This window comes from Podarcis melisellensis, assembly GCF_964234715.1.
Source record: "Podarcis melisellensis genome assembly, chromosome: 12".
Classification (NCBI taxonomy): domain Eukaryota; kingdom Metazoa; phylum Chordata; class Lepidosauria; order Squamata; family Lacertidae; genus Podarcis; species Podarcis melisellensis.
Genome location: NC_138544.1, coordinates 58,849,593 through 58,989,918, shown reverse-complemented (window position 1 = coordinate 58,989,918; position 140,326 = coordinate 58,849,593). Strand labels below are relative to the sequence as shown.

The following is a 140,326-nucleotide window of genomic DNA, read 5'->3' as shown; positions in this document are numbered from 1 at the left end:
AATCCGAAAGTGGCTGCTTTCGGAAACGTTTCCAACATAAAAGCTCCTTAACGGAAACACGTCGTCTGGCCTCTCGGCGTGACAGTTTCCGTCGAGGTGTGGGTGTCCCTATAGGAGGTCCTGAGACCTCCCCACTGGTTTCGCTTGAAGCGTCTCTGAGCCATCCCTCCGACTCACTTTCCCTTGGAGTTCTTGCTCGCCCTCTACTGGTTCCCTCTTCCGCTGCTACTGCTCTCTCACCCTCAGTGAGCCTTTGCGCCTCCGGCGCTTTAGATGTCAGTTCCCTGACATCCACCTCCCCTCCAGGGCCCCCTTCACCCCCTCCCGTCTCCTCTCCTACTGGCGGTGAGGAGGTAAAACCCTTGAAAGAACCTCCCTCATCTTCCGACGTCGCGAACACTTCCTTCCACTTGTTGCTGTTCCTACTCTCTAGGTACTCTTCGTCATCAGAGTCCACTCCCTCTTCCAACTCCGACTCCGCGAACCCTTCCATTTCCTCTTCCTCATCGGTGGTGCCGAAATACTCCCTCCTAAACCTTGCTATCGGCTGAGGTTTCCTCGGGAACCTTTGATGGAACGTTTCTGTTAAAACCTAGTCATTGACTTCCTGCGCACTTACCCAGGTGTTTTCTGACTCCGGTTCCCCTTCCCACGCCACTAAATACTCCACCTGATTTCCCTTCCACCTGGAATCGAGGATTTCCGCTACATGGTTGCGGCGTTCCCTCTCTTCCAAGGCTGGTCCCCTGACGTGCTCCCCTTCACCTCCTCCCCTGTATGGTGACAGTAACGACCTGTGGAACACTGGGTGCAATTTCATGTGATTGGGTAATCGGAGTTTGAAAGCTACCGGGTTGACCTGCTGAATCACCTCAAAGGGTCCCAATCTTCTGGGCCTCAGTTTCTTACAACCCCCTTTGAACGGCAACCCTTGGGTTGACAACCACACTTGATCCCCCACCCTTATGGTTTCACCTTCCCTTCTGTTCTTGTCTGCCTGCTTCTTATATTGTGCCTTAGCCCTTTCTAAGTTGAGCTGGAGCTGCTGATGGATGGCTTCCATCTCTTCTACAAAATGTTCAGCCGCTGGGACGCTCCATCTCTCCCCTCCTTCCCCTGGAAATGCCCTGGGGTGACACCCGTAATTAGCCAAAAAGGGACTCATCCCTGTGGACACATTCTCCGCATTATTGTAGGCAAATTCTGCCAACGCCAACTTTTCGACCCAATCGTTCTCTCTGTCATTGACATAACACCTAAGATATTGTTGAAGAATGCCATTTGCCCTTTCCGCCTGCCCGTTGGTTTCAGGGTGCCGGGCAGTTGAAAAATTGACTTCCACGTGTAACAAGCTCATGAGCTTCCTCCAGAACCTGGAAGTAAATTGTTTGCCTCGATCTGAGATCACCCTCGAGGGAGCCCCGTGCAACCTAAAGATATGTTCCACAAACAACTTCGCCGTTTCTTCCGCTGTGACTGCATGTGAGCATGCTACAAAGTGGCACATCTTAGTTAACAGGTCTACTACTACCATGATGGCTGTTTTCCCCTTGGACCTTGGCAGATCCGTCATAAAATCTATTGATATCGCTTCCCAAGGCCGTTCTGGTGTGGGTAAAGGTTCTAATAACCCTGCCGGCGCCCTTCTTTCCCCTTTGGCTCGCTGACATTGGTCACACCCTCTTACATACTCCCTTACATCTTCCCTCACCTTAGGCCACCAAAATTCCCTGGTAACCAACCACATGGTCTTGTGTTGCCCAAAATGTCCCGCCGTGGGGCTATCATGCAACTGCTTGAGTACTCTCCCCCTCAATTCACCTTCGGGTATATACAGTGCCCCTTTGTAATACAATGCCCCATTTCTTTCCTCAAAACCTCCGGGGCTCTCGCCCTCCCCCCTGAGACCTCTGAGCTTATCCTGGGCATATTCATCATTTTCCGTTTCCTCCACCAGTTCTCGTTGCCCCACCATCGCCGCCCCACACACCCAGCGGTCCTCCGGGATGACATGTCTCTCTTCGATCACCCCCTCCCCTTCCCAATATTCTGGTTTGCGTGAGAGCGCGTCCGCCCTGACGTTTTCTGGGCCTGGCACATAACAAATCTCAAAGTTAAATTTGGAGAATTCCTGTGCCCATCTCACTTGTCGTTGGTTGAGCACTCGAGCTGTTCTCCAATACTCTAAATTTTTGTGGTCGGTGCACACTTGCACCTTGTGTTGTGCTCCAATTAATAAATGTCTCCACCTCCGGAATGCTTCGTGAATGGCAAGTAGTTCCCTGTCATACACCGTGTAATTCCTCTCGGACTTATTCAGCTTCCGCGAGAAGAAGGCACACGGTCTCCACTCCGACGCACTCCTCCCCGGTTGAAGAAGGACCGCCCCTACCGCCCGGTCGGATGCATCTGTTTCCACTCTCATGGGTTTTCGTAAATCCACATGCAGAAGTTGTTCTTCCGAGGCGAAAGCCCTTTTCAGTTCTTCAAAGGCTCGATCCGCCTCTGCCGTCCAAACAAATTTCTTCTTGCTGCTGAGACAGTCGGTGATGGGCGCCGTCAAATGGGCAAAGTTCTTGATGAACTTCCGATAAAAGTTCCCAAATCCCAAGAATCTTTGCACGTCCTTCTTGGTCTTCGGTGTCTTCCATTCCAGTACCGCTTGGACCTTGCCTGGATCCATGGCCAATCCCTTGTCTGACAAGCGGTACCCCAGGAATTCCACCTCCTTGGTATGAAACTGGCACTTCTCCAGTTTCACCCACAGCTGGTTGGCTTGCAGCCTGCCCAACACTTCTCGAACGTCCCTCACATGCTGTTCCTCATTTTCCGAATACACCAACACGTCGTCTAAAAAGGCCACACAATTCTTGTAGAGCAAAGGTCCCAGAACGTGGTTTATAAAAGCTTGAAAACACGCGGAGCCCCCTTGTAGACCGAAGGGCATAACGAGGTATTCAAAGGCTCCCAACGGGGTAAACATGGTGGTCTTCCATTCATCTCCCTTCCTTATGCGTATCAGATTGTACGCCCCCCGCAGGTCCAGTTTTGTAAAAATCTTTCCCTTCCTTACTCTGGTCAAAATGTCATCAATTCGGGGCATAGGGAAAGCCAGGGGCTCCGACACTGCATTGAGGGCCCTGAAGTCACACACCAGTCTCGGTTTGTCTGTGTTCTTTTTGTCCACAAAGAACACTGGGCTGCCCCCCACCGCTCGGGACTCTCTGATGAAACCTCGCTTCAAGTTTTTGTCAATGAACTCCCTCAGCTCCTGCATCTCCCTGTCTGACATGGCGTACAGCTTGCCTACTGGGAGTTGGGCCCCTGGGAGTAGGTTGATTTGACAGTCAAAGGGTCTATGCGGTGGCAGTTTGTCTGCTTCCCTTTCGCTGAATACGTTGCTCAGATCTGCGTATTGCGGGGGCACCTTCCCTTTGTCCATCACTTCCATCCCCGCTAGGGTGACTCTGTCTCCTCCCGAAACCTTCCCCTCCTTGCAGTGTTCTAGGCAATGCGCTGACCCAAAGGAGACCACCCTCTGATGCCAGCCCACTAGCGGATCGTGTAGCGCCAGCCAGCTCATCCCCAAAATGATGGGCGCTCCTCCCAGGATGGCCACATTAAACGCTATCTGTTCGGTGTGCCTTGCCACTCTCATTATCATCGGGACAGTCTGTTGGCTAACTTCTCCCCCCAACAGCTCTCTGCCGTCAATCGTAGTCACCTGCAAGGGGTTACTTAAAGGGATAGTCTGTATCTGGTGCTCAGCTGCAAACTCCTTACTCATGAAATTACAGGAGCTGCCTGAATCCAAAAGCGCCTTGACCTTTAGTGGGTGTCCGTTTGGCAGTTCTAGTAATACCTCTATCACTAAAGCGGGTCTGGGGGGTTCTGGCATGGGCACTTTCATTGCTCTTTGGCCTGGCTGCTGTGCCCCAACGGTGGCAGCCAGGCGTTGGCTTTTACTTGCTCCTTGCCTTCCTCTTCCTTTCCCCCAACAGCTCCTGCCATCCCTTGCCATTCCTTTCTTTGTGGGCAAACTCTGGCAAAGTGCCCTGGCTGTTGGCAGAGATAACATCTCTTGGCGCTCTTTCCCTCCTTTTTCCGCCCTTCACTGGGATTTGAAACTGCGCGCGCCCGCGCTGTTCCAACTTCCATCGGCTCTGCCGGCGGGAAAGGTGGCTCTGGAATGTCTGGAATGCGGAACTCCCTCCAACGGTCTCCTTTCCCTTCCCGCTTTTCCATAGCCCTCGCCTCCTGGCGCGCTCCTATGGCCAGCGCAGATTTGGTTAACTGGTCCATAGACTCCGCCCTGGGGCCCCGGGAAAGCTCATCTTTGACGGTTGAAGAAAGCCCCTCTTCGAAAAGCATTTGGATGGGCTCCGCCGATAGGTCCCACCCCAATTTGTGAATCAACATGGTAAATTCAGTCCAGTACTCACGGACAGATCTGCTTCCTTGCTGGCAAGCCATTAACTGCCTTCGCACCACCCCCTGCTCAATATCGCTGGAAAACATCAGGTCCATGGCACGAAAAAACTTCCTCGTGTCCTTTAAGATCTCATTATTCGCTGCCATCAGGGGTCTAACCCAATCTTTCGCCCCAGATTCGAGATGGCCAATCACATACGCCACTCGCGATTCCTCATCGGGGAAGTCATCAAACTGCAAGTTTAGAGCGTATTGCATCTCTGTTCTAAAGGCATGATAGTTCCTGGGATCCCCCCCGAATTTCTGCACCAATCCTGGCACCTTTCTGGCGAGCGGGGTGGTTTTCTCCTTTCCCTTTTCTGCATCCTGAGCCCTCCTCTCCTCAAGCCTCGCCGTTTGCAGCGCCAACTGGATCTCCAACGCCCTGTACCTTTCTTCCAGGCTTGGACCTCCTCCAGCTGCTCCTGCTTCCCCGGTTCCGGCTGGATTGCTCATGATGCTTCTCCCTGCACAAGCTGGCTTTCGGAGACTTTCGGATTGCTGTGATGGGACGATGAGCTGCTTGTGCGTAAAATGCAAGTCCCTCAGAGTTTGATCAGGCTTTCAAACCTCTGCCTGTGACGGAGCCCCTCCAGCATGGCTGCGTCAATCACTAGTAGAATCCGAAAGTGGCTGCTTTCGGAAACGTTTCCAACATAAAAGCTCCTTAACGGAAACACGTCGTCTGGCCTCTCGGCGTGACAGTTTCCGTCGAGGTGTGGGTGTCCCTATAGGAGGTCCTGAGACCTCCCCACTGGTTTCGCTTGAAGCGTCTCTGAGCCATCCCTCCGACTCACTTTCCCTTGGAGTTCTTGCTCGCCCTCTACTGGTTCCCTCTTCCGCTGCTACTGCTCTCTCACCCTCAGTGAGCCTTTGCGCCTCCGGCGCTTTAGATGTCAGTTCCCTGACAATCATTTTAACATTCATTAATTTTACAGTGTTTTTGCAGATAGTCTTTAAATTTCTTCCAGTCTTCTTCCACCAACTCTTCTCCCTGGTCTCGGATTCTGCCAGTCATTTCCGCTAATTCCATGTAGTCCATCACCTTCATCTGCCACTCTTCCAGGGTGGGTAGATCTTGTGTCTTCCAATACTTTGCAATAAGTATTCTTGCTGCTGTTGTTGCATACATAAAGTTCTATCCTTCTTTGGCACCAATTGGTCGACTATGCCCAGGAGAAAGGCCTCTGGTTTCTTCAGGAAGGTATATTTAAATACCTTTTTCATTTCATTATAGATCATCTCCCAGAAAGCCTTAATCTTTGGGCACGTCCACCAAAGGTGAAAGAAAGTACCTTCATTTTCTTTACATTTCCAACATTTCTTATCTGGCAAATGATATATTTTTGCAAGCTTGACTGGTGTCATGTACCACCTATATATCATTTTCATAATGTTCTCTCTCAAGGCATTACATGCCGTGAATTTCATACCGGTGGTCCACAACTGTTCCCAGTCAGCAAACATAATGTTATGACCAATGTCTTGTGCCCATTTAATCATAGCAGATTTAACCATTTCATCCTCCGTGTTCCATTTCAACAGCAAGTTATACATTCTTGAAAGTATCTTAGTTTTGGGGTCTAACAGTTCTGTTTCCAATTTTGATTTTTCCACCTGGAAGCCAATTTTCCTGTCCAAATTATAGGCCTCTCTTATTTGATAATAATGAAGCCAGTCTCGCACTTTATCTTTTAATTTCTCAAAACTCTGCAATTTCAATTTGTCTCCTTCTTGTTCCAATATTTCCCAATATTTCGGCCATTTGGCCTCCATATTGAGCTTTTTCTGAGCCTTTGCTTCCATTGGTGACAACCACCTTGGGGTTTTATTTTCCAATAAGTCTTTATATCTTATCCAGACATTAAACAATGCTTTCCTGACAATATGGTTTTTAAATGCTTTATGTGCTTTAACCTTGTCGTACCACAAATATGCATGCCACCCAAAAACATTATTAAAACCTTCTAAGTCCAAAATGTCTGTGTTCTCAAGAAGCAGCCAGTCTTTCAATCAGCAGAATGCTGCTGATTCATAGTAAAGTTTAAGGTCTGGCAAGGCAAATCCGCCTCTTTCCTTTGCATCAGTTAATATTTTAAATTTTATTCTGGGCTTCTTGCCCTGCCAGACAAATCTAGAGATATCTCTCTGCCACTTCTTGAAGTAGTCCATCTTGTCCAAAATTTGCAATGATTGAAACAGAAATAACATTTTTGGCAATACATTCATCTTTATAGCTGCAATTCGACCCAACAAGGAAAGCTTCAAATTTGACCATATTTCGAAATCTCTTTTCACTTCTGCCCAACATTTCTCATAGTTATCTTTAAATAAATTTAAATTCTTAGCAGTCATATTGACCCCTAGATATTTTACTTTCTTAACCAATGTTAAACCAGTCTCCTTCTGAAACCTCTCTTTCTCAATCGGTGTAAAATTTTTCTCAAGCAGTTTAGTTTTTGACTTGTTCAACCTAAATCCTGCCACCTGACCAAATTCTTGAATCAGTTCTAATACTCTTTTCGTACTAGATTCTGGCTCCTGTAACATCAAAACTAGGTCATCTGCAAAAGCTTTCAATTTGTATTGTTTGGCTCCGACCTGAATACCTTTGATCAGACGGTCCCTCCTGATCATATTCAGCAAAACCTCCAGGACCGAAATAAAAAGCAATGGGGAAATTGGGCAGCCTTGTCGTGTCCCTTTCTCTATCTTAAATTCCTCTGTCATCACATTATTAACTATTAACTTAGCCTTTTGTTCTGAGTAAATTGCACTTATACCATTTTCAAACCCTTGACCCACCCCCATTCCCTGAAGATTTTTCTTCATAAAATTCCAAGAAATATTGTCAAAGGCTTTTTCCGCATTCAAAGGCAGTTATTATAGAGGCTTTAGCGAACCTGAGCAAAAGCATCGGCTTTGAGTTTAAAAAGGGGAAACGTTACTCTGCTAGATTGTGAACTTGTTTACACAAGTTGGAAAGGCTATAATCAGACAATATATCCTCTCCTGCAACCCTGAACATTCCCACGGATCCAGCAGCCAGGGAGAGGCCAGGGACGAATTCTGCCCCTTTCCCAATATGCTGGAGGTCACCCAGTGAAGTCAAAAGGTGGGCAGTGCCACTGAGGCCTCTTTACAGAAGGCATTTAACCCACCAGCTCTGGAGGATAATCTCTCAGTGGCTATTAGCTCAGATGGCTGCTTAACAGAACCTCCACAGACAGGGGCAGTATATCACTCAGTCTCAGATGCTGTGAAAAGAGCATGAATATCGCGCTCTGTTTGTGGCTGCCCACCTTCAGTGAGAAGGAAGAACTCTCTGAGCCTGGGCAAAAATGCCCCTTGATCTGTTCTATTTAGCAAAACGACACTTGCGGAGAAATTTCATGGACCCTTTTCAGATTATCCGAGGCAAATGAAATTGCAGGCAGGTTTGGAAATCTAAGCAAAGGAATGAGAATGATAAAGGAATGTAATGTAGGATATATGTAATAGAAATAAGTATTATTTCTAAGGCAGTAGAGGAAAGGGTTTGAAGAAAACATCACGGACGGAAGGGTGAAAGAGACAAAATGCTAAGGGGTTACTGTACGGAAACGGAACTAAATTTGTTAAATTGTATGTACATCACTTTTTAAAAATATGATTTTGAAATTCATGGAGGACGATGGGCCTATCAATCAAACAGCAGCCGTGAGAGCTAAATTGAACTTCCACAGGGAGAGGCAGTCTACTTCTGAGTAACTAATGGGCTCTGCAAATGAAACCAGTGTTGGACCACTGGACCAACCACCGTGACCTCGCCCACCCGCCAGTGAACCGAGTTCCAGAGGACGGCGGTATATTTACCCACGGAAAGGACCGCTTCGTAGTTTTCCACCATCACACCCCGGTAGAGTTCCTTCTGCCACGGAATTAATTCCGCCCACTCTTCCCGGCAGAAGTAGACGGCCACGTCCTCAAACGTCACCTGCGGAAATGAAAACGTAGAATCGTAGAGGGGGAAGGGACCCCCAAAGGTCATCCAGCCCAACCCCCGGCAACGCAGGAAGTCAAAGCTGTGATGGAAGCCAACGTACCTCCATGAAAGATGCCGAGGTTTGCCGCAACACGGTCCTCCTCACCCCAAAAACAAACCCTACGACCGCCTCAGGTTTTCTAGAATATGGCATTAATGTAATTTAATTTAATTTAATGTATTTTTAATCTTTGTTGGAAGCCGCCCAGAGTGGCCCGGGGAAACCTGGAAGGATGGGCGGGGTACAAATAAAATATTATTATTATTATTATTATTATTATTATTATTATTATTATTATTATTATTATTATTATTTCCAGTGTCAAGGCTGAGTGCCAAAGACAAATCTGGAAGACATGCGGTGACAACACCGCATGTTACAATACAGTGGTGCCTCGCAAGACGAAATTAATTCGTTCCGCAAGTCTCTTCGTCTTGCGAGTTTTTCGTCTTGCGATGCACGGTTTTCCATAGGAATGCATTGAAAATCAATTAATGCGTTCCTATGGAAAACGCCTTCCCCCGACCTCTTCTGGCGGGCGGCATTTTAAAATCGCCCGGGACAGCGGAGGACTTCTCCGCTGTCCGGGGCGATTTAAAAGCCCCTGGGAAGGCAGGCAGGGGGGACAAAGGCTTTCCCGCCCGGCCGCCCGGCTTCGGGACATCGTTCCGATGCCGGGCGGCTGGGGGAGGCGTTCCTGCCCCACCGCCCGGCATCGGGACGATGCCCCGAAGCCGGGCGGCTGGGGGAGGCGTTCTTGCCCCACCGCCCGGCATCGGGACGATGCCCCGATGCCGGGCGGCTGGGGGAGGCGTTCCTGCCCCACCGCCCGGCATCGGGACGATGCCCCGAAGCCGGGCGGCTGGGGGAGGCTTTCCCGCCCGGCCGCCCGGCTTCGGGACATCGTTCCGATGCCGGGCGGCTGGGGGAGGCGTTCCTGCCCCACCGCCCGGCATCGGGACGATGCCCCGAAGCCGGGCGGCTGGGGGAGGCGTTCTTGCCCCACCGCCCGGCATCGGGACGATGCCCCGATGCCGGGCGGCGGGGGGAGGCGTTCCTGCCCCACCGCCCGGCATCGGGACGATGCCCCGAAGCCGGGCGGCGGGGGGAGGCTTCAAAAGCCGTCCGGGGGCTTTTAAATCGCCCCGGACAGTCCCGGGGTGATTTAAAAGCCCCCGGTTAGGCAGGCAGGGGGGGCAAAAGTCTTTGCCCCCCCTGCCTGCCTTCAAAAGCCGTCCGGGATAGCGGGAAGCGCTTCCCTGCTATCCCGGACCGCTTTTAAAATGCTGGCGGTGGGGAGCAAAGCCTTTCGCCCCCGCCGGCCTTCCTGGACCTCTTCTGAAGTCCGGAGGGGGGGAGAAGGCTTTGCTCCCCACCGCCAGCATTTAAAAAAAGGTCCCCAAGATTTCCCTATGGGCTTTCGTCTTGCGATGCAAGCCCATAGGGAAAATCGTCTAGCGAAGCGTCGCAAAAACCGAAAAACCCTTTCGTCTTGCGGGTTTTTCGTCTTGCGAGGCATTCGTCTAGCGGGGCACCACTGTATTAGAGAAAACGTAATGAAGATGTTATACAGATGGTACCTAACCAAATTGGCCAAGTTGTATAAGAACAGTTCAGAGCTTTGTTGGTAATACCAGTGGAAATGTATTGTCCAAAGGATATATTATCTTGGCAGCAAGAATAGCAATTGCAGCTCAGTGGAAAGCAACCCAAAATTTTACACCAAATGCTTGGGGCCACTCACTCTGGAATAGAGCTGTCATGGAGAAAATTACAAATAATCTGAGATTTCCACCAGGACTAGAACCTCCTTTTTTATATGATTCTGCCTTCCTTGAGCTTAGGGCATCCATGGCTCTGCTAGTCTAACCTCTGCCCCGTTAATAATAATAATAATAATAATAATAATAATAATAATAATAATAATTACTTATACCCCACCCATCTGGCTGGGTTTCCCCAGCCACTCTGTGCGTCTTCCAGCAAAATATTAAAATACAGTAATCCGTCAAACATTAAAAGCTTCCCTAAACAGGGCTGCCTTCAGATGTCTTCTAAGAGTCTGGTAGTTGTTCTCTTTGACATCTGGTGGGAGGGCGTTCCACAGAGCGGGCACCATATTCTGCTTGCCTCTTTTATAATATTATTCATTCTTTACTTTCCGCCTGTTGCAATGACTCTTCAATCTGCTGCAGGTACACTGCAAAATGAAAATCTCTAAGTCTCATCATCATCATCATCAAGGCTTGATTTCAACCAGAACTCAGTTTCAACACCTCTCAGGTGAGCACCGATGATGATGATGATGATTTCTAGAGAGCCGCTGACGGCCAGAATAAGCAACCTTGACTGAGCTGGACCACTCGGGTCCTCCTCCTCCAGGCCTGGGGAATAGGTGCAAGGGGCCAAATTTCTGCTGTTCTGGGTTCGAATCCCAACATGCCCCTCCACCAGCGATCTCTCTCCCTCCTTCTCTCTTGGAGGGCGAGGGCAGGCCCCGCTAGCGCTTGGCAAGGCGCTGCGGGCCGGAGCTTTACGCGCGCCTCCATCGCGCCCGGCCCGCCAGGGGGAACAAAGAGCCAGGCGGCGGCGGCGGCGAGGGGGCGCTTGCCGGGCCGGGGAAAGGGAGCCCGGCCTGCTCGGGGCAGGGGGTGCATTGCACAAAGGCAGAGGCGCTTTTACCTCCATCCTGGAGCAAGAAGCTTCCGCGGCGGCAAGAAGGCGCAGCAGCAGCAGCAGCCCAGGCTTTCCTCCGGGTCAGTTGGCAACCCGCCTGCAGAGGCGAAGCTGCAAAGAAGCCTCTCGTGCAAGAAAAGCCTTTCTTCCTTGCAAGGCGGCTCCTCCCTTCCCCGACGTCACGGGGCAGCGGAAGGCACAGGAGCAGCCGGGCTTTTCTTCTGGTCCGTTGGCAACCCGGCTGCAAAGCGCCCGGCCTTCCCTGCAAAAAAGGAGAGCTTCTTTTCCCCTTTTCGTGCCACGCGGCTCCTCCCTCCCCGGACGTAGCAGGGCATCGGGGAGGCACAAGGGCAGCCGAGGGCGGGGCTTCCTTCGGGTCAGTTGGCAACCCGGCTGCAAAGCCCAAGACCCGCTCCGGCTGCTGCTTCGCCTTCCCGGCTGCAAAACGCGCCTCCTTTTTTTGCAGCGCGGCTCCTCCCTCCAGCTTCCCAGGCTCCTCTCTCGTCTGGTTGTGACATCCCAGATTCACGGGGGTGGAGACGACGTGGACCCTTTTCTTGCAGTGGCGTAGCGTGGGGGGTGCAGGGGGGCCCGGCCGCACCGGGCGCAACATCTGGGGGTTAGGGGGCGCAAATCCACGGGTTAGGGGGCGCAAATTACTTGCCTTGCCCCGGGTGCTGACAACCCACGCTACGCCACTGTTTTCTTGCAACTCCCTAGGATTTATAGAGCGCGATGGGGTGGGGGATCTCCTAATTCTGGGGACCATCGCCCTCTTGGTTCCATCAGTGCACCACCGGTGCCCCCCTACCCTATGAAAATCATCTTTCCATTCAAATTGGTAGCAATCAATTCAGGGCCGGATGGGGCCCTTTCTGTCAGCATCTCAAAATAATGAGCTAGGATGCAAACAACCCCATGGTTCTTGGCTGAAAGATGGATGGTGGCTAACAGATTGAGGTTGAATCCTGCCAAGACAGAAGTACTGTTCTTGGGGGATGGGGTGGGCTGGTGTGGGGGACTCCCTGGTCCTGAATGGGGTCACTGTGCCCCTGAAGGACCAGGGGCGCAGCCTGGAAGTCATTCTGGACTCACAGCTGTCCATGGAGGCGCAGGTCAATTCTGTGTCCGGGGCAGCTGTCTACCAGCCCTTCTGATATGCAGGATGAGACCCTCCTTGCCCGTGGACTGTCTTGCCAGAGTGGTGCATGCTCTGGTTATCTCCCGCTTGGACTACTGCAATGCGCTCTACGTGGGGCTACCTTTGAAGGTGACCCGGAAACTACAACTAATCCAGAATGTGGCAGCTGGACTGGTGACTGGGAGCGGCTGCCGAGACCATATAACACCGGTCTTGAAAGACCTACATTGGCTCCCAGTACGTTTCCGAGCACAATTCAAAGTGTTGGTGCTGACCTTGAAAGCCCTAAACGGCCTCGGTCCAGTATACCTGAAGGAGTGTCTCCACCCCCATCGCTCAGCCCGGACACTGAGGTGCACCTCTGAGGGCCTCTGGCGGTTCTCTCCCTGCGAGAAGCCAAGTTACAGGGAACCAGGCAGAGGGCCTTCTTGGTGGTGGCGCCCACCCTGTGGAACACCCTCCCATCAGATGTCAAGGAAATAAACTACCTGACATTTAGAAGACTTCTGAAGGCAGCCCTGTTCAGGGAAGTTTTTAATGTGTGAAATTTTAAAGTATTTTTAATCTTTGTTGGAAGCCCAGAGTGGCTGGGGAAACCCGGCCACATGGGCGGGGTACAAATAATAAATTACTATTACTATTTTATAAATATTAATAATTGCGAGAGTAACTTCTAAGTGATGGTGTCCTCCAAACTAATTGTAATGGTTCTAGGGGTTGCTCGTGCGTAAGCCGGTGCAAACACCTGGCTGGGTTGCCTGAGTGAACCTTTTCTGTCCGGACAGCCACTCACCCGTGGCTGTCTCAATCGCTGGCAGAATCCGTCAGTGGGCGTTTCTTGAACTTCTTCCAGTAAAGATGCTCTTTGACGCCTAGTCTCCTCCTACTCTCTCTGCGCGAAAGCCTTCTGCGCAAGGAGGGCGTAGGCAGCGGAGGAAATGTGTGTGCGTCCTATGGAGCGAATGCAGGCTTTCGCTGAAGCCTGGAGAGCGAGAGGGGTCGGTGCGCACCAACCCCTCTCGCTCTCCAGGCTTCAGGAAGCTATCTGCAAGCCTTCAGAGCGCTCCGAAGGCTTGCGGATAGCAGCCTGCAGCCCGAAGCCTGGGGCACGCCCCGGGCTTCGGGCAGATATCCGCAAGCCCCCAAACCCGACCTGGTTTGGAGGCTGGCGGTGGGGGAAAGCAGCGCTTCTCCCCACCGCCAGCCCCACAAGCTCGGGGGACAGCGGGAAGGCGGAGCATTTGTCAACCTGGTGCCTTCTAGATCCTTGGGACTACAACTCCCATCAGCCCCAGCGAGTGCGGCCAATGGTCAGGGATGATGTGATTTGTAGTCCACCAGGATCAGGGGGCCACCACAACTGCTATCCCCATGTCTGGGGGGAAAGGCACATAAACTTATTCGTGGCATACAGAACGTAGGTGGAGAAACATTTTCCTCCCTCGTAATATTACGAGCTTGGAGCCGCCCAATGGAATTTATTTGGAGCAGGTTCAGGGAATGTGAAAGAACAGATTTCTTCATGTCACACCGAGTACATTTAGGGGAAAGGGGATGAGAGCAATTCATACAGCAAAGTGTATAGATTTTATTGCTTCTCCCAGACACATCTTGATGTTTATTCCCCGCCACCCCAAATCTACAGGCCCTCTTTCAGCCAACAAAACCCCACAAGGCCGTTTACAATAAGGGGGAAACGAAACCGACAATTAACTATTCATTTGGCAAATCCCATGCACAGCCCCGCCTCCCGCACACACAAAAACTCTCAACACAACTACAGTAGGATAAATGCAACCGCTTCCCAAGGCAAAAGGGTTGCTGCGGAAACGGAGGCAGGAGCCCCGTCACTTACGGTGTGCGGTATTTAGCAGCTAAAATCGCCCCTCTGGGTCTCGGGACTCTTTCTAACTCCTAACGCTACTCCCTGCCACCGGCTTTATACAGAATCCGAACCCAGAACACGCAGCGGAGCAAATGGAGGGAACCCTCCGTGCGGTTGGATTTGCTGGGCCAAAAAGGCCGGCCCCCGTCATGCGAGGGTCCTCTGGCGTTTTCCTTATGGCACCGTCCACCTTCACTGGATGGAGAAGGCCACGTGGAATTTCTGGTGGCGGATGAGGTGGTTCTTGTGGACGAAGCTCTTCTCGCAGTCCCCGCAGGGGTAGGGCTTCTCCTCGAGGTGTATTTTCTGGTGCTCCCGGAGGTACATCTTTTCCCGGAAGCTCCTCCCGCAGACCCAGCACATGAACGGCTTCTCTCCCGAGTGGATCCTCTGGTGGACCGTCAGGCTGCTCTTGCCCCGGAAGGTCTTGCCGCACTCCAGGCAGGGGAAAGGCTTCTCTCCCGTGTGGATCCTCTCATGGTACGTGAGGGTCCTCTTGGCTCTGAACGTCTTCCCGCACTCCTGGCAAGAGAAGGGCTTTTCCCCGGTGTGGATTCTCTGATGATCCTTCAGATACATTTTCTCCCGGAAGCTCCTCCCGCATTCCCAGCAGATGAAGGGCTTCTCCCCGGAGTGGATGTTCTGATGAACCGTCAGGCTGCTCTTGTCCCGGAAAGTCTTGCCGCACTCCTGGCACGGGTAGGGTTTCTCCCCCATGTGAATCCTCCGGTGGTACCGGAGGGTTTTCCGGTCCCGGAACATCTTCCCGCATTCCTCGCAAGGGAAGGGCTTCTCGCCGGTGTGGATTCTCTGATGGCTGACGAGGTTGCTCTTCTGGACAAAGGTCTTCCCGCACTCGTTGCAGACATAGGGCTTGACCCCCGTGTGGATCCTCTGGTGCAGGGTGAAATGGCTCCGGGTGCGGAAGCTCCTGCCGCAGTCCTCGCAGTGGTAGGGCCTCTCGCCCGCGTGGATTCTCTGATGGTCCCGAAGGTAATGCTTGTCCCGGAAGGATTTCCCGCACTCCTGGCAAACGCAGCGCTTCTCCCCCGTGTGGATCCTCTGGTGCACGATGAGCTTGCTCTTCTCCCGGAAGGATTTGCCGCAGACCTCGCAGGGGAAGGGCTTCTCCCCCGTGTGGATTCTCTGATGGACGCGAAGGTCGCTCTTGTCTCGGAAGGCTTTCCCGCACTCCTCGCACCCGTGGGGTTTGTCCCCCAGGTGGATGCTCCTCTGGTGCCGGTCGAGTTCCTTCCTGCCCCGGAAGCACTGCTCACACAGCGGGCAGGGATATGGGCTCCCTGCTGGGCTGGTGCCCCGTGGCAAAGGTTGCTGCTCCGGCACGAAGGCTTCCTCCATCTCCGTTTGGCCCTCGAGGATACGGAGGGGCGAAGTCTCCGGCGACCCCATCGCGGGACCTCTCTGTGGCTCGACGGGGACATTTTCTTCGTCCGACGTGTTCCAGAACATTCCACTTGAGGAAAGGAGGTAGAGGTCGTTTCCTGGGACATGGAAAGATTCACATAGCAAGAGGGTGAGCATGAGGATGGATTCAGCTGACGAGAATGGAGATTCGGGCGAAATATCAGGACAAACTTTCTGGTGGAAGGAGCTGTTTGACAGCGGAACCGACTCCCTTGGGAGGTATCGGACTCTGCTTCCTTGGAGGTTTTTAGACAATGGCCATCAGGGATTATTTAGCAATGATTCCTACACTGCCGTGGGTGGCGCTGTGGGTTAAACCACAAAGCCTAGGACTTGCCAGTCAGAAGGTTGGCGGTTCGAATCCCCACGTTGGAGGGAGCTCCCATTGCTCAGTCCCTGCTCCTGCCAACCTAGCAGTTCGAAAGAACGAAGTGCAAGTAGATCAATAGGTACCGCTCCGGCGGGAAGGTAAACGGCGTTTCTGTGCGCTGCTCTGGTTCACCAGAAGCGGCTTAGTCATGCTGGCGACATGACCTGGAAACTGTACGCCGGCTCCCTCGGCCAGTAAAGCGAGATGAGCACCGCAACCCCAGAGTCGGCCATGACTGGACCTAATGGTCAGGGGTCCCTTTACCTACACTGCAGGGGGTGGGCTTGATGATCCTTGGCAGTCCCTTCCATCTCTACAATTGTGTGAGTCTATCAGAGGCACAGGGAGCTTGCAGCAGAACCAGCCCAGATCTTTGTGAAATGGGAACCCTAGAATTGCAGAGTTGGAAAGATTCCCGGGGATCATCTGGTCTAACCCCCCCCCCCCAAAAAAAATGCAGGAATCACAGCTGAAGAATCCCTGAGAGGTGGCCAACCAAACTCCAAGGAAGGAGAGACCATCACCTTCCCCCGTCAAAAAGGTCTTGCCGTGCCCAGCCTCACAGGGTTGTTCCGAGATGGAACAAACAATAAAAGTCAGGTTTCTTAAAGGAGAGAAAGTGGGAGATCACGGGTTCTGCATGTAATCCCGGGTTCAAAGCTGACTGCAAGATCTCAGGTAGCCCGTAATTTGGACTTCCAATTACAGAAGATGTCAGAAATACTACTGTTACGAGGTTGTCTGGGAAACCTATGTGAAGGGTCCGTCTCTGGGTCCAGTTTCCGAGATGCAAAGGGTGGCAATATGAGAAGAGGGGCATTTTAGAGGTGGCTCCCGGCTTGTGGAATGCTCTCCCCAGGGAAGCACGGCTGGCACCACTGCTGCCTGCTTTTAGGCAAAAGCATTTTGTATTCAGCTAAGCTGAGGGTAGCTGGATATGCTCCTCCTTGAGGCAGGCTACAGGGGCTGCTGTCTTCTACCTGGCCAGGTTCAAGGTGTGACTCTTAGTGCATAAAGCCCTGGACACCTTGGGAATCACCTTGCCCCACATGCAGAATTGGCACTGCCAAAGGTGCCACAGAATACCCGCTCTGCCTTTGGAAAAAATCAGTCTTTTGGTATAGCAATCCCTGCCTACTGATAGCAGGCACCTTTGATCCACTCTCTTTGGCACCTGCTAAAAACATTTTTCATTTAGACTAGCCTGTCCAGACATGCGGAATGTTAATTTACATTTTTAATCTGCTTTCAGTTTGTTCCTGATTTTATCTTTTGAATGTTTTAAAGTGTTGCTTTTACTGATAGTTTTATTCTCGTTGTGATGCATTTTGAGGTTGTTGTTTGTTCTTTTTACAATCAAGTGGTGCAAAAACATAATAAATACCAACACACACACATATATATGTAGTATTTATTATATTTATATACATAAATATACATATGTAGATAGATAGATGATAGATGATATAGATAGACGATAGATAGACGATTAGATAGATAGATAGATAGATGATAGATAGATAGATATTTCCATATATAAAAATATATAGTTTTATATTATATATTATATTTATTATATTATACTATAAATACATATGGTGAGCACTTTAGGCCTTGCTAGGTTGCTAGTTTATTTGGTGTCAACACTTCTTGTTATTCCTGTTTATATCCTGTAAGATGACTTGAGACACTTTGGTGCAAGGAAGTGAGAAATAAATATAATTGATGGCAATCAATAATTCTGGCCCTGGTGATCCATATTCCTAGCTCACTAAATGGCAAAGGCTCGGCTTGAGCCGATCACATCCCTGCCGAAAGGTGGGGTTACAAAAACGTGGCTTCTCTCTCAGCGGAGCACCAGAAAGGGATCCTCCCCCGGCTAGGAAGAAGCGAGAGATATTCCCAGTAAACCAGCACCGACAAGTTACGTTCCCAGGAGAATGGCAGCTGCGGAGCTCGTTATGTCAGCTAATGCCAAAAGATTCTTTGCCAAAAGATCGCTGTGACTTGGACCACACCTTAAGAGCAAGGTGGGCACCTCGCCCAGAGAGCACACATCTTAGGAACATGATGTTCAGGTCTCTAACAGCTGGTGAAGAAACCGCAGTTCTTGGAAGGAGATTCTGACTAAACATCAGGGAGAACTTTCTGACAGCAAGAGCTGTTTGACAGTGGAAAGGTCTCCTTTAGAAGGTGGTGGGCTCTCCTCCCTTGGAGGTTTTTAAGCAGAGGCTGGATGGCCATCTGCCTAGGACCCTCGTACCTATGGGATTGCCTCTCCCGGTCTGCCCCATGGAGGACCTCAAGGTCCATAAATAGCAACATCCTAGAGGTCCTGGACCCTAAGGAAGTCAGACTAGCCTCAACCAGAGCCAGGGCCTTTTCAACACTGGCTCCGCCTGGTGGAACGCTCTGTCTCATGAGACCAGGACCTTGCGGGATCTGATTTCTTTCTGCAGGGCCTGTAAGACAGAGTTGTTCCGCCTGGCCTTTGGCTTGGAATCAACTTGATCCCCTCTTTTCTTTTTCCTTTCTCCTTCTGTGATGGAACTCCTATTTGGGGACTTCCTTGGCTTTTTTCTGGCCCACGTAGGACCAGTCTGGATAGCTGGCCTTAGTGAAAATTTGATGCTTTCATCCCCAAAAAGTTTTTGATTTGAGTTTCTACTGAAACGAGGCTGCATTTTAATGTTGTACAGTGGTACCTCAGGTTACATACACTTCAGGTTGCATACGCTTCAGGTTACAGACTCCGCTAACCCAGAAATAGTGCTTCTGGTTAAGAACTTTGTTTCAGGATGAGAACAGCATTCGCGCAGCAGCAGCACGGCGGCAGTGGGAAGCCCCATTAGCTAAAGTGGTGCTTTAGGTTAAGAACAGTTTCAGGTTAAGAACGGACCTCCGGAACGAATTAAGTACTTAACCCGAGGTACCACTGTACTTGTTCTTAAGTTGTATTTTAATCAATTGTTTTTACCTGGTGTTAGCCGCCCTGAGCCCACTCTTGGCTGGGAAAGGCGGGGTATAAATAACATTTATTATTATTATTATTATTATTTAGCTGAGATTCCTCCATTCCAGGGGGTTGGGCTAGATGACCTTTGGATTCCTTCCAACTCTACAATTCTATGATTCTATGCTCATCTGAAGCTGCTGCTAGGAGCTGTGGCTGAAGCAGATACTGGAGCAAATTCCTCTTTCCCCCACTTAGCCCTCTCTCCGTTCCTGTCGGCAAGTTCTGTCGGAATCTCAGAGGCAGCAATTTTGAGCGCAAACCACTTTCAAAACAGAGTTGGACCTGAAAAATGCAGGCAGCTCTGAATGTAAAGCTCGAAGAGGCAGGCGAGAGACAGGAAAGCAAAGAGAAACACGTTCCCCGTCTCCCTTAATCAGGAAGAGAATTTTGGGAAGATTTCAAGGAGTTTAAGCCTAGGCCTTATTGCCCCTACAGGCCCCCAAATGGCCAAAATGGGCAACCCAGCCAGACAGGCAGGATATAAATGATAAAATTATTATTATTATTATTAGTCATTCTCTCTGTACCGGAAGACTTAGGAGTGGCTGTTGTATTACACCCCGAAACCCAGTACATGGGAAATCACACAAATTGTATAATTGGCTTTATATTTTATATATATATGGATGTGAATTGTAATTTGACATTGGTAAAATGTGGCTGTTATTGGATTTTAATAATTGAAAATTAATAAAAATTATTCAACCAAAAAAAGAGGAATGTTGTATTTGAGCAGCAATGGGGGAGGCATTTATGGAAACTCAGGAATCCTCGTCTTAAGGACATTGGATGGTCAGGGGTTCTTTCGCTGTGACTCCTGATTTTATGTATAGTGCTTAGATCTGGGCCTGCTGACCGGCTCATGTTAGGAAGTGGAGATGCTAAAGGGAGGGACATTTCATTGTGAGGGAGACCCTGGTGCTTGTTGGATTAATGTTGGATTAACTCCCAGGCTTCAGCCAAAATCCCAGAGACCCTCTCTTGCCATCTTTGCTGCCATTGAAGTCCGGGATCTGCCAGGCAGCCTCAGCGAAGAGCACAAGCTCTCACAAGCTGTATTGTCCCAAGCAGCTGGAGAAGCAGATATGATCTACTGCCTCGCAGTTGTTGCTGAGGGCCTTTCTCATATGTTAACTATGTATATAGAAACAAAGCAGCCTCCAGTTCTTTTTGGACTACAATTCCCATTGTGCTGGTTGGGGCTGATGGGATTTGTAGTCCCGGACGTCTGAAAGGCACCAGGTTGGAGAAAGCCGACTCCGCCAAGATCAGCGGTTGTGCCTTGACTCCTGCGCCTTAAAAAGGTTTTAAATACCTGGTGTCTTGTTATGCTTTTAGGTTTGAGGGAAGCCACCCAGTCTGGCTTCCAACAGATTATTATTACCCATACAGAATCTCCCCCGTGTTCTGCCCCACAGATAAGAACACCTGGGAACCCTCCGTGAAAGGGAAGTGGGGCATTTACCCAGAGAGATGAGCATTCTGTAGTTTTCCATCATCACCTCCCAGTGGAGCTCCCTCTGCCAGTCCTCCATCATCTCCCATTCTTCGGGGGAGAACGAGACGGCAACGTCCTCAAACGTCACCATGTCCTGCAAAGACAAAGGCGGTCAGAGCATTCCTTGCCAGGAAACCTGCCAGCTAATTCCAAGCATTCCCCCCTCCCCCCCGGTTCCATTGATTAAAGAGAGATCCGTATTTTCTGCATTTGTTCCAGGTAAACTTTCATCGCCCTGCTCTCCACACACACACACTGGTGGCATCTCTCAGGTGTATTCTGCAAAGTACCAATGATGCAATAATAAGAGTGCATTTGTGGGGATTCCTACGGTTCTGTCTGCACAACAGCCAGTTTTCTTAGTTGTTCTGCATTGTTGCTCCAACACTGTTGCATTATTAGTAGTAGTAGCAGTAATTAATTTTGTATAATAAATAATAATAATAATAAATTTATTTATACCCCACCCTTCCCGGTTTAGAAACTGGGCTCAGGGCAGCTAACAGCAAATATAAAGCACTGATTAAAATGCAACTTTAAAACAGCATAAAATACAAGATAAAATGCAGCATCAATATCAATAAAAAAAAAATTAAGGGGTCATTTTGGAGGAGGGGGGAACCCAGTCAGTAGACATCAAATGATCACCAGGGCTAACTGGCCAAGTTGGTCCTACTAGGGCCCTCAAGGAGACCAGGGAAGAATTTAAATGTGGGGTCCCGAAAGGGTTTCTTCATAGAAGAGGAAAGGGGGAAAAGGAATAGAGGACCAGGCTAATTCAAACTGAAGGCCAGGCAGAATAGCTCTGTCTTACAGGCCCTGCGGAAGGAGGTTAAATCCTGAAGGACCTTAGTCTCCTGGGACACAGCATTCCACCAGGTTGGAGCCATCACTGAGAAGGCCCTGGCCCTGGGGGAGGATAGTCTGACTTCCTTAGGGCCCTTCATCTGTACATCTCAGGACATTGTTTTTGGCTGGAGGAATGCTCTGCTGGAACAAAATCAGGACTACTCCAGGGTGGTATTCCACCAAACTTTATTCAGAGCAGATCCACTGAAATGAATAAACGTGCCAAAGTTTAGCTTAGGTTCCTGCCTTTCAGATGACTGGATGAGCCTCAGGGTCTCTTCCAAGTCCATTTCCCCCCTATTGCATTTGTCTTTATTTGCAGTTTGCATCAGCGATAAACAGTGATTCACACGCAGCTGATTTCTTAAAACAATCCACCTGCCCAAAAATAATCCATCTGCTGTTGTTTTTTTGTTTCTACACGGCCACCTGTCAGAGATGCTTCAGTTGAGATCCCTGCATTGCAGGGGGTCAGACTAGATGACGTTGAGGATCCCTCCCACCTCTACGATTCTATGATTCTAATCCCTCTCCCTGTCCAGAAGCACCAAACGTCTGTTGAATCACATTTAACTTTTAAGCCATTTCAGTTTTTAAATGAAGGTTCCGCAAATCGCCTTGTCTTCTCAGTAGCCACGTTCCATCGATGTTGCACAGGTAACAAAACCATGCCAGGCTGATTAAAAAGCAGCGGTTTCCTTGTCCGTTTGCCTCTCTCGCATGAGCCCAAGTTAGGTCCATGAATTTCAGTAAGTCTACTCAAAAATTGTTTGCATACCAGCCTCTGGAATATTTGTGGCATGGACAATTTCAGGATTTCAGCAGAAAGGTCTGGGACCTTCACTGATTGGAAACGAAGCAGCGTGTCTGTCCTGAAACCTTTGCAGGTGCAAGTACTTCTGAAACAAAGGTCACGTATAACCACCTGATATCATCAATGCACAGTTATGATTTTCTTTTTCTCTGCTTCTTTCAGACAATGAGACATTGTCTTGCTTTGCTCTGCTTCCTTATTTGCCCCGACAGGCAGGAAATGAAGAACTAAATTGTGATGTTCTTTCTGGGTTGTTGTTTTTTCATGGCTTACAGCTAAACAAATAAAATTTGCACCTGCCTAGGCCATCCTGTTGGTGGACCGACCGACCAAACCCAAAGAACACTCATTAATGGCTGCTCATCACCCTGGGGAAAAGTGAGAAGTGAGGTGCCGCAGGGTTCTGTCCTGGGCACACTGTTGATGGCTCTGCAGTGATGCTTCTGAGTCCCAATTGCCAAAAATTGTGGGGGGGGGGGAGGAGGCTCAGATCCAGCTTGCGGGTTTCCTTCAGGCATCTGGCTGTGAGCCCAGGATCCTGGACCAGAAGACCCCTTTGGCCTGATCCAGTGGGAACTTCTAAGGTTCTTACGTTTACTCAGGCTGGGGGTGCCCCTCCAGGACCCCCACATCAGTTCCTCACCTGAATCACGATGTCTTCTGCCATGATGCTGGGTCCCTCTGAGGGCTGGGTCCGGGCAGAGGCACGAAGCTGGCCTGTTGCTGAAGGAGGCTCGTGACACCCCCACTTTGCTCAGCAACCAAAACTTGGGGAGCAGACGTCAGCGCAGATCAACAGATCTGGGGGGTCAGGAAAAAGATGAATGAAGAGGCATGATAAGCAGCTGGGAAGGGAGAAGAGGAGGGGTTTTTTGGGGGGGTTATATTTATTTAAATAATTTTATAAGCTATGTGACTTTGTTGCTCAATAATAATAATAATAAATAACAAAATTTTATTTATATCCCACCCTCCCCAGCTGAAGCCAGGCTCAGAGCGGCTAACAACAATAAAAGTAACACAGCGTTCAATTCTATTGTTGTTGTTATTATTAATTATCAATACTCTATCTTCTTCCCTGACAAGCCACAAGGCAGGTTATGTATGCAAACCTCTAAAAACATTGGCGGGGGGCATTTAAAAGCAAGTAAACTGTTAGAAGTAAAACAACAAGCATGTATGAACTCTATTGAAATCACACAGATAATTGCACGGCAGCAGCCCAGTCATAGGATTGTCAAGTTGGAAGGAAGCCAAGGGTCATCTAGTCCAACCCATCTTTCACCCCGTGTGGGGTTCGAACCCACAACCCTGAGATTAAGAGACTGAACTATTAAAAGCAGTCGGTTCCCCAAGGCCGGTTGGAACAAGGAGGTCTTCACCTGCTGGCAGAAGGACCGCAAAAGAGGGAGCCTGACAGTTCTTATTCTGCCTCCCCCAAGCTGGTTCTGGCTGATGGGAGTTGTAGTCCGAAGCAGGTCATGCAGATCCGGGTTAAATCATCCGAGAAAAATTCACCGAACTTGCTAAACTTTGCCTATCCAGTCGCAATGTCGAGAAGCTGCCCAGCTTCACAGCGAATGGAGAAAGGGGTTAAATGAAACTGCAGACGTTGCAGGAAAAAAAGGTACCGTATTTTTCGCTGTATAAGATGCACCAGACCACAAGACACACCTAGTTTTTGGAGGAAGAAAACAAGAAAAAAATTATTCTGAATCTCAGAAGCCAGAATAGTAAGAGGGATCGCTGTGCAGTGAAAGCAGCAATCCCTCTTGCTGTTCTGGCTTCTGGGATAGCTGTGCAGCCTGCATTCGCTCCATAAGACGCACACACATTTCCCCTTACTTTTTAGGAGGGAAAAAGTGAGTCTTATAGAGCAAAAAATACGGTAATAATAATTGCAGGGACCCATCTTTCCTGCTCAACTGGCTGGCTTTCCTCTCCGACACCCTCCAGGACTTGGGAAGCTGCCTAGTAGGAAGTCAAGACTCTTTGCCCAGACAGTCTCCTCTGTTTTTGGCAGGTGGGGGGCTCTCCGGGGGAGGGGCTGTAGCCATGCTTGGCATGCAGAAGGTCCCAGGTCCAGTCCCTGAAACAGATTTCCAGGGAGCGCAGGGAGAGAACCCCGCCTGCAAACCCAGAGAGATGCTGCCAGCCAGTGCAGACAGCTCTGGGCTCAATGGACCCAACTGTCTTACCGGCAGAAAGCGGCTTCCGTTGTTCCTATGGGCTGCAGAAAGGGTCTTCTGTATCATTTGCTACCTGCTGCATCCTACCTGGAGACATCAGGGGCTAAACCTGGGAGATGGAGGAAGCTTTTTTTCTGCTGCTCCTGGGGGTGGGACCCAAATCGACAGATTCTCAACCGACAAACTCAATGTTAAGAGCCATTTGAAGGTAGAGAGGGCTCCGTCAGAAGGTGGCGGACTCTCTTGCCTTTTTCAACAGAGGTTGGACGGCCTCCATCTGGGATTCTTTGGCTGTGATTCCTGCGTCACCGCGGGTTGGGCTGGATGACCCCTGGGGGACCCCTAATACTCTACAGTTCTATGATTCCAAAGGCAGGAGCTGCAAGCTGTCTCCCTTGACTGCCCAGGTCGCTTGCTGCTCCTGACCTGGACACACACGCACCCCCCTTCAATCCTGAGGGGGGGGCACATCTCCTACACCCCTCCCCCTGCACCAGTGGCCTCTTGCAAGCCCCAGAGGCCACAGAACCCTAGAATTGCAGAGTTGGCAGGGTCCCCCAAAGGTCCTCTAGCCCAACGCCCTGCAAGTCAGATGCTTCCGAAGCCCTGGCTCTGGGTGCAAAGGCTGGGAGGCTTTGATGGACTGAAATGGTTTCTTTCTCCACTTCCCAAGTTTCCAGTGAATGTTATGGGGGTGGAGTTAGGTTTTTTTGGGGGGGGCTGTATGTACAATATACGGCAGGTTGTTCTTCTGAAAACGTTAATGTTCAGTGCATCATTTAGAATCATAGAATCATAGAGTTGGAAGAGACCACAAGGGCCATTGAGTCCAACCCCCTGCCAAGCAGGAAACACCATCAGAGCACTCCTGACATATGGCTGTCAAGCCTCTGCTTAAAGACCTCCAAAGAAGGAGACTCCACCACACTCCTTGGCAGCAAATTCCACTGTCGAACAGCTCTTACTGTCAGGAAGTTCTTCCTAATGTTTAGGTGGAATCTTCTTTCTTGTAGTTTGGATCCATTGCTCCGTGTCCGCTTCTCTGGAGCAGCAGAAAACAACCTTTCTCCCTCCTCTATGTGACATCCTTTGATATATTTGAACATGGCTATCATATCACCCCTTAACCTCCTCTTCTCCAGGCTAAACATGCCCAGTTCCCTTAGCCGTTCCTCATAAGGCATTGTTTCCAGGCCTTTGACTATTTTGGTTGCCCTCCTCTGGACGCGTTCCAGTTTGTCAGTGTCCTTCTTGAACTGTGGTGCCCAGAACTGGACACAGTACTCCAGGTGAGGTCTGACCAGAGCAGAATACAGTGGCACTATTACTTCCCTTGATCTAGATGCTATACTCCTATTGATGCAGCCCAGAATTGCATTGGCTTTTTTAGCTGCCGCGTCACACTGTTGGCTCATGTCAAGTTGGTGGTCAACCAAGACTCCTAGATTTGACACACCCACACCCACCCACCCTGTGCAGCATAATGTATTTACAATTATGGCTATAAACCCTTGGAGACCTTTTTTGCAACACGGGCAACTCATAACGACTTGGAAATCAATGAGTGTATATGGTACCAAATATTTGTGGCTCCTGCGATGAGCTGTGATTCCTGCACTGAATGGGGTCTGGGGGGATGTTATTATTTTTGGACTATTTGGCCCTGAAGGGCAAGGAATCTCTCCCTCCCGTCTCTGCATCCCTGCGATTCCATGAAATAATAAAATAATCCTGGTTCATAAAATAGCAGCAATAGACTGAAACGGGGCGGCAGCGAAGACGAATTCCTCGAAGCGGCAAATGCACCAGCAATGAATGCCAACGGCAAAGGACTAGGATAGTCTGTGAAATAATAAGGAATCATAAATAAAATAAAATAAAATAGCAGTAGACTAGAAACGGCGGCAGCAAACAAGAATTCCTCGAAATGGGAAATGCACCAGCAGTAGAAATAATGAAGAGACAGGATAGCAGCTGCCACACCAGTTCTATGGAATATTAATGAATGCAAATAATAATAATAATAATAATAATAATAATAATAATATGCTCCATCTGTCCCAGTTGGGGAGGGGGCCCAGGATATTGGGGTCTTTCTTCCTCCCCTTCCCCTCTCACTCCCCCTCCCTCCTCCCAGGCCCCCCGGCCCCCCAAAACTCACCCTCCGGCCCCAGAGGCACCTCCAGCGTCGGCTCCCTTTGTTTTCTTCCAGCTCAATGCTTGGCAGTCCTCCCACGTCCTCTCTCCCCCCTCTCTCTATGGTACCCCTCGTTTATGTCACTTCCTGTCTTGCCTCTCTAGGAAGTTGCCCTCCCTCGTTTTAACCCTAAGAGCACCCCATCCCTGCAGGCACCAAGGGAAGGCTGGAGAGCTCCCCCAGGGGCGCCCTCTGCTGGGCTGCAGGGAGAGGGCAGCCTGCCTCAGCCAGGGGTTCCTCCAGCTGCCTCGGGCGGCAAAATGATGTGATCTTTTTCTTTAATTCTTTTTTTTGGGGGGGGGGTGTCTCAAAGTGGCTTGCAGCATTCAGGTGCGCAAATAAGTTCAAAACCTACATTATGGGCTACTTTTAAAATGAGGCTGCATTTTAAATTGCATTTTAACCTATATTTTAAATTGGGGTTTTCCCCCCTATTATGTTTTTACTAAAAAAAATTCCTTCCAGTAGCACCTTAAAGACCAACTAAGTTAGTTCTTGGTATGAGCTTTCGTGTGCATGCACACTTCTTCAGATACCAATGGCAGTTTTTACTGTAATTTTACTGGTGTTAGCTGCCCTGATCCCAGCTCCGGCCGGGGAGGGCGGAGTATAAATAAAATTTATCTATTTATTTATTATTATTATTATTGAGAACCGGCACGGTTCAACACTTTGAGCAGCAGTTTCTCAAACTTTTTCCCTTTTAAACTTTTTTTTAATTGAAGTTTTCACAATACAGTAAAAGAAACAAACTCATCTCCAGGAAATAAAGGAAATTAGAAAAACTAAGGAAAGAAGGAACAGATTGGAAAAGGTTTACTGAATATATGAGTGAAAATTGTGTATGTTTCAAACCGCCGGCAGCATTGAGATAAATTCAACAGGGTAGATACATGGTCATAATAACAGAATACTGGACGGTTTAGCTTATGTCAAATATGCAGGGATTTATGGTATGTAAATTGAACCACGGAAAGAGAGGAAGGGAAGTCATTGATTTAAGACTGTTTAAATGAATATTCCAAAATGTAAAATAGAAAAAATTAATCAAAATTGTATATAAAAAGAAAGAAAGAAGCAAAACAGAATTCACAGGTGGCAAATACTTTTTATTTTATTTTTATATGGATTCCAGTGAAGGAGAGCAACTCGAGGGCAAGCAGATCCCTTGCTTAACCCCAGTTGCTGGATTCTCCAAGGCTTTGTCAAGGCTTCTATCATTCTTATTCTGCAGAAAAGAATCCAGAGACGGTTAAGAAGGGGAGAAATTGCCCACAAAAACAACGTTGCTCACGTAACATCCACAATTCCTTCATCGCCAGTGACAGATGATCTTCAGGTTGCTTGGAAATGTTGCATGTTCTTCTTTTTAACCTTTTCTTTTCATTTGCGGCAACCATTCACTGGCCTTTTGCTGTTCACCGTCCTCTGTAACGTTGTGATGGCTCAACGGCACCTCCAGAGAATCGGAGTCCCTACTCTTCTGGCTGCTTCTCGGTTTCTTGCTGGAGTCGCCCTGTGCCAGGAGACAGGAAGACATGAGAAAATTTATTTATTACTGACATATTTAGAACACTTTGTTCCCTGCTCTCCAGCCAGAAAGGGTCCCAGAGTGACCTATGTACAATCAAAACAACACAATCCTTACTTTCAGGCTCACAATATGGAAAAAAAATACATGGCATGCAAGGGGAAAGGAACTTGGAGGGAAGAGGAAAATAAAAACTACAACGCAGGCAGCAATTTCTAAACAGTTGTTCCTCATCTATCTATCTATATGTATCTATCATCTATCTATCTATCTATATCTATCTATCTATCATCTATCTATCTATCTATCTATCTATCTATCTATCTATCTATCATCTATCTATCTATCATCTATCTGTCTAGCTATCTATCTAGCTATCTATTCATTAAAAAGGTTATACAAGATTCTGCAAAATACAGTGCTAACAAACAGGATCTGATGGCAATATGCATAATCCATATGCAATTATATACCCCTGTTAAACGAAAACAAACATAAAACAAAACCAAAATAAATAAACCACAGGCAAGGAAGGCAGTGACTGGAGCTATTTATGATTAAACAAGACAAGGTTACGAAACATGGACCCTATTATACCAAGGGAAAGTACTGATGGTATTCAAATGCCCTAAACCACTCTATCAGCCATCTATGTGGCGCTTAAAGGTATATAATGAAGGAGCCAGGCGAACCTCCCTGGGCAGAGCATTCCCCAAAAAGGGAGGCACTGCAGAAAAGGCCCCGCTCTTGTGTTGCCTCCCTCCGAACCTCTTGAGGAGACACACAAAGGAGGGCCTCAGAGGGTGATCTCAGGGTCCAGGGCGGTTCATATGGGGAGAGGCAGACCTTGAGGTATTGGGGATCCTGAGCCATTTAAGGCTTTATAGGTCTAAACCAGCCCTTTGAATTGGGCCTGGAAACTAATCGGTAGCCAGTGCAGATGGACCAGGATGGGTGTAAGATGCTCAAACCACCTCAGACCCTCCCAGTGTCCCTATTTTCCAGGGACATCCCTGATTTGGAGAAGCCGTCCCGGTTTCTGATTTGATCCCGGAATGTCCCGCTTTTCCTTAGGGCGTCCCTATTTGCATTGGATAAATGTTGGAGGGGGGGCAGTTATCTGACCCCCGAGCTGTCAGAAGGCAATCCTATATAGGGAAGTTTTAAAATGTGTAATGTTTTATTGTGTTTTTCTATATGTTGGAAGCTGCCCAGAGTGGCTGGGGCAACCCAGTAAGATGTGTGGGGTATAAATATTAAAATTATCATTATGGAATGGGACGTCCCTATTTTAATTGGAGAAATGTTGGAGGTTGTGCCTCCTTGCCCCAGTCAGCTACCTAGCTGCCAAATTCTTCACCAGCTGAGGTTTCAAACTGTCTTCAGAGGCAATGGGACCCTTTCTATGTCTAGCTGTCCTTTGTCAACAACAAATTGTCGCTGTTTTTTTGTGTTGGATAGATGCTATATGGTCATTTATGGACCTCATAGGTATCTCAAGCCATTTGCACATGTTGCCCTGCAACCAGTCCATGCAGAATGTAGGCACCCTATATATAGAAAGGAGCAAACCAGGGATATTTGAGGGAGCAGGCTAGCAGGCGGGGCCCAGGACTTACATCATAAGAGTCTACACAACACACAAATACTGTTGCTGTATGTAGGTTTTATTTTATCTGCTTTTTAACTTATATTTTGGAATTGTACATCCAGGTTGGGGCCCTGAACTATACTTTGTTTAGCTTGTACGTAAATCCGGCACTGCCGTAATCTAACCTAGAGCTTAACGGAGCATAGATAATAATAATAATAATAATTTATTATTTATACCCCGCCCATCTGGCTGAGTTTCCCCAGCCACTCTGGGCGGCTCCCAATCAGTGTTAAAAACAGTACAGCATTACATATTAAAAACTTCCCTGAACAGGGCTGCCTTAAGATGTCTTCTGAATGTCAGGTAATAGACAACAGGATTACCTCTCTGCTTCCTGCGCGGTTGGGTAACAGAGTCCCGTCGCACCCCCAGCAAAGATCCCTGTTTCTGCTTGCTCTTCTCTCGTGGCGGACCTTTTCTCCTCTCTCTTTTTCTGGAGCGCTCTGTGAGGGAGGAAAGAGAGTGCAGAGTTGGAAACACTGGCGGAGGAATGGGGGGGCAGGGGGAGCGTACCGCCCCCGGCACCATCGGAGAGGGGGGTACCATTGTGGCCGCCCCCTTGGGACTCAAGAAACACGCCCCCCCCACTGTGGCAGGTGCCCCGCCCCCAGGATGCATGCCACGCCCCCACAGAAGGCATGCCACACCCCCATGGACAGCATGTCACGCCCCCAGGACACATGCCACACCCCAGGACGGCATGCCACGCCCTCGGGGCCCCTGACTTACATCATAGGAGCCTAGACAACACAAAACACTGTTGCTGGATGTAGGTTTTATTTTATTTGCTTTTATATTATATTTTGGAAATGTACCTCTATTTTGAAAACCCAAAGGATCTCCCGGTACTTAAAACCCGAAATTAATTATTCCCCAAATTTTGGGAATTACAGGGACAGAACTACCTAAGATGTATAGAAACTTATTCATGTACCAGAGAGGAACGGCTGATGAAGATGATGGACTATGACGAAATTTATAATGTATTTAAGAGATCACTGTAAAGAATGAAAAACTTTGGCAGGATTTGAGTAGTGCTTGTAATGTACAAAAAAACCTTTGGTAAAAATAGATTAGAGAAAATAAGATAAGCCGTTGGGGGGAAAAGGATTGATAATGGTAACCATGGAATCAAAGGATTCAGGGAATCTTAAATGAGGATGTGGGTGTTTAATGTTTGAATTTCAATTTGTTGTGTAAAATTTAATTTTAAAAATATTTTAATAAAAAAATTAACTTATTCATGTACGCGACTACAGCTGCAAGACTGTTAAGGTAAAGGTAAAGGCACCCCTGCCCATACGGGCCAGTCTTGACAGACTCTGGGGTTGTGCGCCCATCTCACTTAAGAGGCCAGGGGCCAGCGCTGTCCGGAGACACTTCCGGGTCACATGGCCAGCGTGACATCGCTGCTCTGGCGAGCCAGAGCCGCACACGGAAACGCCGTTTACCTTCCCGCTGGTAAGCGGTCCCTATTTATCTACTTGCACCCGGAGGTGCTTTCGAACTGCTAGGTTGGCAGGCGCTGGGACCGAGCAGCTGGGACCTAGGCGCTGAGGCTTTAACCCACAGCGCCACCTGCGTCCCTGCAAGACTGTTACTTGCTCCAAAATGGAAAGAAGCCGAAGTTGCAGCAAAGGAAGAATGGATACAAAAACTTATGGAATATGCAAATATGGCGAAACTTACCGGAAGAATAAGAAATCAAGATAACTTTTTTTTTTTATTAAACAATGGAAATGGTTTGTTGAATATTTACAGATAAATTGCAAACAGATAAAAACGTTGGCAGGATTATTGTAACAACCTGAAGTTTTATAAGAGTATATATTTAAAGAAGATGAACGAATGAGCAAATTAAGTTAATTTGGATATGCAGAAGGTATTAAAAATAAATTTAAGGAACCGCAGAAAGAGGGAGAAAGAAGTCGAGTTTTGAAAACGTCAAAATGATTGCAAAATAAGCGGAATGTATAAAATGAGTGAAATGTAGAAAATTGAAAAGTAGAAATAAATAAACAAAATATCATAATCAAAAAATTAAAACAAAACCCTAAATTAATGGAGTGTCCTGTATAGTAAAAGAGCACCTCCGCCCTTACAGGCCAATGGCTTATGGTTCTATGGCTCCATAGTTTGTGAAACTGAGCCGAGAGGCTTGTGGGGCTCAGCTGAGGAATTTACTGGAGATGGGAAATTATCAGTCTGCAAAACTCGCAGTCTCCCTCCCTGTCTCTCTCCAGGAATCTCCCTTGGCTCCAGCTTCAGAGGGAGCTGGCCGAGACAAAACGTGTTTTGGAGCCTGTCCGATAGAAAGGATTGCAACTGGACTCTGGCCGCATTGTGGCCGCGATCCCTGGGCTCATCTGTTCCGTGGAGCAGAATGAGGAGTCCTTAGACTGCCTGGCTGTCCTGGATTACCAAGAGGACATTCCCTCCAGGAGCCAGATTAAGCCCCGAGAGAACAGAGTGTCCTGGGGGGTCCGGGGGGGGGGCTGCCCCGTCCGAACATCACAGCACAGAGAGGATTGTGGCTCGATAGGCGGGCAGGTGCCGCACATGCAGAAGGCCACAGACTTCTCTGCGGGGAGAAAAGGCGGGCGAGAAGCAATAGATAGAATTTTGCAAAATTAGGCCTGGGAGAAGACCAGTGGCGTAGCGTGGGTTGTCAGCACCCGGGGCAAGGCAAGTAATTTGCGCCCCCTAACCAAGGGCAAGGCAAGTAATTTGCGCCCCCTAACCCCTAACCTGCCGCCGCTGCCAGCTTCTTCTTGCTGCTGGCTGGGCTGGGGTATTTACGGTAAGGTAGCCACGGTGGCGGCGGCAGGTCCATGTCAGGTGCTCTGAGGCGAGTTGCCGCTGGCGCTGCCGCCCAAACGACGCCGCTTGCCCGCAGGAGGAGGAGGGCAGAGAGGCGAGGAAAATGCAACATGGCCCAGCAGCTGCAGCAGCGGCGGCGGTGGGGCTGTGAGGAGGGGCTGCCTGGCGCGCCCTCTGCGGCCCTGACGCGCGGGGACTGCGGCGAGCGCTGAGAGCCGCTGCCTGCCGGACGCCTTCAGCCCGGACGCGCGCACAGCTCGTCGGTTCTGCGAGACATGGGGCTCTTCTACAGCCTGCGCCCAAGGCTCTTCAGCGACTCCAGAGGCGGATAGAGAGCATCCCCCCCAGATGTTGCGCCCGGTGCGGCCGGCCCCCCCTGCACCCCCCACGCTACGCCACTGGAGAAGACGTATAAAGACTGGAAAGGAATGCAGAAAATGACTGTTGTTAAAAAAAACCCCTGAAATTATGACATGTCCAGGCTTTGTTGGACTTTTTGAACGACTTTGTTCCAGTACTCCAGAGTGGATCTCAGGCCAAGACCGACTAGCCAGACTAGCCAGCTCCTACAGAAGGAAGAAATCTCCGCCAAAGAAGATGGGCAAAATAAACTACAGAACTATGCAGGACAAATTAGTTAACTTGAAACCCAAGAAAGAAAAAGGACTTTGAATTTTAAAAAGGGGGCAAATGTTTAGTGCATCTTGTTTAAGCTTTGTGTATTGATTTTTCCAGTAATATAACTTTTAAAAGTCGCTTGTAATAAGATGAAGGTTTAAAATTGAAATATTAAGAGTACAAGGATTTAAGGACGTGTGTGAACGAGTATTAAATAATGGAAGCAAGAGAGGGAGGGGGGGTGTCAATCCAAACTATGGTTTAAAAATTTGCTGATGATGCTTTCGTTGTTATTTTTGGAAACTTAATAAAATATTAATTAAAAAGAAGAAGTTTGCAAAGTTATGCGTTACATGGAGGAAGTGGGTACAGTCTCCTGTAACACTAGAATTTGGAATGAAGCTGAAGGCTGGAAGATTCGGTGCAGGTGAACTTTGCACCATGTGTAGTTTAGCTGTGGAACTCCCCGACACAGGAAGTAGCGATGGCCAAAATGGCTTTAAAAGAGGACTGGAGGAGGAGGGGGCTATTGATGGCTACGAGCCACAGCAGGAGGCAGTAATGTTTCTGAATCCCAGCAGCCTCAGGAGGGAAAAGTGCTCGCATGCTCAGATCCTGCATGAGGGTTTCTCATAAGGGGGACCTGGTTGGCCAGTGTGAGCAGGATGCGGAGCTAGATGAGCCCCCTTTGGCCTGATCCAGGTGGGTCTTGATATGTTCTCGTGCCAACCCTCAACATCCCCAGGTAGGGCTCAGAGAGACCCAAACCCTGGAGAGCAATTGCTGCCAGTCAGTGGGCACCATGGACCACCACTCTGACTCAGGGTGAGACATCTTTGATGCCACACAACAGCCCAGACACTCACCAAGTTCGTCATGAGGCCTCTGCTGAGGGCGGAGAGGCTGCCGGTTCGGTAAGCGGTCATTCTGCTTCTCTGGCGCTGGGTTGTCCTGGGAATCCGCAGCACCTCCAGGTCCCTCTTCCCGGGGTCCTCCTGCAAGACCAACAGCAAATGGCAGTGATATTGGAGAGCCTCCAATTAGGATTTCAGCATCAGTGGAGGGCCTGAGAACCTAAGGAAAACCTGGTTGCTGGATCAGGGTCCCAATCCTGTTCTTGAACCCCGTTCTCTCAGTGGGCAGCCCGATGTCTTGGGGGACCACACTCAGTGCTGGATATAAAGGTAAAGGGACCCCTGACCGTTAGGTCCAGGCGTGGCCGACTCTGGGGTTGCGGCGCTCATCTCGCTTTATTGGCTGAGGGAGCTGGCGTACAGCTTCCGGGACATGTGGCCAGCAGGACTAAGCCGCTTCTGGCGAACCAGAGCAGCGCATGGAAACACCGTTTACCTTCCCGCCAGAGCGGTACCTATTTATCTACTTGCACTTTGACGTGCTTTTGAACTGCTGGGTTGGCAGGAGCAGGGACCGAGCAGCGGGAGCTCACCCCGTCGCGGGGATTCGAACCGCTGCCCTTCTGATCAGCAAGTCCTAGGCTTTGTGGTTTAACCCACAGCACCACCTGTGCTGGATTTACATATAAGCTAAACAAGCTATTGCTTAGAGCCAGGGCTGTCTTACCCATAGGCACTAGGGATGTGGGGCACAAGGGCATCAGACTCTCAGGGGCTGCCTTTGAAGGTGACCCGGAAACTGCAACTAATCCAGAATGTGGCAGCTAGACTGGTGACTGGGAGTGGCTGCCATGACCATATAACATCTTTCCTGAAAGACCTACATTGGCTCCCAGTACGTTTCCGAGCACAATTCAAAGTGTTGGTGCTGACCTTGAAAGCCCCAAACGGCCTCGCTCCAGTATACCTGAAGGAGCGTCTCCACCCCCATCGTTCTGCCCGGACACTGAGGTCCAGCTCTGAGGGCCTTCTGGCGGTTCCCTCACTGCAAGAAGTGAGGTTACAGGGAACCAGGCAGAGGGCCTTCTCGGTGGTGGCGCCCACCCTGTGGAACGCTCTCCTGTGGGACACGTCAAGGAAATAAACACCTATCCGACTTTTAGAAGACATCTGAAGGCAGCCCTGTTTAGGGAAGTTTAAAATGTGTGACATTTTAATGTATTTTTAATCTTTGTTGGAAGCCGCCCAGAGTGGCTGGGGAAACTCAGCCAGGTGGGCGGGTTACAAATAATAAGTTGTTGTTGTTGTTGTTGTTGTTGAGGGAACTGTTAGAATAGATTTATAGGATACCAAGGGGGGAAAGAGCAGAGAGGTTCCACTGTGCAGGTGTAAATCTTTGCATGCATGGGAACGAGTTAGTTGGCTACGACTCTCCATGTTGAAGGTGCCACCAGAGTCCTCTGCAAAGTCCCACAAAACCGTGTGGGTGCCAACTTTGTGAAGAGCTCAGAAGATGGCAAGCGTATTGCATGACATTCTTGTTGTCCTAACAAATATACCAACCAGGGCCGGATTTAGATTTGATGTGGCCCTCAGCTCCTGAAAGTAACGGGGCCCTTTCTATGTCCAGCTGTCCTTTGTGAACCACAAATTGTCGTTGTTTTTTGTGTTGAATATATGCTTACAGACCTCATAGGTATAATAATAATAATAATAATAATAATAATAATAATAATAATAATAATTTTTTATTATTTATACCCCGCCCATCTGGTTGGGCTTCCCCAGCCACTCTGGGCGGCTTCCAAAAGAATATTAAAATACTCTGATACATCAAACATTAAAAGCTTCCCTAAACAGGGTATATGCCCTTTGGTTTGGACTCAGTCTGATTCTTATGTTTCCCTCCCCTTATGGTTTTGACTTTTAAAATGAGGCTGCATTTTAAATTTTTTCTTTCTTTTTCTCCCCCCTCCCCCTATTATGTTTTTACTGAAATTTTATTGGTGTTAGCTGCCCTGTTAGTTGTTGTTATTATTATTATTATTTAAGCCATTTGCACATGCAGAATGTAGGCACTCTATATATAGAAAGGAGCAAACCAGTGATATTTTAGGGAGCAGGCTAATTGTTGAACTGAAATACAATTCAGAAGTAGTATATTAATAGTGAAATAATTATTAAGCTCTAACTTAAAAGGATTTTTTATTCATAACAAACTTAATAATGCAAACACATTGGCATTTGGCAAGAAGAAAAGTTCCCTTAGAAACACACTTTACAAAGACTCATCATCTCGTCTCTAGAAATTTGCTATAACATGAAATAATAATAGCAAACCATTGATATTTTAGGGAGCAGGCGGGGCCCAGGACTTACATTATAGAAGCCTAAACAACACAAAACACTGTTGATGTGTGTAGGTTTTAATTTAATTGGTTTTTATCTTATATCTTGGAAATGTACATCCAGTTTTTTCTTCCTTTAAATTTCTTGGGGGCCCCCAAGAGAGTGGGGCCCTAAGCTATAGCTTGTTTAGCTTATACGTAAAGCCGGCAGCGGTACCAACCCGATAAGGATCTCGGAGAACCAAAATCAGGTGCTTTCCGGTGTACGCCAAACATAAGATCTTGCCTTATGCTGAATTGGATCACTAGGGCATCTAACTCAGTCATGTCTGGGGGGTCTACACTGACCAGCAGTGACTCCCAAGGGTTTCCGACAGACAGGAGACATCAAGGTCTGATCCTGACCCCTTCTGCATGCAAAGGGGGTGCACTGGCATTGAGTTACAGCTGCCTCATGCATTCCACGTCCCTTCCAGTTCTGAAATCTCCAAATTGTAGCCCCTTAACAGCTGACGATTAGGATAAATGTTGAAGATACTCCCTCCCAACCCCCCACATTACGTATTACCTCTAAAAATACTATGGTATGTCAGACGGCCCTGTAATACCTAATGATCCCAAACATCTCATACCCTCCAACACTTCTCTGATGATAAATAGGGCTGTCCTGTATAATAATAATAATAATAGAGCGGACGCTCGGGTTGTGAACGTGATTCATGCAGGAAGCATGTTCGCAACATGCAGCGCTGCGTCTGCGCACGCGTGGGTTGTGATTAGGTCTTCTGCACATGCGCATAGCACGATTTAGCGCTTCTGCACATGCGCAAGCACCAAAACCCAGAAGTAACCCATTTTGGGACTTCCAGGTTCAGCGCAGCTCACAACCCGAAATCGCGAAACCCAAAGTGTCTGTAACCTGAGGTATTACTGTAATAATAATAATAATAATAATAATAATAATAATAATAATAATAATAATATATTTGTACCCCACTCATCTGACTGGGTCACCCCAGCCACTCTGGGCTGCTTCCAACATATATAAAAACATAATAAAACCTTAAAAGACTTAAAAGGCTTCCCTATACAAGGCTGCTTTCAGGTGTCTTCTAAAGGTTATATAACTACGTATATCCTTGGCTCAGGGGTCACATAACTCCATACCCACTAACATTTCACTGATGAAAATAGAGATGCCCTCAGGAACAGCGGGACATTCCTGGATCATATCAAAAACTGGGATGGCTTCTCTAAATCCGGGCTTGCCCCTGGGAAATAGGGACACTTGGAGGGTCTAACATCCCCCTGCCCCGTATCAAACCAGAAACTTCACAAGCGCGGTTCAACTCCAAGAACTGGAACCGGCTTTCTTCACAAGCGATGAGATGGGGAAAGAGGTCTGTGGGACCACCAGACACATGAAAAAAAAAACACCTTTCACCCCACAGAGTACCAACCTCTTTCTCTGGAAGAGCATTGGGGGCCTCCGTCCCATATCCCCCGTCGGAAAAGGCCACAAGAGCGAAGGTGGCAGCTAAGCTCCAGGACAGCCAGGGCCCCATCTCCGAGGGTCCTGCGAAGAGGGTCCCTGCGGGATGCTTGCCCTGACTCCTCTTGCTGCTTTATGTTCCCCGTCCCGCCGTAGCAGTCAGGAGAGGTTGAGTCACGGAGGCGGCGCCAGTTGTTAAACATTAGTAAATCCAGCAGAGAGAAATCCTGATTGCTGCTCATCTAGGGTTTTTCCACTTGACTCCACTCCTGGGCCAGGTGATGGGGTAGGAAAACATGGGAGCAGGGGGGTGAGTAGGGGGCTGAAAGGCTTAGAGGTGGTGGGCTTGCCTTCTTTTTAGGAAACAAACAAACCCCTGTGTTGCAAAGAGAACGTCAGCAATGTCTAGGCAACGCGATGACCACGTACATGCGCAATATGTGCAGTGACTACATTCTCACATGTTAAATAAGTTGGAGTTCTTGTTATTAAACATACCAAGAAAAAAGCACACCAAGAACTCAGGCCAACTCTTATCTCTAATTCTGTAACAAATTATTGCGTTATACATATCTTTATGAGTTTGAGTCTGTAATCCTTACTGGAGTTTGTAATCTCTATTAGAGTCTGTAATCCTTATCTCTATGTGGGACAAGAAGCTACAGTTAGAAGTTGATATGGAACAACTGATTGGTTCAAAATTGGGAAAGGAGTACGGCAAGGCTGTATTTTGTCTCCCTGCTTATTTAACTTATATGCAGAATTCATCATGCGAAAGGCTGGGCTGGATGAATCACAAGCCGGAATTAAGATTGCCGGAAGAAATATCAACAAACTCAGATATGCAAATGACACAACCTTGATGGCAGAAAGTGAGGAGGAATTAAAGAACCTTTTAATGGGGGTGAAAGAGGAGAGCACAAAATATGGTCTGAAGCTCAACATCAAAAAAACAAAGATCATGGCCACTGGTCCCATCACCTCCTGGCAAATAGAAGGGGAGGAAATGGAGGCAGTGAGAGATTTTACTTTCTTGGGAATGGATTAATCTGTTTTGCATTCCTTTCTATGGGAAAGCACACTTTGGTTTTGGAACGCTTTGGTTTTGGAACGGACTTCTGGAATGGATTAAGTTTGTAAGCCAAGGCACCACCCTATGCTGTAAATCCCCTCACCCCGGCATGTTCCCAAATTCCAGAATCCTCCCCCCCAGCTGCTATTCTATTTTTTTAAAAGAAATAAAAATATTGAAATTATTGATTATTTATTGCATGTTTTGTTAATTAACTAATCGACTTCTTACATGTCAAAATGTCTTCCAAGCAGTTTACAAGGTTACAATCGGTGATGACACATAATTTGAAAGGCACACTAAAATACTTCCAACAACATGTTTAGCTGTGATTCCTGTGTGACGGGGGGTTGGACTAGATGATCCTTGGTGTCCCCGCCAGGTCTGTTCTTCAGTGTCCGGCGAGGACTCTGCGCCCTGGGTGGGGTCTCAGGCTTTGGGAGGCAGAGTATCTTCCTCGCTGGAATCTCCCTCGGACTCTGAGTGGCTCCCGATCCAAGTCTCGTTTTTGCTCCCCTGGCCAGGCGGGGCCACGATCATCAGCCCCGAGTAGCAGCCCCGGCAGACGGCCCGGGCACCAGAGCGCTGCTTCCCCCTGGCCCGCGCTGAGGCAGCCCCCCTGGCGGACCTCTTCGTCCTGGACTTGAACAACAGCTCCTGCAGGGAAAGGGGAAAGAAGGAGGTAGGAGACACCCCAACAAACCTCACCCCCCTGCCTGTGCCCACAAAACCGCTTTTCACAACTGTTCCACACCTGAAAGCAGCACAGAGCCTTTGGAACTCCCTGCCTCTTGATGCCAACCAAGCACCTTCGCCATGTTCTTTTTGGCACCTGCTTAAAACATTCTTGCTTGGACAAGCCTGTCCGGATGCTTAGAAAGTCAGAGTTTCTTTCAGGCCTTCTTTTAGTATTTAACTTTCCGCATGTTTTCAACCCCCACCATGGATTTGTTATCTTTATCTTTTGGAAACTACCAGCTATCATCTGGAAGCTACCAGCATGAGTCTGACCAAACTGCGGGAGGCAGTGGAAGACAGGAGTGCCAGGCGTGCTCTGGTCCATGGGGTCACGAAGAGGCGGACACAACTAAACGACTAAACAACAACAGGAAGTGTGCCACAAACAGAGGGTGGGATGAGTCCTTACTCTCTCCTGCAGCCTCTGGAAGGCTCAGATTTGCCATCACCTCAGCCTGGAATAATCCCCTACCTTGCCTTCAGTCCCACAAGGACTCCTTTTTCACCCGTCAATGAGAGCCTTGCCAAGCTGGGCAAACATCTCTTAGGCTGGACTCCCGACAAGACAGGGATTCCTTCTCCCGCCACCCCAGGGCCAGACGTACCTGCAGGCTTGGATCCAGTCCTTGCAAGCTGGGCATATGAATCTGAAAGCGATCTGGGTCGTATAAAAGCGGCTCTTCTTTCTCCGCAGGGCGCTGCAATTCAATATGGCATAATGCTTAGGCCAAGTGGAGGGGTGGGGGGAAGAGAGCATTTCCTGAGAGAGGACCCCCTACCCCCGCAGCTGTCCATCTTCTGTCCTTGGAGTGGCAAACCAGCTGTGGGTTAAGACGCAAAGCCAGAAGCGGGCGCTTCCTCGTTTGCCAAGGAGCAGCTGGCTGTGCAGAGCGCTGATTGGCTAGCTTGGCTGGCACTCACAAAGCCATTCCCCGCCCACAGGGGATATTTTCCAAAGCCCCCTTTAAAACCCTGAAGAATTGGCATTTGAGAAAGAGGTATGAGCACGTGCAAAAGAGCATCTGCCCAGACTGGAATCTTTCCCCCCATTACAGTGGTACCTTGGTTCTCAAACGCCTTGGTACTCAAACAACTTGGAAACCAAAAACTGCAAACCCAGAAGTGTTTCGGTTTGCGAACATTTTTCGGAAGCCAAACATTCTTCATTTTGAGTGTTACACTGATGTCTGTCTATTTTTGCTATCTATTTTATGTTTTTGTGCCTTTTTCTTTTTGTTTTTGTGACTGTGCGGAACCCAGTTCAGCTACTGATTGATTGTGTGACTGTAGTACATTGTTTATTGCTTCCCTTTTATGGATCAATGGTCTCGTTAGATTGTAAAATTCATGCTAAATTGCTGTTTCAGGGGAGGATTTTAAAAGTCTGGAACGATTAATCGGTTTTGCATTCCTTTCTATAAAACAATAAAACTTCAAACATTCAAACCTTCCCTAAAAACTGCTTCTGAAATGAAATGTTCTGTGGCGGGGCTGGGGGTGGGAGTCAAGAAGGATCCGTTTGTGGGGAGTGGGAAATGTCCCTATTTTCATCTGAGGAATGCTGGAGGGTGTGTCTTAGAGTCATCAAATTTTGAGTTAGAAGGGACCTCGAGGGTCATCCATTCCAAGCCCTTGTAATGTAGGAATCTCAGCTCAAGGATCCCTGACAGGTGGCCCTCCAAGCTCTGCTTAAAAAGAAGGAGAAAATGAAATCTTTAGTCTCAAAGTCTCTGAAAATCTTTAAATGAAGCGAGGTACCAGACTTTGTACGATGAAAGACAAGCTGTGAAGCTTCGCGTATTCAGCAAATATGATGTCCAACACTGAGCAGTGATTCCGGATACTGAGTACTGCTTTGTAGAATTCTTCATCGGCGTGGTGGGGGATATAGAATTGCTTCATAAACCCACCTTATTCCAAATGAATGTATGTAAATGAAAATATCAAATGCTGTGGAACAGTGCTCATGTCATAATGTACCAAGAAAAAAGCACACCAAGAACTCAGGCCAATGTAAGTTTCAATAGTGGGAGTGGTCCCTGCTCGCAAATTAATAGTCAGTTGTAACAAAAACTAATCCCTTCAAAAGTACGTATTCTGACAAGGATTACAAACTCAAATAGAGATTACAAACTCTAACAGAGATTACAGACTCAAACTCATAAAGATATGTATAACACAAGAATTCATCACAGAATTAGAGATAAAAGTTGGCCTGAGTTCTTGGTGTGCTTTTTTCTTGGTATGTTTAATAACAAGAACTCCAACTTATTTAACATGAGATAATGTAGTCACTAGCAGAGACATCACCTTGCCGACAAAGGTCTGTATAGTTAAAGCTCTGGTTTTCCCAGTAGTGATGTATGCAAGTGAGAGCTGGACCATAAAGAAGGCTGATCGCCGAAGAATGGATGCTTTTGAATTCTGGTGCTGGAGGAGACTCTGGAGAGTCCCATGGACTGCAAGAAGATCCAACCTCTCCATTCTGAAGGAAATCAGCCCTGAGTGCTCACTGGAAAGACAGATCCTGAAGCTGAGGCTCCAAGACTTTGGCCACCTTATTAGAAGAGAAGACTCCCTGGAAAAGACCCTGATGTTGGGAAAGATGGAGGGCACAAGGAGAAGGGGATGACAGAGGACGAGATGGTGGGACAGTGTTCTTGAAGCTACCAGCATGAGGGAGGCAGTGGAAGACAGGAGGGTCTGGCGTGCTCTGGTCCAGGGGGTCACAAAGAGGCGGACACGACTAAACAACTCAACAACAAAAGGAAGTGTGCCACAAACAGAGGGTGGGATGAGTCCTTACTCTCTCCTGCAGCCTCTGGAAGGCTCAGATTTGCCATCACCTCAACCTGGAATAATCCCTCCTTGCCTTCATTCCCACAAGGACTCCTTTTTCACCCGTCAATGAGAGCCTTGCCAAGCTGGGCAAACATCTCTTAGGCTGGACTCCCGAGAAGACAGGGATTCCTTCTCCCGCCACCCCAGGGCCAGACGTACCTGCTGGCTTGGATCCAGTTCTGCCAAAGTGGCAATCTGAATCCGAAGGAGATCTGGGTCGGGTAAATGCCGCTCTTTCTCCACAGGGACCTGTAATTCAGGATGGTATAATGCTTAGGCCAGCTGGAGGGGTGGGGGGAAGAGAGCATTTCCTGAGAGAGGACCCCCCCCCAGCTGTCCATCTTCTGTCCTTGGAGTGGCAAACCAGCTGTGGGTTAAGACGCGAAGCCAGAAGCGGGTGCTTCCTCGTTTGCCAAGGAGCAGCTGGCTGTGCAGAGCGCTGATTGGCTAGCTTGGGTGGCACTCACACAGCCATTCCCCGCCCGCAGGGGATATTTTCCAAAGCCCCCTTTCAAACCCTGAAGAAATGGCATTTGAGAAAGAGGTATGAGCACTGCAAAAGGGCATCTGCCCAGAATGGAATATTTCCCTCCATTACAGTGGTACCTTGGTTCTCAAACGCCTTGGTACTCAAACAACTTGGAACCCAAACACTGCAAACCCAGAAGTAAAGGTTTCGGTTTGCGAACATTTTTCGGAAGCCAAACATTCTTCATTTTGAGTGTTACACTGAGGTCTGTCTGTTTTTGCTATCTATTTTGTGTTTTTTTGCCTTTTTCTTTTCATTTTTGTGACTGTGTGGAACCCAGTTCAGCTACTGATTAATTGTATGACTGTAGTACATTGTTTATTGCTTCCCTTTTATGGATCAATGGTCTTGTTAGATTGTAAAATTCATGCTATATTGCTGCTTTAGGGGAGGATTTTTAAAGTCTGGAACGGATTAATTGGTTTTGCATTGCTTTCAATGGGAAAACACGCCTTGCTTTTGGAACGCTTTGGTTTTGGAACGGACTTCCGGAACGGATTAAGTTTGAGAACCAAGGTACCGCTGTATCTCTATGACTCTTCCTTCATTTACCTTTTCAAATCCACTAGCTGCTAGTCCGTCTCTGTGTCCACAGAGGAGCAGCTCAGAGACCAGCTCTGCACCTCTCCTCCTCTCTGTGGAAAACATTTGGGCTTACCTGATTAAGAGGTGTGTAGCAACTGGAGCAGTACCTCCGCGGATTTTGTCTCCGAGCCTGTTCACGGAGGAAAAAGAGCATCAAAGTGCTGCCCCTGTTCCCAGCCAGCCCATGGCTCTTGCAGGAACAGGCAGAGAGAAATCTCCGCCCTGGGGCCATAACAGAGTCGGGGATGGGACAACGTTTCCAGGCCATCTCCTTGGGCTGCCAGATTGCAAAGCTGACCCAGTGGATATCAAGGGGGCTTTTTATGGCAAGGGTCTCTGGACAAGGCAGGGGGGCTCCCTCTGTCCCCTTTCCAGCGCCCACAGCCCCAGACATACCTGGGCGCCTTGATCCCCGCCTAGCAAGATGTCCTCCACCGATCGGACGTTTCTCTTGGAAGCCTCCTGCAGATGGAGTGAAATTGGGAATGCCGGACAGTTGCACAACAGGGCATTGCAGTTCAACCTTGTCTAATACTGAGACCAAGCTTGGTTGTGGGAGAAAAGAAAGCTTTTCCCAAGAGGCTCCACCAGTCCTCCATCTTCTCTCCTTTCAGGGATGGCCCTGCTGTGGGTTCACAATCTCTGCAGACACAAACCCAGATGCCACCGGCTCCCCCAGTGTCAAGGAGAATCTGGCAGGGCCAAGTGCCGGTCGTCTAGCCTTGGCTGCCGTCAGACAAAGCTGTGCAGAAACCGAGGCAGGGATTTAGTCTAGGGGGCAGGCGCACCAACTTGCCCCCACATTTGAAAGCGGCACGGAGCCTGCGGAACTCCCTGCCTCCAGGCACCTTCGCCGTGCTCTTTTCGGCACCTGCTTAAAACATTCTTTTTGGGACAAGACTGGGCAGATGCTTAGAAAGTCAGTGTTTGATTCAGCCTGTTTTAGTATTTAACTTTCCTCATGTTTTCAACTCCCATCATGGATTTGTTATTTTTATCTTTTGTAAACTGCTTTTTTATTTTTTTAAAAAACAAGCAATATATAATTTCTACGAAAGAAACAAACAAACCCAGTGCGGAATCTGCTGAGATGATGAGCGTGATGGGAAATAATAAAAGCCAGAGCTCAATAATTTCATATGATTTATTAAATCATTGAGGGGATTACTGGGGGGGGGGGAGCACTAAGAGGCAAGGGGGTGGCAGTGGGGCACAGGAGGTGTAAATGACAATTGGGCTTTCAAGGAGGATGGAGGAGGTACCTTTTATCATATGTGGTGGAACTGTAATGTAATCAAAAATTTCTGGGGAATGATCTATAACAAAATGAAAAAATGTTGAAATTAACCTTTGTTAAAAAACCAGAAGTTTTTTTATTGGGAATTATAGGTACCGAGATCCCAAAAGATCAGAAGAAACTGTTCATGTATACTACAACAGTCGCTCGGACGTTGTCCAGAGATGGAAGGAAGAGACAGCCCTGACCAGAGAAAAATGGCAAATCAAGTTGATGGACGATGCCAAAATGGCAAAATTAACTGGAAAGCTCAGGGACCAAGAAGACAGGAAATTTTAAAAAGAATGGGAAATGCTTATAATGCATACTGGTGCTTTGGGTTAAGTACTTAATTCGTTCCGAAGGTCCTTTCTTAACCTGAAACTGTTCTTAACCTGAAGCACCACTTTAGCTAATGGGGCCTCCCACTGCCACCGCGCAATTTCTGTTCTCATCCTGAAGCAAAGTTCTTAACCTGAGGTACTATTTCTGGGTTAGCGGAGTCTGTAACCTGAAGCGTATGTAACCCGAAGTACCACTGTATATACAAAATTATTGCAAGCAGGTTGAAACATTAGCAGGATTCTAAATACACTTGTAATGTATCGGAAAGTATAGATAACTTAGGAAGATGAGAAATTGGAGAAGTATTTTTCTCTCTTCTTTGGCGATCCCTCATAGCCGAGTAAGATTGTCTTCCATAAACACGGTTTTAACAGTCAGTCCGTAAGTGACTTTGGAGGCCAATTCTGGACCCACACGTTATTCAACAGTGGGAACGTTGGTTTCTGGAGAACTATTGATACGCAGTTGAAAATAGAATTAAAAGGACCCAAGAATGAGATGGGGGAAAGTGAGGAGATCCAGAGAAATCTCAACATGTGGAATGTGTATGATCTTTTGATGTAAATTTATCTTTCTCTCTCTCTCACTCTCTCTTTCATTCTCTTTTTTCCTTTATTTTTGAAAATCTGATTAAAAAATTATAACAAAAATAAAATAAAGGAGGGTGGAGGAGAGGCCTGTCGACGGCCACTAGCCACAAGGGCCACGCTTTGCCTCCGTAGTCAGAGGCAGAGATGCTTCCGAAATACCTGTGCCCAGGAAGTGTGCTCCATGATCACTGCAGATGGTGACAGCAGTCACAAAATTAAAAGACGCCTGCTTCTAGGGAGAAAAGCAATGACAAACCTAGACAGCATCTTAAAAAGCAGAGACATCACCTTGCCAACAAAGGTCGGTATAGTTAAAGCTCTCGTTTTCCCAGTAGTGATGTATGGAAGTGAGAGCTGGACCATCAAGAAGGCTGATTGCCGAAGAATGGATGCTTTTGAATTCTGGTGCTGGAGGAGACTCTTGAGAGTCCCATGGACTGCAAGAAGATCAATCCTCTCCATTCTGAAGGAAATCAGCCCTGAGGGCTCACTGGAAGGACAGATCCTGAAGCTGAGGCTCCAAGACTTTGGCCACCTACTGAGAAGAGAAGACTCCCTGGAAAAGACCCTGATGTTGGGAAAGATGGAGGGCACAAGGAGAAGGGGACAACAGAGGATGAGATGGTTGGACAGTGTTCTCAAAGCTATCAGCATTAGTCTGACCAAACTGCGGGAGGCAGTGGAAGACAGGAGTGCCAGGCGTGCTCTGGTCCAGGGGGTCACGAAGAGGCAGACACGACTAAACGACTAAACAACAACAGGAAGTGTGCCACAAACAGAGGGTGGGATGAGTCCTTACTCTCTCCTGCAGCCTCTGGAAGGCTCAGATTTGCCATCACCTCAACCTGGAATAATCCCTCCATGCCTTCAGTCCCACAAGGACTCCTATTTCACCCGTGAATGAGAGCCTTGCCAAGCTGGGCAAACATCTCTTAGGCTGGACTCCCGACAAGACAGGGATTCCTTCTCCCGCCACCCCAGGGCCAGACGTACCTGCAGGCTTGGATCCAGTGCTTGCAAGCTGGGCATATGAATCTGAAAGCGAGCTGGGTCGTATAAAAGCGGCTCTTCTTTCTCCGCAGGGCGCTGCAATTCAATATGGCATAATGCTTAGGCCAAGTGGAGGGGTGGGGGGAAGAGAGCATTTCCTGAGAGAGGACCCCCTACCCCCCCAGCTGTCCATCTTCTGTCCAGCAAACCAGCTGTGGGTTAAGACGCAAGGCTAGATGCCGGCGCTTCATCTTTGCCAAGGAGCAGCTGGCTGTGCAGAGCGCACCAACTTGCCCCCACATTTGAAAGCAGCACGGACCCTGCGGAACTCCCTGCCTCTTGATGCCAACCAAGCACCTTCGCCGTGCTCTTTTCGGCACCTGCTTAAAACATTCTTTTTTGGACAAGACTGGGCAGATGCTTAGAAAGTCAGTGTTTGGTTCAGCCTGTTTTAGTATTTAACTTTCCGCATGTTTTCAACTCCCATCGTGGATTTGTTGATTAATTTATTGTTTCATCTCTTGCAAACTGCTTTTAAAAAGAGGTTAATCAAGCAATATATAATTGTTACGAAACAAACAAACAACCCGCTGTGTAATCTGTTGAGACAATGAGCATGATGGGACCTAATAAAAGCCTACAATGGAGCTCAATTGTTTCATGTGATTTATTAAATCATGGGGAATGGGATTACTTGGGGGGGAAGGACTAAGGGGGTGGCACTGGGGCGCAGGAGGTGCAAATGACCATTGGGTATTAAAAGAGGGTGCAGGAGAGGCCTGTCGACGGCCACTAGCCACAAGGGCCACGCTTTGCCTCCGTAGTCAAAGGCAGAGATGCTTCTGAAATACCTGTGCCCAAGAAGCGTGCTCCATGATCACTGCAGATGGTGACAGCAGTCACAAAATTAAAGGACGCCTGCTTCTTGGGAGAAACGCAATGACAAACCTAGACAGCATCTTAAAAAGCAGAGACATCACCTTGCCAACAAAGGTCCATATAGTTAAAGCCATGGTTTTCCCAGTAGTGATGTATGGAAGTGAGAGCTGGACCATCAAGAAGGCTGATTGCTGAAGAATGGATGCTTTTGAATTCTGGTGCTGGAGGAGACTCTTGAGAGTCCCATGGACTGCAAGAAGATCCAACCTCTCCATTCTGAAGGAAATCAGCCCTGAGTGCTCCCTGGAAGGACAGATCCTGAAGCTGAGGCTCCAAGACTTTGGCCACCTCAGGAGAAGAGAAGACTCCCTGGAAAAGACCCTGATGCTGGGAGAGATGGAGGGCACAAGGAGAAGGGGACGACAGAGGACGAGATGGTGGGACAGTGTTCTTGAAGCTACCAGCATGAGTTTGACCAAACTGCGGGAGGCAGTGGAAGACAGGAGGGCCTGGCGTGCTCTGGTCCAGGGGGTCACGAAGAGGCGGACACGACTAAACTACTCAACAACAACAGGAAGTGTGCCGCAAACAGAGGGTGGGATGAGTCCTTACTCTCTCCTGCAGCCTCTGGAAGGCTCAGATTTGCCATCACCTCAGCCTGGAATAATCCCCTACCTTGCCTTCAGTCCCACAAGGACTCCTTTTTCACCCGTCAATGAGAGCCTTGCCAAGCTGGGCAAACATCTCTTAGGCTGGACTCCCGAGAAGACAGGGATTCCTCCTCCCGCCACCCCAGGGCCAGACGTACCTGCTGGCTTGGCTCCAGTGTTGCCAAGGTGGGCATATGATCTGGGTCGAGGAAAGGCTGCTCTTTCTGCAGAGGGACCTGCAATTCAGGATGGTATAATGCTTAGGCCAAGTGGAGGGGTGGGGGGAAAGAGAGCATTTCCTGAGAGAGGACCTCCCCCCCCAGCTGTCCATCTTCTGTCCAGCAAACCAGCTGTGGGTTAACACGCAAGGCTAGACGCCGGCGCTTCCTCGTTTGTCAAGGAGCAGCTGGCTGTGCAGAGTGCTGATTGGCTAGCTTGTCTGGCAGTCACATAGCCATTCCCCACCCACAGGGGATATTTTCCAAAGCCCCCTTTAAAACCCTGAAGAATTGGCATTTGAGAAAGAGGTATGAGCACGTGCAAAAGAGCATCTGCCCAGACTGGAATCTTTCCCCCCATTACAGTGGTCCCTTGGTTCTCAAACGCTTTGGTACTCAAACAACTTGGAACCCAAACACTGCAAACCCAGAAGTAATTGTTTCAGTTTGCGGACAATTTCAGAAGCCAAACATTCTTCATTTTGAGTGTTACACTGAGGTCTGTCTGTTTTTGCTATCTATTTTGTGTTTTTGTGCCTTTTTCTTTTCATTTTTGTGACTGTGTGGAACCCAGTTCAGCTACTGATTAATTGTGTGACTGTAGTACATTGTTTGTTGCTTTCATTTTATGGATCAATGGTCTCGTTAGATTGTAAAATTCATGCTAAATTACTGTTTTAGGGGAGTTACAGATAGGTAGCCGTGTTGGTCTGCCATAGTCAAAACAAAAAAAATTCCTTCCAGTAGCACCTTAAAGACCAACTAAGTCAGTTCTTGGTATGAGCTTTCGTGTGCATGCACACTTCTTCTTGTTTTAGGGGAGGATTTTTAAAGTCCGGAACGGATTAATCGGCTTTGCATTGCTTTTAATGGGAAAATGTGCCTTGCTTTTGGAACGCTTTGGTTTTGGAACGGACTTCTGGAACGGATTAAGTTTGAGAACCAAGGTACCGCTGTATTTCTATGACTCTTCCTTCATTTACCTTTTCAAATCCACTAGCTGCCAGTCCGTCTCTATGTCTACAGAGGAGCAGCTCAGAGACCAGCTCTGCACCTCTCCTCCTCTCTGTGGAAAACTTTTGTGCTTACCTGATGAATAGGTGTGTAGCAACCGGGGCAGTACCACGGCCAATGTTGGCTCCGAGCCTGTTCACGGAGGAAAAAGAGCATCAAAGTGCTGCCCCTCTTCCCAGGCAGCCCATGGCTCTTGCAGGCAGAGAGAAATCTCCGCCATGGAGCCAAAAGAGAGTCCGGGACGGGGCAACGTTTCCAGGCCATCTCCTTGGGCTGCCGGATTGCGAAGCTGACCCAGCGGATATCAAGGGGGCTTTTGATGGCAAGGGTCTCCGGACAAGGCAGGGGGGCTCCCTCTGCCCACTTTCCAGCCCCTACAGCCCCAGACATACCTGGGCGCCTAGCAAGATGTCCTCCACCGATCGGGCGTTTCTCTTGGAAGCCTCCTGCAGAAGGAGTGAAATGGGGAGTGCCGGACAGTTGCACAACAGGGCATTGCAGTTCAACCTTGTCTAATACTCTGGAAGGCTCAGATTTGCCATCACCTCAGCCTGGAATAATCCCTCCTTGCCTTCATTCCCACAAAGACTCCTATTTCACCCGTGAATGAGAGCCTTGCCAAGCTGGGCAAACATCTCTTAGGCTGGACTCCCGACAAGACAGGGATTCCTTTTCCCGCCACCCCAGGGCCAGACGTACCTGCAGGCTTGGCTTCAGTGCTTGCAAGCTGGGCATATGAATCTGAACGAGATCTTGGTTGGATAAATGCGGCTCTTCTTTCTCCGCAGGGCGCTGCAATTCAGGGTGGCATAATGCTTAGGCCAAGTGGAGGGGTGGGGGGAAGAGAGCATTTCCTGAGAGAGGACCCCCTACCCCCCCAGCTGTCCATCTTCTGTCCTTGGAGTGGCAAACCAGCTGTGGGTTAAGACACAAAGCCAGAAGCGGGCGCTTCCTCGTTTGCCAAGGAGCAGCTGGCTGTGCAGAGCGCTGATTGGCTAGCTTGAGTGGCACTCACACAGCCATTCCCCGCCCGCAGGGGATATTTTCCAAAGCCCCCTTTAAAACCCTGAAGGATTGGCATTTGAGAAAGAGGTATGAGCACGTGCAAAAGAGCATCTGCCCAGAATGCAATCTTTTCCCCCATTAGAGTGGTACCTTGGTTCTCAAACACCTTGGTACTCAAACAACTTGGAACCCAAACACTGTGTGATAGGAATTTTGTGGTCTTAGATATATGCTAATGTTCGTAAGTGTACCAACTAAGCACATACATAGATCAGCACAGGAAGGCCAACCGGGAACCATTTTGATTCCTAAACTGAGCAAATGTTTTCTCTGCAAAGTCAAACTAGAAAAGCCTCCCCATTGTCTTTTCCTTCACAAATCCTGTCTTAAGGGTATGTCTGTGTTTGAATAGGGTGTGAGTCTGTGACCTGGCCCAGGAACTAAGTATTTATCATTACAAAAGACTGGCCAGGCTCCCCAGGCAATCCAATCAAGTAACCTGCCAGACAGGAGATAAACAACAACAGGAGAAAATTTCTCTTTTAGACAGCCTTTTCTGTGATGTAGGTGTGATGTATCTGAGGGGTGGTCTTAGGTTACACCCCTTCTGTGATGTATGTATGATGTTTCTGCGGGTGGTATTGATCTACAGGGTGGCAATTTCAAAAGTCTTTATAAGGCCTTGCACGCCATTTTTCTGGGTTCCTCCTCCTTTCCTGCATGTGGTTGTGAGCACCCTGTTGTAACAGATCAATAAAGAGGCTTACTGGCTGCTTTGCTTCTCAATATTCTCTGGTTGGCCTCTGTTATCTTCTCCTATCAATAGGGAACCTATGTAAGGACTCTAAATGGGCCAATTTCACTCCCAATTTCACTCCTTCTGCAGGAGGCTTCCAAGAGAAACGTCCGATCAGGTGGAGGACACCTTGCTAGGAGCCCAGCTATGTCTGGGGCTGTGGGGGCTGGAAGGTGGGCAGAGGGAGCAGCTCAGAGACCAGCTCCGCACCTCTCCTCCTCTCTGTGGAAAACTTTTGTGCTTACCTGATGAATAGGTGTGTAGCAACTGGGGCAGTACCATGGCCAATGTAGTCTCAGAGCCTGTTCATGGAGGAAAAAGAGCATCAAAGTGCTGCCCCTGTTCCCAGCCAGCCCATGGCTCTTGCAGGAACAGGCAGAGAGAAATCTCTGCCCTGGAGCCATAACAGAGTCGGGGACGGGGCAATGTTTCCAGGCCATCTCCTTCGGCTGCCAGATTGCGAAGCTGACCCAGTGGATATCAAGGGGGCTTTTTCTGCCAAGGGAGTGAGGGGTCTCCGGACAAGGCAAGGGGGCTCCCTCTGCCCACCTTCCAGCCCCCACAGCTCCAGACATACCTGGTGACTTGGCAAGGTGTCCTCCACTGATCGGACTTTTCTCTTGGAAGCCTCCTGCAGATGGAGTGAAATTGGGAATGCTGGACAGTTGCACAACAGGGCATTGCAATTCAACCTTGTCTAATACTGAGACCAAGCTTGGTTGTGGGAGAAAAGAAAGCTTTTCCCAAGAGGCTCCACCAGTCCTCCATCTTCTCTCCTTTCAGGGATGGCCCTGCTGTGAGTTCACAATCTCTGGAGACACTAACCCAGAAGCCACGAGCTCCCCCAGTGTCCAGGAGAATCTGGCAGGGCCAAGTGCCGGTCGTCTAGCCTTGGTTGCTGTCAGACAAACTGTGCAGCATCTGAGGCAGGGATTTAGTCTAGGGGGCAGGCGCACCAACTTGCCCCCACATTTGAAAGCAGCACGGACCCTGCGGAACTCCCTGCCTCTTGATGCCAACCCAGCACCTTTGCCGCGCTCTTTTTGGCACCTGCTTAAAACATTCTTGCTTGGACAAGCCTGTCCGGATGCTTAGCAGGTCAGTGTTTCTTTCAGGCCTTCTTTTAGTATTTAACTTTCCGCAGGTTTTCAACTCCCATCGTGGATTTGTTGATTAGTTTATTGTTTCATCTTTTGTAAACTGCTTTTAAAAAGACAATAATCAAGCAATATATAATTTTTAAGAAACAACCAACCAACCCGCTGTGGAATCTGTTGAGACGATGAGCATGATGGGACCTAATAAAAGCCCACAATGGAGCTCAATTGTTTCATGTGATTTATTAAATCATGGGGAATGGGATTACTTGGGGGGAGCACTAAGGGGGTGGCACTGGGGCGCAGGAGTTGCAAATGACCGTTGCAAATGAAACCTTGAAGTGGCCTGTGAGGGGTGTGACTGCGGTGGGTTTGCCAGTGGGCAGCCCTTCCCTGAATTTTTTTTGGGGGGGCACAAGACCCCTTGGTGCCCCTAGTTGGGGGTGGTCTTGGTGGTGGTTCATTCTGGACATGGAGAGACAAAGTGCACCATCCTAATCTGTGATTCTGTACTTGGGGTCCGGAAAAAAGAAGGAATGGCAGAAGGATGAAACCAGTATCTGCTGGGAGACAAAGGATGAAGAAGTACATGATACATTGGGAATATATATTGGTCAAGATATAGACATGGAAGCATGGGAACAATTGTGGAATATGGAAATAAAATTTACAGCATGTTATGGTTTAAGAGAAAATTATATGGAAAAGATATATCAGTGATATCTAACACTGAGTAAATTGGCAAAAATCTATAAATCTAAATCAAGTAAGTGTTGGAAATGTAAAGAGAAAGAAGGTTCTTTTTATCATATGTGGTGGTCTTGTAGTAAGGTCAAAGCTTACTGGGAAATGATATATAATGAAATGAAAAGGATGTTTAAAACAACCTTTGTAAAGAACAACCAGAAGCCTTTCTTTTGGGAATTATAGGGACAGAACTACCTAAAATGTATAGAAACTTATCCATGTTTCATGTACAGTGGCAAGAATGTTTCTTGCCCCAAAATGGAAAGAAGCAGAAGTCCCAGCAAAGGAAGAATGGATGCAAAAACTGATGGAATATGCAGAAATGGCGAAACTTACCAGAAGAGTAAGAAATCAAGATAACATTTTTTAAATAAAAGAATAAAAATGGTTTGTTGAATATTTACAGATAAATCATAAACAGATAAAAACACTGGCAGGTTTATTGTAATAACCTGCAGTTTCATAGGAGTATATATTTAAAGAAGATGAATAAATGAGCAAATTAAATTTGGATATGCAGAAGATGTTAAAAATAAATTTAAGGAAAGAGGGGGAAGGAAGTCGAGTTTTGAAATGTCAAAATGATTGTAAAATTAATGAAAATTAGTGAAATGTATAAACGTGAAAAGAAAGAAAAATATGAGATTTTAACAAAAAGAAAAAAAGAAACAATTCCTGCTGCTTCTTTGTGGGTGGGTGTTGACATGATAGTTCAACAGAAGAGCCTATGCTGTTTGCCTTTCATTGGGGCCTGACTATGGGGCTCCTTTGCATCCGAATTTCACAAATTGCTGTCCAGAGTTCCTGGAAGAAGGTGTGCCTTATTGCACAAGCCCTGCAGGCAGCGGCAGGGTCAGGTAAATATCAGAAGAGGTGATGGACAGTCGGTCCTCTCCCTCCCAACCCCTGGGCCTTCTGGGAATCTGGCAGGGTGCAGGATCTGGGAAACCAGAGAGTCATCCAGCCAGTTGCAAAATTCTGACGTCTGATGGATTCTTTGCTGTGGCTTAGGATGGGCTCAGACTAGCAGGTCATATTGGCTGTGCTGGGGCTCAAACCGAGGAAGAACCGGTAACAGTATAAAGGGCATCGGAGCACGCACAGAGTGCTTTCGCCTCTTCTTCGCTGAGAAACCACAACCGATGCCACTCTCAGAACTGGAAGGCACAACTTCCACGGCTGAGAACCCAGAATTTATTTGGTTAGGAACTAAGAGAAGAAGGAACGTCTGACTGCTAAATCGGGCCAGGGACCCATTGGGCCCAGTATCCTGTTCTCACAGCGGCCAGGTGCTTATGAGAACCCCACAATCAGGATTCGACCACGAGATCCCCCTCCTGCTCCACCCCTTGCAATGCAGGAATAAAGCGTTTTTTGTAAAATGCACTTCGCGTATTATGTATTCTCTCTCTCTCTCTCTTTTAATTGACTTAAGAAAATTATACAGACAGCAAAACGAAGAAGTCCAAATGAACATTGCCTTCATCGCTTCTCGGCCTTTTGGCTAAGATCAAGTGAACATTGCCTTTTACCAGTAAGAAATAATAATAACTGTTACAATAATGAAAATACTAAAAATACATTTACTTCCCCTTTTGAACTTCTCTTCTGGTTACAATATATTACTATTCTATAAGAATCCATTATATCCTTTGCTGTCCCATATATTATTTTATTTCCCAAATTCAACCCAACCCTCCCCTCCTCCCCACTGCTTCCCTTCACCTGTGCGAGATCTTCCCAACATAATATTTTTTTTCTGGTTGCTTTAATAAAATAACATGAAAACTAATAAATTATAATTACTTCTTTTGTCCTTACACGCTTAACAATTGCCTATTAAGAGTTCTGCTTTAACACCATATTTCTTCATGTATTCCCCTATGCATTCCCATTCTGTATAGAATTTTTGATTGGAGCAGCTCCTGATGGATGCTGTCATTTTTGCCATTATGTATTCTCATAGCTGTCTAAGATGAAATATTATCTGGAAGCAGCACCACGGACAGAATAAATGCCACACACAGGAAGAGCAAGCATGTAGTTTGGGTGCCTCACTTGCAGTTTTATAAATCATTTAATGTGTCAATACGAAGGGAAGTTGTTAATATTGCAGTTGTTGCATAAGGGAGTATTATTATGACTGGAATGTAATTGAAATTAATAAGATTTTGGAACGCAGAAATAAAATCATCAAACCACCAACTCTAGCATGCAGGGGGGCACCTTATCTAACTTATATAATTTGGTTGAACAATAGGTATTACTAATTGTATTATAAATTGGAATTGTTATAATGAGTCTGTTATTGGATTGTGGTTGAAAACTAATAAAAAATATTATTAAAAAGATGGAATATTATCTGTCTATGGTCTTTTCTAGGTTCTTGTAAAGCCATCCAAGTTGATGGCCATTGCTGCCTGTTGTGGCAAGGAGTTCCATAGTTTAACTATCTGCTGCATGAAGAAGAATGTCCTTTAGTCCATTCTGAATCTTCCAACCTTCCGTTTGGCGCCTACGGGTTCTAGTCTTTTGAGAGAGAGAGGAGAAGTTTTCTCCATAGTTTTACAAACTCCTCTCATGTCGCCTCTTCCTCTCCTTATCTCTAAACTAAAAAGAGACGAAGGGAAACTTTTCTCTGTCCGCTTTCTGTTCTCTGAGCACATACATTTAAAACACGATAAGAGAAATAAGAGCATTGCAAAAAATAAGCTCACCTGCCCTGAGCCAACATCTGCAAAGGCGAAGAGAGAGGCCAGGACCAGCCAAAACGTCTTCATGGTTGCCACTTTGACTCTGTTTTCAGAGCCTAAAGCTGGAGGGACGTGGACATGAGGAGTCCAGGAATGTCCCTCCCTCTTTCTCTGGCCCTGGACCTTGACTCTTCATTTCCAGTAAATTTGAGGGGGGCTGGACAAGCGGAAACTCTCTGTCATGAGGACCTCTCAGCAAAAACAACTTGCCCCCACCTGTTGAGCTCCATGTCTTTCTTTCTTTTTCTTTCTTTCTTTCTTTCTTTCTTTCTTTCTTTCTTTCTTTCTTTCTTTCTTTCTTTCTTTCTAAAAGTATTTATATACTGCGAAAAATCAAAGCGTTGAACAAAAATAAACATAAAATAAAACCAAAGTAAATAAACCACAGGCATGGAAGGCAGTGACTGGAGCTATTTATGGTAAAACAAGACAGGGTTACAAAACATGGACCCTATTATACCAAGGGAAAGTACTGAAAGTATTCAAATGCCCTAAATCACTCTATCAGCCATCTATGTGGTGCTTAAAAGTATACAGTGGTACCTTGGGTTACATATGCTTCAGGTTACAGACTCCGCTAACCCAGAAATATTACCTCGGGTTAAGAACTTTGCTTCAGGATGAGAACAGAAATTGTGTTCCGGCAGCAGCAGGAGGCCCCATTAGCTAAAGTGGTGCTTCAGGTTAAGAACAGTTTCAGGTTAAGAAGGGACCTCCAGAACGAATTAAGTACTTAACCCGGGGTATCACTGTATAATGAAGGAGCCAGACAAACCTCCCTGGGGAAGAGTATTCCCCAAACGGGGAGCCACTGCAGAAAAGGCCCTCCTCTCGTGTTGCCACGGGCGCTCAAGTTACTGGTTGGGGTTGATGGGAACTCTACTCCAAAACATCTGGAGGGGAAATATAGAGCTAGACCCCCACCCAAACTAGCGGTATTGAACATTTCCCCCTGGAACAACATAGGTTTAAAAAGCAAAGCTAGCAGAAGTGAGCATTGCACAATTCAGGAGATATGAAAAGCAGTTACAAAAGCTTGCTGGTTCAGCAAAATATGGAGCACTGCTTTAGTGGGAAAATGGACAAAGAAATTAAGAATGGCCAGGGGGGAAATGAAAGTCACATTTAACTCTGAAAGGCTTTGATTTTGCTATGTACATCAAGAAATCTGACTTTTTTTTGTAGGCTTAAAGGTAGCAATGCGAAAACGCCATCGTTGCAAAATGCTGATCTTTGGAACTTTTGACTGTTTGCTCATGCTGTAATACATATAATGGCCGCAATCATGCCAGATACCAGAAACAGATCAATAAAACTACGGGGGGGGGGGGTCTTATAAGTAGAACGTTATCTAATGATGCACCTTGGTTGGCTTGGCCAAACAAAAATGTTTTTTTTAGGAGGCGCTGAAAAAGAGTGCAGTGAAGGCACCTGGCTGGTATCAATAGGCAGGGAGTTCCAAAGTGTTTTAGTGCTGCCATACTAAAAGATCTGAGTTCTTACAAATGAGGAACGGGGGTCATGTGGAAATGATAACAGGGCCAATTCTGCCGGCCAAAGCAGCTGAATGGGAACCTCCAGGGTAAAGTGATTTTGCAGGTAAATTGGTCCCAAGTTGTATACTAATGGTATAGCCTCCAACATGTCACGATAAAAAACTGGGACACCATCTTCCATGAGATTGCAAACCGCCCCCCCCCCGGAAAAAATGTGCTTGGCAGGGCACGACACCCAAAAACACATGTTTTAGGGGTGCTCTATGAAACCACGGCTCTGGGATAAAGGGTGAAATCATGGCATGAGATTGCGGCGGCCAAAATCCCCATGTTTTTTCGGGGGGGGGTGTGACAGGATGTCCCGGTTTTTCCGGGACAGTTGAGGGGTATGTAATAATAACACCTTGAACTTGGCCCAGTAGCAAATAGGCAGCCAGTGCGTTATCTCTGAGCACAGACGTCATCGGTTGACAAGGCCTCGATCATGTCAGCAATCGTGCTGCAGCATTCTGTGAGGCTCCTCCATGTCAAAATGTTCCCTCTCAGGATAGTTGGTTCCTGGTAAATGGCAAATGACCAAATGGCAGAGGTCTCATTGTGGAATCTCTTGTCTCTCTTGAGCTTGGGGAAGACATCATTTCCATCTTCTCTGTGGGTTCCACTTGGGACAGATTCTCTCCTGTTTCGATTATGAACTTCTAACAGGTCACCTCTTCATCACCTCACATGCATGTAACCTCCCTCCCTCCCTCCCTCCCTCCCTTCCTTCCCGCCTTCCTTTTCCAGCAAGTAGTACAGTAGAATCTTGGTTCTCGAATGACTCCATTGACGAACGTTTCGGAGCCTAAATGCAAAAAAACCAGAAGTAAATGCTTCCGTTTTCAAACGTGCCTCAAAAGTCGAATGGCTTCCACTGCGTGTTTTTCAATTTTCTCACTTGAATTTTCTGACAGCCCTCGGTTTCTGAAGTCGAACAGTCTTCTGGAATGGATTATGTTTGAAAACTGAGCTTCCACCATATTCAGAATTTACTGCCTCCAGGACGTGGCATTTTTCCTGGTGCAACTAAAGACAATAGCGGGGGGCTTTGGGGTTTTATTCCTCCCCACGGTCTGAATGAGCCAACCTGTCCATCTCCAATTTTCATATCCAGGAGTGCAGAAAGTGAAAACAGGTCTGGCAGCACCAACCAAGCCCTGAGGAGGCAAAGCAAGTCATCTAGAGAGCCAAAAAGCCTCTGATGAGTTGTGGCTAGTTGGAAAAGGTTACAGCTGTCCTTCCTCAGAGAAAGGAGGCAGGTGACAGGCTGAGGAAGTGATCCAGGACTAGATATTTAACAGGGAAGTTGTTAAAAGGGTAAAGGGACCCCTGACCATTTGGTCCAGTCGTGACTGACTCTGGGGTTGCAGCACTCATCTCGCTTTATTGGCCGAGGGAGCCAGCATACAGCTTCCGGGTCATGTGGCCAGCAATGTTTACCTTCCCGCCAGAGCGGTACCTATTTATCTACTTGCACTTTGACATGCTTTCAAACTGCTAGGTTGGCAGGAGCAGGGATGGAGCAACGGGAGCTTGCCCCGTCGCGGGGATTCGAACCACCGACCTTCTGATCGGGAAGCCCTAGGCTCTGTGGTTTAACCCACACCGCCACCCACATCCCCGTTAAGAGAGCTTTATTCCCCACACCAAGTGACAACTCCCAGAGGGGATAATAAAATCATAGAATGGTAGAATTGGAAGAGACCCCCCCCCCAAGAGCCATCTAGTCCACCCCCCCCTGCGATGCAGGAGTCTCAACTAAAGCATCTATGAGATGACACGGATGGGTTGGATTGTCACAGTCTGGTTCATGGGTGATCAAGGTCCCGGCTGGGGGCAAGATGGCCGGGTGGGAGCAGGAACGGGAGTCCAGAAGTCAGGAGCCAGGAAGCCAAGAGTCCGAAGGTCAGAGAACTGGGAGTCAAGAAGTCAAGGGTCCGAGGATCAAGGAGTCAAGGAGTCACAAAGGCAGGGTCCGAGGATCAAGGAGTCACAAAGGCAGGGTCTGAGGATCAAGGAGTCAAGGAGTCACAAAGGCAGGGTCTGAGGATAAAGGAGTCAAGGAACCAAATGCAGCAAGGCAGGGAACGTGTTGTTGTGGCAAAGAGCCAAAGGGAAAATGCTGACCTTATATCCCTTCCCAGCTCTTGCCACCAGGTGCTGTAAGTTACCAATCAGCCTCACCTGTGAGGCCGCGCCTTGCCTCTCCAGAACAAACTTAGGAAGGTGCCGGTCCTGGTCCCAGGGCCTGGCTCCTACATGCACACCTGACATGGATGCAGGGGGATGGGGACCCCCCCCCAGGGAAGAAGGCTCAGAGCCCAGGGAGGGGTGGTGCAATGATGGTGGGTGGTCAGAGGGAGAAGACGGAAGAGGAGGTGTTGGAATCTGAAGAGGCAACAGGGCTTAGTGAGCGGGAGGAGTCTGTGGCAGAGAGCAGTGCAGAATTCGCAGAGTCAACCTCTCTCTAAGAATCAGTGCCCCGAATGAGATCTTTGGTAGAGTCAAATGTTACAGCAGCCTTGTAACTACATCCAGAAAAAGATGGCCGCTCCTGTGTTTGCACAGGCCGCTTGGGAAACTGAGAAACAGGAGTGACCTGTCAAGGGGAAGCAGAGAAGAGCCATCTCTCTTCAGCTGTAGCTCAGGGGTAGAGTATCTGCTTTGCGCGCAGGTTCAAATCCTGATGGAATCTCCCAGTAGGGTTGGGAAAGGCTCATGTCTGAAATCCTGGAGAGCTGCTGCCAGTCAGTGTAGACAACAGTGAGCTTGGGGGACCAGTGGAATCTGACTCGGTATAAGGCAGATTCCCATATTCCTTAATGTGGGTCCCAGGATCAGTTCCCAGCTTACCTGGAGAAAAGAGTCTCAGGTGGCAGATGAGAAGAACGACCCTTTCTCAGCTGCTGCCAATCAAAGTATATATTGGGTGCCATGGCCTGGTTGGACACAGAGGAATGGGGGGAGGAACTGGGGAACCCCCCGGGAGAGAAGGCTCAGAACCCAGGGATTGGTGGTGGGATGACGAAGAGTGGTCATAGGGAGAGTAGGAGGTATCGGAAGCTGAAAAGGCAACAGGGCTTAGTGAGCAGGGAGAGTCTGTGGCAGAGAGAAGTCCAGAATTAGAAGCAGAAGCTGAAGTAGGAGAGGCGGGAGACCAAGAGGCAGAGATGGGTCTGGCTAGTGCAGAGTCACGTGTGTCTCCTGCTGCTGCTGTGACAAGCTCTCCTCCTGCCTTGTCTCCCAGAACTAGGAGAGGCATGAACAGGGTGGATGAAAGGTTGGCACATGCAGGCGCAGTCTCCCCTGTGTGGTGGCAGGGTCCTCCAATCTCAGCAGCTGCTTCACGGGGGCAAGACCTGCCAGAGCTGAGTGGCTGTGCTCATTCGGTCTGACGCTCCTGTCCAGATCCTGCTTTTGCTGATAAAGAGTCAACTCCAACTCTGGGAAGGGAATAGGGGTCTCCTGACCACTCTCAGAACACACAATTCTTCGGGGGAAGCCATTCTTGGAGGAGGAGAGAGCTATGGATGGCCCCTAGCCCTGATGGCTCTGCTCAGCCTCCAGAATCAGAGGCAGCGATGCTTCTGAATCCCAGTTGCTGGAAACCGTAGGAAGGGAGAGGGCTCTTGTGTTCGAATCCCGCTTGGGTGTTTCCTACAGGTATCTGGTAGGTCGTTGTGAGGACAGGACGCTGGACTGAATGAGCCATTGGCCTGATCCTTATGTTCTTTTATATATATGTGTATATAAATTTTTTTATTAAATTTTATTTTACAACACAAATGCACACACTCATACAACTAAACATAAAAATAAGCAAATAAAGAAAAACAAAAAACTGAAAATGAAAAGAAAAAACAATTATCAAAATAATATACAGAAACTTATACAAAACGAATAATAAACAATATGTATATACCACATTTCAGTTCTTCTTTTCTTCCAATTGACTTCCTTCATCCTCAGCACGGTTCTATTTTTGGTCAACCGTTTCCATCTTATTTCTTTCTTACCCCTTCTGTTTTTAACTTTTACGCCATAATTTGTTTTGCAGAAGTTAATCGAAACAAGTCCAAGTATTAATTTGAGGGCACTGCTTTCTAAGGTATTCTCTATATTTTCCCCATTTATTTGGAATTTTTGCTTGGGCTGACCCCCAATAGCCTCTGTCAATTCAGCCAATTCAATATAACCAAATAATTTGTCTTGCCATTCTATTTTTTTGTCGGTATTCTTTTTTCCATTTTTTGGCAATTAGTGTTCTTGCAGCTCTGATCCTTATGTTCTTATGACCATTTAAAGTTGTCTCCTAGAACTTTAAACATATGGTGTGAATGTGGCCTAAGATGAAGCAGCAAGGTTTTTCTGAAGAACTCTTGTCATTTGTATCCATGAATATGACGTAGGCCGATCATCTGTTGGGGTGATTTGCCTGGTGGAGCTGGAAATTCTGGGGTTCCCTTTCCCCCCGCAAACAGCACCATGGAGGTGATCTCTGGTTTGCAGGACTGCTTCAGGGGAACACAAGGGTGTCCAAAACGCCTCTCCAATGATGTGCCCAAGCCAGGAAATTGCCTGGCACAGCAGGCAGAGAGGGGGGTCTGTGTCTGCTCCTATTACTTCACGGCACTTGAGGCTGAAGACCAGCAGAAAACCACTTTAGTTCCACTTGGGGGAACAGGGTGCCTGGGGAGAAGATCCCGGGACTGGCTGCCAACACGTTTTCCTTGGCAATTGTCCTGCACTTTTCACAAAATTCAGACAGGATGCAGAGATTCAGTAAGCGAAGGGGGCTGCCAGAACTCCAGGGCTGGGGATCGGGGAGCAACTCTGCCCCATGTGAGGGGGTTTTAATTGTCTTTTGGTTCTGCCTGCTGTAATAGGAAGCTGAGGTTTGAGGCGGAAGAATCAGATGAAAAGGTTGACACCTCTACCGGAGCCACTGCTCATTCCCTCTATTGGTGCCCATCAACTGCGCTGCTTGGAGGGGGCACTGCTGAGGGCAGCTCATGCCCCAGAGGTGCCCTTCGTTTAGGTGGGGTTCCTGCATTGCAAGGGTTTGCTTGATGAGCCTTGGGGTCCCTTCCAACTCTAAAATTCTATGATGCTACTAGAAATCGGGCTTCTAGTGTTGCTGCTTCAGCCCCCTGGAATGGTGCTGTGGGTTAAAGCCTAGGGTTTGCTGATCAGAAGGTCGGCGGTTCAAATCCCCGTGACGGGGTGAGCTCCCGTTGTTCGGTCCCTGCTCCTGCCCACCTAGAAGTTCGAAAGCACATCAAAGTGCAAGTAGATAAATAGGTACCACTCCGGTGAGAAGGTAAACGGCGTTTCCGTGTGCTGCTCTAGTTCACCAGAAGCGGCTTAGTCATGCTGGCCTTATGACCTTGAAGCTGGACGCCAGCTCCCTCAGCCAGTAAAGAGAGATGAGCGCCGCAACCCCAGAGTCGGTCACGATTGGACCTAATGGTCAGGGGTCTCTTTACCTTTAGTGTTGCTGCTCCACCCCCCTGGAATCAGTTCTTTGGCCTTCCAGATGTTGCTGAACTACAGCTCCCATTATCCCTACTTGCTGGGCCTGGTGGGAGTTGTAGTTCAGCAACATCTGGAGGGCCAAAGGTTCCCCACATCTGACCCAAAACACCTATGAGCCTCGTGACTCCCCCCCCCCCATCCTCTATGGGTCCTTAAAACAGAACTTAAAACTACATATCAGCACATTCTCCACAATTTTCATTCAGAGAATCTCACAAAATGGTTACACAAACTGTTTGCATGTAAATATTTAATGATGAAAATAAATAAATATTTCAACAAACAAACAAACACCTACGAGCCGCCCAGAAGCTGCACACACCCTCAAAAAGAACCCTTCCAAGAGGAACAGATATTTTCCCAACTTCATTTCTTTATTATTCAAGTTCATTTCTTTAATATTCATATTTATAGCCAACCCTCTCCACAAAGGCTCTGGGCGGGCATGTTAATAACCACACCTCGAAGCAAAATACCCATATAAAATATTGGTTCTTTGAAAAATATAAAAGCAACACGTTTTAAAAACACACGTTGACCCTGAATTGTCACCAGCCAGCTGAGGCCTGCCCAGACCAAAAGGTCTTGAATATAAACACAAAGAAAGGGCTTCACTGAGCCTTAAGAGGACGAGAGCTCGGTCCCCAAAGCAAGGGGGTGACCCCCCAAAACCCTCCTTGGTATCTCTGGGCTGTCGTATCTTGGATGGATGGTGCATTTAAGGAGGGGCATTCTCAGCCTGAGAGACCACGACGGGGCACCCTCAAGACGGTGAACCTAAGCTCAAATGGCATCCAAAAGATTTTGCCAAGCAGCTCCAGAGAAACGACAAAGAAGCAGGGGCAGGAATGTGGGGAAGGACACCGGAGGCAAAATGGCGCCCACAGCAGCCAACTGGGCTGGCAGCCGAGCCTGACCAGCTGGAGGGGTGAAGGGCAAGATGGAGGGCCACCAAGAGTTTGCCGCCTGCCCCTGCAGCGTCTGCCCCACCCAGAGCAAAGGGCTGGAGGAGCAAGCCAGCCGTTGCCACCCTCTGCCAAGAACCGCATCAGGGGTTGTCGCTGTGCTGCTCGCAGCTCCCTGCGGAGTGGCACCCCCCACGATGCACCGGGCCGGGTGAGGTTTCCGTGCCCCAGTTCCCCACCCCTCTGGGAAGCCGGCTTTCTCTCTCGCCCCTCAGGGCCCCCGAGCCGGCCAGAGGCTCCCGCAGGCCCGGCGCCCAGGCGTAGCAGCAGGAGGGGTGCCGGGAGCCAAAGAAGAGGTCCGCCGCCCACCGGGTCCTGCGGAACGTCCCAAAGGGGACCCTCCTGCGCTGCGAGAGCGAGGAGCAGAAGTCCGGCAAGATGGTGATCTGCGCGCCGGCGTAGCTGAGGGGCCGCCCACGGGCCGCCTGCAAAATGGCCGCCCTGTCTCCCGAGCGCAGGAGCTGGAGCACCAGGGGCCGGGGCCTGCCGCTGGGGTCCCAGGACGCGCCCCCTTGCACCCGGCGGGCGCTCTCGATCTCCAGGGGCGGGGCTTCCAGGGGCAGGCCCAGCAGGGTGGGCAAAGTCTTCTGCAAGAAGGCGACCGTGTCACTGCCTTCGCTCCCCTCCGGCAGGCCGAGGACGCGCAGGTTGTTGCGGCGGGAGCGGTTCTCCAGAGCGCGGAAGCGCCCTTCCATGCGCCGCACGCACTCGCTCAGGCTGTGGTTCTCCATGCGCAGCGCCGCCAGCTCCAGGACCCAGCCCCGGGCGTCCTGCTCCAAGCGGTCCACGTGGCTCTGCAGGCGGGAGACGTCCCGGCAGATGGCGCTCATTTCCGCAGAAAGGCAGTCCAGCTTCTTTGACAGCGCTGGACCTATACTGTCTTCAACCTCAGGGCGGCGTTCCTGAGGCTTCTCGTTCCCCCAGGTGCAGAGGGCTGGATTCGGGTCGACACTGAGACACCTCTTCTTGCGCAGATTTCCTGACTCGGCATCGCCTTGCAGTTTGCAGCTGTAGGACGAGGTGCCTGGAGTTTGGTCTCCCTGTGCTGCAATTGGAGGATTTAAAAAAAGCACGTAAGAAACGGCCCTCAGTTCCTTCTTCCTAGATCTTCTCCTCCGCTGAAATACACATCCAGAACCTGTCTTCTTCAGCCTAAATGCCGCACTTAACATCCAGCCTAACTGAGGGTTATGGAAATTCTGCTCAACATCTTGTGATGTTTTAGATCAGGGATGCTTTTATATGCGGAATATTCATAACAGTGTGCATTGCTGATATTTTCACTGTCTGGTCGCTTCGAGATGATTTGCAGCAGTGTTTCCCAAACTTGGGTCTCTGGCTGTTTTGGGACTACAACTCCCATCATCCCTGACCACTGGTCCTGTTAGCTAAGGATGATGGGAGCTGTAGTCCAAGAACAGCTGGAGGGCCAAGTTTGGGAAACACTGGTTTACAGGAAGTGATTCATAAATAATAACACTGGGTGGGGGGTGCTATTGTTTTGCTGGTTTCATTTCAACTATCTTTTGATGAAGGATGGTATAAAAATCAATAATAATAATAATAATAATAGAAGAATGAACTAAACGGAAGTTCCTTGCTCCTCTCCTGACCTAACCATGTGTGCGCACTATGCATATATCCCGAACCCCCAGATTTTTTTATTTACAGTTCCCATCAACCTCAGCCAGCCCTCCTTGCTTTTCCATCCAAGATGGGCAATATCCTACCAGCAGACACAACTGAGAAATGATCGACAGGATTGCGATATTTGCCGAGGCTACAAAGGCTGCAGCTTCTCAAGCTTCCCGATTCACAGCTGTCCTTTGGGGACTTACCTGCCCCCAGGGACCTTTTCACCCCACTCTTGGGGGAGCTGGAATTGCTCGGCCTCTGAGCACCGCACTTGAGCGCAGCAGATCTCCCGCTCGAGAGGCAGAAATGCCTGTTCCGCTTGGGGCAGCTGCCCCAGACCAGAGTGCTCGAGGGGGCGGATCCTGAAAAGAACAACAAGAGACACGGGCCGGTGTGAGCTGAAGGGTCTTCCTGCTGATCCTGCATGTATTTGCTTCCCTAAGATCCACAAGCGACTTGCAGTGCAAGCTCATTCATGTCTACTCAGAAGTAAGCGTAAGTGCCCTCCACCGGAGAACCCATCAGAAAATGGAGGCACAAGTTGGACGTAATCAGAGGAAACACTTGTAAAGTAATGGAAAGTATGGATAATTTGGAAGGATTTTAAAAATATAAATATTGATATGCAGTTGTAATTATTATCATTAGGACCCATGGAAGGGATGGGGGGAAGTCAGGAGATTCAGAGTAATCTTGATATTCGGATTTTACATTGTTGTTTGTTTAAATTTTTTAAAAAATATAAAAATATAAAATTAAAAAATATAAAAATTAAAAAATTAAAAAAAGAGAGAGACAGCAGGGAGGGAAGGCTAAGGATTCAGGGAATTCTATATGTTTATGATCAGGACTACTGTTTGAATAGTAAATTATAAAAACTTATTTAAAAAATAAAATAAAAGAGGACTGGATAAATTTAAGGAGGAGAAAGCTATCGATGGCTGCCAGCTCCACGGTCAGAGGCAGCAATGCCTCTGAACCCCAGAACATAGCTGTCAACTCTTCCCTTTTCTTGCGAGGAATCCTATTCGAAATAAGGGAATTTCCCTTGAAAAAAGGGAAACGTTGGCAGCTATGCCCCAGAATACTACACAGAAGGCAGAGTGTGCTCTTGGGCTCAGATCCTGAGCACATCCGGTTGGCCCCTGTGAGAACAGGACGCTGGGCCACCGGCCTGATCCTGCAGGCTCCTCCTGCTTTGCCAGAGGCCGTGTCGACTCACCTTGGTGCCCCCCGCCAGCCTCGGGGGTCGGGCTCCTGTGCCCAGCCTCCCTCTGGGGACTGCTCAAGGGCGTGGTGGCCGGGCCATCACTGCCCATCGACCTTTCCTTCAGGCGGCTCCTCTGATCTGTTGGAAGCTCTGCAGGGGGAGAATATTGGGCTCAGACTTTTTTTGCACCCCAAGATCTCTTTCGGCAGCGGGGTATCATTGATTTAAATCAGGGGGTTGCCAACCTTTTTTGACCTATGGGCATGTATGGGTTTTTAGTGTGTGTTACTGGCACATGGTTATTTCTGTCCCTCCTGCCAGGGATTGACCCCTCCCCACACCAGAGAGAGAGAGAGAGAGAGAGAGAGAGAGAGAGAGTGTGTCAGAGAGAGAAAGAAAGAAAAAGAAAGAAAAAGAAAGAGAGAAGGAAGGAAGGAAGGAAGGAAGGAAGGAAGGAAGGAAGGAAGGAAGGAAGGAAGGAAGGAAGGAGGGAAGGAAGACATAACACCGGTACTTAAAGACATACATTGGCTCCCAATATGTTTCCAAGAACAATTCAAAGCATTGGTGCTGACCTTGAAAGCCCTAAACGGCCTCAGCCCAGCAGATTTGAAGAAGCATCTCCACCTCCATCATTCAGCCGAGACACTGAGGTCCAGCGCCGAGGGCCTTCTGGCAGTTCCCTCACTGCGAAGTTACAGGGAACCAGGCAGAGGGCCTTCTCGGTGGTGGCGCCCTCCCATCAGATGTCAAGGAAATAAATAACTATCTGACTTCTAGAAGACATCTAGGCAGCCCTGTTTAGGGAAGTTTTTAATCTTTGATCTTTTAGCGTGTTTTTAATGTTCTGTTGGGAGCTGCCCAGAGTGGCTGGAGAAACTCAGCCAGATGGGTGGGGTATAAATTAATAAATTTATTATTATCATCATCATCATCACCATCACCACCACCATCATCACACAAACTTTGCTTTTTCAAGGGATCTGAGTCAAAGTTGGATCCGATAGAATCTGTGCCTTGAAAACCACAGAGAAAAAAACAGAATGTGGGAAAGAATCTCTTCCCCACTTCCTCCCTCACCTCTATGTACTTTCCTCAGCCCTTCACAAATAAAGGGGTGAAATAAAGGGCTTTCTGGGCACCAGCGGGAGATGCCCAGGGTGCCATGGCACCTACTGGCACCATGTTAGTAACCTCTGGTTTAAGTGTACACATGCCCTACCCAGAATGCACAGGACGGGTGAAACCACCTGCCTCCACCACCATTGCCTGCCCTTGCCACTGCCTTGCCAGAGGTGCAACCCCAGAGGCTCACCTTCCTGGGCTGCCCTCCTGGCCTCCGCCTCCTCTCCCTTGGCACGTCTGCACCTTGGTTCTCCCCGCGTGCTTCTGGCCGGGGAATTGCTGGACGATGGGCTGCATGGACTGGGGCCCCGGGCAGTGATCTCCTTCAGGCACCTGAGCAGGCCCTGTAGAGGGCTGCTCTCACTCACCCCTTCTGCGCAGAGAAAGGCGAAAAAACCATTACAAGGTGGGTCCCAAAATTCAGTAAATCCAAGGGCCTTTGTGGCTGAAGGCCAGCAGCTCCTGAGCAGCAAATTATTTCAGTGCATGCCACTTTCTTCCCTAGCATCCTTCTCCAGAATCCAGCTTTCCTACGTGGCCTGTGGAAAGATCTTTTTCCCAGCTGTGATGACCGCAAATCTTAAGGCAGGAGCAGAGGAGGCTTTCGGGGCTGATAGCTGGCATCACTATGCTCTGCCCAGGGCTGGATGAAGACCTTTAGAGGCCCTAAGCGCTCTGAAAATTTTGGTGCCCACATATATATCAAATTCAAAATATAAACCAGAATAGACCGTCAAACAAAATGTTGTTTTTCGAGTGGAAAGTTGGAAGAAGGAATACAAAAATCAATGTCAGAGCTAAAAAGCTAATCTAAATAAAAACACAGGCCAGAAAAGGAAAGAAAGAGATAAGAAGATAGAGAAAGGATAAAGGAGGAAAGAAGAAAAGAAACAGGAAAAAGAGAACTTCTGATTTCTTCATCTGTCAGCTACATATAAAAATCCATTACAACAACAAATCCACTTTCTATAGACCAGCATTATATTCAGTCCTCAAAACCAAATATCACAAGTTCATTCTCTCTTCCATGCAAAAAGTGTGTATGTTTCCAGTCTTGACCATGACTTCTCTCCGATTAAACATGTCAACTTGGATGTGCCATTTTGAAAGCTTACAAAAGCTGCCCTGGTCTCTGGCGTCAGGACGCTCCAGCAGAGACCCTCACCTTCCTCGGCCGAAGAGGCGCTTGCCTGCGCTTCCCTTTGCTCCGAGCTGCCCTGGGCCTTGCTGGGGAGCGGCCGGAAGTGACAAGGAGGGTTGGCGGGCCTTTCAGCCAGGAGATTCGCCAGGCCTTGGAGGCAGGAGCCGCTCGGTGTCCGTTTCCTCGCAGCTGCAGGAGCAAAAACAGGGGGAGAGAGTCATGTTTGAGCATTTTAGTGGCAGAATGTCCCTCTCTCCACTCCCTGTCAATCCAGAGACGAGGGAAGGGCCGGCACAAGACATTTTGCCACCTAAGCATAGCTGTCAACTTACAGATTTGAAAATAAGGGATCAGCAGCTAAAATAAGGGATTTTCTGGGCGCAGGTATGTTCAACTTCTGAGACCCTCCGAGCCAGAGGCAGAAAGCCCAGCTAGCAGCCAAACGAAGCCTCAAGTGGTAGTTCCCACAGCACAGCAACCCGGCAAAGGGGATGCAGCAAGGAAAACCACCGTCACCTCTCTGCTGGGAAGCACTGAGCAAAGGTGATTTGATCGGGACAAGGCAGGCAAGCTCCACCTCCCAGTCATTCTTAGACTCCTTACTGGGTGAGCAATGCAGCCAAGCAACACAGTTGGAGCCTCCCTCCTCCCTGGCCCGCAGGGAGGGAGGGAGTGGAGCTGCTTCCTTTGAAACCCAGGAAATTTAAGGGACATCATCAATAAGGGACAGCAGCGGGACACAGCGCTGGCATAAGGGACTTTCCCGCCAAATAAGGGACGGTTGACAGCTATGTGCCTAAGGCAAATTAGAAAATGGCATCCCCCAGGAATTGCAATTGGTTAAAGGCGGCAAGAAGCACGGTGTTTGATGCCTGCCAGTCCCACTTCTGCTGCTGCCTCCTCTGCCCTATGGCAGCCTCTGCGGGGAAGCTGGAGACTGAGGCGGATGGAAGCGACCCAGGTACCAGCAGGCACAGAACCCTGCAAAGGTGCATGAGGACTGGCCCCCCTTTCCTTGCCAGGTTTGCTGCCAGGCTAATGGGTGGGCCGGCCCTGAACGAGGGAGGCAGCTGAGATGCAGAACTGACCAAGGCTCTCTTGGGTATTGCGAGATCTGGCCTGCTTTGGAATATGGAGTCTATGTTGATACAGAGACTTGTGTGTTTCAACATCCCTGTTATTACATTATCATTAAATGTATGACCTGCTTTTCACCAGCAGGTCCCAGAGGAAGGGATAAAACCATATATATATATATATATATGCTTTCGTAGATTTTCACGGGTACAGGAATGCAGGTTTTGGTGTCCTCGGGTGTCTTCCCGTGTAAAAGTTGGGGTGTCTAGGCGACGTTGGGGTGCCACAGCTCGCCCCTATACACGAAGCCAAGCCAGAGCACAACTAAGTGCAGTACAGCCATCTTCTCAGAAAAACTCTTCACAAAGTTCAAGAGGTCAAGACACAAAGACTTTAGCAACTAATCCACACCTAATGACCCACCTAAGTGGTACTCAGGATATCACTCAAGAAATCACTCAAGATATCCCTCAAGTAATTAAGGAACAAAAGAAGAAAAGGCACACTAGCCTGGGAACTTCCTCTCTGCCCAGAACATTGGAGGCTATACACCACACCCCCTCAACAGTATTTATAGGAACTCAAACACTGAGATCCTGCTCTGTTCCAGTAACAAGAAGCCGAAAGCACCAGCCTGAAGATGACGAGTGAGACCTCGTCGAAACGTCGCCTAGACACCCCAACTTTTACACGGGAAGACACCCGAGGACACCAAAACCTGCATATATATATATATATATATTTGCTTTCGTAGATTTTCACGGGTACAGGAATGCAGGTTTTGGTGTCCTCGGGTGTCTTCCCGTGTAAAAGTTGGGGTGTCTAGGCGACGTTTCGACGAGGTCTCACTCGTCATCTTCAGGCTGGTGCTTTCGGCTTCTTGTTACTGGAACAGAGCAGGATCTCAGTGTTTGAGTTCCTATAAATACTGTTGAGGGGGTGTGGTGTATAGCCTCCAATGTTCTGGGCAGAGAGGAAGTTCCCAGGCTAGTGTGCCTTTTCTTCTTTTGTTCCTTAATTACTTGAGGGATATCTTGAGTGATTTCTTGAGTGATATCCTGAGTACCACTTAGGTGGGTCATTAGGTGTGGATTAGTTGCTAAAGTCTTTGTGTCTTGACCTCTTGAACTTTGTGAAGAGTTTTTCTGAGAAGATGGCTGTACTGCACTTAGTTGTGCTCTGGCTTGGCTTCGTGTATAGGGGCGAGCTGTGGTTTTGTGGCCTGTGTCAGCCAGATCTGTGTAGGGATTGCAGGGGGGTGCAGCATCCGGAGGTGCCACCATGGTTTGGCTACTGGATGGTGTCTGTAATTTATCTGTGGAGAGGGTCTGGGTTTGGGTCTGGTGTGGTTGATTGGTGATGGCGTTCTGTGTGCCTCTGGATCTGGTGTCCGTTTTTGTGGGGAGGGCTAATTTCCAGATGTCTGGCAAGCGGGATGTGTCGTCACGCTTGTTCATGTTGTGAGGGTGTTTCTCTATCTCGATGGCTTCCATGATTATTCTCTTGTGGTGATGTTCCATGTTAAAGAGCAATTTGGAATCTGCAAAATTAATTTCGTGTCCTGTTTCTTTCATGTGTTGGAAAAGAGAGGAAGTTTTTTCTTCTTTTTTGACGGCATTCTTGTGTTCTGCGATACGTGCATTTATTCGTCTGTTTGTCCAATGTACGTGGCTGGGCAGACTTTGCAGGGTGTTTCATAGACCCCTTGGTTTTCCAACTGGATTTTATCCTTGGGGTTTCTGAGGATATTGGCTATTTTTTGGTTGGTGCAAAAGGCTGTTTTGATATTGTGTTTATGGAGGATTTTGCTAATTTTATCTGTAGTGCCCTTGATATAAGGAAGGAGGGCCATGCCATTGTTTTCTTCTGTGTCTCCAGCTAAGAATCATCCCCAGAGAAAAATCATCCAGATGCCCCAAACTCTACGGCCTCCCCAAGATACACAAAGAAGGAACACCACTCAGACCAATAGTCAGCTCCATAGGCTCACCTCTACAAAATCTCGCTAAATTTCTCGCCAAGCAACTTCAGCCCTATGCAGAATCCATCTCTTCACACGTTCCAAACTCCTTCCAGTTCATAGAAACAATAAAGAAGCAAAACCTACATCCTAATGACCTACTTGTGAGCTTCGATGTTGTATCTCTCTTCACACAAGTGCCCATTAATGAAGCCTTGACAGCCATTCAAAACAAATACAATCCCCCCGAATACATCTTGGACCTGACCAACCACTGCCTAACCAACACGTACTTCATCCACAATGGACAAAGATACAAACAGATAGAAGGAGCACCTATGGGATCACCCCTCTCACCGGTCATCGCAAACCTGTACATGGAACACTTTGAAACCAATGCTTTAGACAAGTCAGAACACAAACCCAAACTTTGGCTCAGATATGTTGACGACACCTTTGTAATTTGGCCACACGGGAAGGAAAAACTGGATAGCTTCCTCACACATCTCAACAGCCTACACCCCAAAATACAATTCACTATGGAAATAGAAGCCAACAACCAACTTCCCTTCCTTGACGTCCTAATCTACAAAAAACCTGATGGCTCCCTAGGACACACTATCTACCGGAAAAAAACACACACCAACCGCTACTTACATGCACAATCACACCACCACCCTGCACAAATAAACTCCGTAGCCAAGACTCTCATCTCCAGAACCAAACGCCTGGCTGACAAAGACCACTTGACAACTGAGTTACAGAATCTCTCAAATGTGTTAATTGCCAATGGATACCAGCAAAACAGGGTTACGAAGCTAATCCAAAAAGAAACACCCCCCAAAAACCAAGACACAGAAGAAAACAATGGCATGGCCCTCCTTCCTTATATCAAGGGCACTACAGATAAAATTAGCAAAATCCTCCATAAACACAATATCAAAACAGCCTTTTGCACCAACCAAAAAATAGCCAATATCCTCAGAAACCCCAAGGATAAAATCCAGTTGGAAAACCAAGGGGTCTATGAAATACCCTGCAAAGTCTGCCCAGCCACGTACATTGGACAAACAAACAGACGAATAAATGCACGTATCGCAGAACACAAGAATGCCGTCAAAAAAGAAGAAAAAACTTCCTCTCTTTTCCAACACATGAAAGAAACAGGACACGAAATTAATTTTGCAGATTCCAAATTGCTCTTTAACATGGAACATCACCACAAGAGAATAATCATGGAAGCCATCGAGATAGAGAAACACCCTCACAACATGAACAAGCGTGACGACACATCCCGCTTGCCAGACATCTGGAAATTAGCCCTCCCCACAAAAACGGACACCAGATCCAGAGGCACACAGAACGCCATCACCAATCAACCACACCAGACCCAAACCCAGACCCTCTCCACAGATAAATTACAGACACCATCCAGTAGCCAAACCATGGTGGCACCTCCGGATGCTGCACCCCCCTGCAATCCCTACACAGATCTGGCTGACACAGGCCACAAAACCACAGCTCGCCCCTATACACGAAGCCAAGCCAGAGCACAACTAAGTGCAGTACAGCCATCTTCTCAGAAAAACTCTTCACAAAGTTCAAGAGGTCAAGACACAAAGACTTTAGCAACTAATCCACACCTAATGACCCACCTAAGTGGTACTCAGGATATCACTCAAGAAATCACTCAAGATATCCCTCAAGTAATTAAGGAACAAAAGAAGAAAAGGCACACTAGCCTGGGAACTTCCTCTCTGCCCAGAACATTGGAGGCTATACACCACACCCCCTCAACAGTATTTATAGGAACTCAAACACTGAGATCCTGCTCTGTTCCAGTAACAAGAAGCCGAAAGCACCAGCCTGAAGATGACGAGTGAGACCTCGTCGAAACGTCGCCTAGACACCCCAACTTTTACACGGGAAGACACCCGAGGACACCAAAACCTGCATTCCTGTACCCGTGAAAATCTACGAAAGCAAATATCTATATATATATATATATATATATATATATATATATATATATGTATAATATTATGATTATTTTTTTCTGTTTTACCATTTAGAATACTCATTTAAACATCCTTACAATATCAAAAACGTCCCTTCCTCTATTTCCATGGTTCATTTTGCGTATCATAAATTCCTGCATATTTTACATAAACTAAACCATTCAGTAATCCATTATTCCATCCATCAAAACACTGTTGAATTTATCTTAATGCTGCCAGTATTTTCAAGTGTACACAATTTCCCCCATAAACATTTCCCAATCCTCCCTAAACGTATGTGCTTCCTGTTCTTTTATTCTATATGTTAGGTCTGCAAGCTGCGCATATTCCACCAGCTTGAGTTGCCATTCTTCTTTAGTTGGCACCTCGCTTGTTTTCCATCGGAATAAAACCATTTTAAATTAAGAACAGTTAAAACAGATTGTATACATATGTGGATAATATATGTTATTATTTGGCTTCACTGCTCCATTGTCTCCCGAGAGGGATGGACGCCAACCAACCAACCAACCAACCAGATCTTACAAATAATAACAAGTGATAGGATAGCCATCTTCAAATATCTGAAGGGCTGTCATATGGAGGAAGGAACAAACTTGTTTTCTCCTGCTCCAAAGTGTGGGACCCAAACCAACGGATTCAACTGGCGAAAAAATGAGATTCCAGCTAAACATTCCGACTAAACCCCAGGAAGAATCTTCTGGTGGCAAGAACTGTTGGTCAGTGGAACGGTCTCCCTCCTTTTCAAGCAGAGGCTGGATGGCCGTCTCTCAGGGATGCTTCAGGTGAGATTCCTGTAGCTCTATGATTTACTGCACTATTCTGCTTTCATTGCTAACAGGCATTGTTTTCAGTCGTGGTAAGTATTATCTCAGATTGTACTGCTCTCTCACCTTCCGCCTGGGGATGCTGAACCCGGCCTTCCTGGAGGCCCTGATCCACATTTCTCTCAGGTGTCTTACCGGAGGAGTCCTGGGCTGGTGTGCTGGGAGGACTGGGGGTCCCGGCTGCCGCTGGATCTTTCGGACCAATCTGTGGGTCGTGGGAGAGGTTGTTGTCTGCTGGAGGATCTGCAAAAGTTGCACATTCTCATCAAGCCCAGGAATGGGATACTGCCTGTGTGTTATGTGTTTTAACTGGTGGTTTTTTAATCGTTTTATTCTTTTTGCAAACAGCTTTGAGGTTTTGTAACAGTAAAGCGGTATATAAATCTTGTGAAATGGGGGGGGGGGAGAGCTTCAATGCACCATTAGAGTGCTGGACTAGGACCTGGGAGACCAGGGAAAAGCAGCCATCTTTGATGGGGGTCTGGGGCATCTCCCTGCCCCAGACCCCCAAGAACTGAAGCTCAATCCAGAGGCCCTGTTAGTGAGAGGTTCCCTAGACCAGATGGCTCGGAGGTTGCCCACTCTGGATGGGGTTACATTTCCTCTGAAGGAGCAGGTTCGTAGCCTGGGGTCCTCCTGGATCCTTTGCTGTCGCTCGAGGCTCAGGTGGCCTCAGTGGCCCAGAGTGCCTTCCATCAGCTTCGGCTGGTGGCCCAACTACGCCCCAGTCTGGACAGGGATCACCTAACTACTGTTGTCTATGCTCTGGTATCCTCAAGGTTAGATTACTGCAATGCGTTACACGTTGGGCTGCCTCTGAAAACGGTTCGGAAACTTCAGCTGGTGCAGAATTCAGCGGCCAGGTTGCTCAGCAGAGCAAGGCGGTCTGAGCATATTACACCGATCTTGGTCCAAATGAACTGGCTACTGATTAGTTTCTGGGCCCAATTCAAAGTCCTGGTTTTGACCTATAAAGTCTTAAAGGGCTCAGGCCTGCAATACCTCAAGGACCGCCTAATTCCATATGAACTGACCCAGACCCTGAGATCATCTTCTGAGGCCCTTGTTCATGTGCCTCCTCCTCCTCGAGAGGTCTGGAGGGTGGCAACACGAGAACAGGGCCTTCTCTGCAGTGGCTCCCTGTCTCTGGAATACTCTCCGCAGGGAAGTTTGCTTGGCGCCTTCATTATACACCTTTAGGTGCCAGACAAAAATGTTCCTCTTTAACTAGGCCTTTGGTTAATGGCCTCCTATGTCCTTGCAAATACGTTTGTGGGGTGGGGGTTATTGGTTTGGATGCATTTTGGGTTTATCTTGTATTTTTATGTTGAGAACTCCACAGAGATTGATAGAGGATGAACAGCACACTAATTAATTAATTAATGGCAAGGTCTCGGTCCTGGTCCCGGGTCAAACCCACCGCCATAAAAGGCTACCCACAGCCTCACTTACTTGTGGGATGTGATCCAACCATCCCTTGCTGGGATCTCCTGGGTACCACGTCGCCCGGACTCTTGGCATCGCCAGGTGGGATGTTGGAGGGGAGAGGCTGGCTCATGGCAATGCTGTCTAAGCATCTCTCTAGGCCACCGAGTGGGGAGGCCGACGGTGCTCGGCTGCCCATAGTGAGAAGCTCTGGTTCTCGGGCGGAAGGAAGCCCCCTTTCCTCCTCTGGAGCAAGCAACGTGCTCTGCAACCTGGACTCCGTCCCCTTCTGCCGCAAAGTCCCTTCCATCTCCGATCCTGTGTCTAGGAAGAACGAAAACACTCCAACTGAAATAAATTAAAACAATTCTTGAAAAAGATAGTTGAAAAGACTCTTCTTAAAAACCTAAAAACTCCCTTAAAAGAATCAAGTCTTCAAAAAGGTTGTATGATCTCAGAAAGTCTTTAAAAGAATCCTTCCAAAAGAATTTAAAAATCATAATGTAGCACAGGGGTAGGCAACCTAAGGCCCGGGGGCCGGATGCAGCCCAATCGACGCCTCAATCCGGCCCACGGATGGTCCGGGAATCAGCGTGTTTTTATATGAGTAGAATGTGTCCTTTTATCTAAAATGCACCTCTGAGTTATTTGTGGGGCCTGCCTGGTGTTTTTACATGAGCAGAATATGTGCTTTTATTTAAAATGCATCTCTGGGCTATTTGTGGGGCATAGGAATTTGTTCATTTTTTTTTTTTCAAAATATAGTCCGGCCCACCACATGATCTGAGAGACGGTGGACCGGCCCCCTGCTGAAAAAGGCTGCTGACCCCTGATGTAGCACCTTAGAGACCAATCGAGTAGTTTTAGGTATATGCTTTCGTACGCATGCACACTTCTTCAGATACACTGAAACGGAAGTCACCAGACCCTTATATACAATGAGAGGGAGGGGAGGGAATGGGTGATTGGCTAATGGGTATGGTAAGACTGTTAGTGACCGTTAATGACAGTTGGTCCCACAAGAAAAAGAAAAAGGTTTTAAAAGGGTCAATATGCAGATGACCAAGTATAGATTTAGCCTGTATAATGGGATAAGAATCCAATATCGCTGTTCAGACCAGGTCTCTCCATAGTTTTCAGTTTAGTGTTGAGTTGTAATTCAGCAACTTCTCTTTCCAGTCTATTTCTGAAATTCTTTTATAGTAAGACAGCCACTTTGAGATCTTCTATTGAATGTCCTGGGAGACTGAAGTGCTCTCCTACAGGTTTCTCTGTCTTGTGCTTCCTGATGTCCGATTTATGTTTGTTTATTCTTTGGCGTAAGGTTTGGCCTGTTTGTCCAATATAGAGAGCTGAAGGGCACTGTTGGCATTTGATGGCAGAGACGATGTTAGAAGATGAGCAATTAAATAGGCCTGAGATGGTATGTTTGATGTTGTTGGGGCCGGTAATGGAGCTGTCTGGGTGTATGTGGCAGCAAAGCTGGCATCTGGGTTTATTGCAGGCTCTGGTGCCAGTGTCCATGTTAAGTCTGGTTGCTGTATTATTGTGGGTGAGGAGTTGTTTAAAATTGGGTGGCTGTCTGTAGGCAATGAAAGGTCTTCCTCCCAGAGCTTGAGAAAGAGAACTGTCATTGTCTAGGAGAGGTTGCAAATCTCTGATGATGCGTTAAACTTTTTAAACCTGAGCACTAATAAATCATTTTTAAAATAAAGTATTGTAAAATAGCAGCCTCGCTGCATCCCGAAAAGAAAGCTGGCCTTTTCTCTGAGTCCAAGCTGGTTCTCTCTTTCTCTCTCTCTCTCTCTCTCTCTCTCTCTCTCTCTCTCTCTTATTTTATTTATACTTTTCAGGTTTATACATTTCATTAATTTTACAATCATTTTAACATTTCAGAAATTGACTTCCTTGCCCCTCTTTCTGCGGTTCCTTAAAGTTCTTTTTAAAATATCTGCTGCATATCCAAATTCATTTAATTTGCTCATTTATTTATCTACTTTAATTATATACTCTTATGAAACTACAGGTCATTACAACAATCCTGCCAATGTTTTTATCTGTTTGCAATTTATTTGTAAATATTCAATAAACTACTTCCATTATTTCATAAAAAGTTTGTTATCTTGATTTCTTATTCTGCCGGTTACGTTTAGCCATTTCTGCATATTCCGTAAGTTTTTGCATCCATTCTTCCTTTGCTGGGACTTCTGCTTCTTTGCACTTTGGGGTGAGTAGCATTCTTGCCACTGTAGTAGCATACATGAATAAATTTCTATACCATTTAGGTAGTTCTGTCCCTATAATTCCCAAAAGAAAAGCTTCTAGTGTTTTTTTACAAAGGTATTTTGGACATCCTTTTCAATTCATTATATATCATTTCCCACTAAGCTTTGACCTTACTACAAGACCACCACATATAAGAAGAACCTTCTTTCTCTTTACATTTCCAACACTTATGCGATTTTGATTTATGAGTCCAAGCTGGTCCTCAGCCCCGCTGCTCAGAATGGGTCCATCCCCGTCTTCGTCACCCACCTTGAGCGCAGTCCCACCAGAGGCTGCACCCGGGACTCTGGCGCTCGCTCTCGCTGCAGCTGGAGGCGGACGAGGAGACGCTGGGCGTGTTCAGGTAACTCGGCCTCTGAATGGGGATCTCCTTCAGGCAACTCATCAGTCGGTCGAGGGGGGAAGCTTCCACCGCGGCCTCCGCTGCCACAGAGCCAGAGGTGCTCGTGGGACGTGGCGGGATGCTGTTTGTGGCGCCGCCTGGAGGGAAGAAAAAGGCATTTTGAGCGGAGGAAGCAGAGTCGGACCCCTGGCTATCCAGCTCAGTACTGTCTTTTTTTCATAAATAATTTTTATTCAGTTTTCTGTTTTGCAATTTAATATACTCATTTAAACATCCTTGCAATATCAATGACTTCCCTTCTTCTCTTTCCATGGTTCATTTTTCATCTCATAAATCCCTGCATATTTTACCATCCAGCATTCCATTATTACTTCCATCTAAACTCCCTATCTCCCAACCTACTCCAAACCAAAGTACTCCTACTAAACCAGGCATGTCCAAAGTCCGTTTCGGGGGCTAATCAATTTGATTATTTCCTGGGGTAAAATCAATAACTTCAACAACTTTGGGTTCAATCCTAAAAAAAGTTAACAGCCCTCACGGCCCTTCACTTCATCAAATCTGGCCCTCTTTGAAAAAAGTTTGGACATCACTGTACTAAACCATGGGGAGGCAACCTAAGGCCCAGGGGCCGGATCCGGCCCAATTGCCCTCTCAATCCAGCCTGTGGACGGTCCTGGAATCAGCATGTTTTTACATGAGTAGAATGTGTCCTTTTATTTAAAATGCATCTCTGGGTTATTTGTGGGGCATAGCAATTCGTTCATTTTTAAAAAATATATATATAATCCACCCCCCACAAGGTCTGAGTGACAGTGGACCGGCCCCCTGCTGAAAAAGTTTGCTGACCCCTGCCCTAAAACATCTTGTGGTTCCTCCTCTGATATTTAAATGTGCCCATCGATGGCTACTGAACAAAATGGCTACGTCCTGCCTCTGAAAACCAGTTGCTGAGAATCACAAGTAGGAACAGAAGAAGAGACTGGGTGCTGGATGAGACCAATGGCCCATCTAGTCCAGGATCCTGTCCTCAGGTGAGCGACCAGATGCTGGACCACATGGAAGACTGACCGGATCCAGCAAATCTGAACAAATCTAGAGAGATTAGGGTGGGTGATGGATAGAGGACCGTGTCATGGAAGGGAGTGTCATTAAGGGTGAAACTTAATTCTTGCAAATTTCTTCAGTGAGGGACCTTTAAAATATGTTTCTGGGTGTGAGGAATTCAAATCTGCTATTATTTCTGGGATTAGATGACATTTAGCTTGGTAAATTTACAATGGATGGAGAAGCACATAAACTGCTTTTGGAAAACCAAAAAAATTTAAATTTACCTTCTGAGAATGCAAATAATAATAATAACAATAACAATACTGCTGTAATTACTTGGCAATCATTTTAATATCTTCTATGCAGTTTTACACACATTTTACTCACCAAGCAAAACTAAATTATATTAAAATGAATTCCCAAGTCATGCTACAACACTTTTTAGCACCCCTCCTTTTTGGAATTTCAAAGCTGAAAAATTAAAACACACCCTAATGTCACGCGAGTAAATTAATTTGGAATACGCAGAAAATACAAAAAGTAAAGGAGGGGAAAGGAAGTCAAGTTTTGAAATGTTAAAATGATTGTAAAATGATTGAAACGTACAAAACTAAAGATAATAAAATAATTTATTTTAATGTCACATTCCCCGATGTTCTCCCCAGCCCTGCAGATTCCTCCCTGCTCCTTTCCTTACCTCTGTCCCACAGCCTCTGCAAAGACGCCACCATCCTCCTGGGCTTCTGGGCAGAGAGGTCGCTTCCCGTAGGAACGGCGTTTGGGCAAGAAACCCCACCCAGCGGGATCTCTTTCAAGCACTTCTCCAGGCCTTGAAGGGGTGGAATCCCTGAAGGAAGAGAAGGGCGAGTAATAATAATAATAAGAAGAAGAACTTTTATTTATATCCCGCCCTCCCCAGCCGAAGCCGGGCTCAGGGCGGCTAACAACAATAAAACAGTACAAAAGTACAGCACAAACAACACTCTAAAATCATTCATTATAAAATTGATTCAAATCAAGCCACTGGCAACCATTGTGCCAGAGCTCCACGAAGATTGCTGAGGGAGGGGGTCAGACTGTGCCTTGGCCAAAGGCCTGGTGGAACAGCTCTGTCTTGCAGGCCCTGCGGAAAGATGTCAAGTCCCGCAGGGCCCTGGTCTCTTGGGACAGAGCGTTCCATCAAGTCAGGGCCAGTACTGAAAAGGCCCTGGCTCTGGTTGAGACCAATCTAACCACTTTGCGACCTGGGACCTCCAAGATGTTTTTATTTGAAGACCATAAGTTTCTCTGTGGGGCATACCAGGAGAGGCGGTCCCGTAGGTACGAGGGTCCTAGGCCGTATAGGGCTGTAAAGGTTAAAACCAGCACCTTCAACCTGACCCTGTACTCCACCGGGAGCCAGTGCAGCTGGTATAGCACCGGGTGAATGTGATCTCGCAGTGAAGACCCCATAAGGAGTCTCGCTGCAGCATTCTGCACCTGCTGGAGTTTCTGGGTCAGTCTCAAGGGCAGCCCCACGTAGAGCGAGTTACAATAATCCAGTGGATCACAGTGGGTAGGTCAAGGCGAGAGAGGTAAGGGGCCAAATGCTTAGCTGTGAGTAGCAAGTGAAAACCAGGCAAAATCTGTTATAGACACAAAATCATAGAACAGCAGAGTTGGAAGGGGTACCCCAGGGGCCATCTAGTCCAACCTGCTGCAACACAGGAATCACAACGGGGAAAAAGGCCCGGCAAGCTGCATCTGGAATAAATGGTGCCAAATCATTTCGGGGTGGGGGTGACTGAGAAGCTGAGCCTCGTCTTACCTGCCTCCTTCGCGGGACTCTCTCCCGCACCCAATTTCCCTTGTCCGTCGGAAGAGCTGCTGGCCACAGAGCGGAAGAAGTGGCCGCTTGGGGCGCCAGGGAGCTCCTTTGAGTAGCCCTCCAGCACCATTTGCAAGGGGGTGCCGTTTTGGCTGAGACCTATGGCGACAGAGGAAGAAAAGAGGCATTCTTCTGGGTTTGCTCTCTAGCTCCCAACAACCCGCTCTCTCAACTTCGCTGCGCTTGAGTTGCAAAAGGAGAGCAGACAGCAACCTTTTATTTTTGGGATTGCAGATCAAGGCTAAGCAGGCTACAGATGCGAAACAGAACCGTTTTCTCAGCAGGGGCGTCGGGCACATTTAGAAAAAGAAGAAGAAAATCTTGATTCTTTTGGTTTTATGACTTCTTATCTTTTATTCTTTGTGTGGCTTATTTAACATACGCCGCTTAGAAAGGGTAATAATTTGTCATATTGTGAATCTCTCTGTGCATAATCGGTGCATAGTTGAGCTGTGGAACTCCCTCCCACTGGAGGCAGGGATCGGCCACCAACTTCAATGGCTTTAAAGGGGGATTGGACAAATTCGCGGAGGAAGAGAGGGCTATGGAGGGCTCCCAGCCACAATGGCTACTGCTCAACCTCTGGAGAGAGCAATGCTTCTGAATACCAGCTACTGGAAACCAAAGGAAGGGGGGAGTTGCTCTATTGCTCAGATCCCGCTTGCGGGTTTGCTACTGACATCTGGTCGGATACCGTATGCCCAGCCCTCTTTTAAAGCTATCCAGGTCAGTGGCCATCTCAGCCTCCTGTGGCAGGGAGTTCCACAGTTTAACTCTGCGCTGTTACTTTTACCGCCTCACCTTCCTCCTTCCGGGTCCACCTCCCTGGCTCCGGGGTCCACCTGTGCAGCCTGTCTGGGGAGCTGCTGATGGAGGAGCTGACGGCCGGCGACCACGGCTGGCTGGGGGTGTTTGGGGGCAGCTCCCTCAGGCACCGCTCCAGGCCTTGCAAGGGGGTGCTGTTCCGGCTGGGTCCTACCGAGAAAGGGCATGCAAAGCTGTCGGCTACACAACTGTACCACGCTTACCATGCTGCTATTAATTTATCATCTAGGTACCAACTTTCATTCCAAGAAGAAATACCAAAACAGTCAAGGAATCATGGAATCACGGAGTTAGAAGGGATCATAGAGTCATCGATGACTCTATGATCCCTAGACCAACCCCATGCAAAGCAGAGATAGTATCTTAAGGACAACAGCAAAATGACACTCAAACCGACTGCAGAAACACAGCTACCTGGAACAAAAAATCACAGTAAAACAACAGGTTTGAAACATGCATAATTAAAATATACAATGTACAAGTACATTAAAACAGCGTAACAATTAAAACAGATTAGCGGTTCCCTAAAACATCAAACATCGAAAAGTATTATTGTTTCTGAAGGCAGCCCCGTATAGGGAAGTTTTTAATGTTTGATGTTTCTATTATTTGGGGGGGTGTTATTGGGTTGTTGTTTTTATTGATTATATATGTTGTGATCTTTTCTGTGAACTGCCCTGAGACTTCCGGGTATAGGGCAGTATATAAACTCAAATAATAATAATAATAATAATAATAATAATAATAATAATGTTTTTCTATTTGTTGGAAGCCAAACAGAGTGGCTGGGGCAATCCAGTCAAATGGGAGAACAATGCAGGGCTACCTTCAGATGTCTTATAATAGTCATATAGTTGTTTACCCTGGGGGTGGGCGGGATTGCCTAGGGGGCGCTAGGAGGTATTGGGGCACTGGATACGTAAATGACTATCGGACTTTAAAAAGCTGGCATTGCTGGATCAAGTGCACTTAATTCTGCTGAATTAAAGAAACTAAACTGTTTTAATTGGATTCTGAATAAATGTGCAAGCCACTGTTCTGAACAATGCTTTTTTTGTAGGGCAGGTAAGCAGTTGCTGGGGATGAGCTGATGGAACCAAGGAGAAAGCCCCGCCCCCAAAAAGTTTGGGAACCACTGAAAGAGAACAACGATCAAAGAAAGAGAGTCCACATGAGGGGAATGCTTGAGTCTTCAGAGGCCGACGGAATGCCAAAACTGATGGGGCTCCCAACATTTCAGCAGCGAAGGTATTCTTCGCCATTTCGGGCTGGAGGTTTCCATCCGGCCTCCAACCCTGATGCTCGCCACTCACCTTCCTCCCTCCTCATCCACCTCCCTGCCTCCGGGGTCCACCTGTGGAGCCTGTCTGGGGAGCTGCTGACGGCTGGCGAGGAGGGCTGGCTGGGCGAGCTCAGGGGGAGCTCCTTCAGACACCGTTCCAGCCCCTGCAGAGGGGTGCCATTCCGACTGAGCCCTGCGGACACGACAGGAAGCAAAGCTGGCTCAGGACAGAGATCAAATATTCTGCCCAAGGGAAACAATGGCGTTGTTGGCAGGTGGATCTGGGCCGCGACCACAACTGTCCAGCCTCACCGGCTCCCGGCAACATCATGCAGCTGAGTCTCACCTTCCTCCTTCCTCGCCCACTTCCCGGTCACGGGGGTCCGCCGGGGGAGCCTGTCTGGGGAGCTGCCGATGGAGGAGCTGATGGTCGGCGAACAGGGCTGGCTGTGGGCGCCAGTGGGGACCTCCTTCAGACACCTCTCCAGGCCTTGCAAGGGGGTGCTGAGTCCTGAGGGTGGGGAAGGAGGAAGAGAACAGTAAGCCGGCTCCTAAACCAGAAGGCCTGAAGCTCAATAAGAACATCAAAAGAGTCTGTTGGACCAGGGCCAGTGGCCTGTCTAGTCTGGCACCCTCTTCTTACAGTGGTCAACCAGATGGTTATTTATTCAATTCAGCCTTTCACCATAGATCTCAGGGCAGGCTCACGACATAAAATTATAATATAAGAAGCACAAAATTTTCTGAAGAATTTTAAGAACAAAACCAAACGGATGCCTGCAGGAAATCTGCAAGTAGGATTCGAACACAAGAGCAACACTCTCCTCTCCTATGGTTTTCAGCTACTGGTATTTGGAAGGCTTGTCCAACCGTGGCCACAGAGAACGGCCACCCAGGCTAGTAGCCACCGAGAGCCCTCTCCTCCTCCATGAATTGGTCTATTCCTCTTTGGAAGCCATCCGAGCTGGTGGCCGTCCCTGCCTCCTGTGGCAAGGAGTTCCACACTTTAACTCTGCTTCTTTCACCCGTCCCGAATCTTCCAACATTTGCTCCACGGGACGCCCACAAGTTCTATTGTTTATGAGAGAGGGAGAAAACACTTCTCTGTCTGCTGTTCTCCAGGCTGTGCCTAATTTTATAAACTTCCATTGTGTTTCCTCTCCCTTGCCTTTCTGCTAAACTAAAAAGTCCAAATGCTGCACCCTTTCTTTTTGCCACCCCTTTTCTGAAACTTCCCCTTTCTATATCCTTTCTGAGCGGAGACACACAGGTTTTTCAAATGTGGTTGCACCATAGATTTAGATATCGGCCGCTCTATTTTCAATCCCTTTCCTAACGATCCACAGAGTGGAATCTGCCTTTTTTTCACGGCTGCCGGTTAGGAGAGGCTCAGGAAATGCCAAGGAGGGTATGGCGAAGCGATGGAGCAAGCCGCCCCCTGACCTTCTCGTGACGTCCCCGCCTTGGATTTCCGCCATTCTGTGTCTGGACCCCGGTGGCTGCTGGAGCGCACCGGAGACAGGCGAGGGTGTTTGGCAGGCGATTCACCAAGGAAGGTCTCCGGCCCTCGAGGGAGAAAACTCTCTGGAAGAGGGTCTGTCGGAATGAAAACAGGAGGCCATCAGTCTCTGTTTGGGCGACCATCACTGATCCTCACCGAATGAGTAGGGGTGCCTTTCCCCAACCTGGCGGCCTCTAGAAGTTCTGGACTACAAATCCCATCAGCCACAGCACCGTATTAGTAAATATACTATTGGTTTATAAAGACCTTAATAACTTGGGACCAGCTTGCCTACAAGATCCCTTTACCTCATAAACACCCACTCAGCAGCTTCCATTGGAGGAACGGGCAGTTACAGGCGCTCCTGAAAGAAAGATGGCACGAGTTCTAATATGTTTTTAGCCTGCTGTTATTTAACTTTCCGAAAATCTGAAATTACTCGTCAATTTGGGTCAGGGATCATTTTTTCTTTTTCTTCTGTAAACCACTTCAAGATGGTTGGTTTTCTTGCAGCCGAGGGGTGTACAACCTTTACAAAATAAATAAAAATAAAGTCTCATCACAGCTATCTGCCCATCACCCATTCCCACCACCCTTCTGAGTAATACCCCTCCCCACCTTCTCACTATATAGAAGGGTCTGGTAACTTCTGCTTCAGTGTATCTGAAGAAGTGTGCATGCACACGAAAGCTCATACCAAGAACTAACTTAGTTGGTCTTTAAGGTGCTACTGGAAGGAATTTTTTTTGTTTTAAAAATAAAGGTGACTGTGATGGTTGGGGACTGATGGGAGTTGTAGTCCCCTGGGAACTCCAGACTGCAGAGAGAGAGCGCAAACCAAATCCCGCCCCCTTACCACAGAGGGCAAGCGATGGAGGGGTGTTGCTCTGCGAGCTGCCTTGCTCCGCCCTCTCTGCTGCGGCCGCATCGCTGCGTGGTTCTGCAGGGAAGAAGAAAACAGAGTCAATCTGGTGCTTTTAAAAATGGGTCCCAGGTCCATTTCTAAGGCTTGAGGGGCTCCCTGCCCCTCCCACCCTTGCCCGCCACCCAGAGGGCGTACCTAATCTTCCTCTCTTTCCTCCTTTCCTTCGCTCTTTTCCTCCTCTTTTTCCAGCCACAGCTTGGGAGACCTGAGGCCGTGGGTCAGGGATGTCCTTCAGGCAGTTCAGGAGCCCATGGAGAGGACTGGTCACTGGGCTCCAGGCTGCGTTGGAAACGAGGGACGAGTTGCAGGATTGGAGAGTTGGAAGGGACCCCCAGGGGTCATCTGGCCCAATCCCCTGCAATGCTCACCACGCAGCAGAGCCAGGAGTCCTCGTCCCCCAGTGGGAAGTAACAGGGTACCCAGAGGCCCCTCCCATTGCCCCGCATCCTGGGAAGCATCTGGCATGGGAGCTGCAGATCCGACACACCCACCTTTAACCCACCTGCTCCAGGTAACTGGGGAGAGAGCCCCCCAGGCAGGCCAGGAGCAGCCCCCTTGATGGAACACAGGACCTGGCTAAGTGTGGACAAGTGTAGGTCTCTTCTGCCTTCTCCAGTCGCTGCGAGTGCGTCATTCCTCTCTTCAAATTCCCTCCCGCCCCAACCAGTCCCTCCGCCCCACCCTGTCTGGACTCTGCCTCACCCTCCGAATATGGGACCCACATCCCCAGGTCCATCCCTGTCTCTGGGCTGCTTTGAGAGAGGGATCCTTCGGGGAGGCTAGGTGTCAGGTCTCGCTCCTCCTCGGGGACTTCCTTCAGGTCTTGCACAAGGTCCTCAGATGGTTCTTCCATTTTAACTGTTGCAGAGAACCAAAGCGGGGGAACCAAGGTCAAAGTGGAGCCAGCCGTCATCTCCCCCCACCTCCCACCCTGCCTGAGAATTCCCAATACTCCAAGGAAAACCATATACAAATTAATTCCTTTGGGGGGAACATATCCAAACATACATTCACACCCCTGAAGGCCCTTTGAGAAGGGCCACAGCTCAGCGGCAGAATATCTGCTTTGACAGAGTTAAGCTTGGTGCATCAGGGGAACGCTCTGAATGTAGTGTATCTTGAGTTCGGTAAGGTTTTTGACAAAGTCCCTCATGATATTCTCATGAGGAAGCTGGAAAAATGTGTGGGAACGTTTATATAATTTAGCAGAGTTTAAACGATCCCCTGTTAGAGTTTATGCAGCGACAAGCAGGTTGCTAACTCGTTTGAGTTCTATCAATAATGATACCTTCCTGGTTGATAATCCCTTTCTGTCCCTCTTAAAGAAAACACACATGAATCTGAATCATATTAACATAAACTACTTTACTTTCAGATTCATTCAGGTTTAGAGTTGTTCCTGAAGGCAGGCTTAGGTTACATAACAGATAAACTGCATACCAGATAGTAGTGAGTCATGAGAAGACTCTGAGCAGTTACCAGTTAACACTCCCTGCAGCAACTGACTGACCAACAAAACTGCCTGCCACACAGAAGCAGTTAGTCCTCTCAGAATGTTGAACTTGACTGACAGCTGTATATCCCACAAAATGTGGGCTGAACTGATTCACCTCGACTGTTAAGTGGATATGTAGCTGGTTGACTGACGAAACCCAGAGGACTCATTAATGGTTCCTCGTCATCCTGGAAAAAAGTGACAAGTGGGGTGCCGCAGGGTTCTGTCCTGGGCAAGTTGTTGCTTAATGTCTTTATAAATGACTTGGATGAAGGAATTGAGGGGATGCTCGTCAAATTTGCAGATGACACCAAACTGGGAGGGGTAGCTTAATGCCACAGAAGACAGAATCAGAATTCAAAATGACCTTAATGGATTGGAGAACTGGGCACAAGCTAACAAAATGAGTTTCATTTTGGGACAAATGTAAGGTTCTGCACTTAGGCAGGAAGAACCAGATGCGCAATATAGGATGGGGGACACCTGGATAAGGATCTCGGGGCCTTGGTGGATCACAAGCTTGACATGAGCCAACTGTGTGATGCAGCAGCAGCAAAAAAAAAGAGCTAAGGTTATTCTAGGCTGCATCAACAGAGGTCTAGTGCCCAGATCCAAGGAAGACATAGTTCCTCTCTGTATGCCTTGGCCAGACCACACCTGGAGTCATATGTCCAGTTCTGGGCACCACAATTTGAGAAGGATGTTGACAAGCTGGAATGTGCGCAGAGGAGGGAGACCAAGATGGTCAAGGGTCTGGAAAAAAAGCCCGATGAGGAACGGTTGAAGGAGCTGAGGATGTTTAGCCTAGAGAAGACTGAGATGTGATACATTAGCCACCTTCAAATATCTGAAAGACTGTCACATGGAAGATGGAGCTAGCTTGTTTTCTGCTACTTCGGAGGGGGGTGGTCACCCCAACCGATGAATTCAAATGACAAGGAAGGGGATTCTGGAAGACACACCAGGAAGAACTTTATGACAGCGAGAACTGCTTGACAGTGGAAGGGGCTCCTTCAGAAACTGGTGGACTCTCTTTCTGCGGAGGTTTTGAAAACAGAGGCTGGATGGCCATCTGTCATGGATGCTTCAGCTGAGATTCCTGCATTGCAGGGGGTTCAACTATAGGGCCCTTAGAGTCCCCTTCAAACTCTGCAGGTCTATCATTCTATAATTAGGCCTAAGGCTGCTTCCTACTGGAGAAATACTCTTCCTCTGAGCTATGACCCTCGTCCTAATTTCATCGGACACAGTACACCAAGTCTGTTATTAATAGTTGGCCGATCTCATCCAAAGTCTTCCAAATGCCTCAGATGGCCAGAAGGAGCTAGATAAAGACAACCCCCTCACCTTTGAACTCCCCCACCTCACCCTGCAACAAGGGTCAATAAGAGGAGTCTTACTTTTGATGCCCAGGACTCTGGTTTCCTCGGCCGCCCCCTCCTTGCCTGGGGCTCCACACGGACTGAGAGGATGATCAGGTCTGTGTGGGTACTGAAGTGACGGGCTGCTGCTCCTTGCTTCCACTTTAACTTTCCCCAAAAAAGGAAAACGCAAAGGCTAAGCCAGAAGCCGGAAACACATCGGAAGAAGAAACAGTCCGCGGTATCTGCACATCCTCATGGCTGGCAGATTAAGCTCGCATCCACACTTCAAGCCAAAGTGTTCAGATAATTTCTCCATAGTGGCTGCTGCCTGAACTTCAGCGAGGTCTCTTCGCTGGGGGAGTCCCGTGAGAAGAGCCCCATGCTGACCCCCTACCCCCGTTGAGATTGCCTGTAAGAGACCAGGATGCTCTCCTGAGATCTGGGAGAGGCTCAGGGAGTGTGGGCTGCCGGTCACTCGAAAACCTGAATGCTGCGTCTGAATGGTTTCCCCCTCGCCCCCCTCCTTTCCCACTCTTTAGCGCTAAATCAGAGCAGACATCAACCCAGAGAAAACCCAAATTGCTGTTTGCTCCGACTGAGCGCTAAAGAGCAGTTTCCCCCGGGGGAAAGAAGAAGCACGAGTGTGGATAAACCCAGAGTTAACCACATTAGAGCTATGAGCCCATTTAACCTCATCCGCTTTCGCCAGGTGCAGGATTTGGCCACAGGAAACATGTCCTCCACGCGGTGGAGGGATCAGTAAACAAACCCAACAGCTTACCCACTGCAAAGATGTTCCTGTCCTTTGCCTCTGACCGGCTCCTTCTCCTGCCTCCTTCAGTCTGGCAGGTGGAAACACGACAGGAGGGAGCAACTGGAGGGCCGGATCCTCCTCGTGCAGCAGCATTTTCCAGGCTAGGGGCAGGCAGCTCCTCATCCACAGCTTCAATTTTAACTGTGCACAGAAATAAGGAATCAGGGCCGCCTCAGACTACCAGTACCACCCCCCAAAAAACCACCAAGGTGAAATTGGGTCCCTAACACCTCAAGGGTTTGAGACCCATCGGCTACCCAATGGACTCACAGCTGTCCATGGAGGCGCAGGTCAGTTCTGTGTCCAAAGCAGCTGCCTACCAGCTCTACCTGGTATGCAGGATGAGACCCTCCCTGCCCGCAGACTGTCTCGCCAGAGTGGTGCATGCTCTGGTTATCTCCCACTTGGACTACTGCAACACGCTCTACGTGGGGCAACCTTTGAAGGTGACCTGGAAACTACAACTAACCCAGAATGCGGCAGCTGGGGGGGCCACTAGGGGCGCATTGGAAGATGGCCGACAATACCATCTCTCCGACCCACACGGGGTAATTAAGAGGCTGTTATGGGAGTAGGCAGCCTCCCTTGTTGCCCCAAGGAAATGGGGAACACTGCCCTTGCCTGCCGTGCCCATAAATCACCCCCTAATTCGAAAGAAGGGGTGAGGGCCCTAGGCAGAATGCCCCCGTGTGGACCTCGGCTCTCCTGGATGCTGTCTCTGATCGCGCACTAGCTGCAGCAATTTGGAATAATTAATTGCAAAAGAAGCAAATGCACATATTTCAAGTGAAGAAGGGGAGTTAAGTCTGCTAATTTAAGTGACCTCTGCGAAAGAAGACGACGGGCTGGAGAAACAGGAATATTTTACGATGAAGATACACCAAAGTCTGGGTATGTCGGCAATGGGACTGAATGGGGGGGGGGAACCTTTTTTACTTTCCTTCTATGTGATTTACCAAGAACCCCTCCTCATCAGAACCGTCGGTTTAACCGACCTAAGCAGGATGATTAAGGTCTGTGTGGAGATAAACTTTAACCAAAAGTATGCTTTATGGAGATCGAGAAGCAGTAAGAGCTTTTGGGAATGGCGCAGCAATTAATTCAAAGTCGCCATCTTGCCAAAGGATTTATAGCTGGGAGGAGGAATGGACCTGTTTTCAGACTGCATTCCTGGTGAATCTCCTCAGAGGTTTTGAGAAAGGAGGCAGATTGGTGAAGATTAATGACGCTAAGACTGTTTTGATGTATGGAAGTGATGTTATATGGAAAACAGTCTGGATATGGCTACTGGACAAAAATAATAATAATATCCACGCAGGATTACAAATTGTTTTAACCAGCTTGTGGAGACTATCAGAGGTCACAAAGAGAAAGGAAAAATATATGAAAATAACAACAAGAGATGTGGAAAAACAATAAGAAAGGACTGGATAGTACTGTGAACATCATATGGTTAGATTTGTGGGCATTAAAACAGCAGCAAGAAGCAAGAAGTTGATTGGATCCCTTCGGAACTTGAAATATGGGTACCCCCAACAAAAACTTAAAATTCGGCTGTGTAATTTGGAAATTATGTAATTTGGTTTGATTTGATGTGATTGGTCGGTTAATAAAAAATTATTCTTAAAAAAAAAAGAATGCGGCAGCTAGACTCGTGACTGGGAGTGGCCACCAAGACCATAGAACACCTGTCCTGAGACCTTCATTGGCTCCCAGTATGTTTCTGAGCATAATTCAAAGTGTTGGTGCTGACCCTGAAAGCCCTAAACAGCCTCAAAGGCCCAGTAGACCTGAAGGAGCGTCTCCACCTCCATTGTTCAGCCCGGACACTGAGGTCCAGCGCCGAGGGCCTTATGGTGGTTCCCTCGCTGCAAGAAGCCAAGTTACAGGGAACCAGGCAGAGGGCCTTCTCGGTAGTGGCCCCTGCCCTGTGGAATGCCCTTCCACCAGATGTAAAAGAGATAAACAACTACCTGACATTTAGAAGACATCTGAAGGCAGTCCTGTTCAGGGAAGTTTTTAATGTGCAACATTTTAATGTATTTATAATCTTTGTTGGAAGCCGCCCCCCTATGTTATTACGTATTGCACATTTTGCTTTGCTGTTAGTCACTTGGCAAATCATCTTCTGAGGCCCTCCTTCATGTACCTCCTCCTTGAGAGGTCCGGAAGGTGGCAAAATGAGAACGGGGCCTTTTCTGCACTGGCTACCCATTTGTGGGAATGCTGTCCCCGGGGAGGTTCACCTGGCCCCTTCATTATACACCTTTAGGCGCCTGGCAAAAACGTTCCTCTTTAACCATGCCTTTGGTTGACCTGATGGGTCACCCTATACCGTTTTAAAACGTGGCTCTTTTTTGGGGGGGGGGGTGTTATTGGGTTATTGTTCTTATTTTGATTTTATATATTGTGATATTTTCTGTGAACCGCCCTGAGACCTCCAGGTATCAGGCGGAATATAAATTCAATCAATCAATCAATCAATCAATCAATCAAGTAAGTCATTGTAGAGCTGGAAGTGACCCCAGAGATCCATCTCGTCTAACCCCTTAAATGCAAGGAAGTCCAGGCAAGGTGCCAGGATGGACCAGAAGGAACTGCTGGGCATCCTTAAACCCGAGCGTGTTTTTGCACTATGTTCAGACCCACCTTGGCCAGGGGGAGACCCACAGGTCCCTTCCCTCATCTTCTGCTGCAGGCCTGGCTGCCAGCCACTGCTGGGGTCCCTGCGGGATGTGTGAGGGGCCTGGTGGACGATCAGTTCCTTCAGGCACTTCAGCAGCCCTTGCAGGGGCTTCTCCTCTGCAGCCGTTTCTGAGAGAGAAGAAGAACAAGCTGCGTTGTCGTTTGGGGAAGGGCCGCCAAGCCAGGCTGGGAAAGGAAGGTGAATAATAATAATAATAATAATAATAATAATAATAATTTATTATTTACACCTTGCCCATCTGGCTGGGTTTTCCTAGCCACTCAGGGCAGCTCCCAACAGAATATTAATAATAATAAAAAAGTGACAAAGCATCGAACATTGAAAACTTCCCCAAACAGGGCTGCCTTCAGATGTCTTCTAAAAGTCTGGTAGTTGTTGTTCTCTTTGACATCTGGTGGGAGGGCGTTCCACAAGGCAGGTGCCACTACCAAGAAGGCCCTCTGCCTGTAACTTGGCTTCTTGCAGGGAGGGAACCGCCAGAAGGCCCTTGGCTCTGGACCTCAGTGTCCGGGCAGAACGATGGGGGTGGAGACGCTCCTTCAGGTATACTGGACCGAGGCCGTTTAGGGCTTTCAAGGTCAGCACCAACACTTTGAATTGTGCTCGGAAACGTACTGGGAGCCAATATAGGTCTTGCAAGACCGGTGTTATCGGCGGCTGCTCCCAGTCCCCAGTCTAGCTGCTGCATTCTGGATTAGTTGTAGTTTCCGGGTCACCTTCAAAGGTAGCCCCACGTAGAGCACATTGCAGTAGTCCAAGCGGGAGATAACCAGAGCATGTACCACTCTGGCGAGACAGTGTGCAGGCAGGTAGGGTCTCAGCCTGCGTACCAGATGGAGCTGGGAGACAGCTGCCCTGGACACAGAATTGAGCTGTGCCTCCATGGACAGCTGTGAGTCCAAAATGACTCCCAGGCTGCACACCTGGTCCTTCAGGGGCACAGTTGCCCCATTCAGTACCAGGGAGTCCCCCACACCAGCCTGCCCCCTGACTCAATCACAGAAACGACTTTCTGACGGGAAGAGCTCTTCGACGGTGGAACAGGCATCACAGATCACACCCAAATGAACAGATCCGTTCCTTCATCCCAAACCTCCTCCTTCCTGAGTTTACGAACCTTGCGTGAGGCTTGGGTGCGAGTGCTTTGAAACGCCTTCCTGGCAGGCTCTCGGATCCAGGGACTTGGGCCGTGCCGTCTCTCTCCCGGAAGAGCAGCTCGATAAAGAGGCACCGACAGATGCACCAAGAGCATCAGGCAATTCCGCTCCTCCTTCCTTCCAGGAATTTAGCAGAGGTTCATGGCCAGGATCTGCAGCAGATTCTGCTGAAACAAAAGAAATCAAGAATGCATTGCATCAGCGTTTGGCCTCTCCTGCTGGAAGTTTAGGTGTAACTCTTTCCATCTAATGCAGCGGTTCTCAACCTGTGGGTCCCCAGATGTTGTTGAACTACAACTCCCATCACCCCTAGCTAGCAAGGCCAGAGCTCAGGGATGATGGGAGTTGTGGTCCAACAACATCTGGGGACCCGCAGGTTGAGAACCGCTGCATTAGTCAGAAAGAAGATAAAGTCCCGACCAGAGAAGGCAGGCAGATCAAGTTGACGGATTATGCCGAAATGGCAAAAAGGAGTGGAAGAGTCAGAAATCAGGAAGACCAAAATTTTAATAAGGAATGGGAGAAATTTATGACCTATCTTAAAAGCCATTGTAAACAGTGAAAATCATTGGTAGGATTAGAATATCACTTGTACTTTCATGGTGGATTTTGGATATGACGGAGATGGAAAAGATTTAGATTATCATAAAAGATGCAGGAGGAAATTATTAATACTAGGACCCACAAAGGGGAGGAGGGAAGTCCTGGAGATTCCTTGGATATTCCTTTGATATGTGACTGTAAAGTTTTAATGTGAAAAATGAAATAAATAAATGTACGGGGGGGAAAGGAAGTCTGGGTTCAACTCAGCTCGCCGAGAGCGGTTTGCATGGGTTAACAAGGGGCATCATTTTAGGAGGTGAAACTTAATCGTTCTTCGTTTCTTCAGTGAAGGGTCTTAAAAATATGTTTCAGGTGTGAGGAATTCAAATCTGCTATTATTTTTGTGAACAGACGTTTAGCTTGGCAACTCTACATTTGATGAAGAAGCACATTAAGCGCTTTTGGAAAACCAAAGAATTTTAATTGTACCTTCTGGAAATGTCAGGCAATGCTAAATGATTAAAAAATAAATTATATATACAGTATATATATATATATATAAATCCCAAGAGATTTTAAGGGAAATAAAGTATTATCAGACTCAATATATGGAATTGGTGAACGAGGAGATAGAATGGAAAATAAAACAAATGAGGCAAAAAACTTTTGAATCAGCAGATAAATGTGGGAAACTCCTGTCATGGCAATTGAAAAAGAGACAAAAGCTGAATACGGTGACATCGCTCGAAGTGGATGGTAAATATCTTAACAAGCCAAATGAGATCAGTAATTGTTTTCAAAGTTTTTTCAAGAAGTTATATGCTCAAGGGCCAAAGAAAGAACAAGAGATTGAAGATTTTATCAAAAAGTATGGTCTATCAAAGATCTCGGAAAAGAACAGGAGGATCTTAAATGAGAAAATCACAGACCAAGAAATAGAGGGTGCCATTCAAAATATGCAATTGGGGAAATCACCAGGACCAGATGGGTTGACTGCGAGATATTATAAAGCATTGAAGGAATGGCTGATACAACCATTGAAAGAAGTCTGCAACCAAATTTTGGAGGGGAAAAAGGCTCCCGAATCGTGGAAAGAAGCATTCATCTCACTTATACCGAAGACAGAAACTGAGAAACACCAAGTTAAGAACTACCGCCCTATATCACTTTTAAATGTGGATTATAAAATTTTTGCAGATATCCTAGCAAAAAGATTTTAAAAAGTGTTACAAGAGGAGGTTCATAAAGACCAAACAGGCTTTCTCCCAGGGAGACATATGTCAGAAAATGTGAGGAACATTATAGACATTTTGGAACTGTTGGAGACTGACATAAATAGAAAAGCAGTTTTGATTTTTGTGGATGCGGAGAAAGCCTTCGACAATATTTGTTGGAGTTTTATGAAGAGGAATCTCCAAGGGATGGGGGTAGGCCAAAACTTTGAAAACGGTATAGGGGCTATATATTCTGAACAAAGAGCTAAACTAATTGTGAATGGTATGGTTATGGACGAAATCCCAATAGAAAATGGGACACGACAGGGATGCCCAATGTCCCCTCTATTGTTTATATCAGCCCTGGAGGTACTGTTGAACATGATTAGAAGGGACCAGCAGGTAGAAGGAATACGACTGGGAGCAAAGCATTATAAGTTGAGGGCATTTGCAGACGATCTAGTCTTGACTTTGCAACAACCTGAAGCCAGTACAAAAAGAGTTTTAGAACTTATTGAAGAATTTGGTCAAGTGGCAGGTTTTAAACTAAATAAGCAAAAGACAAAGGTGCTGGGGAAAAATTTGACGTTGGGGGAAAAAGAGAATTTTCAAAAGGAAACTGGTTTGGAAATAACAAAAAAAGTTAAATACCTGGGGGTGAATTTAACATCTAAAAATGTGAATTTATTTAAAGATAATTATGAGAAATGTTGGTTGGAAGTGAAGAAAGATCTTGACATATGGTCTAGGTTGAGACTCTCCTTGTTAGGCCGAATTGCTGTTATTAAGATGAATGTATTGCCGAGATTGTTGTTTTTGTTTCAGACACTGCAAATTTTGGATAAGATGGACTGTTTCAAGAAGTGGCAGAAAGATGTATCTAATTTTGTCTGGCAGGGCAAAAAGCCCAGAATAAAGTTTAAAATTTTAACGGATGCAAAGGATAGAGGGGGCTTTGCCCTGCCGGACTTAAGACTTTATTATGAAGCAGCAGCTTTTTGCTGGCTGAAACAATGGCTACTTCTTGAGAACACAGACATCTTAGATTTAGAAGGGCACGATAATAACTTCGGCTGGCACGCATATTTATGGTATGACAAGGTAAAGGTGCACAGAGGTTTTAAAAACCACATTGTTAGGAAAGCATTGTTCAATGTATGGAACCGTTATAAAGATTTGTTGGAGAATAAAACCCCCAGGTGGTTGTCACCCCTGGAAGCCAAGGCGGTAAAAAAACTTAATATGGATTCAGATTGGCCAAAATATGGTGAAATCCTAGAATATGATGGTGAAAAGATTAAATTACAGAGTATGGAGAAATTAAAACCTAAAGTCCGAGACTGGTTACATTACCAGCAGATTAATGAGACGTTCAAGCAAGACAGGAAAGTAGGATTTCAGAAGGAGAGGTCAAAGTTAGAAACAGAATTATTGGAGCCCAATACTAAGAATTTGTCTAGAATGTATAGTTTGCTGCTGAAATGGAATACACAGGATGAAACAGTAAAATCAGCAATGATTAAATGGGCACAAGACATTGGTCATGATATTATGTTTGCAGACTGGGAACGGTTATGGAACACAGGTATTAAATTCACGGCATGTAGTGCCTTAAAAGAGAATATAATGAAAATGATCTACAGGTGGTACATGACCCCAACCAGGCTAGCAAGGATATATCACTTGCCCAATAACAATTGCTGGAAATGCAATGAATGTGAAGGAACTTTTTACCACCTTTGGTGGACCTGCCCAAAGATTAAGGCCTACTGGGAGATGATCTATAATGAAATTAAGAAAATCCTTCAGTGGACATTTGTTAAGAAACCGGAGGCTTTTCTCTTGGGCATGGTCGACCAAACGGTACCAAGGGAAGATAGAACATTCTTCATGTATGTAACCACGGCGGCAAGAATTCTATTGGCAAAGTATTGGAAGACTCAAGAACTACCTACTCTGGAAGAATGGCAAACCAAGGTGACAGAATTTATGGGACTGGCTGAGATGACCGGCAGAATCCGTGACCAGAGGAGAGAGACGGTGGAAGAGGACTGGAGGAAGTTTAAAATTTATCTTAAGAACTATTGTAAAATTTTGGAATGTTGAGATGTCAAAGGGTATGAGATACAGAATTATAGCTGTTAAATTGGAAATACGAGAAAATTTAAGGAAAAATAACTTTGAATTTGAACGAAGGATTGCTAAGAACTGACATTTTAAAATTAAGGATGCAGTGAAGGGGAGGTTTGGGGAAGTCACATTATGTGTCAGTTTGTATTGTTTTGTTGTTTTTGTTTTGTATGTTTTGTTATTTTCTATGTTTGTGAAAATTAATAAAAATATTTTAATATATATATATATATATCCTAGAACTTCCAGTATTTGGCAATCATTTTTAATGATTTCTATGCCATTTTACACACATACCAAGCAAAACTAAATTGTATTGATCTAAACAAAAGATCTGGTGAGTTTCCAAGTCACATTACAACTTTTTAGCACCCCTTGGTTTTGAAAGCTGAAAGCTGAAGAAATTCAACATGCCCTAATGGGTTAATGGAGTGCGGGACCCCCAGCTCTCCTGGAACTTTTTTCACTATGCTGACACCTCTCTTATCTCTTTGAACTTTAGAGGGATAAACCTTAGGTTGCATCCAGCTTTAAGATTCCCTGCAGGGCAGCTGTGGCGTTTGTCCGGAGCCCTGGTCGTCTCACGGACTATTGACCCGTACACCACTAATCTGCTGCTACCAACGAGATCCTCCCCGGTAAAATCACTTCAATCTCAGTCAGGTTCTCAATTAATAAAGAAGAGTGTATTTTATTTCAGACACAAACAAACTTTTACGGCATTCCAAACGTTGTTGCTCTTTACTTTCTTAGTCTTATTTTCCTCTCTCTATCTCTTCTACCTCCCCTCACTCAAGAACCCACGGCCCTAACTGTCTCTCTGTTTCCAACTGCCTGCCAACTGCTTCTCCAACTGCCTTTCCCAACCAGCCAACCCACTAAAACCAACCAACTAAAACCAACCAACTATCCACCAACAACTCTAACAAACCTCGGGCTAAACCTCTGGGACCTCCTCTGTTTGGCTCCGCCTCTCCCGCAGCAGGGCGGTCCAGAGGGTTGGTGGGCATGGCTTGAGGAGCGGCAGCCCCGCCCACAGCCCCGTTCTCCCGTCCTCCATCATTTGTACCGTCATCGAGGACGGGGGATCTGCCGGCCGTTGTGTCTGCTGGAACGACAGGAACACAAAAATGCTGGTTTGTTCCAGGATTTGCGCCAGTTTTCCCTCTTGCTACGACCATGTTAGATCCCCGGCTGTGTTAGGGCCCTAAGACAGGGGTCCTCGTGACATAGGCCCCCCAATAACAGCAGGTGAACCCATCCCTTAGTCGCTCCCTGGTGGAGCCACTGTCCCCAGACACCTCACATCCTTCCCCGATTTAAATCAAATTGATTTAAATTACAATTTAAATCATGATTTAAATCACTAGTCAGTAAAACTTGATTTAAATCTTTTTTTCTTTTTCTTTTTACAGAAAGACTCATTTTTGCTGGTATAATCTTAATATATACAACCAGAGGAAGGTTTTGTTTTTGGAATAATAAATTTTACAGTTATATCAAAAATCACTGATTTGGTTATACTATTAGAAATACATGAGGTTTAATAAGTTAACTGTTTATATTTGGACAACTTTTCTGCTCTACTTCATTGGAAGGAAAGGAAAAATACCATTTCCTTAATAACAATTGAAACAATTTATTTCACTAAAGCAGTAAGAAGGCCCTTTCTGCTCATACCAACCTGGGATTTGGGAATCCTGCCAGTCTCCCTCGGTGGTGCCGGCCGGCGTGCCAGGATGGCTGGGCACGCCCAGGGTGACAGGCTCTGCCATATCTCTCTGCCGGCCAAAAGGGTGCAAGCTCTCCAGCGGAACTTCTCTTTTAACTGCAAGAACAAAGCAAATGGACGGATCAGGACCTTGCGGATCACAAAGGGATCCTTCCCTGGAACGTGACAGGGAGAGCTGACCGCAGGGTCCGATTCTGCCTTGGTCAGACCACACCGGGAGTCCTGTGTCCAGCTCTGGGCACCACAATTTGAGAAGGATGTTGACCATCTGGAAGGTGTGCAGAGTGGAGTGACCAAGATGACCAAGGGTCTGGAAACCAAGCCTGACGAGGAACGATCTAAGGAGCTGGGCAGGTTTAGCCTGCAAAAGAGGAGACTGAGAGGAGATATGAGAACCATCTTCAAGTATCTCAGGGGCTGTCTTATGGAGGAGGGAGCAAGCTTGTTTTCCTCTGCTCTGGATGGTAGGACTCGAACCCATGGCTTCAAGTTACAAGAAAGTTGCAACTATACTATATATATAAAAAGATATATATGAAAAAACATTGCTCTGGAGTAAGCATATCGGTATGTAACGTATGAAGCTTTGCAGGGTTAAAAAAAAGAAAAATGGCGCAAAAAGTATAAAGATAGAGGTAATCTACATTAGACACAACAATTTAGAAAGGGTAAAAAATTCGAGGTCTTAGAACAAAGGAAGGAAGTCAAAATGTGTATATGTATGTAATGATTACAACGATGATATGGTTTTATTTGTAGATGTGTGTTTTTGTTGGGTTTTTTTGTGTGTGTGTGTTTTCCCACTTGTGTCCCCCCCCCTTTGTACTGTTTTATTTTGGATTCAATTTTTGTATTTTTGTTGTAATTTTGCATCAAAAATAAAAAATTAAAAAAGAAGGAAAGAAAGTTGTTGCAACTAAACACCAGGAAGAACTTTCTGTCATTTAGATGGTGGAACAGACTCCCTGGGAAGGTGGCAAACTCTCCTTCCTTGGAGGCTTTTTAGCAGAGGCTGGGTGGCCATCTGCCATGGATGCTTGAGCTGACATTCCTGCATTGCCGGGGGTTGGACAAGATGACCTCTGGTGGTCCTTTGCAACTCTACCATTCTAGGGATCCGTGAATTCGCTCACCGCTGCTGGTTGGTGCCTCCTTGGCAGGAACCTCAGCCTCCACGGTGTCTGGGGCGAGGTCTCCGGCAGCCTTCGTGTGTCCGTAGAGAAACTCTGGGATTTCGTCCACCAGCTTCATGAGAGCGCAAAGGTGGAGGCTGCTGGGACGCTCACCTGTTTGGGAAGCAGAGAGAGAAAAGTATCCGCCTTTTATTTCCACGGACAGGGAAGTTGAAGTCCTCTTCAATCAGGTACACACAGCTGTGACCGGCTAGCAGCAAATTTTGATGCTGGATCTGAAAACGAGAGCTGCTTTACAATCGAGCTCCATTTATGGGGGTGAAAAGAGGATTTTCCACCAAGCCGGCCGAGATAGGGATCATCTCCCCATGCAGCATGGCTCACTCACATGAGCTGCCTACAGCACTAATGTAACCCGTTCTGGGCACCCCAGTTTAAGGAGGATGTTGACAAGCTGGAGAGTGTGCAACCAAGATGATCAAGCCACCCAGAGTGGCTGGGGAAACCCAGCCAGAAGGGCAGGGTATAAATAACAATAAATTATTATTATTATTATTATTATTATTATTATTATTATTGAAACTGAGCCATATGAGGAACGGTTGAAGGAGCTAGGTATATTTAGCCTGGAAAAGCGGAGATATGAGAGCCATCTTCAAATATCTAAAGTCACATGGAAGATGGAGCAAGCATTTTTTCTACCGCAATGGAGGGTAGGACTCGAACTCATGGCTTCACGTTACATGAAAGGAAATCCCAACTAAACATATAGAAAAACTGAGGGTCAGGGGCATTTGATGGTTGAATGGACTCCCTCAAAAGGTAGTCGACTGTCTTCCACTGGAGGTTTTTAAACATGAGGTGGGGGGCCACCTGTCAGGGGCTCTTCAGCTGCGATTCCTGCAATGCAAGCGGGTTGGACTAGATGACCCCAGGGGAGCCCTTCCCAAGTCCCCGGTTCTGTGATTCCAACACTCCATTCCTCTTCCCACTCTTACCGTCCCGGTTGCTAGCTGGGGTCAGGCACCTCTCTTCCTCCTCACTCAGGTCCTCCAGGTCCCAGGGTCCCTCCAGCCCGGATGCATCCTCTGAAAAAAGGAACGGTTCCCCGAAACAGAAAAGAAAGCCTAAGGGAGCCTCCCTCAATCTGGTGGGCTTCGTATGTTTTGGACTGCAGTTCCCCTGGCGCCAATCTGGGAGACCCCTCCATGGAGGCGCAGGTCAATTCTGTGTCCAGGGCAGCTGTCTGCCAGCTCCACCTGGTATGCAGGATGAGACCCTCCCTGCCCGCAGACTGTCTGGCCAGAGTGGTGCATGCTCTGGTTATCTCCCGCTTGGACTACTGCAATGTGCTCTACGTGGGGCTACCTTTGAAGGTGATCCGGAAACTACAACTAATCCAGAATGTGGCAGCTAGACTGATGACTGGGAGCGGCTGCCGAGACCACATAACAGTGGTCCTGAAAGACCTAAACTGCTCCCAGTATGTTTCCGAGCACAATTCAAAGTGTTGGTGTTGACCTTTAAAGCCCTAAACGACCTCAAAGGCCCCGTATTCCTGAAAGAGCGTCTCCACCTCCAACGTTCTGCCCGGATGCTGAGGTCCAGCGCCGAGGGCCTTCTGGTGGTTCTCTCCCTGCGAGAAGCTAAGTTACAGGGAACCAGGCAGAGGGCCTTCTCGGTAGTGGCACCCGCCCTGTGGAACGCCCTCCCACCAGATGTCAGAGAAAAATAACTACCAAACTTTTAGAAGACATCTGAAGGCAGCCCTGTTTAGGGAAGCTTTTAATGTTTGATGCATTACTGTATTTTAATATTTTGTTGGAAGCCGCCCAGAGTGGCTGGGGAAGACCAGCCAGATGGGGTGGGGTATAAATAATACATCATTATTATTATTATTATTATTATTATTATTATTATTATTATTATTATTATTATTTTTATAAAAATTTTTATTAAGATTTTTTACAGATACATATTTAACAAACAAAATAGGTTTCATAACATCTTTTCATTCTATTGCGGACTCCCTCACGTCTCCCGCTTCCACTCTCATCATTAAAAACGAATTTTTCCAAGCAAATTATCATCTTGTTTATACTCTTAAGTGCAATGTTTAGGTTAAACTCAAATAAAAAATTATAATTTTAATGGTAGACAGTTATTTCTGCTCTGGCTTCCTTGTTAGGATTCAACCAAATTACAATACTTTTGTAAATAAATCTTAAATTTCTTCCAGTCTTCTTCAACCCTCTCCTCTCCCAGGTCGCGGATTCTGCCAGTCATCTCGGCCAGTTGCATATAGTCCATCAGCTGCATCTGCCATTCTTCCAGTGTTGGTAGATCTTGGGTTTTCCAGCTCTTAGCAATAAGTATCCTTGCCGCCGTTGTAGCGTACATAAAAAATGTTCTATCCTTCTTTAACTCGTTCTGGCCGACCATGCCCAGAAGGAAGGCCTCTGGTTTCTTGGTGAAGGTATACTTAAATACCTTTTTTAACTCATTATATATCATTTCCCAAAAGGCCTTCACTTTAGGGCAGGTCCACCAGAGGGCAGGTCCACCAGAGGGCAGGTCCACCAGTATTATTATTATTATTATTATTATTATTATTATTATTATTATTATTATTACGTCTGTCCTTTCTATGGGGCGGGGGGGGGGGGAGAAGAGGCTTTAAAAATAATCCTAGCACCATTTTGTTTTAAAAAAGTAATAGAAGAAATCTATAATGAGGGGATATATTTGTAACTCAAGTCTTCTCCGCTGCCACCCAGCTTGGCAAAGAACCCAGCTCTGGCAGGGGCTGGTTTCCAGAAAAAGCTCCACAAAGGGAAACTACCCACAAATCCCCTCCAGGGTGGACTGAACTAGAGTTAGGACTATGGAACTCGCTGCCACTGGAGGCAACGATGACCAACATGGATGGCTTTAAAATAGGATCCATGGAGGGGAGAGCTACTGATCGCTGCTAGCAAGGATGTCTCTGTTCTGCCTCCACAGTCAGAGGCAACATGCTTCTGAATTTCAGTTGCTGGAAACTGCAGGAGGGGAGGGGGCTCTGCGTTCGAATCCTGCTTGCTGGTTTCCCACAGGGATCTGGCTGGTTGCTGTAAGAACAGGATGCTGGAGTCTTCCTATGTTCTTATGCTAACCTGCAAACTATGGGGGTTTTCATTATTTGAGGCTGAAACGGACCTTTGCTCTCTGTGGCTTACTTGCGAGTAGGCATTATAGACAGACATTGGCCATGGGGAAGGGAATAGCATAATAATAATAATAATAATAATAATAATAATAATAATAATAATAATAATTTATTTATACCCTGCCCATCTGGCTGGGTTTCTCCAGCCACTCTGGGCAGCTTCCAACAGAATATTAAAATACAATAGTCTATTAAACTTTAAAAGCTTCCCTATAATGCTATTTTAAGTGACATAGATTTTAAATCCCTTGCCAAAAAATCGTGGAAAAACAATTGTTCACAACTGTGAAAGGGTTCTGATATTGTTTGTGTTGTATTTTCTTCCACCGCGGAAAAGGATTTCTTACCGCTGGTTCTGTCCTCGCCACCAGCCCCGCCAAGTTTCTGGTCCTCAATATTTCCGTCTGGCTGATTGATGAAGGACGACAGCTCCGCCGGAGGAATGGAACGGCCTGTTTGCAAAGCAGAAGGGGGGGGGGCTAAGTTTGAAACTGGGAGCTCAAAGCCAAGTGACACCTGAGGGTGCCAGTAAGGTTTTCTGGGACCAGGAACAATGTATGTCCACTGAGGGCTCTCTGACCCACTGACAAAAGGGGACATTGCAGGGGTTGGACTCGATGATCCTCGGTACCCAATTCCAACTTTACGATTCTATGTTTCCATGACACAGAGTTTTATAAAATCCGCTCATTTAATCTCACTGTAAAGAAGCGGTACAGTGACAATAAAGTAGCATTTCTATTTTCTATTTCTATATGCTTTGCGTCGTTTGCAAATTTCTATCCCGTTTGCAGGCCGGGGGCTCAAAAATAAATACAGTGGTACCTTGGTTCTCAAACGCCTTGGTACTCATACATCTTGCAACCCAAACACTGCAAACCCGGAAGTAAGAGTTCCGGTTTGCGGACTTTTTTCGGAAGCCAAACATGCTCCATTTTGAGTGTTACGCTTCTGATCTGAGAGCCCCGTTTCTGTTTTGAGTGTTACCTTGAGATCTGTCTGTTTTTGCTATTTTGGATTTTTGTTTTTGCGGCTCTTTTTTGTGTGTGACCGTGGAACCCAGTTCAGCTACTGATTGATTGATTGTGTGACTGCAGTACATTGTTTATTGCTTTCATTTTATGGATCAATGGTCTCGTTAGATAGCAAAATTCGTGTTAAATTGCTTTTTTTAGGGGTTGTTTTTAAAAGTCTGGAATGGATCAATCCATTTTGCATTACTTTCTATGGGAAAGCGCGTCTTGGTTTTGGAACGCTTTGGTTTTGGAAAGGACTTCCGGAATGGATTAAGTTTTGTTAGCCCCAAAATGGAAAACGAGTGAGGTCCCAACCAAAGAAGAATGGCAAATGAAGCTGATGGAATATGCGCAGCTTGCAGACTTAACATATAGTATAAGACAACAAGAAGAATATACATTTAGAGAAGATTGGAAAACGTTTATTGACTACAGTGGTACCTTGGTTTACAACCATAATCTGTTCCCGAGGTCCGGTTGTAAATCAAAACAGGTTGTAACCCAAGGCGCACTTTCACCAATGGGGCCTCCCACCCCCCCAAAAATTGGTTGTCATCCCCCCCCCCAAAAAGGGACACGCACTTACGGGTTTGACGTGGTTGTAATCCAAAACGGTTGTAATCCAAAGCGGTTGCAAACCAAGGTCCCACTGTATATGGGAAATAACTGTGTAGAGCTGAAAATGCTGGCAGCGCTAAGATAAATTCAGCAGTGTAAATAAGTTTCGAGGGATGTAAGAATGGAATGCTGAATAGTTTGTGAAAATATGCAGGGATTCATGATATGCAAAATGAACCACGGAAACAGAAGAAGGGAAGTCATTGATATCTTAAGGATGTAAAAATGAGTACAGTGGACCCTCCGGTTACGAATTAAATTCATTCCGGGGGTCTGTCCGCAACCCAAAAAGTCCATAGGTAGAGATGCCGCTTCTGCACATGGCACGATTGAGCACTTCTGCACATGCACGCGGCGCGCAGAGTACTTCTGCGCGTGGCGAAACCTGGAAGTGTACACATCCATGTTTGCTGCCTTCGTAACCCAAAAATTACATATCCAGAGCGGTATGTAACTAGAGGGCCAACTGTACTTTAAATTGTAAAACAGAAAATTTAATAAAAATGAGAGAGAGAGAGAGAGAATGTCCAGCTGGATTTGCCCTCTGTGCCTCTCCCACACAACCAGCCTCAACGGGTCCCATATCCATTATATCAGTGTTTCCCAACCGGTGTTCCGCGGCACACTAGTGTGCCGCGAGACGTTGCCTGGTGTGCCGTGGGAGGGAGGCGGGCGAGTCGGGCGGCGAGAGGCGGGGCGGCGTCGGCGAGCACACGCGGGGCGGCGAGCTCCCTCCCTCCCACATCCCATCGCCGCTCGCTTCGGCCGGCCTACTAGGCTGTCGCAGGCGGAAGGCCTGCGCATGCGCGAGGTTTTCGCGCCTTCGGGATTCCCTTCATGCCTTCCTCCTCCCGGGTCCTTGAGAGCGTGGGAAGCGGCAGTGCGAGACCGGCGTTGAGACAAAAACGCAAAGTTCCATTCAGGGCTCCCCTTTTGCCACGTCGTCTCACAGTTTGGAAGATAGCAGCTCTCCAAATTAATAGTCCTCTTTGAATAGGCGGGGCCTGAGCGTTCCACCAATTTAGGCCTCCTGCCGGGATGTGATATGGCTCCACCTTCCTCAAGGTGGTTCTGCTTTTAAATATTTTCCACCCTGTCACCATGAGGACTAGCGACTTCTTTTCGTAAAATATAAAATCGCTGCTCCTTGCTCTCGTGAGACTGTGTGTTTTAATTCGAAAAGGGTGTTCCGTGTACATTTGTGCGAGCTGTGCTGTAAAAAAAGGGGGTCTGTATCCATTTGTCAGTGGCAATTGGATGGCCGGATACTGCAGTGATGGAAAAGTTTTTGAAAAGAAAAGAACTGGACTCTGAACAAAATTTGGAGCCAGATGAGAGCCCAAGTATGAGTGGGCATGAAAAGAAAGCAAAGATGGTTAGCTCAAGCAAATTCTCTGGCACAAGGCAATATAGCGACATAATAAAGTAATTATAAAATACTCTCTTTGTGTTTATTTGATTCCTATTAAGAGAGTTACTTTATATATAGTCAATATAGGCACAGAGTTAATTTTTTAAACATTTTCTAATGGTGGTGTGCCTCGAGATTTTTTTCATGAAACAAGTGTGCCTTTGCCCAAAAAAGGTTGGGAAACACTGCATTATATAATGGTGGGGCGGGGGTCTGCTTCTCTCTGTTTCCTGCGGGACACAGGGGCCACCCCAAAACACGGGTGCAAGGGCGACGGCAGCATGCCAGGCCTTACCCACGGAAAGAAGCAACGTGAAATTCTCCAGCATCACTTCCTGGTGCAGATCCTTCTGCCACCCGTCCAGCATGGACCACTCCTCCCGGGAGAAGCTGACGGCGACATCCTCAAAGGTCACCTCCTGCCACGGCGTATCAATCGGGGTGGAGGTCTGTGGGATAAGCAGCCTCATATAACCAAGATGCGTAAGTCGAATGGATGCATGAAGGGGTTAAAACCATAGAGTAAGGTGTCCTGCCAGGCTTAGCGAATAGACCCACTTCCCCTCACCTGGGGAGGAACCAGGTAATCTTTGCTCTCTCCTCAGTCTCCCCGAGAAGCTCAACCTGGAAGCGGTTTGAGCTGGTTGCTCCAGGCTCAGACCGCATGGCTCTCACAAGCCACTCTTGAGTCCCTACACCAATAACCAATAGCCATCAATAGACCTCTCCTCCATCAATTTCTCTAATCCTAAAGCAATCTAGCTCAGTGGCCATCACTGCCTACTGTGGGAGGGAGTTCCGCAGTTTAACAATGAAGAAGGAAGTCCTTTTGTCCGTCCTGACTCTTCCAACTGTCAGCTTCATCAGCTGCCCATGTGTTCCGAGTGCTAGGAGAGAGCAAGAAAAACACTGTATTTTTTGCTTCATAAGATGCACCTTTTTCTTCCTGAAAAGTAAAAGGAAATGTCTGTGCGTCTTATGGAGTGAATGTGTGGTCCCTGGAGCCGAATTGCCCAGGGGTGAAAAGCAGATCATGCTTCATTGTTGTTGTTTTTTGAAAGAGGGAAGAGGCTGTTGAAACAAAGCCAATGATCGTTTGCCAATCGGGGAGGGAGATAAGGGAGGCTAGCAGAGGCTGCCTGGGAGGGGGGAGGTAAGAGCCCATAGATCCTCAGGATTTTTGCATTGGGTCACCCCAAATTCACCATCAGATCACATGTCTGTGGCCATAGCATGAACCACAAAAATCATACATCCACTGTTTCGTTCAGAATGCCTTTTTTCTTGTTTTCCTCCTCTAAAGACTAGGTGCGTCTTATGGTCAGGTGCGCGAAAAATACAGTATCTCTCTGTCCCCACTTGTGAGCCAAGGGCTGCTAAATGTATCAGGATGCACCTCGCCCTTAGTCTAAGCCGGTAGCCGGTAGTCTAAGCGGTTGGAGGATGGATGGCGGCTAACAGATTGAGGTTGAATCCTGACAAGACAGAAGTACTGTTTCTGGGGGACAGGAGGCGGGCAGGTGTGGAGGATTCCCTGGTCCTGAATGGGGTAACTGTGCCCCTGAAGGACCAGGTGCACAGCCTGGGAGTCATTTTGGACTCACAGCTGTCCATGGAGGCACAGGTCAAATCTGTGTCCAGGGCAGCTGTTTACCAGCTCCATCTGGTACGCAGGATGAGACCCTCCCTGCCCGCGGACTGTCCCGCCAGAGTGATGCATGCTCTAGCTATCTCTCGCTTGGACTACTGCAATGCACTCTACGTGGGGCTACCTTTGAAGGTGATTCGGAAACTACAACTAATCCAGAATGCGGCAGCTAGACTGGTGACTGGGAGCAGCTGCCAAGACCATATAACACCGGTATTGAAAGACCTACATTGGCTCCCAGTATGTTTCCGAGCACAATTCAAAGTGTTGGTGCTGACCTTTAAAGCCCTAAACGGTCTCGGTCCAGTATACCTGAAGGAGCGTCTCCACCCTCATCGTTCTGCCCGGACGCTGAGGTCCAGCGCCGAGGGCCTTCTGGCGGTTCCCTCATTGCGAGAAGCAAAGCTACAGGGAACCAGGCAGAGGGCCTTCTCGGTAGTGGCGCCCGCCCTGTGGAACGCCCTTCCAGCAGATGTCAAAGCGATAAACAACTACCTGACATTCAGAAGACATCTTAAGGCAGCCCTGTTCAGGGAAGTTTTTAACGTGTGATATTTTACTGTATTTTGGTTTTTATGGAAGCCGCCCAGAGTGGCTGGGGAGGCCCAGCCAGATGGGCGGGGTATAAATAATAAATTATTATTATTATTATAGCCAGACAACACAGATTCCCTGCCTACGAACCAAGTTGTTAGAAATAAAGCAGGTCCCATGATTTTGAGTCTTGGGGCCTTTCCCCATAAAACCTGAACAAAACTGGTGAAACAGCAAAAGAAATTTATTGATACATACGTCCTTGCAAGGACGAGCGTCCAGTGTAGGCACACCCAGATTAGTACAGACACAAACTTCTATCCCGTGCGCAAGAACATCCCTCCGCTATACCCCGTTGGTTGGGGAGCACCCCTGTGTAATTATTTGCTAAGCCAAGCAAAGGAAAAGACCTGGAAAGAAATGTCTCTATTCTTTATTCTTGAGCCACTGGTAAGTGCCAGCAAGCTCTCCATCTGCTGACCCCTGCTGATTCAACTTTCCTTTTAAAGCTACAGTAGTACCTCAGGTTACAGACGCTTCAGGTTACAGACTCCGCTAACCCAGAAATATTATCTCGGGTTAAGAACTTTGCTTCAGGATGAGAACAGAAATTGCGGCACAGCAGCAACAGAGGCCCCATTAGCTAAAGTGGTGCTTCAGGTTAAGAACAGTTTCAGGTTAAGAACGGACCTCCGGAACAAATTACCATATTTTTCGCTCTATAAGACACACTTTTTGCCTCCTAAAAAGTAAGGGGAACTGTGTGTGCATCTTATGGAGCGAATGCAGGCTGCGCAGCTATCCCAGAAGCCAGAACAGCAAAAGGGATCACTGCGCAGTGCTCCGTCTCACTGTTCTAGCTTCTGGCTTAGCCCCCCAGTCCCTTCCCCCACCTCCGCACTCCCTTTAAAGAGCCGCGCGGAGTGTTTGTGCGGCTCTTGGGGGCTTTTCTCAGGGAAAAGCCTCCAAGTGCCACACACACGCTCCGTGCGGCTCGTGAAAGGGAGCGCTGAGCAGAGCCAGGGATGCGTACAGGCTCTGCTCAGCGCTCCCTTTAAATAATATTTTTTTTCTTGCATTCCCCCTCTAAAAACTAGGTGCGTCTTATGGTCAGGTGCGTCTTATGGAGCGGAAAATACTGTAGGTACTTAACCCGAGGTACCACTGTATCTGGTATTACAACCAGCCTTGTAGCGCATGGAAGAAGGAAAGTTACATTTTGCCAGGGTCTTGCATCTATGGCAGGGGTCGGCAAGGTTGACTGGGCATGCACTGGATCACTCCCATGGAGATCCTCTTTGGACCGGACTGGCACAGCGCAACACTGGAAATCACATCTGCACGTGTCCGCGGCGCCGGAAATCGCTTCTGGGCATGCCCAGACGCCAAAAATCATGCCTGCACAGAAGCGATTTTGGGTGTCTGGACATGCTCAGGTGCGATTTCGGGCATCTGGGCATGTGCAGAAGTGATTTTCAGAGCCACAGAAGAGAGTCCCCACGCCGCGCTGTGCCGGTTTAGAGCAGCGCACAAGGACTCGCTGAGCGGGTGGCTCGTGGGCCAGTTAAATGGCCTCCGTGGGCTGCTTCCGGCCCTTGGGCCTTAGGTTGCCGACCCCTGATCTATGGCCTTCAGCAAGGGAACGTTCTGCCCCATAGCAACATTATGCTTTAGAACAATCTAATAACCACCGCCTTGTGATTTCTTTACTATGTTTTCATTTCCCACAGTCCATGTTTCTTAATTATTCAAGCAATAATGCCAAACCACCAGCAGATATGAATGATCTTGCACCTCAGTAAACCATACAATAGAAGCATTCTGGTTCGCATTTACCTCACAGTTTGCAATCCTTCTACTCAGATTCAACTTTTTCTGAGACCCTTTGCTTTTATGGAAAAAGCGACATTTCCCTTTCTGACTTCTACCGTGTCGCCTCCTTGAATTGGGCGTCGCATGGTTAGCCCTGTGTAATGGTGGAGCTTTTTGGCCCGCGGCTTATTCCTAGTTCCCTCCCTTCATCCGAAGGTCCCAGTTTGGGATACAACATTAAAACGCAATATTAAAACAACAGCTATAAGGATTTTAAGGCCTTATATATAGAAAATAAATGTTCATAAATGTACCAAGCAAGGACATACATAAATGTATAGACCACATGTCTGAAACCCCACAGAAAAAAGACCTGAAACAATTTTCTCTCCCAAATGACCTCAAATATTTCTCTGCAAGGTCGAAGGACATGGGAAATCTCCCCATTGTCTCTTTGCTCACAAATCCTGTCTCAAGGGCACAGTTAAGATATGAACAGGACAAAAAAATTTTCCTTCCAGTAGCACCTTAAAGACCAACTAAGTTAGTTCTTGGTATGAGCTTTTCGTGTGCATGCACACTTCTTCAGATACATCGTGTATCTGAAGAAGTGTGCATGCACACGAAAGCTCATACCAAGAACTAACTTAGTTGGTCTTTAAGGTGCTACTGGAAGGAAAAAAATTTTGTTTTGACTATGGCAGACCAACACGGCTACCTATCTGTAACTGGATATGAACAGGGTGAGCCTGTGACCTGGATTCAAGAACTGACTAGTTATCATAACAAAAGAGTGGCTAGGATGCCCAGGTAATCCAAGAAGGTAACCTGGCAGACAGGATAAAAACAACGCACTCAGATTTCTGTTGTAGACCGCCCCTTCTCTGATGTACGTATGATGTATGGAGGGGTGGTCTTGGGCTCCAAGGTGGGCAGTTCAAAAGTCTATACTGTATAAGGGCTTGTGCACATGGTTTGGGGTCCTCCTCCTTTACTGCGTGTGAGGGGGGCACCCCGTTGCAACAGCTTTAATAAAGATCAGGCTTACTAGCTGCTTTGCTTCTCAATATTCTCTGGCTGGCCTCTGTTATTTTCTCCTACTGATAGAGAACCTAAAAAAGGACTCTATATGGGCTCTTGGGTACCCCATAAGGGAAAAGGAGCAGTTTTTTCTTATAACACAACCTATGCAGGTGGCGCTGTGGGTTAAACCACAGAGACTATTGCGCTTGCCGATCAGAAGGTCGGCGGTTCAAATCCCCACGATGGGGTGAGCTCCCGTTGCTCAGTCCCTGCTCCTGCCCACCTAGCAGTTCGAAAGCACGCCAAAGTGCAAGTAGATAAATAGGGACCGCTCTGGCGGGAGGTAAACGCGTTTCCGTGCGCTGCTCTGGTTCGCCAGAAGCGGCTTAGTCATGCTGGCCACATGACCCGGAAGCTCCTTTGGCCAATAAAGTGAGATGAGCGCCGCAACCCCAGAGTCATCTGCGACTGGAACTAACAGTCAGGGGTACCTTTACATTTACAACCATAAAAACGAGCCGGGTCCTAAAAACACACACCTCAGGCACCAGAACCCAGATTGTAGAGGTGTGTCTTCAGTATCCTATGGAAGCAGTGCAAGGAAGGTGGCAGGTATACCTATTTCAGGTGGGAGTTCCACAGTTTAGGGGCCACCACAGAGAAGGCCCTGCCCTGGGGATGCCCCACTGTGAGCCTCTGAGGGAGGAGAGATTACTGAGAGGCAGCCCCCAAGAGGGTCTGTAAGGAAGGAGGAATCTGGAGGACAATGTCAGTTTGCTTCAGGGAATGAAGCCCACCTGAGCGTTCCATTCTCTCTCAGTTCCATAACTGCCACCTTGGGGACAGCATCATTTAATTGGTTCCACAGCAGCTGGCAAAGGCAAAGGAGGCCAGAATGTTTTGCCACGTGGATCAAATCTCTTTTTTATTTTTTTAATTCTCTCTCTCTTTTTAAATAAATTTATTTGGTTTTTTCAAATTAAAGTTTTACAATCACAAACATACAACATAAAAACAAGTTTCCAAAGAATCTCCTGGATTTCTTTCCTCCCCTTTGTAGGTCCTAATATTAATAGTTTCCTCCTGCATCTTTTATGATAATCCAAATTTTTTACATCTCCGTTATATCCAAAATTCCCCATGAAACTACAAGCGTTATTCAAAGATGATCCAAAGCAACTGTTTAAGGATGAACAAGGATGAACAGATAACACCCCAAGACGAGAAGATAGTAATAATTGGAATATATGCACCAAATGAAATAAAATGTGAATCAAATCTCGATGCAATGATGGGGTTAGGCTAGATGACCTTGGGGGGTCCCTTCCAAGGCAGCTCTGAATTTTCTTTTTTGAATGATGGACTGACTGTGATTGGTTGCTAGTTAAACACCTGGCTAGCTCAGAGGACAACCTTGAGCTCAGTTCAGAGCTTTGAGAACTTAAAGAAGAAAAGTCACTTGATCCAGGAACAGTCCACATCTATTTTGGCCTGTTCCTGGCTCTTTTTCTTCAGGGTGACGCGGACCATTCATAATGTGGGGATATTCTTCACAGCTGTGAGCGGGACAAGCGACAACTACCGTAACTACAACCTTGTTCACTGCTCCTGCTCAGGCAGTGCAGGAAAAACATTTTGCTTCCTGAAATTCATTTTGATCGTGCAGATCAGGATACAGAATGCAGTAACCCAGAGCTTTCCAAACTGTGTGTCGCGACACGTCAGTGCAGTGGTTTTCAGCCAGTGTGTGGTGGCACCCTGGGGTGCCTTGAAAGATGGTCAGGGGTGCTGCGGGCAACCCTGGCCTCTGTCTCTCTTTCCTTCCCTCCCTCCTCGCATCTCTCTCTCATCTCATCTCATGCTCTCTCGCATCTCTGCCTCCCAAAGGCTTGTGTGGCTGTTTGTGGCAGCATTCCTGGCTACTAGCTCCCCAGGGGAATGGGGCCTCTGGGGCTGGACAGGGGGGCTTCCCAGACCGCTGTGGGGTCTGTGTTTGAAAAAGGGTGAGGGGCTGCTGGCTCTGCAGGCAAGGGGTGGCATAACTGGGCTCCTGAGCCCCAGTGGGGCGCTTCAGAAAGAATGCAGTTTGTCAAGGGAACCATGGACCCCAAAAGGTTGCAAGCCTCTGCATTAGTGATTCGGTTTCTTGCGCCAACACTCCTCACAGGGCTGGAAAGGGGCTAGTTTAACCTCCGGTTTGCTAGTGAAACTGAATTGAAATTGAAATACTTTATTGTCACTTGCATAACTTGTATACAGTGAGATTAGACGAGGACCCCCCCCCCCACTCAGCTCTCTTAGTCTTAATTCCCCTCCTTTACCCACCAAACCAAATAGTCAGTTGCCCTGCTGTTATCTTTTCATTCAGCAGCCTAACAGCCCACGGAGAGAAGCTGTTCTTTACCCTGTTGGTGCGGCTAATCCTGCTTCTATGTCTTCTGCCCAAGGGCAGGAGAACAAGTACCGTATTTTTTGCTCTATAAGACTCACTTTTTCCCTCCTAAAAAGTAAGGGGAAATGTGTGTGCGTCTTATGGAGTGAATGCAGGCTGCACAGCTATCCCAGAAGCCAGAACAGCAAGAGGGTTTGCTGCTTTCATTGCACAGCGATCCCGCTTGCTGTTCTGGCTTCTGGGATTCAGAATTTTTTTTCCCCTTGTTTTCCTCCTCCAAAAACTAGGTGCGTCTTGTGGTCTGGTGAATCTTATAGAGCGAAAAATAAGGTAAGTGCCTTGAATGACTGTGTCACAAAATGATGCATGTTTAAAAAGTGTGTCACCAACGTGAAAAGTTTGGAAAGCTCTGCAGTAACTGATAGAATTCCACAGGATGCAGTATTAGCGTGTGAAAACAGTCAAGATCCTCAGGTGGAGATGACTGGCGCCATCCTGGCACCTGGGCACATTCCCTTGGTTGCAGGTGGCCAACAGGTAAAGGTGAAGGGCCCCCTGACCATTAGGTCCAGTTGTGGCCGACTTTGGGGCTGTGGCGCTCATCTCACTTTATTGGCCGAGGGAGCCGGCGTACAGCTTCCGGGTCATGTGGCCAGCATGACTAAGCCACTTCTGGCGAACCAGAGCAGCGCACGGAAACGCCATTTACCTTCCCGCCAGAGTGGTACCTATTTATCTACTTGCACTTTGACGTGCTTTCGAACTGCTAGGTTGGCAGGAGCAGGGACCGAGCAACGGGAGCTCACCCCGTCGCAGGGATTCGAACCGCCGACCTTCTGATCAGCAAGTCCTAGGCTCAGTGGTTTAACCCACAGCGCCACCCGCGTCCCACGCAGGTGGCCAATAGGCAGGTGCAAAATGCGCCTGGCTAATTTCGAACACTGCTCCTGCATAGATTAACCATGCGCTGAGTGAGAGTTTCTTTCACCAGTCCTGAATTTCCCAGCCTTCAGCTTCGCGGGTGTCCACGAGTCACGAGAGAGGGACAGGAACTTTTTCACTGTGTCGTTCTGTAAACTTCTATCATGTCACCTGAGCAAGCACCCCAAATGCCAGAGTGAGGCGATGAGATCCGAGCAGACGGGTTCTGCCTCCCTGGCGTGATTAGAGAAGGCAACCTGTTATCAATCGAAATAGCAAATGTGTCCGCAAGGATGGAAGACCGTCGTTGGCAGGCCAATTCTTCCGCGGGCGGCTCTATCCCCACATCATCCCTCCTGACAGGTTTTCAAAGCTGCCAGACCCCATCAGAAGCTCCCCTGCAGGAAGGAATTGCTGGCCCAGATGCTCCGCAGTCCAGGAATTAAGCCAACGGTTGGGAACTTGGGGAGGGCCAAGGCGTTTCAGTGCCACCTCCCTTCCTGCCACCTGCGTCGCCTGCAGGAACTGGCAGAGCTTTGCCAGGTAAAAGACCACCTGTTGGAAATGCCAGCCCTTTAAATAGAGCATCCATCCTTTGAGTGGCAAAGACAGGGGCATCTGGAGGGGCCAGGAGGGAAACAAATTCGTCTAATTTATATCTTGACAATTGGTTATGGTTTCCCCAATTGCCTCGGTTCTCCTTTTTAAATGGTCTGCAAAGCTTCACCCCAATGTTAGATCCTTTAACAGGGGTCCACAGTTCCTGGCAGGGCTTGGTAGACACAGGAAGAGTCTGCCGGGTCAGGACAATGGCCCACCTAGTCTAGAATCCTATTCTTGGGTCCAGATGCACATGGGAAACCTGCAAGCAAGATTTGAGCACAAGAGCAGATCTTCCCTCCCGGGGTTTCCATAAACTGGTGTTCAAAAGCATCACCGCCTCTGACCACAGAAGCAGAGCAGAGCCAGTGTGGCCAGGAGCCTTTGACAGCCCTCTCTTCCATGCAGTGTTCGAAATTAGCCAGGCGCGTTTTGCTACTGGCACAAGTGTTTATCAGCTCCATCTGGTACGTAGGCTGAGAACCTCCCTGCCTGCGGACTGTCTTGCCAGAGTGGTGCATGCTCTGGTTATCTCCCGCTTGGACTACTGCAATGCACTCTACGTGGGGCTACCTTTGAAGGTTACGCAGAAACTGCAATTAATCCAGAATACGGCAGCCAGACTGGTGACTGGGAGTGGCTGCCGGGACCATATAACACGGGTCCTGAAAGACACTGGCTCCCAGTATGTTTCCGAGCACAATTCAAAGTGTTGGTGCTGACCTTTAAAGCCCTAAACGGCCTCAGTCCAGTATACCTGAAGGAGCATCTCCACCCCCATTGTTCTGCCCGGACACTGAGGTCCAGCTCCGAGGGCCTTCTGGCAGTTCCCTCACTGCGAGAAGCCAAGTTACAGGGAACCAGGCAGAGGGCCTTCTCGGTGGAACACACTCTAAACAGATGTCAAAGAGAACAACAACTACCAGACTTTTAGAAGACATCTGAAGGCAGCCCTGTTTAGGGAAGCTTTTAATGTTTAATAGGTTATTGCATTTTAGTGTTCTGTTGGAAGCCTCCCAGAGTGGCTGGGGAAACCCAGCCAGATGGGCAGGGTATAAATAATAAATTAGTAGTAGTAGTAGTAGTAGTAGTAGTAGTAGTAGTAGTACGCAGAGATTTCTGGGTGCCAAGCTGGCAAGCACAGTTTAAAAACTTCCGCCTTAGTCCATAGTTAATTCCGTTTCCATTTCCTCTGTGTGTGTTTCTCCTTGCATACTGGGACAAGTGAACTGTTGCAAGAGCAAGCTGGAGTCAAGCAGTGTAGTTGAGATTGTAGAATTGTAGCGTTGGAAGGGACCCTGAGGGTCATTTAGTCCATCCCCCTGGCAAACAAGAAGTTCCGTTGTGGCGAACACTGCCTCCTTGAATTTGTCTAATCCCCTTTTTACGCCATCCATCTTGTTGGCCATCCCTGTTTCCTGTGGGAGGGAGTTCCACAGTTTAACTATGCGCTGCCTGAAGACGGACTTCCTTTTATGTCCTGAATCTTCCAATATTCAGCTTCTATGGGATGCCATTGCGGTCTAGTGTTAGGAGAGAGGGAGAAAGATTTTCCCCGTTCCATGCCATACAGAATTCTACAAATTTCTGGACTATATGGAACTTGCCAAACTGACTGGGAGACTCCGAGACCAGAGAGAAGAGACGGTGGAAGAAGATTGGGAGAAGTTTAAAGAATATTTGAAAAAATATGTTCATATTTAAATCTTAGAACAGCTTTGGAAGTGGATATAGGCTGTAGGGTTAGAAGTAGAAGATAGGGTATTTTAAAATAGTATTACTTGTAAGGGATAAAATGTGAAGATTATTATGGTAAAAGTAAGTGTGATTTTTAAAAAATGGTTAAAAATTATGATATATGTAAACTGCTAAAGACGAGGTAAAATGAAAATCAGATAGGGGGGACTTGGGGAAGCTCACCTAACAATGCTTAGAAAAATAAGGATAGGATAAGAATTTGTTTGCATTGTTTGTTTTTCTGTTTGTGTTGTTTATTTGTGTTATAACATGAATAAAAAAAATTAGGGGGGGGGGAGAATTCTACAAATTTCTATCGTGTCGCCTCTTACCCATCGTTCCTCCAAACAGAAAAGCCCCAGATGCTAAAACCTTTCCTCACAGGACAGTCCTCTCCATCATTTTGGTAGCCGCCTGTGAGATGGGCAACGCACCGCGATAGCCATGCGCTTCTTAAGACAGCTGATGCTTGTTTAGCATTGCATGCGCCCCCTTCTACAAAAATAATAATAATACCCCAATTCCACCTTGGAGCCTCTGCCAGCGCTCAAGACGCAGCCGGGAGTTTGCGCTGCAGCCTAGCGACTGCTTCGCTGGGTGATGCCTGCTGACGTCTCCTCGCCGAGCTCATTTCCCGTCTCCCGGGGGACGGCACACGGCTGATTTGAGGGCTGACGCATCCTGGCACACCATAGGTAGCATTCTCAGTTCCGAGGAGTCACTTTGTTGAGATCTTAATTCCAGGAACCTCTTTGGCTCAGGTCCCGGTGCCCTCATCGCCTAAGGGTGACACCTAACGCGCGAAGATCAGCCGAGGAAATGCGTGTTTTGATTGCAGGGGGCACAGGATGACAGCCTTTTCTCTCTCACCTGCGGATCTTAGAAAACCGGGGCGAAATCTGCCCCAAAGGTCCTACGCCCAGCCCCACTCTTTGGGGGCAGCGACGGTCAAGGGGTGAGGGAGGAGGAGAAAGGTCTAGCAGCCAGGTGAGCTGTCCACCTCTTTGCAATAATTCAGCAGTCTAATAAACAGAAATCTGCCCTTATTCCCTTATCGGGGACACAAGAGCCCATATAGAGTACTTACGCAGGTTTCCTTTTGGTAGGAGAAATAACAGAGGCCAACCAGAGAATATTGAGAAGCAAAGCAGCTAGGAAGCCTGATCTTTATTAAAGGTGTTGCAACAGGGTGCCCCCTTCACACGCAGGAGAAGGAGGAGGACCTAGAACAAAGGTGTGCCTGCTCTTATATAGACATTTTAAATTGCCCCCCCTGGAGTCCAAGACCACCCCCAGAAACATCATACCTACATCACAGAAAGGGCGGTCTACAGCAGAAATCTGAGTGCCTTGTTTATCTCCTGTCTGGCAGGTTACCTGTTAATACTCACTTGATTGGATACCCTGGGGAGCCTGGCCAGTCTTTTGTAATGATAAATACTTAGTTCCTGGGCCAGGTCACAGGCTCACACCCTACTCATATCTTAAATGTGCCCTTCCTCAGGATTTGTGAGGAAAGAGACAATGGGGAGGTTTCCCACTTTGACAGTGCAGAGAAATAACTGAGGTCAATTTGTTCAGGACTTTTTTTCTGTGGGGTTTTCAGACATGTGGTTTATACATTTATGTACGATTTTGCTTGGTACATTTATGAACATTTATCACATACCTAAGACCTCAAAATTCTTATAACAGCAGCAATTCAAGAACAGCTGGATCCGGTCCATTGCCCATCTAGTCCCACATCCTGTTCTCATAGTGGCCACCGAGAAACCTGCAAACATCTAAGCCCAAGTGACCCCTCTGGGATTTCCAGAAACAGGTATTCAGAAACATCGCTGCCTCCGACTCTGGCTAGTTGCCATCCATAGCCCTCTCTTCCTCCATGAATCTGTCCTTTTAAAGCTGTTCAAGTTGGTGGCCATCCCTGAATCCTGTGGGAGGGAGTTCCACAGGCTGCCTGCATGAAAAAGTGCTTTCTCTTATATTGAATTTTGAATTCTGTTGCACCGGTCATTTATATATTTATTGCATCTATATCCCAACCTTTCTTCCAAAGAGCCCAAAGGTGACACACAGGGTTCTTCTTCCTCCCCATTTTTTCCTCACAACAACCCTGTGAGGTAGACTAGGCCGACAGTGAGTGACTGGCCCAAGGCTTCATGGCCAAGTGGGGAATTCGAACCCTGCTCTCCCAGGCCCTAGTCCAACACTCTGCCCACTGCACCGCACTGTCCCCTAATTTAACCATTCCAAAGCACTCCAACTCTGAAAAGATCCGCTGCAGGCTGCAAGTGATCTCCACAGAAACCTGGGCAGATCTGTCGCTAGCCGTTTCTCGCAAATCAGGAACAGTTACAAGGTGGGGCAGAAATAGTTTGCATCAGTCCGTCAGTTGGCACTCTTGAGCCCGGTTAGTCAAAAAGCTGGCCCTTTCGTACACAAACACACCGCAGCAAAGTTTTCCCCACCTGTCGCTCCCCCTTTTTAACAAGCGATTGTTTTAACAAGGGTAATAAGTTGCTGGGGCAGATCACAAAAGTATCCCCTGAAATTCCCGAGAAATTGCGGATCTGTAATGCCCATAAACAGAGACATCACCTTGCCGACAAAGGTCCGTATAGTGAAAGCCATGGTTTTCCCCGTAGTTATGTCTGGAAGTGAGAGCTGGACCATAAAGAAGGCTGATCGCCAAAGAATGGATGCTTTTGAATTCTGGTGCTGGAGGAGACTCTGGAGAGTCCCATGGACTGCAAAAAGATCAAACCTCTCCATTCTGAAGGAAATCAGCCCTGAGTGCTCACTGGAAGGACAGATCCTGAAGCTGAGGCTCCAAGACTTTGGCCACCTCATGAGAAGAGAAGACTGCCTGGAAAAGACCCTGATGTTGGGAAAGATGGAAGGCACAAGGAGAAGGGGACAACAGAGGACAAGATGGTGGGACAGTATTCTCGAAGCTACTAGCATGAGTTTGAGCAAACTGCGGGAGGCAGAGGAAGACAGGAGTGCCTGGCGTGCTCTGGTCCAGGGGGTCACGAAGAGTCGGACACGAATAAATGACTAAACAACAATGCCCATTTTAAAGCAACCTTGGAAAAGCTCCAGAATTCAGATTTAGCAAAGAAGCCAAATGTCCACCACACGAAAACGACTAAGAAAAACTAGCCTCTGTCTTGGTGGGATGCACAACCCAACTATGGAAACTGTGGAGAGTCAGACAACAAAGGAATCAACCGTCCCTGGGGTGAAAGGCTGGAGTTCACCGAGAGGTGACCTGCCTTATGCTCATCAACCGAGGGTTGATTTTTAACCTAAGAGGGGCTGGGGGTCAAATCTCTCTGGAAGCTGTTTTCTTTGATGGGGAAACTGTTTCCTGCAACCTCAAGTGCACAGGCAATGGCTGCAATGAGGCAAAGGCTCTCTGTACGCGCTCAGACACGCTCTGGCATGTCTTGTAACTGCACATGTTTGGTGAGGAAATTGGCTCCCAGGCTACGTTTGGTGGAGTCTGGAACGGGTCACGGCTTTGACAGCAGGCCTTGGCATAGCTCAGTCATCCTGTCAAGGAAATGCATAACGAACCCAAAGAAAACTGTGATTGCAATTGCTGCACAGCACAGGGTTGGACTAGATGACGCCCCTGGTCCCCTTCTGACCCCGCAATTCTATGATTCTGTGAAAAGCAGGCCAGGAAAGAAAAAGGACTCCCAGGTGGTAATAGGGGCAACATGGAAGAAGTTTATAACATTATGCGTGGCAGGGAGAAAAGTTTTCTCCCTCTCTCAGAACCCTCAAAGTGGTGGGCAAAGGTGGGATATAAATGCAACGGATAATTAAAAATAAAAATGTTGCCAGACGGCAGCACTCCTTATCCTCAAGCGGCTCAGCCAACGGTCAGCGAAGATGGGACCCTGAGTCCATCTGGGGGTCCAAGGTTGAAGGGCAGCTGTCTCAGAGCATCGTCCTGAGCAGGTTTACTCAGAAGCAAGCCTCTCTGTGGCCAATGGGGCTTATAGCTGTCACTGCAATCCTGCTTGCTCAGGAGTAAATCGCACTGAGCTCAAGGGAACCCCATCTTCAGGAAACAGACCAAACTAGCCCAGCTGGAACGGAAAAGCACAACTCCATCATGTTACAGGGTTTGTTTTTTAAGAGAAAAAATATTCAGGAGACCAGAGATTTAATGGGACACAGGTTCAGATCCGGCACAGAACCATCCCATAAAGACCAACACTATAATGCAGTGCTTCCCCAACCTTTTTCGGCCACCAGCCCCTGGCTCCATAAACTCATCCCCAATGCCCCACACCCTACCCTATAAAAACATGATTCAGAATTGTAGTTTGCAAAACCCACAAAGGAAGACAGCAACACCACAACATTCCGACGAGCAACGCTTAATTGTGCATTCATCCAAAATCCAATTTAAGCTATGATGTTTAAATAATGCAACAAAGCCTGGGAGGCAATCCCGGGGTGGGTGGGGGGCCTTCCAGCTCTACGATGAGTTTGATCCGCTGAGACCAGCTTTCGGGAGTCTGGTAGCCACTTAAACATGAAACCTCCAGCACCTCCCTGCTGCCCCCTTAAAAGGTAAAGGTAAAGGGACCCCTGACCATTAGGTCCAGTCGTGACCGACTCTGGGGTTGTGGCGCTCATCTCACTTTATTGGCCAAGGGAGCCAGCATACAGCTTCCGAGTCATGTGGCCAGCATGACTAAGCCGCTTCTGGCGAACCATAGCAGCGCACGGAAACGCCGTTTACCTTCCCGCTGGAGTGGTACCTATTTATCTACTTGCACTTGACGTGCTTTCGAACTGCTAGGTTGGCAGGAGCAGGGACCGAGCAATGGGAACTCACCCCGTCGCGGGGATTCGAACCGCTGACCTTCTGATCGGCAAGTCCTAGGCTCTGTGGTTTAACCCTCAGCACCACCCATGTCCCTGCTGCCCCCTTCATGCCTCCCTAAGTCATCCTAACCAACTGGGGGGACGCACTGCCCACTTTGCAAACTACTGATGGAGAAGATGACAGAAGCTAATCCCACCCGAGTCAGACCGAGAGCCGAGAGCTGAGACTTACCCTAATGTGAAGACCAGATGGACGGGTGGTGAGTAACAGAGGTAGCCTGCTCAGGTGGGATCCATCAGAAACCAACACCCAAAGAAGGGTCCCTTCATTCAAACTGCCACTCACCCAGGGTGCCTGTCAATTTTCAGTTGGCAAGGGGTGAACTCATCCGTCCCAGGGAATCGGGAATTTTTTTCCTCCTTCTTGCTAGCAAATTACATAATCACCTCCTTGAGGGCTGTCTCATCTTCTCTGGAGGCAGAACCCCATTAATTAACAGCACAGGCTCACACCATAGCCAAGACGAGGGGGAAAAACCTCAGTCATGCACAGGGCTGGTAGGGAGCCTGCCAAATCGGCCAGAATCGAGCCCAGATGCCGGAAGGGAGAGCACGCCATCCGAAGTACAGGCAAGACTTGGATGCACACAATCCTAAGGCCGGGTTCTGTTGCAAGGGGCAAGATCTATAAGGGGAGGGGGAGATCCTATCCCAGCTTCCTCCGAAGACTCGCTGTGCAAGGCATGGTTTCTCTGCTTCACTTGCCCGTCTGTGAAATGGGCACAACCGACTGGACCGGGGTCTCCTGAGGCTGGCTGTTGTGCAGGTGCTCTTTGTAAATGGATATAAGGATGCTCCCGGACAGCCTGTTTAACTGGACATTAATCCTGATTCATTTACAAGAGAGATTAGTTGGCCTTGGCCACGGAATGAGCATCATGAACATAAGAAAAGCCTCCTTCCTGTTCCAGACCAGATGTTATGAGAGAGGGAAGAGAAACTGTTCTGGGCCACTTTCTCCAGGCCACGCCTGATCTTAGAAACTCCCATCATTGTTGCCTCTTCCTCGTCTTTCCTCTAAACTAGGACATCCCCAAGGCTGCGGCCACCGGGTTTGTATGTGGGGGTTCTGGGTCAAATCAAGCATCGCCCCCCCTTCTCCCCCCAGTTCCCTTTCCGAAAAGAGTCTGATCTTTTAGGGAAACGGATTTGCTGCGCAAGTCTTCCCAATCCACAATACCTGCACAACTTGCAGGTGCCAATATGCAATTGACTCCTGACTGGAAACATCATCTGGAATCCCCAATATGTCATTTTAACTGAGGCTCAAAGCGCTTCCACACTGATCACGCCAACATTTTATCACAAGCACAGGTTTCCATCGTGCACACTATTTCCTGCCCAGTTTTAGGGTCACCCTCTTCACAGAGGTGAGGTCTGCAATTGTGGCAAACATTCACACAGCCTATCAAACGTGGTTGAGCTTCAAACCCAGTTTGAAAACAAGTAGCTTCCACCTGAATCATGAGAACCAGCCCCTTAGGATCAGAATATTTTTTTTAATGGTTTTTAAAATGCCCAGGACTGTACCGCAGCGCTTCAGGGGCACGAACAAGCAGCCCAACCAGTGGAGAATAGAGCCTATGCCATCTTTCAGAATTACACAGAACTCCTTGTCAGAATCTGCATTCTTCCCAACATCTAATTCCATCCAACTGGGAAACTTGCAAATTCCTACATGCCTAGAATTTGGGTCACTTTTAAAAAAGAAGAAGAAGCAAACACTCTTATACGGTTTGACTGTGCCTATTAAAGAGATTCAACACTTTCTTCTTAGCTGTACTGAACCCACACATACGAACAGCATATATTTCAATTTGTTTCTTGCATTTATATGGCACCTTTTCCTCCAAGGAGCTCAAGATGTAGTTATTCCCCTCATCATTTAACCTCCAGAACAACCCTGTGAGGTAGGTTAGGCTGACAGACAGAGGGAGCCACTGGCCCCAGGTCACCTAGTGAGCTTCATCATGGAGTCAGGATTCGAACCCTGGTCTCTCAGATCCCAGTCTGACATGCTTACCATTATGCCACATGTACTGACTGCAGTGCCTAACTGGGGTTTAATCCTCTGGAGACCTCCCATACCAAAGAGGCAGTGTGGTGCAGTGGTTAGTGTGTCAGACTGGGATCTGGGAGACCAGGGTTCAAATCTCAACTCAGCTATTAAGCTGACCTGGCCGCTGTCTCTCTGCCTGACCTACTTCACAGGGTTCTTGTGAGGGGGGAACCATCAGGAGCTACCTATTAGGGATAGCTCAGTTGGCAGAACATGAGATTCTGAATCTCAAGGTCCTGGGTTCAAGTCCCATGTTGATTCCTGCATTACAGCGGGTTGGGCTGGATGATCCCTGGGTTCCCTCCCAAATCTCTGCTTCCAGGTCAGTGGTGAAGCTTCTCTGCCTGGCATGCAGAAAGTCAAACCTTCAACCCCTGACGGCATCTCCGGGTAAAACTAAGACTCTGAAAAGCTGGAGAACACTTGTTGCCAGTCGGATCTGCCTCGCAGGGTTGTTGTGGGGGCTAAATGAGGACGAAGACCGGGCAGAGAGCCGGGTTCAAATCACCCCACTTGGCCAGGGCAATCCCTGGGTGCTCCCTTGGGCCACTCGCCTGACCCACCTCGCAGGGCTGTCGTTGCGAGGATAACACGGGGAGAACCACGCGCGCCCCCGGGAGCTCCTTGGAGGAGACAGCGGGCTAGGAATGCAATGCACGAAATATATGAGAGGTGACCAGGTTTTGCAAGGGAAGGTTTTGCAGGTGAGGAACCCCCGCCAGCCTCCGCTTCCAACACCCGGCGCAACAACGCCGAAGTTTCCCCCCGGGCTCAGCTCGGGGAGCAGCGCTGGCGGCTCCCCTTCGCCCTCCCGGCTCTCTCTGCCGCCCACTGGGCACCCCCCTCACCTGCCAAGTCCGGAGCGCCGGTGGAAGTTGCATGCATGCATGCAGGGCGCCGCGTTGCAATTGCATTGCACTGCACTCCATGCAACGTCTGCACGCATGCATTGCCTTGCACGCCCGCAAAGGGGTCTCCCCGCGGTCCGATGCGTCCCCTCCGGCGCGGATGCAGCATTGCAAAAATAAAAAATGAAACAGACGCAGCCCTACCTGGGGGGCAGCCTCCGCCGCTCCGCCTCCGCGGGGACCCCCGGGCTCCATCCTGCTGGCCGATCTCCGCGGGGGCGCAGGCAGGCTGCGCGGGGTCTGCGCGGAAGAGCCCCTGCCCTGCGCTCATTCCATGGCCGGGAGAAGAGCGCTTCAAACAAAACGCCCGGCGCAAGCCCGGCCCGCCAGGCCAGGCTGGGAAACGTAGTTCGCGCACCCCGCGCGGGCGCGGAGCCCAAGGGCGAGGGGACTACGGATCCCGGCAGCCCCCGCGCCGGGGATGGAGGGGAGAGGCCGGGCGGAGGGATGGATGGATGGATGGACGGGTGGGCGAGTGAGTGAGTGACAGGCGCCAAGCCTTGGCCGAGAGCCCGGGAGGCGCAGCCAGGAAGGGCCTCCCAGGAGGAGGAGGAGGGGGACGCAGAGCGGGAGGGAGGGAGGGAGGGAGGGAACCCCAGGGGTCATCTAGTCCAACCCCCCCAAAAAAATTGCAATGCAGGATTCAAAGCCGGTGCCGGATTTACGTATAAGCTACACAAGCTACAGCTTGGAGGTCCCCAAAAAATTTAAAGGGGAAAAAACTGGCTGTGCATTTCCAAAATATAAGATAAAACAGCAAATAAAATAAAACCTACATCCAGCAATAGTGTTTTGTGTTGTGCAGGTGCCTATGATGTAAGTCATGGGCCCCGCCTGCTCCCTAAAATACCACTGGTTTGCTACTATTATTTCATGTTATAGCAAATTTCTAGAGACTAGATGATGAGTCTTTGTAAACTGTGTTTCTGAAGGAACTTTTGTTCTTGCCAAATGCTGATGTGTTTGCATTATTAAGTTTGTTATGAATAAAAAAAATCCTTTTAAGTTAGAGCTTAATAATTATAACAAAAAAAAATTCCTTCCAGTAGCACCTTAAAGACCAACTAAGTTAGTTCTTGGTATGAGCTTTCGTGTGCATGCACACTTCTTCAGATACCACTAAAGAAGTGTGCATGCACACGAAAGCTCATACCAAGAGCTAACTTAGTTGGTCTTTAAGGCGCTACTGGAAGGAATTTTTTTTTGTTTTGACTATGGCAGACCAACACGGCTACCTATCTGTAACTTAATAATTATAATATACTTCTTATTTGTATTTCACTATTAATATACTACTTCTTAATTGTATTTCAGTTCAACAATTAGCCTGCTCCCTCAAATATCCCTGGTTTGCTCTTTTCTATATATAGGGTGCCTACATTCTGCATGGACTGGTTGCAAGGCAACATGTGCAAATGGCTCGAGATACCTATCAGGTCCATAAATGACCATATGGCATATATTCAACAAAAAAGCAGCGACAATTTGTTGTGGAAAAAGGACAGCTGGACATAGAAAGGGTCCCATTACCATCAGGAGCTGAGGGCCTCATCAAACCTCAATCCGGCCCTGGTCAAAGCTGTAGAACCTCTGACAGGCGGCTTGTCCAAGCTCTTGTTGAAAAACCTCCAGTGAATCATGGGATCGTAGCACTGTAGAGTGGTGAGGGACTCCTAAGGGTCATCTAGTCCAACCCCACCCCCCCGCAATGCAAGAATCACAGCCAAACAATCCCAGACAGGTGGCAGTCTACTTAGAAATGAATTGTAGAACTGTAGACTTGGAAGGGACACCCCTGGGTCATCTAGTCCAACCTGCTTCCAAGATGCAGGAATCGCAACCAGCACATCCCTGAAAAGATGGCCATCCAAACTCTTTGTTTCAAAACCTCTGAGGAATCACGGAATCGTTGAGCTGTAAGAGTTGGAAGGGCCCCTCAAAGGGCATCTAGCTCAACCCCCTGCGATGCAGAAATGGCAGCAGAAGCATCCGGGGTTGGTGGCTGTTCAGCCTCTGCTTAAAGAGGAAGGGGACTCCACCATATTCCGAGGGAGCCCCTTCCACCGCTGTCAATCAGCTCAGAAACTTCTTCCTGATGTTTAGCCAGAATCTCCTTGTCATGGGTTCGAGTCCTAACCCTCCAGAGCAGAAGGAAGCAAGCTTGCTCCTTCCTCCATGTCACAGCCCTTGAGATATTGGAAGACGGCTCTCATACCTCCTCTCAGACTCCTCTTTCCCAGGCTAAATGTACCCAGGGCTCCTTCAACCGTTCCTCATCAGGCTTAGCTTCCAGACCCTGGGTCATCTTGTGGCGACTGGAATCTCCTCGCTTGGTGGTTTCTAAGCAGAGGCTGGCTGGCCATCTGTCAGGGATGCTTGAGCTCAGGCATGGCCAACAGGTAGATTGTGATCTACTGGTAGATCACTGGACATCTGCGGTAGATCACTGGCTCCCCGCAGAAAAGCTGAACAACTGTGTCTCCCCTTAAAAAAGCTCAACATTTTACCTCCTCCCTGAAAAAGTTGGCCACTGCTGCTTTAGCTGAGATTCCTGCATTGCAGCGGGTTGGACTGGATGACCCTTGGGTAGCCCTTTTCCAGGATTCCTGCTTCTGCGCTGTGGCATTTCGAGCCAGGCGCTCCTCCAGCCTCTGGGTGGCGCTGCCGCGCGCCCTGGAAGCGGAGAACTCGGCCTGTGCCCGCGCGCATGCGTACACCGCGCGAAGAAGGACCGGAGAGCGAGGAGGACCTTCTCGCTTCGGGGACCAGTTGGCTGGGGAGGGGGCGCGCATGCGCAGTGGCTTCACCTAGCGGGCGCCGGCCATGGCTGAGTGGACTCCTGCCCAGGTGAGAGGGGTTAACCCTGCGCTGCCCGGCTGGGAAGAAGGGGAGGGGCCTTTAAATGACACCCCCCGGCTGGTCACCATTTAAAAGTGGGGGGGGGGGGAGGAGGACCTGCAAAAGATTTCGCCAGGTGTTTTTGGGGGGGGGGCACTGGAGCCCAGATTGGTTTGGGGTGCTGCCCCCTCCTCACTGCATCCTTTTGGGGGGGTCCACAGGTGCCAACTGGAATAAAATATTGGGGGGTCCAAGCAAGCCCCGCCCCGCATCATCGATCACACACACACACACACACCATTTGAATGGCAATGGCCATCAACTTTTTTTGGGGGGGGCTGGTCCCCTCAAATATTTTATTGGGGGGGCAAAGAGAGCTAAACCCCCTAGGAATTGGCTTCATGCAAGGAGGGGGGCTGGTTGGTGTTCTGAGGTGGGGAGGGGTGAAAGGGAGGCAAGGAACCACCCTCTCCCCCCTTCTTGGCTGATCATGTGTTTTGGGGTGCAGGGGGGGCTGAGGTTTGAGAGAAAGGCGAGGTCTCAGCCTTTCAGCCCCAGGATTTATCTATTTTTATTCACTCTTTTGCACTGATCTCCCACCTTTTTCTCTTCCCTACACAAACACACAGAGCTCAAGGGGCTGGCCATGGTTCTCCCCACTTTTTATCCCCACAACAGCCCTGCAAGGTAGGTCTGGCCAAGAGAGGCAGCAAATGGCTCCTAAGGTCACAGACAGCGAGCTGCACGGCCAAAGCAGGGGAGGATTTGAAGCCAGGTCTTCCCTACCCTAGCCATTGCACCACACTGCCTCTCCTGTGGTGGGCATATCCCCCCTCCACCCAAAAAACAGTGTTTCTCTTCATGACAACACTGTGAGGCAGGTTAGGTGGAGAGGCGGTGACTGGCCCCCGAGGTCACATCCGGTGAGGTACACAACCAAAGTGGGGGGATTTGAACCCAGATCCTAGTCAGACACTCTCTCCACTACTCCACCACTGGCTCTCTCATCTCCCCAGAGAATATACAGCCCTGAATCTAGTCTGCTTGCTCATGTGAAAAACTTGGTCCCTCTTTTGGCCAATGCTCAACTGATAAGCTATTAAAATACCATAAATTGGGCTTGCCGATCAGAAGGTCGGCGGTTCGAATCCCCGCGATGGGGTGAGCTCCCGTTGCTCGGTCCCTGCTCCTGCCAACCTAGCAGTTCAAAAGCACTTTGAAGTGCAAGTAGATAAATAGGTATCACTGTAGCGGAAAGGTAAACAGCGTTTCCATGCGCTGCTCTGGTTTCGCCAGAAGTGCCTTAGTCATGCTGGCCACATGACCCGGAAAAACTGTCTGCGGATAAACGCCGGCTTCCTCGGCCAATAAAGCGAGATGAGCACTGCAACCCCAGAGTCGTCTGTGACTGGACTTAGCTGTTAGGGATCCTTTACCTTTTTTAAAAAAATGAAAATAAAAATAAAAGATCCATAGACATAGAAAGTATATAGAGCACGGCGCAGGTAGTCTGGCCAAACAAGACATTAACCTCAGAAGCAATATTATTATATTGCGGAGAAAAATTAATAATAATCTAAGATATACAAAAAGTTTAAATGACAATAGATTAAAGCTGGCTTCCGCTTTCTTAATGCCAAAAGAAAATCGTTCTTAGCAGGCGCCCAAAAAGACTACAGTGAAGGTGCCTGACTGGCGACTAGAGGCAGGGAGTTCCACAGATCAAGTTTTTGCAAATGCTGACAAAACATTGCCATTGTGACGCCAGTTCTCCGTGCCAAGCGGATGTCACAGTGATTCTGGCGCCATGGAAAGCCCCTCTCTGCCTCGTCTTGCCTCTGTGTCTCCATGCTCTGGTCTCCCCCTTCCTCCCGACACTCTGTCTTTCCGCTTCCTTCTTCCTTTCCCCTCCCTCTCGCCTCTCTTTCTCCAGCTGTCCCCCACTTCTTCGCGAGCACCTTGCTCTGGTCTGACCCCCTTCTTGCCCACAGGCTTGGGAATGGGAGGTGGAGCCGCAACACCTGGCTTCCTTCCAGCCGCCAGCCCTCTTTGACCAAGCCGCCGAGAGGGAGATCTACCCGACGGCCGAGATCTCGCTCTGGACCGTCGTGGCTGCTATCCAAGCCGTGGAGAGGAAGGTGGACTCCTATGCCACGCGGCTCCTCAACCTGGAAGGCCGGACGGCCACAGCCGAGAAGAAGATCTTTGAGTGCGAGAAGACCGAGCTGGAGTTCAGCAACCACGTGGCCGCCCTGGGGACCCTCATCCAGGAGTATGGCCTGCTCCAGAGGAGGCTGGAGAACATGGAGAACCTGCTCAAGAACCGAAACTTCTGGATCCTGAGGCTCCCCTTGGGACCAAAGGGAGAAATCCCCAAGGTAAGAAAGAAATATGAAAGAAATGAACTTACCAGGTAGGTTCAGAAAATGGCCACCAAGATGACTAAGGGGATAGTACTGTTTTTGGGGGACGGGGTGGGCAAGTGTGGAGACTCCCTGGTCTGTGCCCCTGAAGGAGCAGGTGCACAGCCTGGGAGTCATTTTGAACTCACAGCTGTCCATGGAGGCACAGGTCAATTCTGTGTCCAGGGAAGCTGTCCACCAGCTCTATCTGGTACACGGGATGAGGCCCTCCCTGCCCGCAGACTGTCTCCCCAGAGTGGTGCATGCTCTGGTTATCTCTCGCTTGGACTACTGCAATGTGCTCTATGTGGAGCTGCCTTTGAAGGTGACTCGGAAACTGCAACTAATGCAGAATGCGGCAGCTAGACTGGTGACTGGGAGTGGCTGCCGAGACCATATAACACCGGTCATAAAAGACCTACATTGGCTCCCAGTACGTTTCCAAGCACAATTCAAAGTGTTGGTGCTGACCTTGAAAGCCCTAAACGGCCCAGTATACCACCTGAAGGAGCGTCTCCACCCCCATCGTTCAGCCCGGATGCTAAGATCCAGCACCGAGGGCCTTCTGGTGGTTGCCTCGCTGCGAGAAGCCAAGTTACAGGGAACCAGGCAGAGGGCCTTCTCGGTAGTGGCACCCGCCCTGTGGAACGCCCTCCGGTCACAATGTCAAGGAAATAAATAACTATCTGATTTGTAGAAGACATCTGAAGGCAACCCTGCTTAGGGAAGTTTTTAATGTTTGATTTTGTCACTTTTTTATTATGAATATTCTGTTGGGAGCCTCCCAGAGTGGCTGGGGAAACCCAGCCAGATGGGCAGGGTATAAATAATAAATTGTTGTTATTATTATAGAACAACACACCTATGAATCAAAGAATCCTAGAGAGGTAGAGTTGTAAGGGGCCACAAGGGCCATCTAGTACAATGCAGGAATCTTTGGTCCCTGGCATGTGTGCCATTGCCCCAGGAGCTCAGGTTTCCACTCGCAAAAGACTTGCCAGCCAAGAGAGCCACTCTCAACCCCACCATGCCCCAAACAGCAGGCCCAGGAGAGGGAGGGAGGCCCGTCCAGGATTTTTTATTCATTAAAAGTGCATCACAGACAATAATCACTTTAACCACTAGATTAACCAACAAAAGCCTTAGTTTTTGAAGTGCCACATGGGTATTATTTGTCCGCTGGATAGCTCTCCTTCCGGTTGGCGTCGGACTGAAAGAGGCAGCTAAAAATATTTAAACAGCGACCAGTTATTGTAGGAACCTGATGGACCCCTTTGGGCTGGCTGTGTGCTGATGGGCCTGTACATGGAGGTGCTATGTTGCTCTGTTTTCCATGTCATAAAGTTTATATACCGCTTGATGGTTAAAAACAAACAAACAGGCAACCCCCAAGCAATTTACAAAAAAGGCAAAACAACAAAACTATAAGAAAAATCAACGACAACAATTTACAGCGTTTGACGAGTTGAAATAGCAACAGACTAAAAACAGGTCGAGACTCCCATCCGGGTAGGATGGTCTAAGCAGAAATGTTTCTAGAGGCGCCGAAAAACATACAGCAAAGGCACCAGCCTGATGTCCGTGTTGCTATTACTATTATTATTGCTATTGTTAGAATTTATTACCCGCCCTTCGCCCCAAGGTCCCAGGAGAGGTCACAACCATTTAAAAGCATCATTAATATTGGAACACAATATTAAACACGGTGTGTAAGAAAAATCGCAAGAAAAAGCAAGGTGGGTCCTGAAAACATACACCTGAAGGGTCAGAGGCTAGGGTCAAGGGGTGCGTCTCGAGCATCCACCGAAAGCTGTACTATGAAGGCACCAGATGCACCTCTGGGGACGGAGTTCCACAACTTGGGGGCTGCTACAGAGAAGGCCCTCTCTGTTCTCCTGGGCCACCCCAAAGAGAGAACGCACACACAGACCCTGCAGATTTGGCACCCAAGAGGGTCTGTAGGGAAGGAGGCGATCTTTCAGGTATTCCAGGTGTTCTGCCTTCCCTGCTGGGAGCAGCACTGCCTCTGCATACCAGTATCTGGAAACCGCAGGAGGGGAGAGGGCTCTCCTGCACGGATCCTGCTTATGGACTACCTGTGTGAGAACAGGATGCTGGAGTGCATGGACCCGTGGCCTCATCCAGCAGGGCTCTTTTCATCTTCTTATGATGGCAGCCATGATGGAAGCCTTGGTCAGCATTTCTGAGTCACGGGCGGCTCTGATTTTAGGTTCCCGTGACCTTTGATGACGACGCAGCAAGCTTCGCTCCCCAGGAGTGGGCCAGTTTGGAAGACTGGCAGAAGGAACTCTACCGGAATATCACCAAGGGGACATACGAGCCACTGATCTCCCTGGGTAAGTGGCTGGCATTTCTTTCTCTTTTCTTTTTATTTGTAAAGTTCTTTATTTAGTTTCATTTCCTAACATTCACAAAACAGAGAGAACAAGTCGTGGCAATGGACGGATATTAAGTGATGAAAAATAAAGCCCCATTTAGGGAAGTTTTTTATGTTTGATGTTTTATCGTGTTTTTACTCTTCTGCTGGGAGCCACCCAGGGTGGCTGGGGCATAAATAATAAAATAATAATAATTATTAACTACAAAATAGGCACCTAGCATGCGCAGAGCTTCGCATGGGTTAAAATAACCCAGGTCCAAGTAAAGTCTATCAGTGTTATCAGAGCATCAAATATAGTTTCAGATTTGCTAGGCTTGTAACGGGGGTTGTCTTGAAAATGATGGTTCTGCTGCATGTGTCGTAAAAGAACGCCAGATCCAGTGAAAAGTGCCTGGAGGTTCTAGTCCTTGTCGAAATCTCAAATTCTCCGTGATGGCTCCGTTGCAGAGTGAGTGTTGCCAAACGCCTAATGTTAGGATTTTGGGTTGTTCTCCACTGAATTGCAATTACTGTTTGTGCTGCCCAGATCATATGCAAGACCAGTTCTTTGGACAAGAGGCTGGCATTCCTTGGAAAAAGGAGTGGAGCTGCCGGGTTTGTTGTCCGTCAGATTTCCCCTCAGTGACAGTGACTTTCAGCACCTGCCTTCTGATCTGCTTCCCCAAACAGACTCTGCCATTTCCAAAGGTGACATCCTCCCACCGATGGGACAAGCGGAGCCTCCCCGTGCCACGGATCACGAATTTGTGGAGGGCAAGGGCTTCCCTGCAGAGCCCAGAGCAGGTGAGTCGAAGTTGGCTAAAGCGTCTGTCCTGCCCTGTCACTTGCGGACGGCACAGAAAGCTAGTGGGGGAATAAACTGAACGGGAATGAAATATGCAAAGAGTGAATGTAGGGCTAAAGTGCCACATACAGGTCTGCAGGGGCTCACACCTGCCCAGAAGGTACATTCCCAAAAGTTAAATCCTTGGAGCCTAATCCCAGAAGTGAGAGGGCTGGCGGACATATTCAAGGGTGAGGAAAGGAGGTGCACATCTGTGGCCAGGTGCCGAAATCTGACCTGGGCCTCCAAAGGAAAACAAGGCCCGTGCATAATCTAGCCAGCATCTCGGTCAGTTTTCCACCAGCGTTGCTGCTTGTCTCTGAAACCTGCAAGTGTTCTGCATCCGTTCCAATGCGCCTGTTGCTCTCGTTGCCAGAAGCGGATCCCTTGCCTTCCAAGGAGGACCTCTTGACCTGGATTAAGCAGGAAGAGCTTCCCGGGAGAGGGAAATGGGACCTGGAGCGAGAGATCCCCTCAGTTCTCGGCTATGGTGAGTGTGCCCGGCATTAGATATGATTCTCGCATTGCCCTTGGGGTGACTTCCAGCTCTACAATTCCAGGTATCTGTGATTCTGTGCCCTGAAAGGCAGGGATCTGGCTTCCAGGTTGTCCTGTTGTTTCAATTTTTTTAAAAAATATCAGTACAGTATTAAAATAACAGTACAGTATTAAAAATTAAAAACTTCCCTGAACAGGGCTGCCTTCAGATGTCTTTTAAATAGAAGATAGCTGCTTATTTCCTTCACATCTGAAGGGAGGGTGTTCCACAGGGAGGGCACCACCACCGAGAAGGCCCTCTGCCTGGTTCCCTGTAACCTCACTTCTCACAGGGAGGGAACCGCCAGAAGGCCCTCGGCGCTGGACCTCAGTGTTTGGGCTGAACGATGGGGGTGGAGACGCTCTTTCAGGTATACAGGACCGAGGCCGTTTAGCGCATAGTCAGTCTCTGGAGCTCTCTGCCACAGGAGACATTGATAGCCACCAACTTGGAGGGCTTTAAAAAATAGATTAAACAGATTCGTGGAGGAGTAGAGGGCTCTCCAGGGCTACTTGCCACAATGACTGTGCTTAGCTTCTGTCGTCCTCCCCAGTTGCTGGAAACCTCAGGAGGGGAGATGGTTGTTTTTGTGTGCGAATCCTGCTTGCGGTTTTCCCTTTAGGTGGGTACTGTGAGAACAGGATGCCGGAGTAGATGGGCCACTGACCTGATCCTGCAGGCTCCCCTTTAGGTCCTTAATTCTTGCCTCTTCCCTTTTCTGCCTCCCCCAGATGACAGCGCTATGATCAAGCGCGAAGAGCGTAATCTGAGGGCGGCCCCCAAGCTCCCTCTGCCCGCCCAGGGGCTGCTGCTGCCCGGGATGGCCAGCGAAGAGGTCTTCCAGGCCCCCAAGCCGGACGGAGGCTGTGAGAGGCAGGGCTGCCCTCAGGGGGAGAAACCGGCCCCTCCTGCACAGAGGCCCGAAGAGGAGCGCCCCCCGAGGCCAGGGGGCTGCTGCGAAGGGCCGGAGGCGGCAGCCCCTTCGGATGCCAGCCCCAAGGGAGACACCTTCCCCTGCGGCAAGTGCCGCGATGGCCTGGCCTACGAGCAGCGCTTCCCCTTGCCCCAGGGCACCCACGCGGGGGGTGAGGAGTACAGCGAAGGCGCGACTGCTGAGCCCAGCCCGCAGCAGATCTCGGAGCCCGATGGTTCCTGCGCAGACTACAAAAGTGGCTTTGGGGACCAGGCCTTATCCCAGGGGGCGGAGAGACTCCACACCTGTTCGCTGTGCCCCAAAAGCTTCCGTCTGAAGAGCAGCCTCCTGATCCACCAGCGGACGCACACGGTGGGCAAGAGCGAGAGCGCCTTCGTCTGCGCCGAGTGCGGCTGTGGTTTCAGCCACCAGGGCCAGCTGACCCGGCATCAAGCGGTCCACGCCGATCGGCCGCACCAGTGCTCGGAGTGCCCCAAGGCCTTCAACCGCAAGTCTAGCCTGGCAGTGCACCTGAAGACACACCGCGAGCGGCCCCGGCCCTTCCACTGCCCGCAATGCGCCAAGACCTTCATCCGCAAGCAGCACCTGGACGACCACACCCGTACGCACACGGGCGAGAAGCCCTACCAGTGCCCCGAGTGCGAGAAGCGCTTTGCCGAGAAGTCCAAGCTGACCAACCACTACCGCATCCACACGGGCGAGCGCCCCTACCACTGCGGGCAGTGCGACAAGCGCTTCGTCCGCGCCCACCACCTGGTCAAGCACCAGAGCAGCGTCCACCAGGCCGGCGCCAAGCCACACGCCTGCCGCGAGTGTGGCCAGAGCTTCCCCCACACCCAGGCCTTCATCAGCCACCAGGCCAGCCACACCAACGGCGAGAGGCGCCACCGCTGCACCGAGTGCCTTAGGACCTTCGCCCGCCGGAAGTACCTGCTGGAGCACCAGCGCATGCACACGGGCGAGAACCCCTACGCCTGCCTCCACTGTGGGAAGCGCTTCCGCTACAAACAGTCGCTCAAGCAGCACCTGCGGCTGCACGGCGGTGAGCAGGCACCCGCAACACCCATGCCAGGCCCCGAGCAGGCCCTGGCACCCAGCAGCAGCAGCAACAGCGCCCCACTGGAGAAATCTCTCTTCCCCACCAACCTTTCCAGCGGGACCTGAGGGCACGCTGCAGACAGACAGCGCCCCCTCGGCCAAATGAACAGGTGGGCTGCAAAGCCAGAATCCCGTTTGCAACCTCGAACCTCCCTTTGGCATACATTCCCGCCGGTGGGGATGTATTTTTGCCAACCGGGGCTGAAGCTGCAGGCGGATGAGCAGCCGTCTGAGCGCTTTTGCACCTTGCTCACCACGTTTCGTTTTCCGGAAATGCTTCGAGAGCAAGATGGAACGATTGAGAACGTCGGCCAGCACTGGCGCTTTCTGGCAGTTGCCAGAACCGTCTCAGCGTTCAGTCTTGGGCAGCAGGATGCCTGAGATGTGGTTGTGTGAATCGGTCCGGTCTAGTCGCCATTCGGTCTCTGTACTGTGGCTGGAGCGAGGGTGCCAATCGTTGCTCTTTGGCCTCACAGCTTCCTCTGCCTGTGAACGTCCACAGAGAGAGGCAGGCAGGCTTGCAGGCTCCCAGCTCAGATCCTTGTGCCCAGCAGCCTTGGAGAAGCTGCACACTCTGTCTCCGACCAGCCTGCTTTACAGGTTCGTCGTACGGATGCGCCAAAAGGGGAATGGTGCTGCGGAAAGGAGATTTGAAGAACAAGAAAAGGCAGGAAGGCGGACCAGAGAAGTTTGTGCATCAGGGCTGACCCATTCCAGGACCCCAAACGGCGGAGAAATATAGTGCTAGGAGCCTTCTGACTGGTGGGGCATTAGAAGTAGGCCCAGGCAGTTCTGTGGGGCACGATGGACTGCAGCAGTTGTAGGGAAAGGGGGTGGTTCCACTGAGGCTGAGCAAAACAGCTGACATGTTTCTGATTTGCCTGCCTGCCAGAACGTGAAATCGGCTCTCCTGCAAATAGTTTTGCCTGGGCACCCAGAGACCAACATTAACCTGTCTGTTCCTACAAGCTTCCCTCTGGGGCGCAGCACCTGGGATCTGCTCTGCCCCATAGCTTTCCCCACATCACAGCCTACCCCCCACCCCTCCCCATGCTCCTTGATCTCCCATTTTCCTGCCTAGATCACCCTGTGCTCCAGAATCTACAACCCCGCTGGCTTTTTCTCTAGGTTTTCGGTGCGTTTCCTTCTTTTTAAAAAAACAAAACAAAACACAGGCTTTTACACATCCTTTGGTTGTTTTAAGTCCTTTAAGTCTGCTCTGCTTTGGCCCCTCTGCCAATTTAGCAGGTTGCACGATTTCTGGAGCAGCTGCTGTTCGGAGTCTCTCTTTCGCTGCACGTGTTTCGTGACAAGGCAGCCTGAGCGTTCGTCGCAAGACAGAACCCAGGGGGGATTTGCAGAAGGCGAAGAAGAAACCAAAGATGTAATGAAGGATCCGTCTTAGAGAGGGCCTGGGCTGAGGTGTCCAAGAGGCCCAAATGCCAGGGCAAGTCAAGACCACTGAACTTGCCCAATCTTCTGCACAGACTGCAATATATATTTAAAAGAAGCACACGGCGTTGGGGGGGCCTGGCACTCCTGCTCAGCAGCCTCAGCTGCAAAAATTGCAATTTTAACTTTTAGCTTTTTTAAAACAAAAAAACCGGGGGATATTAATAAAGATTTTGTATTGGTTCTTTGGATAAAGCTTGCGTGTTTCTGCTTTGAAAGGGGAAAGGCAACTGGAACCCTCCTTAAAACGTCATACATTCCATGTGATATAAGTGGAAACACATATATTGGAAACAGCATTGGAAAACACTCTAAACCTCTGGAAACCCTTTAAAAACCAGCAGCACTTACTAGATTGCCGCCAAACTTCCTTGCTCAAACCCCAGCTCTGCACAGGCCTGCAAATTCAGTGCAAAGGCTCTGGGGTTGCTAGGTGCTGTTTATGCACCATTTCCATGTTCTTTTGGGGGGGCTTTTAGCCCCATTTTGTGCCACTTCCAGGTTCGTGGCAGTGTGCACCATTGTGGTCACACGTGTCTCGGGACGTGTGTAATGGGGAGTTTGCTGTATTGCGAGACGGGCTTGTTTATTCATTGCCCGCCCTCCACCCTGATTTCACAGCATCAAAACGCAATATCAAAAACAGTTTAAAACGGCTGACAACCATGAAGAGAGAAATAAGGTGGGTCTGAAACCAGACATCTCGAGTGTTGGAAGCCAGGGTGGAGGAGAGGGGCGTCTTCAGCATCCTCTGGAAGCTGTGCAAGGAAGGGGCCAGGCCCATATCTTTTGGGAGGGAGCGCCACAGTTTAGGGGCTGCCATAGGGAAGACCTTGTACCCTCTGGGCCTCTGCCACCGTGAGCCTCTGAGGAACTCCCAGGAGGACCCCGTCTGCCGGTCTCGGCATCCAAGAGCGTTCCTAGGAAGCATTTGGGGCATGAGTCATATACGGCTCTAAACACCATCATGTGCACCTTGAGCTGGGCCCAGAAATGAACTGGCAACAAGCGCCGCTGTTTTAAAACTGGTTACGGGAGATCAAGATGGAACCCAAGCCAGTCATTAGGCTGCAGCCTTTGGGACCAAGTGTGGTTTCCAAGTCGTCTTCAAGGGCAGCCCCACGTGGAGAGTGTTGTAACAGTCCAATCTGAAACACAGCCAGAGCATAGAGAACAGGATCCGCTGCTTCCTTGTATAAGAGGAAGAGGCGAAATGGGGCATCTCTTCTGTAGGCACCATCCCAGCCTATTACAGACAGTGGCCAGGAGCAGACTTGGGCTAGGGCAGTGGTTTTCAGCCAGTGTGCTGTGGCACCCTGGGGTGCCTTGAATGATCGCTGGGGAGACATTTCCGTGATATGTAGCACATTTTTAAGGGGATGTTCTTGCCTTCCTTGAGGTCTCGTAGGGAGAAAGCAGGTGAAGCTTGCTTCTGAAAGGCTGGCGAAGAGTCCAGCTTACAGTTGCACCAGATGAGGAATTTTTAAAATGGGGAGAGATCTCCTTCATGTATTTTACTTCCAAGACCACTTCCTTGCCAATCTTCAGTGCCTGCACTGCCTCTTCGTGTCATGTCAGAGAGGTCACCACAATTGACGGAAAGGATGGCATATCCTACAAACGGCCTCCGTCTGATCTGCAGCCAGCTCCTTAAAAATATTGGAAATCAGAATGGGCATTTTGTTTTCCTGGCTGCCTTTGATACTGATGCCAAGCCCTTTGATGTCCTGCTTGACGATTTGGACGGTGCGCTTGATGTTGGCAAGGGAGTCCAGGACAGGGGCTCCTGGCTTGCCACCATTCAGCTGCACGGGGCTGGGGGCAGCTGCAGCGGCTCGTCGGCGCCCTTGCTGCTGCGGGCGAGCACCCGCAGCCACTGCTCACCCTGCACCCACAGCTCCAGCAAGCCACTCTTGGAGTTCCCTGGCTGGCTCCCATCTTCAGCGCATTCCTCGGGTAGCCGCCACTGCTACCCCTGCCTGCCTGGAGTGGAGCTGGGACACGCAGCGAGAAGCCACCGGCCAGGCGGACGGCCAGCCAAGCCGCCTTGAATGATGGTCAGGGGTGCCATGGGCAACCCTGGCCTCTGTCCCTCTTTCCTTCCCTCCCTCCTCGGATGCCCTCTCGCATCTCTCCCTCCCAAAGACTTGCACGGCTGTTGGTTGCATCAGCCCTGGCTACAAGCTCCCCAGACCAGGTGGTGCTGGGTGCCAGGAGTTGAGGC

The 140,326-nt window shown here is 48.4% G+C and overlaps 6 protein-coding genes across 11 annotated transcripts in view; 1 reads left to right on the top strand and 5 right to left on the bottom strand.

Moving 5' to 3' along the window:
- The window catches only part of LOC309353230 (uncharacterized protein), a 17,774-nt gene extending 6,047 nt beyond the window's left edge, over window positions 1-11,727 (bottom strand). Inside the window, exons 1-3 of one of the 2 annotated variants that reach the window (XM_081882529.1) lie at window positions 11,178-11,727; window positions 8,556-8,634; window positions 8,326-8,446 (exon numbers count right to left, since the gene is read on the bottom strand). In XM_081882529.1, coding sequence (XP_081738655.1) covers window positions 8,326-8,446; window positions 8,556-8,561 — 127 coding nt within the window. In that variant the 5' untranslated portion in view covers window positions 8,562-8,634; window positions 11,178-11,727. The remainder of the gene's footprint in view (window positions 1-8,325; window positions 8,447-8,555; window positions 8,635-11,177) is intronic. The other variant, XM_081882528.1, reaches the window with a different exon arrangement.
- A 2,048-nt stretch (window positions 11,728-13,775) lies between these two features.
- On the bottom strand, window positions 13,776-26,609 carry LOC309353236 (uncharacterized protein). 2 transcript variants are annotated; one of them, XM_081882538.1, is made up of 4 exons: window positions 26,520-26,609; window positions 22,813-22,970; window positions 20,474-20,600; window positions 13,776-15,699 (listed from the first exon to the last, which is right to left on the bottom strand). In XM_081882538.1, the coding sequence occupies exons 2-4, from the start codon at window positions 22,834-22,836 to the stop codon at window positions 14,390-14,392; spliced, it is 1,461 nt and encodes a 486-aa protein (XP_081738664.1). In that variant the 5' UTR covers window positions 22,837-22,970; window positions 26,520-26,609; the 3' UTR covers window positions 13,776-14,389. The 2 variants fall into 2 exon arrangements, with proteins under 2 accessions (XP_081738664.1, XP_081738665.1); XM_081882539.1 differs by lacking the exon at window positions 26,520-26,609 and adding an exon at window positions 23,552-23,750.
- A 1,034-nt stretch (window positions 26,610-27,643) lies between these two features.
- On the bottom strand, window positions 27,644-38,415 carry LOC309353346 (uncharacterized protein). The gene is made up of 4 exons (XM_081882758.1): window positions 37,841-38,415; window positions 34,045-34,173; window positions 30,064-30,183; window positions 27,644-28,071 (listed from the first exon to the last, which is right to left on the bottom strand). The coding sequence occupies exons 1-4, from the start codon at window positions 37,943-37,945 to the stop codon at window positions 27,925-27,927; spliced, it is 501 nt and encodes a 166-aa protein (XP_081738884.1). The 5' UTR covers window positions 37,946-38,415; the 3' UTR covers window positions 27,644-27,924.
- Window positions 38,416-39,119: 704 nt separating this feature from the next.
- LOC309353303 (uncharacterized protein) lies at window positions 39,120-56,145 on the bottom strand. Of its 4 annotated transcripts, none has more exons than XM_081882694.1 (10): window positions 55,962-56,139; window positions 49,992-50,045; window positions 49,675-49,731; window positions 48,526-48,603; window positions 46,842-46,934; window positions 44,034-44,099; window positions 43,711-43,767; window positions 42,683-42,772; window positions 40,288-40,380; window positions 39,120-39,601 (listed from the first exon to the last, which is right to left on the bottom strand). In XM_081882694.1, exons 1-10 carry the CDS (start codon window positions 56,022-56,024, stop codon window positions 39,374-39,376), a joined length of 879 nt encoding a protein of 292 aa, XP_081738820.1. In that variant the 5' UTR covers window positions 56,025-56,139; the 3' UTR covers window positions 39,120-39,373. The 4 variants fall into 4 exon arrangements, with proteins under 4 accessions (XP_081738820.1, XP_081738821.1, XP_081738823.1 ...); XM_081882695.1 differs by lacking the exon at window positions 55,962-56,139 and adding an exon at window positions 50,299-50,409; XM_081882697.1 differs by lacking the exon at window positions 40,288-40,380 and having other exon boundaries at window positions 55,962-56,145.
- A 7,911-nt stretch (window positions 56,146-64,056) lies between these two features.
- On the bottom strand, window positions 64,057-126,033 carry KRBA1 (KRAB-A domain containing 1). Its single transcript, XM_081931451.1, has 28 exons — window positions 125,761-126,033; window positions 107,367-107,520; window positions 104,374-104,478; window positions 101,817-101,906; window positions 100,819-100,971; window positions 99,638-99,781; window positions 98,885-99,061; window positions 94,027-94,233; window positions 92,852-93,016; window positions 90,170-90,343; window positions 89,425-89,553; window positions 87,232-87,387; window positions 86,665-86,808; window positions 86,461-86,544; window positions 85,547-85,699; window positions 84,450-84,614; window positions 84,135-84,296; window positions 82,798-82,971; window positions 81,937-82,095; window positions 80,827-80,976; window positions 78,986-79,216; window positions 76,478-76,798; window positions 75,092-75,268; window positions 69,168-69,332; window positions 68,193-68,375; window positions 66,890-67,027; window positions 65,871-66,029; window positions 64,057-65,077 (listed from the first exon to the last, which is right to left on the bottom strand). The coding sequence occupies exons 1-28, from the start codon at window positions 125,809-125,811 to the stop codon at window positions 64,116-64,118; spliced, it is 5,232 nt and encodes a 1,743-aa protein (XP_081787577.1). The 5' UTR covers window positions 125,812-126,033; the 3' UTR covers window positions 64,057-64,115.
- Window positions 126,034-128,318: 2,285 nt separating this feature from the next.
- Window positions 128,319-138,296, top strand: LOC309381153 (zinc finger protein 212-like). The gene is made up of 6 exons (XM_081931720.1): window positions 128,319-128,463; window positions 130,446-130,832; window positions 133,087-133,213; window positions 133,927-134,040; window positions 134,457-134,570; window positions 135,350-138,296. Exons 1-6 carry the CDS (start codon window positions 128,440-128,442, stop codon window positions 136,714-136,716), a joined length of 2,133 nt encoding a protein of 710 aa, XP_081787846.1. The 5' UTR covers window positions 128,319-128,439; the 3' UTR covers window positions 136,717-138,296.
- Window positions 138,297-140,326: the final 2,030 nt, after the last annotated feature.

Excerpts from the sequence above, each read along its gene's own strand:
- LOC309353236 (XM_081882538.1), bottom strand. The coding sequence starts at position 22,836 with ATGGCAGAAGACATCGTGATTCAG. Across the intron at positions 20,601-22,812 it reads CAGAAGACATCGTGATTCAG|GACATGGTGACGTTTGAGGA; the intron begins GTGAGGAACTGA and ends TTGTCTTTGCAG. Across the intron at positions 15,700-20,473 it reads CAGAATGCTCATCTCTCTGG|GAAACGACCTCTACCTCCTT; the intron begins GTAAATGCCCCA and ends TCCATGTCCCAG.
- LOC309353346 (XM_081882758.1), bottom strand. The coding sequence starts at position 37,945 with ATGGGGCCCTGGCTGTCCTGGAGCTTAGCTGCCACCTTCGCTCTTGTG. Across the intron at positions 30,184-34,044 it reads GAGGCCTCATGACGAACTTG|AGCGCTCCAGAAAAAGAGAG; the intron begins GTGAGTGTCTGG and ends CCTCCCTCACAG. Across the intron at positions 28,072-30,063 it reads ACCGCGCAGGAAGCAGAGAG|GGCGACTCCAGCAAGAAACC; the intron begins GTAATCCTGTTG and ends CTCCTGGCACAG.
- LOC309353303 (XM_081882694.1), bottom strand. The coding sequence starts at position 56,024 with ATGAAGACGTTTTGGCTGGTCCTGGCCTCTCTCTTCGCCTTTGCAGAT. Across the intron at positions 44,100-46,841 it reads CACTGGATCCAAGCCTGCAG|GAGGCTTCCAAGAGAAACGT; the intron begins GTACGTCTGGCC and ends CTCCATCTGCAG. Across the intron at positions 39,602-40,287 it reads GACTGGATCCAAGCCTGCAG|GAGCTGTTGTTCAAGTCCAG; the intron begins GTACGTCTGGCC and ends CTTTCCCTGCAG.
- KRBA1 (XM_081931451.1), bottom strand. The coding sequence starts at position 125,811 with ATGGAGCCCGGGGGTCCCCGCGGAGGCGGAGCGGCGGAGGCTGCCCCC. Across the intron at positions 84,297-84,449 it reads GTGGGCGAGGAAGGAGGAAG|GGCTCAGTCGGAATGGCACC; the intron begins GTGAGACTCAGC and ends TCGTGTCCGCAG. Across the intron at positions 76,799-78,985 it reads CTGGTGGGACTGCGCTCAAG|TTGGAGTGTTTTCGTTCTTC; the intron begins GTGGGTGACGAA and ends AATTTATTTCAG.
- LOC309381153 (XM_081931720.1), top strand. The coding sequence starts at position 128,440 with ATGGCTGAGTGGACTCCTGCCCAG. Across the intron at positions 134,041-134,456 it reads CCCTGCAGAGCCCAGAGCAG|AAGCGGATCCCTTGCCTTCC; the intron begins GTGAGTCGAAGT and ends TCTCGTTGCCAG. Across the intron at positions 134,571-135,349 it reads CCCCTCAGTTCTCGGCTATG|ATGACAGCGCTATGATCAAG; the intron begins GTGAGTGTGCCC and ends TGCCTCCCCCAG.